This window comes from Somniosus microcephalus, chromosome 3 (genome assembly GCF_052327205.1).
Source record: "Somniosus microcephalus isolate GS21.2 chromosome 3, FLI_Smic_1.0, whole genome shotgun sequence".
Taxonomy (NCBI): domain Eukaryota; kingdom Metazoa; phylum Chordata; class Chondrichthyes; order Squaliformes; family Somniosidae; genus Somniosus; species Somniosus microcephalus.
Window position 1 is genome coordinate 159,533,160 of NC_140989.1, and position 144,179 is coordinate 159,677,338.

Below are 144,179 nucleotides of genomic sequence, written 5' to 3' on the forward strand. Positions count from 1 at the left end.
CCTGCAGGAGAGCCAGGGGGAAGTGTTGCAGGGGAGGGCAGATCCTGGGCCCAGTGGGCTCGAGGCACGCGGGAAGGGTCCGGCAGCACGCCGGCCTTCTCCCCAGAGGGGGGAGGTGTTGCAGGGGAGGGCAGATCCTGGGTCCAGTGGGCTCGAGGCACGCGGGAAGGGTCGGCCAGCTCGGCAGCCTTCTCCCCAGAGGGAGAGTCCGCCCTCCAGTCCGGAGACGGTCCTCGCCCAGGAGGTGCGCCTCCTCGATGAGATGTCGGCGGCGTCTGTGCGGTGCCACCAGGAGTTCATGGGGGTTGTGCAACAGATGCCTCAGGCCATTGAGTCCCTGGCTCATAGTGTGGTCGCTTTCGGGGAATCACAGGCCAGGGGGGTCGAACAACTCGCGGCAGCGCACGACAGGGGTGTCCAGCAACTCGCGGCAGCCCAGGACGCGACTCGCGAGATGAGTGGTGCCGTCCAGACACTGGCAGAGCTGATGCGGGCACATACCAGGGCAGTTCGGGCACTCACTTCTGCCACACTCGCTGTGGCGCGGAAGCATCGCCAGGGCACCCGCCGCCCTGCTGCAGCACAGCGGTCTGGCCTCCACCAGATTGCTGCGCTTGCTGCACTGCCAGCCCGGCCGAGTGCCAGTGTCTCTGGCGAGCAGCGCGCGCCTGCCATCAGCCAGCTTGCCCCCATTGGTGCAGCCGACACTGCCACTCCCCCAGCCAAGGTGCGATGAGCTGCTGCTGAGACTGATGCTGGCCAGCCACAGCTGCAGCAGTCAGCAGCCGGCCCCTCCCGGGCCGGGCCTCATCTAGGCCGACCCCCAAGGGCATCTGCCGACATGCATTGTGGCCCTCATGAGCCTTCCCCCAGCCTTGCCACACGCGCAGGGCCCAGGTTGAGGTGGAGCAGCAGGTCGGGCAGGGGCCAGAGAAGCCTGTCTAAGGACTCGTCCTCTCGGCACACCCATTAGAGTGTGGTGATAGCGGTTTTTTTTATATTGGGGGGCTTGTGTTCTGGGGGGGCATTATTTTGGTAAGGCCGAGGATCAAGGCATTTTTTGTTTTTAGGGGGGTGTTTGTGTTGTGGAGGGGGGGGCTTATTTTTGTAAGGCCGATGATGAAGGCCATTTGGATGGGCAAGTTTTGTTAGTCCTCCCCAGGTTTTGGGAGTGACAGATGTTTTTGACTGTTTTTTGGGGGTCTTGTCTGTTTCATGTGGGAAGGGCCCTGAGTTTGTGAAATAAAGCTTTTTATTTATTCAGCATGTCCACGTCTCAGGTTTCAAGTGGTTGTTGCGTTAACCGGCTGAGGGCTTGCGGTGCGGCTGCCTTCAGGTGCGTTCATTGCCACAGCCCATTCCCTGACAGGGGGCCTAGAAGTGTCGATCAATAAGCCCCCAGCGGACGGCCCTTGGACCTTGTGGCTCCCTCCTGGGCTGGTACTCCTCCTCCTCCTCCTCCTCCTCATGGCCCTCCTGCTCGTCCTCCTGAGGTGGTGGTGCAATGTCAGGTGGCAGTGCCTGAGTCCTGCGGATAGCCAGGTTGTGCAGCATGGAGCACACGACGACGAACTGGGAGACTCTATCCGGCGAATATTGTAGAGATCCGCCGGAACGATCCAGGCAGCGGAACCATTGCTTGAGGACGCCTATCGTTTGCTCTATGATGTTCCTTGTGGCTTGATGGCTTTCGTTGTATGCCTCCTCTGCTGGGGTCCTGGGCGCGCGGAGCGGGGCCATGAGCCATGTACACAAAGGGTAGCCCTTGTCCCCGATAAGCCATCCCCTTGGTGGAGGCTGTGCCTCGAACATGTCAGCCACAGTAGTCTGGCGCAGGATAAATGCATCGTGGCTGCTTCCTGGGAAGCGGGCATTGACAGCTAGGATGCGCTGCCTGTGGTCACACACCAGCTGTACATTTAGGGAATGGTAGCCCTTCCGGTTGCGGTAATCCTCGGCATTGTGGATAGGTGCCCGCATAGCCACATGCGTGCAGTCAATGGCGCCCTGCACCATGGGGAAGTGCGCGATCCTGGCAAATCCGACTGCACGCTGCTCCTGCCTCTGTCGGGTCATGGGGAAGGAGATGAATTGGTGTCTCCTCGTGAAAAGTGCATCGGTGACCTGCCGGATGCAGCGATGCACGGCGAACTGGGAGATGTTCGCTATGTCCCCAGCAGCGGCTTGGAAGGAGCCGCTTGCATAAAAGTTCAGAGCCACCGTGACCTTCACTTCCACCGAGAGAGACGTCCTGCACATCAGCTGTGGACGCAGATCTCTGTGAAGCAGCTGGCAGATCTCTGCAACCACCTCCCTTCTGAAGCGCAGCCTCTTAACACAATGCGCCGCAGTCATGGTGAGATAGGACACCTGCTGCCGGTATTCCCTGAGTGGGTAAGGCCTACGTTGCCGACGCCTGATGGCCCCTCTGCATCTAGGCATGGCTGGCCCTCTCTCACAGCGTCTGCGAGCCCTTCGCACATAATGCTGCAACTGAGGGTTGGACCCCCATACAGCCCCCATAATAAAGTTGAAAACAGTGAAATCAAATGAATCAAATGTCAAAGCACTGGCCAGAAGCCAAAAATACCTCTCCTATGTTGTCCCAAACCAGTAAGCTCTGTCCCTTGGTCTCTGTCCAGAAATCCAAAGCAGTAAAGTCATTGCAGCAAAATGGCTGGGCTTTATAGGTCAGTGTAAGTGCCCTTTAATTAGCGCTCCCCGAGGCCCGCAGGGCCTCTGTTGCGTTCCACTTCACAGTTCTTAGCAGCGCCACGCCCACATTGGGCGGGCGCCACTGAATTTCCGGTTTGGGGCGCACAAACAGCGTTGCACGACAAAATGACGTCATAAGCTGCGCACGCAGCTGAGCGGGCGCAAACACTTTGCGCCGGCGCTAAATGTCAACTGAATTTGGGCGTTGGCGCAGATTGGTCTGCGCCCGGGCGCTAAGTGCCTAGCACTGGAAATATACCCCTCTTATGGCGTTACCGGCTGGCGCAACCAACTGAATTTCTAGGCCTGTGTCTCTGAGGCTTTAGATTTTTAAACCCAGTATGTCATGTATTAATAAATATCAGAATTCTGTCCATATTATGGCGTATCTTTCTGAAACATGGCTTATTCCCTCACAGTGTTTGGTGGTGGGATCACGCTGGAGGTGGCAGAAATGGCGGAGGATGATCCATTGAATGTGAAGGCTGGAGAGGTGGAAGGTGAGGACAAGGGGAACCCTATCGTGGTTCTGGGAGGGAGGGGAAGGGTGAGAGCAGAAGTGCAGGAAATAGAACAGACATTTGAGGGCCCTGTTGGAGGGGAATCCTTAGTTGAGGAAAAAGGAAGACTGGTATTGAAGTTGGTATCGTCAGAACAGATCTGACAGAGACGGAGAAACTGGGAGAATGGAATAGAGTCCTTACAGGAAGTGGGGTCGGGGGAAGTGTAGTCCAGGTAGCTGTGGGGGTCAATGGGCTCATAGTGCATATTGGTCAATAGCGTATACCCAGAAATGTAGACAGAAGTCGAGGAAGTGAAGGAAACATTCAGAGATGGACCATTTGAAGGTGAGGGAAGGGTGGAAATTGGAAGCAAAGATGATGACATTTTCCAGTTCAGGACAAGAGCAGGAAACGGCACTGATACAGTCATCAATGTAGCGGAAAAAGAGGTGCGGGACGGGACCTGATTAGGACTGGAACAAAGAATGTTCCATGAAAAGGCAGGCATAGCTGGTACCCATATGGATTCCCATAGCAACACCTTTAATTTGGAGGAAGTGAGTGGAGTCAAAGGAGAATTTGTTCAATGTGAGAACAAGTTCAGCCAGGCGGAGGAGGGTGGTGGTGGAGGGGGACTGGTTGGGCCTCTGTTCAAGGAAGAAGCAGAGCTCCCTCAGGCTGTCCTGGTGGGGGATGGAGGTGTAGAGGGATTGGACGTCCATCGTGAAAAGGAGGCGGTTAGGGTCAGGAAACTGGAAACTGTTAAAATGGTGGAGAGTGTCGGAAGCATTACAGATGAGTTTGAAATGATGGGTCTACCAGTCCTGTTTGTGGATCTTGGGAAGAAGGTAGAAGTGGGCTGTGCGGGGTTGGGGAACTATGAGGTTGGAGGCTGTGGAGGGAAGATCTCCAGAGGAGATGAGGTCAGTGACAGTCTTGGAAATGATAGCTTGATGTTCGATAGTGGGGTCATGGTCCAGGCGGAGGTAGGAGGAGGTGTCGGAGAGTTGACGTTCAGCTTCCTCTAGGTAGAGGTTGGTTCACCAAACAACCACGGCACCACCCTTGTCAGCAGGTTTAATGACAATGTTAGGGTTGGGTCTGAGAAAACAGAGTGCTGCAAGTTCAGAGAGAGGTAGGTTAGAGTGAGTAAGGGGAGCAGAGAAATGGAGACGGCCGATATCACGCTGGTATTTCGCAATAAAAAGATCCAGAGAGTGTAAGACGCTGGAGGGAGGGGTCCAGGTGGAATGAGAATTCTGAAAACGGGAGAAAGGGTCCGCTGTGCGGGGGGGGGGGGCGGGGAAGACTCCTGGCTAAGAAGTGGGCATGGAGGTGTCAGAAGAAGAGCTCCGCGTCGTGCCGAGCTCGAAATTCATTGAAGTGGGGGCGTAAGGGGATGAAGCTGAGGCCTTTGCTGAGGACTGATTGTTCGGGGTCAGAGAGGGGAAAGTCGGAGGGTAGAAATGATGACGTGTATTCAGTATGCTCTTCTAAAGGGCTTCATAATTATTCTTCTACCAAAAACAAAGCAAAAACGCAAATTAATATGCAGTTTGGACAACCATTACTGCTGCAGTTTAGTCTGTGATTTCTGCTGCTTGGGGTAAATCAGCGCTATTTCCTACCTAACAGCAACAGTAAAGGATTAAAGCACATTTAGTGTAGGCCTTTGAGCCCTGGAGACCCAGAAATCAATGGGCATTAGGCAATATTGTTCATGACTGGAGGTCATCATACTGTGGTACAACGCAACAGTATACACACATGGGGAGCGATTTTAACTCCCTCCACCGGCTGGGAATGGTGCGGACAGGGGGAACGGGGGGTTAGTAAAGGCTTAGTGAAGGCCTCCTCATGCTCCATTTTGGCCCCCACTAACTTACTTGTGTAGGCCTTGGTCTTTTCATCCCTGCTGCAGCACCATTGGGAATTTCCTCTGTAACACTGGCGGCCTTACTTGGTAGCAGAAATCACACCGGGAACCCACCATGCATGGGCAATGAACCAGCTTGTGCAGTGAATGCTGATTCACTCTATTCCTTTAAGAGGGAGCAGGACTTGTTTCTGGCTGGGGCAGAGCTCACCTCATACAAGGCGTAGGTATCCTATAATATTAATTCAGATCTATGTGACCGAAAGGGGTTAACTTTGGGCGATCAAAACTAGTCCAGGAGATCACATTAATTAATATCACAGGATACATATATCCTGGAAGAATTTTCCAAATTTTTACCTAATTGCCACCTTGGAGATCATTGGGAAGAGGGGATAAAGAGAATGGAAATGGGTGAAGTTGGAGACCTCTCTCAGCTCACAATATCATCCTTTTCATATTCTTTCTTCTCACCTACTCATGCACTCAATGCCCAATGCCATGTGACGTAGTCTATTCTCATGTAATGAATTATCTAAAAGGGGTATCATGCAGTCAATATTGTAACATATGCTCTTCTTCACTTTCTATACATGCGATAAAGGAAGCTACACAAGGAGAGCAGTTCCCAACACTCTACATCACTTACTCCTTCTGCTCCAAACACCAACACAGGCACATCCACCGCAGAGGACATGGCTACTGGAGGGTGCAGCAGGCCGTAAACAGAGAATGGGTGAGGTGATGGCAGTACAGGAACAGCAAATGGTAGGATGTGAACTCACGCATTATTAATCCAGGCATCAGGATTACTGGTTCAGTAACATAACCACTACACTACCGTAACGTGAAGTATTGTAGTGTGTTTTTCTGCCCTTTGAAGCGAGTTAAAACGTTAGCTTTATCACCACTCTGGATCAGCATTTCTATTTTCACGAGAGAGGCTTGCTTTGATCACTGATCAGGAACCATAAAGCAGAGACAGATTGCCTGGACGTACTCTACGGAAACTTGCAATTCCTGGGATTGCTGATTTGTTAACGGTAATGAAAATATATGAAGCAGTAATGGCAGTCCTGCAGTAATAAACCTTTAACACTTCTCAACCAGGTTCACCAATATCAATCTCCAAAGCGTTCTAAATGCAGCTGTGGGATGTGTAACTGTGATAGAGATTGGCACAAAACCAACAAAGAAAATATTTTCTCAGTGACTTTGATGAGTGCAATAATGGACACCGTGCGTCTTTTAGTGGGCCTTACCTTGGTCCCTTCCTTCTTAGTTAGGTCACATTTTTCCTTACTTCCTTGCAGATGTGTTTAGTCCTGAGACAGTGTTTGCGATCAGGGTGATGCACTCCTACACACGCCTCCTTCTCTACATCTTTGGGGCCTTCCTCACCCACCACAAATACTGCCCCTAAGCTCCATGACAACTGTCCACATAGAGGGCAGTTAAGAGTCAACCACATTGCTGTGGGTCTGGAGTCACATATCAGCCAGACCGGGTAAGGATGGCAGATTTCCTTCCCTAAAGGTCATTAGTGAACCAGATGGGTTTTTACAACAATCTGGTTGTTTCATGATCACCATTACTGATTTATTTAATTGACTGAATTTAAATTCCCCAACTGCTGTGGTGGGATTATGAATTTATGTCTCCAGATCTTTAGTGCAGGGCTCTGGATTACTAGCCCAGTAACATAACCACTATGCTACCATACCCAGTAGTTTGCAGAAATTTGCTGTGCATAAATTGGCTGCTGTGCTTCCCTAAGTTATAACAGTGGCTACACGTCAAAAGAGTTGATTGGCTGTGAGCACTTTGGGATGGCCTAAGGCCCATTCAAGTCTCTAGAGTGGGGGTTGAACACATGACCTTCCAACTCAGAGGCAGGATTGCTATCGCGGAGCACTCTAGGATATTGAGTGTACTACAGAAATTAGTAAATTAGAATGACCTACAGCGAATACTTCTGGAAAACATTCATTTACTATTTCAACTATTCCGTCTTATTTTGTTTGATGGCATATTAAACTTAACATGAGAGTCAAGGGGTTATTTTACAAAGCTTTGCTCCCAACCAAGAGCCTTGCTAGATGGGAGCATAGTTTGCAGAAATGGCCCTATTGCCTTATGTTTTATCTTTGAGTTTTAATCTTCTTTCTAACTGTTCCTTTATTTAGCTACACTGATCTCTAACATGATGTTTGCCTGTAACATCACTTAAAGAAAGAACTTGCATTTCTATAGCACCTTTCATGACCTCAGGATGTCCCAAAGCGCTTCACAGCCAATGAAGTGCTTTTGAAGTGTGATCACTGTTGCAACGTAGGAAATGTGGCAGCCAATTTACACACAGCAAGCTCCCACAAACAGTAATGTGATAATGACCAGATAATCTGTTTTAGTGATGTTGGTTGAGGGATAAATATTGGGCAGGACGTGTAGGGCGTGCAGAATTACCCCTCACCCCGTCTAACAGGTTATAGAGTTTGGACTTGAGACTTATGAGAAATGACACCAGACTCACCGGTTCTGGCTTTAACCTTTTATTGTTCCTAAGACAGATTCAAAACCCCAACCACTCGAGCAGTCCACCAATAATATTACAGGAAATCATACATACAACCACCCGCCGATGATCAGTCCAGCATTGATTGTAGACCACTTGCTTTCAACTGCAGCTCTTCGAATTGAGACGATCAGCCAGGCCCCTCCTTCCGACTGCAGCCTGACCCCCGTAGGCGAGATGACTGGCCAAACCACCTTCTTCCGACTGCAGTGCCGATATTTTTCGTCACTGGTTTTTATACATTTTTCCTTGCCTTTTGCAGTAAATCAATCATTCAGAGACAGTGAAATGTTCCTTTAATGTTCGACCTGAGCTGTTTGAGCAGTCAAATGTTCACACTCACACATCCTGTGTCGCTATCCATTAGTTGCCTTTATCAAAGCCCAAAATTGTTCATCCAATCATAAAGTTTACAAAAGTGGCAGAAAACCACTTGGTTACAATTCATGGGTTACATCATATTCTGCATTTCAAAACTTCAAAACCTTGACTCCTCCCCTTTAGCCATCAAAAATCATTCTACAATCTCGTTAGCCCATTTTGTTGTAGACATGATGGGCAGGATTTTCATTGGGCCGTGGAGGTGGGATTGGAGGCATGTGGGGGGTTAAAATCTCAAAATCGGGGGGCACGAACCCATTCCGCCCCCAACCCACCTCCATGCCAGTTTCAAAGGAGGCAGATACCCGACCTGTGCTGGGAAGGGAATTAGTGCCAATTAACTGCCTGTTAACAGGTAGTTAACAGGCAGTTTTAAGCCTAATCCCTATTTTTATCCCTGAAGTGTGGGATTCCCGACGGCTCCAAATCACACCAAGATAGCGAGGCGGACCGTCGGGCTGAAGAGCTTGGAGGGTTCGAGATGTCCGGTGTTCAGGTGAGTGATGGGTGCATGAGTTCAGAGGTAAGTGTGTTTGGTGTGTGTAAAGTGTTTAAAGAAGTTTTACTTACATTTACTTACCTTTACAGCCTTCCTTCCTTCAGGCCTCGGGAGTCCCTCATCTCACCGGCACAGAAAGCAGAATGGCCACGAGCTGTCAAAAGTTGCAGCATTCAGCTTTCTGTTCTGGAGAGATCTCTAAATCAGCCTGAGAGGAAGGAATTAACTTGGAGTACAGATTGTCAGTGTTTGACTGCTTCAAACAGCTGTCAAACGCTGATATTTCATCTGTCAAAAGCTTGATTGGCCTGCTGAGCCCGTTGGGCGGGCTCAACAAGGTCAATCAAGTGAAAATCGCGTGGGTTGGCCACAACTCGATGGAGGTGGGACTGTAACCCCGAAAGTTGTAGACCTGCCTCCTACATGTCTCCTCAATCAAAATCCGGCCCCTAGTCTGCAAATCTAAGGGGGTTTGTTTATCTTTGTTGTCTATGACTACCCCCTGCAGTCACAACCATGTTTGCTGCCTTTTAGTAAAGCACATCAAAGCACATTCCATGTCCACTTATCAGGAAAAGACCATCTGTTACAACTTTATTTCACTTAAAAAAAAACCTTTTGGCCTAGCAAAGCATTTCAATATATATTCTTCAAAATAGTGCCTTGGGATCTTTTACGTCCACCTGAGAGAGCAGACGGGGCCTCGATTTAACATCTCATCCGAAAGACGCCACCTCCGACAGTGCAGCACACCCTCAGTACTGCGCTCAAGTCCCTGGCGTGGGGCTTGAACCCACAATCCGGCTAGCTGCCAGCTGGGAAACGGAGGAAAACATTTCAAATGAGGTCCTGCTGTTAAACCTGACAGGAACTCCACATTACCCGTATTTTCCACATCGTTTTTTATTAAATGCTTGATTTAGATTTCTCATAAACTCTAGTAAACCAGGAAACTCACACAATCCAGTAAAATAAGAGGCCTTGAACCGAACACACACTGCTGAGGCCTTGTACCGAACACACACTGCTGAGGCCTTGTACTGAACACACACTGCCAAGGCCTTGTACTGAACACACACTGCCGAGGCCTTGTACTGAACACACACTGCCGAGGCCTTGAACCAAACACACACTGCTGAGGCCTTGTACTGAACACACACTGCCGAGGCCTTGAACCAAACACACACTGCCGAGGCCTTGAACCAAACACACGCTGCCGAGGCCTTGTACTGAACACATGCTGCCGAGGCCTTGTACTGAACACACATTGCCAAGGCCTTGTACTGAACACATGCTGCCGAGGCCTTGTACTGAACACATGCTGCCGAGACCTTGTACTGAACACACGCTGCCGAGGCCTTGTACTGAACACACACTGCCGAGGCCTTGTACTGAACACACACTGCCGAGGCCTTGTACTGAACACACACTGCCGAGGCCTTGTACTGAACACACGCTGCCGAGGCCTTGTACTGAACACACGCTGCCGAGGCCTTGAATCAAACACACACTGCCGAGGCCTTGTACTGAACATACACTGCCGAGGCCTTGTACTGAACACACGCTGCCGAGGCCTTGAACCAAACACACACTGCCGAGGCCTTGAACCAACCACACACTGCCGAGGCCTTGTACTGAACACACACTGCCGAGACCTTGTACTGAACACACACTGCCGAGGCCTTGTACTGAACACACACTGTCGAGGCCTTGAACCATACACACGCTGCCCAGGCCTTGTACTGAACACATGCTGCCGAAACCTTGTACTAAACACACGCTGCCGAGACCTTGTACTGAACACACACTGCCGAGACCTTGTACTGAACACACACAGCCGAGGCCTTGAACCATACACACGCTGCCCAGGCCTTGAACCGAATACACACTGCCGAGGCCTTGAACCAAACACACACTGCCGAGGCCTTGTACTGAACACACACTGCCGAGGCCTTGAACCGAACACACACTGCCGAGGCCTTGAACCATACATACACTGCCGAGGCCTTGAACCATACACACACTGCCGAGACCTTGAACCGAACATAAACTGCCGAGGTCTTGTACTAAACACACACTGCCGAGGCCTTGAACCGAACACACGCTGCTGAGGCCTTGAACCAAACACACACTGCCGAGGCCTTGTACTGAACACACATTGCCGAGGCCTTGTACTGAACACATGCTGCCGAGGCCTTGAACCAAACACACACTGCCGAGGCCTTGTACTGAACACACATTGCCGAGGCCTTGTACTGAACACACGCTGCCGAGGCCTTCAACCAAACACACACTGCCCAGGCCTTGAACCGAACACACACTGCCAAGGCCTTGAACCATGCACACACTGCCGAGGCCTTGAACTAAACACACACTGCCGAGGCCTTGAACCAAACATACACTGCCGAGGCCTTGAACCAAACACACACTGCCGAGGCCTTGTACTGAACACACACTGCCGAGGCCTTGAACCGAACACACACTACCCAGGCCTTGAACCAAACATAAACTGCCCAGGCCTTGAACCGAACACACACTGCCCAGGCCTTGAACCAAACACACACTGCCGAGGCCTTGTACTGAACACACACTGCCGAGGCCTTGTACTGACCACACACTGCCGAGGCCTTGAACCGAACACACACTGCCCAGGCCTTGAACCAAACATACACTGCTGAGGCCTTGAACCAAACCGCCCCCCCTCCACCTTCCATCACAGCTCCTAAACATACGGTATGCTTGAGGCCTCTGTGACCAGTGGCACCACAGGTTATGGGGTATCTTATAGACACTGATAACAACATTCTGATTTAGTTGGGAAGGTTCCCTTTGCTTTTGTTGGGACTTTTTTTTGCCTATTTTGAGTTTCTTTTAGTTTGATTGGACCGTATGTTTCTCTTCTATATTAGTGGTGCCCTAAAAGGGGCACTTGCGCTGATTCTTATTTGGTGGCCCTGGGGTAAACCAATGTCACCTTTAATGGTCCATCAAAATAGGCCTAAACTGTACAACTCATCAAGCAGTCTCAATCCGTCCCCCTCCCACTCCCCCAATGCCACCAACCAACTGCAAGTACAAGAATTATTACATTTTCAGCACGTTTCTAACAATGATGCCAAGTGTTAGCCATGGCTCAGTGGCAGCACTCTTGCCTCTGAATCAGAAGGTTGTGTGTTCAAGCCCCACTCCAGAGATATAAGCACAAAATCTAGGCTGCAGGGGGTGGTGTGTGTGTAGTCAGCTTTGCCCCTGACTGGTTTGAGCGGTTTGAATCGCTCCCACACCCCTGTGGTTCTAGACACCAGACTTAGGTACAGGCTGCAATACAAAATTGGAGTAGACAACTGGTTTGGTGCAAGAAAACTGTGTTTATTAGAGTCACAATAAAATTACACACTTAGATTACTGGAATAGTTACAGACATTCAAGAGTACACTTAATTAAGAATGGGGAACACACGGCACAATGAGGGAAAATCACATTAATAATCCCCCTACCCTTGTCCCACCCCCAATATCTAACTAAATTGTGCTAAAAGTGGCCAGGGATTATGCTCACCAATAGGGGTTTCTTGACAATTCGAATCCTGTCAGTTAAGCCGGTTGCGGTTTTGGGGTTTGCTCTTTGTGTCCTTTGGGGCCTGCCATCGCCACGCGGTTCCAGTCTTAGGATCTGCGAAGATTCTTCAGCTGGGTGGAGTCCGCAGATGCGGTAAGGGCGCGGTTGTGGATTTGTCTGGGTAAGTACCTTCTTTCCTTCGTTAGCAATAGGGAATCTAGGCCTAGAAATTCAGCTGTTTGCGCCAGACGTTAGCGCCAGATTTCCGGCGCTATCCACTTAGCGCCCGGGCACCACCGGATCTGCGCCTACGCCGAAATTCAGCTGGGCTTTAGCGCCGGCGCAAAGTGTTAGCGCCCGGTCAGCTGCGCGCGCATCTTATGACGTCATTCCGTCGTGCAACGCCGTTTGTGCGCCCCAAACCGGAAATTCAGTGGCGCCCGGCCGATGTTGGCGTGGCGCTACTAAGAACTGTGAAATGGAACTCAACAGAGGCCCTGTGGGATTCGGGGAGCGCTAATTAAAGGGCACATCCACTCACCCATAAAAGCTAGCCATTTCGCTGCAATGACTTGACTGGTTTGGATTTCTGCACAGAGAGCAAGGCACAGAGATTACTGATTTCGGACACCATAGGAGAGGTCTTTTTGGCTTCTAGCCAGTGCTTTGACATTTGCATCCTTGTGATTTTGCTGGTTGGAACTTTGTAATGGGGGCTGCATGGGGGGCCAACCCTCAGTTGCGACATTTTGTGCGAAGGGCTGGCATACGCTTTGAGACAGGCCCAGGCATGGCTAGACGCAGAGGGGCCATTAGGCGTCGCCAACGTAGGCCTTACCCAGTCAGGCAATACCGGGAGCAGGTCTCATATCTCACCATGACTGCGGCGCATTGTTTTAAGAGGCTGCGCTTCAGAAGGGAGGTGGTTGAAGAGATCTGCCAGCGGCTTCATGCAGATTTGCAGCCACAGCTCATGTCCAGGGCGTCTCTCTCGGTGGAAGTGAAGGTCACGGTGGCTCTCAGCTTTTATGCAAGCGGCTCCTTCCAAGCCGCTGCTGGGGACATCGCGACCATCTCCCAGTTCGCCGCGCATCGCTGCATCCGACAGGTCACCGAAGCACTTTTCGCGAGGAGCCACCAATTCATCTCCTTCCCCATGACCCAACACAAGCAGGAGCAGCGTGCATTCAGATTTGCCAGGATCGCGGCCTTCCCCATGGTGCAGGGCGCCATTGACTGCACGCATGTGGCTATGCGGCCACCTATCCGCAATGCCGAGCAAGACCGCAACCGGAAGGGCTACCATTCCCTAAATGTGCAGCTGGTGTGTGACCACAGGCAGCGCATCCTAGCTGTCAATGCCCGCTTCCCAGGAAGCATCCACGATGCCTTTATCCTGCGACAGACTACTGTGGCTGACATGTTCCAGGCACAGCCTCAACCAAGGGGATGTCTTCTCGGGGACAAGGGCACCCTTTGTGCACATGGCTCATGACCCCGCTCCGCGCGCCCAGGACCCCAGCGGAGCTGGCATACAACGAAAGCCATCAAGCCGCAAGGAACCTAATAGAGCAAACGATAGGCGTCCTCAAGCAACGGTTCCGTTGCCTGGATCGTTCGGGCGGGTCTCTTCAGTATTCGCCGGATAGAGTCTCCCAGTTCGTCGTGGTCTGCTGCATGCTCCACAACCTGGCTATCCGCAGGACTCAGGCACTGCCACCTGACATTGGGCCACCACCTCAGGAGGACGAGCAGGAGGACCCTGAGGAGGAGCAGCACCAGGCCAGGAGGCAGCGACAAGGTCCAAGGGCCGTCCGCCGGGGGCTTATTGCTCGACACTTCTAGGCCCCCTGTCAGGGAATGGCCTGGCCCACTGAACGCAGCCGCTTCGCAAGCCCTCAGCCGGTTAACCCAACAACCACTTGAAACATGACACCTGCACATGGTGAATAAATAAACATCTTTATTTGAAAACCTCAGGGCCCTTCCCACATGGAAGAGCAAAACAGAGAAGACCCCCAAAAAACAGTAACAAACTTCTGTCACTCCCAAAACCTGGGGAGGACTAACATAACATCAGCATCCAAATGGCCTCGTCACTGGCCTAACAAAAACAAGCCCCCCCAACAACACAAAGACCCCCATAAAACAAAAACACATAATGCCCCCCAGAACAGAAGCCCCCGCATCACCCAAACCCTCGGTGAACACACTCTATTGGGTGTGGCGAGAGGGCGACTGTGTGGACAGGCGTCTTTTGCCCCGGCCCGTCCTGCTGCTGCGCCTCAAGCTGGGCCGTGAGGCTGTGCCGAGGCTGGGGGAAGGATCCTCAGGGCGACAAGGCGTCTCGCCAGATGCCCTTGGGGGTCGGCCTACACGAGGGCGGGCCCGGGAGGGGCCGGCTGGTGGCTGCTGCAGCTGTGGGTGGCCCTCTTCAGTGGCTGCAGGAGCTCCTTGCACCGTGGCTGGGGGAGTGGCAGGCTCGCCTGCACCAATGGGGACAAGGTGGGTGATGCCAGGCGCGCGCTGGTCGCCAGACACACGTGCACTCGGGCGACCTGGCCGGGGAGCAAGCGCGCCAAACTGTGGGTGGCCAGACCGGTGTGCGGCAGCAGGGCGGCGCCTGGCCTGGCGACGCCTCCCCGCCAGTGCGAGGGTCGCAGAAGTCAGTGCCCCAACTGCGCCGGCATGTCCCCGCATCTGCAGTCCCATTGTCTGGACAGCACCTCTCAGCTGGCGACTGGCGTGCTGCGCTGCCTCGAGTTGCTCGACCCCCCTCTCATGCGCTGCCACAAGGAGCTCCACCCCCCTGGCGTGCGCTGCAGCGAAAACCTCGAGGCCCCTGGCCTGGGCTTGGCCGAAAGCCACCACACTTTGAGAGAGGCTTTCGATGGCCTGAGGCATCTGTGCCAGCACCTCCATGATTTCCACGTGGCGGCGCTCCGACGCCGCCGACATCTCGTCCAGGAGGCGCACCTCCTGGGCGACGTCCGAGTCCGGACTGGAGGGCGCCTCCACCCTCTGGCCAGAAGGCTGGCGTGCCGCCGGAGCGCTGCCGCGTGCGGCCACGCCACTGACACCAGGTTCTGCCCTCCCCTCCACCGCCTCCCCCCTCTGGGCAGAAGGGTCGCGTGCCGCCGGAGCCTTGCCGCGGGCGTCCATGCCACTGGGACCAGGTTCGGGGCTCCCCTCCCCCGCCTCCCCCTGGCTCTCCGGCACGCCAGACGTATCCCCTTCATTGGCATGTCCTGGAGCGGAGGAGGGTTCCCCCGAGGTGGCGCCTTCCTGCTGCTCCTCCACGTCCTCCTCCTCCGAGGGCCTGGCTGTGTGGGCTTCAGGGAGCACCTCCTCCTCACCAGCTGAAAGCAGGAAGGCACAAGTGTAGCTTTAGAGTGAGGACAGGCCGACAGCGAGGGAGGCCGCACTGGTGCATTATGTGCATTTATCGGCCACTGGGGAAGGATGTAGATCTGATGCGCGAGGGCAAGGATAGAGGTGCAGCCGGTCCTGTCCTTACCAGTGGGCTCCAGTATAGGGTCGGCGTCGCCGATCGCCACAGGCCCAATCACCGGGTGCCGCAGCAGTCGGGCCACCCTCTCTTCCAGAGGCGTCAGCTCCTGGAACTCGCGAGGGCCTCCACCAGTGACACGGAGGCTCCTGGCGTTCCTCGCCAGCTTGGCCTGCAAGAGAAAGGAGGGCGTCTAAGTACAGTGTGGTGCCCTGTAGCTGTGTGTGAGGCCTGCCATGGTGGAATAGCTTGCACAGTGTGGTGCCCTGTAGCTGTGTGTGAGGCCTCCCATGGTGGAATAGCTTGCACAGTGTGGTGCCCTGTAGCTCTGTGTGAGGCCTCCCATGGTGGAATAGCTTGCACAGTGTGGTGCCCTGTAGCTGTGTGTGAGGCCTCCCATGGTGGAATAGCTTGCACAGTGTGGTGCCCTGTAGCTGTGTGTGAGGCCTCCCATGGTGGAATAGCTTGCACAGTGTGGTGCCCTGTAGCTGTGTGTGAGGCCTCCCATGGTGGAATAGCTTGCACAGTGTGGTGCCCTGTAGCTCTGTGTGAGGCCTCCCATGGTGGAATAGCTTGCACAGTGTGGTGCCCTGTAGCTCTGTGTGAGGCCTCCCATGGTGGAATAGCTTGCACAGTGTGGTGCCCTGTAGCTCTGTGTGAGGCCTCCCATGGTGGAATAGCTTGCACAGTGTGGTAAGTGCAGAAAGAGCTCTTGATTAACATGCAAGTGCCATTGCAGCGGCAGCAGGGCTGGCCATTAGACCTTGGATGTCCCTTTGGCCCTAATGGGAGGTGCACATGCAAGGATGAGGGGGACATTGGAAAGGGTACTCACCTTGACCAGCCGACATAGGTCGTTGTATTTCTTGCGGCACTGGTCCGCACTCCTGGGAACATCTGAGCTGGAGGAGACCCTCCGGGCAATTTTGGTCCAGGCCTCCCTGAACTGGCTCCTGGGAGCCTTCCTGCCACTAGCCGGGCAAACGACCCGCCTTCTTTTGCGCACCCCATGAAGGAGCACACCCAGCGCATGCTCAGAGAAGCGTTCGGCTCTTTCACGGGCCCTCTCCATGTCCTCCAGGCGTTGATATGCCACACAACCACTCCTGAGGCCTAGTTGCAGGGCTACAGCATGCAGGGCGTGGCTGCAGTCAAAGTTGACCCTTCCCCCTTTAAGAGCTGGCCGGCGTCAGGGTGTCTGCTGACACTCACCACATGATCGCACCTGCGCTGCGCCCGGAATCGGCGTTATTAGGCTGCATCGCCGGATTAGCGCCCGAACACAGGGTTCCAACACCTTGTGCAGCGCTCGGCCAAAAAGTTGGCCAAATCTACTGAATTTCGGCGAGCTCGCCTGCACTTTCCGGTGGGCGCTAAATTTGACGAGCGCCCGACTTTAGCGCCGCAATAGCGTCAGAACTGAATTTCTAGGCCAAAGTCTTTGTTGGGTACTTTGGCCTAGAAATTCACTAGCCTTAGCGCCGCTTTTGAGGCGCTAGAGGGATTAGCGCCAGAGTTATGGCCAGTTTAAAAATTCCCTGGGGCCCTAAATCGGCGTTGCACCGGTAGCGCTGCGCCGGCACCGATGACGTCATCGGTGTGCGCAGCGTCCCGGTTGCCGTGGTAACCCGCCCGAACTCCGAAATTGAGTTGCGGCCGCCTCGCCCGTGGCAGCCGCAAGCAACGTTCTGGCAGAGGTGCCTTACTCCAGTTTGCGCCGGCGCATTAAAGGCCCCGCGGCGGCCGGCCACTTTCCCGCCGGCCGCCTGCCCGCAGCTCCCTCCCCGGACTTCTCCCCCCCCCCCCGGAACAGATGCAAGCCCGGCACTTGTCCGAGGTGCCGGGCTCATTTTTAAGCTGATTTGTGCGGGCCGCGGCCGGGTGCAGGCAGCTCCTCCTTAACGGGAGGAGGAGGCCTGCACGTCCCCAGCCTGCCGCACTGCATCGGGTGCCGCAGCGCCGGAATTGCGGCGCGAAACGGCAGTTAGCGCCGATGTACCGCCGCAAAGACCCTTCAGTAGCGCCGGCAGCCGTTTGGGCGCGGCGCCACTGAATTTTTGGCGCGCGCAGGGGACTTAGCGCCGGCACTAACTTCCGGCGCTAAAGCCCTGGCTAAGCCAAAACCCAATTTCTAGGCCTTTATCTTGTAGAGTGGAAAACTTCGGGTTTTGTTCTTCCGGTGGTGGTCTGGTTGTCGAGTTTTGTTGCGGCTGGGGTTCGGTTGGCGGTCTTCGGTGTCGGCTCGGTCGCGGTGGCCTAGATCATTACCTGTGCAATGGTAATGATCTGAAGGTATGGTTTACCCGGCCCTTTATTACCATGGTGCTCGTGGTCGGTAAGGCTGCGGTTGCAGCCTAGTCATCTTTGGTCTGCCCCACCGTGCCCTCTCGCTGTGATGTTGCGTGATCCTTCCTGTTGGCTTCACTTGGCCCCTTCTGGTGTCGTGTTGATCCCAAATGCCACACACATTTTGGTTACTGGTGGGCCTATAATTATACTCTTTCTGAGTTTGTTATCTGCGTGCCAAATCAGGGTTATTTCTTTGTCTGATTTTGGCGGGCTCGTTAAGGTGATTATAGTCATTCACCTTAACTGGTTTTTGGGTGGTTGTCCCATTGCTAAATGGTTTTTAATGTCTCGGTGTTTGTTATGCATAATGTAAATCGGTATCTTCCTGGCTTGGTAGCCAGTTCAAACTCTAAGCGATTATATATGCATAGTCTTGATGGCTTTAAGTTTGTGCAAGATTAAGTCGTTTCCTGAGTTGATTTGTTTTTAAAGGGAAGAATGCGTGTTCTGTCTCCTTTAGCTGTCTGGTTTGAAATCACAAATCAAGCTGTCTCCCACAGGCCTGAGCATGTCAAGTTTTGAGTTTTGAACTTGACATGCTGTTTGCAGGGTCCTGCTTTAACCTTGCAGGTTTTTCCATGAAGTCCAAAAACCATTCCCTTTTAGGGTACCCTTGTTAATAACTTGTCCTTCAGGGTCCCTTACTAATAACTGGGGAGATGTGGGAATTTTGAGAATCCTATGCACCCCCCTGTGATACTGAAACTCACTTCAAGTAGCATACTTACAAGATGAGCAAACTTCCCGACCCTCCATAGACAACCTTCCCTGTAATTACCTATCTAAAATCCCATGACACACACATTTCCCATTCTTTAAAAATGTAGTGTACATAAGTATACATAGGCAAAAATACAATTATTTACACACATCCAAGCATGGAGGGGGTCCAACACCCCTACACCACTTGGTACACGTACATCCTTATTAAAAATAACACATCAAAGTCTTTATTAAAAATAACAAAACACAAAAAAACCCAACAATCTTTATTCAGAAATACAAAATAAAAAGATTCAAACAGGTGTATCTCCCTCCACCTTAACATAATGCTCCTTCCAAGTCCTTTGGTTTTGGAATTCTAGTATTTTGCCTTTTCCCTTACACTGAGTGCACAACAGATACAATACTATACCCAGCTGGCAAACCACGAAGATGTGGGAAGCCATTCTAATCCATGAAGGGACCTCTATGTTTTCAAAAATGTCCCACCAGGGTGGAACTACAATACCCAAAATCTTGGCCCCTATCTCTACTGTCTTCTGCTCCAACGTGTAGAAATGTTTTTGTGAGATGACTACTACTTTTAGTAACTTGGTAAGATGTTCTGGTAGAGGGGGGATTTCTTAGCCGAAATGTGCTACATATTTTTGCAGGTTGGTAAAATTTTCTGTTACAGTGAGGTGAACAGTGGAGGGTTCAGGAATGAGGACAATCCGTTCCTGGGCCACTTGAACTTCTGCCTTGGGTTTAAAGCAGAAACTGCTGTCACTTACCGGACACCAGCTGTGCTGTCCAAGCTGGTAGTGGGGTGCACTTTTGGTGACACAATATGTCCCACCTCCTATATATGCTACCTGTGGGGGAACATGGCCTTGTACCATTACCTCCATGGTACAGTTTATAGGTCTTGCACCAGCAACTTTAAACCCACACTGTGGCTTAGAATAGGCATTCAAGTGCTGGAGACACAGTATTATGTGTGCTCCCCGGCTCCGGCACCCCAAGAGGTCTGTACCTGTCATAGCGTGCTCCCATTTTATGACATAAGGTGGGACCACTGTGAAATGGATGTGTGCACCCCCTTGAATGACTCCAATGTTCTCCACCCTGTATACTGGTGCAGGTCAGGCTGTCCCACCCATGACTGGCATCCTCACTACTATCCCCATGATAGTGTGATTGGAACGTCCACAATCTACTGGGACAGGGTAGGCCTCAGAAGCTAGCCGGAGTTGACACGGGCTTAATGCATTCTCAAACGGGTGGAGGGCTGCAAGGTGTGTGTTGCTGATCCAGGAGGGGACTAAACCCTGTTTTAAATCCTCCAGGTTGCGGCCCTCGCCCAGCAACCATGCCCCATACAGTACGCACACCTCATTCTGTGCAGCCTGATCTGAAGCATTCCTGTCCTCTCTTATGAGGGCATTTACAGTTTTTGCATGCTTCTCCAGCTCAGCAATGATCTCTTTTAAATGAACCATCATAGCCTGGTCCTCGTGTAACTCTGAGCCTACTACTGTATTTTCATCTATTAAGATTTTTCGTAATTGTGTTTTTAAACCGTTTATCTGTGTCTGCAATTCTATGTCATCCGGACGGTTTATAACACAGGATCCTGTGTTATATGCAGTAAAAACATCATTCCAGGTTTCCCTTCTTTGTCTCCCCGCATTGCTAAAGTACTCAGTGTGTATAGTGTACAGTTCGGTTTTGTCTACTTTGGCAAAATCAAACTCGTAGAATTTCCTAAACATTTCTCTTAACAGGGCCTGGTATAGCTGTTCTGTCTCTGTGGGGCACCACTCAGGTAAGTGTACCTCGGTAAGGTTTAAAGTCACGGAAGCTACCGCGTAGTGTACCCTCTGGTATAGCACCTTTTCGGTCGGCACTAGTACCAGCCCATTCCCTGGTCCCTTGGTGGTGGCAGGGCACCCCTCTACATGTGTCCTTGCTGTCTGGGTCGTGGACAGGGGCTTTCAGGCACGTGCCACGGGTTCAGTGGCTTTGACTGGGGCTGGGGAGCATGGGACTATGCAAATGTGTAGCTGGGAATCCCATTCCAACCCCCTCCCCTTATCCTGCTGTAGGGGGGGCTTCTTTTAACTGGTTTAAGGTAATTTACCTGGTCTTGCAGCCTTTGCCTGCACTCTGACCAATTCCAATCTTTTACCTGGTTTACGGTAATTCACCTGGTCAGGCAACCTGCTGCTACACTGTAAACCAATTTCCAATAAACCAATTTTCAAACAGCAGTTTCGAATCGCTACCCCACCTTCCAGTTCTGACTGAAGGACTTATAATTAATGATATTGAAACGGACACGTGGTTTGGATGAGAGAAAAAAATCAAGCTTTATTAACTAAAAGAAACTATAATCAAATATCAAACTATACCACACGAACACAGTAATTACAGTAAAATTGCTTAAATGGGGGAATGCAGACGGTAAAAACGAGGGATTAGATGGCTACAATGTTAATTAAACAATCTTAGCAATATCCCCTTAATTACCATCCCCCAACTCCTTACTAGGTTGCTTTGCTGAGGAGTCAGAAACTCTGCTCACCTGTGGCCCAGCGAAGTGAGAGAGAGAGAGAGAGAGAGAAGCTCACCTGTGGTCCAGCGAAGTGAGAGAGAGAGAGAGAGAGAGGCTCACCTGTGGCCCAGCGAAGTGAGAGAGAAGCTCACCTGTGGTCCAGCGAAGTGAGAGAGAGAGAGAGAGAGAGAGAGAGAAGCTCACCTGTGGTCCAGCAAAGTGAGAGAGAGAGAGAGAGAGAGGCTCACCTGTGGTCCAGCGAAGTGAGAGAGAGAGAGAGAGAAGCTCACCTGTGGTCCAGCGAAGTGAGAGAGAGAGAGAGAGAGAGAGAGAGAGAGGCTCACCTGTGGTCCAGCGAAGTGAGAGAGAGAGAGAGAGAGAGGCTCACCTGTGGTCCAGCGAAGTGAGAGAGAGAGAGAGAGAGAGAGAGAGAGAGGCTCACCTGTGGTCCAGCGAAGTGAGAGAGAGAGAGAGAGAAGCTCACCTGTGGTCCAGCGAAGTGAGAGAGAGAGAGAGAGAGAGAGAGAGAGAAGCTCACCTGTGGTCCAGCGAAGTGAGAGAGAGAGAGAGAGAGAGAGAGAAGCTCACCTGTGGTCCAGCGAAGTGAGAGAGAGAGAGAGAGAGAGAGAGAGGCTCACCTGTGTTCCAGCGAAGTGAGAGAGAGCGAGAGAGAGAGAGAGAAGCTCACCTGTGGTCCAGCGAAGTGAGAGAGAGAGAGAGAGAGAGAGAGAGAGGCTCACCTGTGGTCCAGCGAAGTGAGAGAGAGAGAGAGAGAGAGAGAGAGAGGCTCACCTGTGGTCCAGCGAAGTGAGAGAGAGAGAGAGAGAGAGAGGCTCACCTGTGGTCCAGCGAAGTGAGAGAGAGAGAGAGAGAGAGGCTCACCTGTGGTCCAGCGAAGTGAGAGAGAGAGAGAGAGAGAGGCTCACCTGTGGTCCCAGGAGGTAAAGAGAGCGATAGCTTCTCAGGAGCTATCATATATACTTGGTGAGCCCCCCCGCCCCTGCTGTTTGTCTGTCTGGAAAATTCGCGCCCAAAAAGTTCCAATTCACAAGAGAAAAGCTGTGATTGGCTAACTCAAAGTGGTTGGACTGGGTTAGTGTGTCTGCACTGTGGGGCCGAAATGTTCCCGCCCACATCTGGAGCTCACCTGGGCTAAAACAAAAGGGAATGCAAGGCCCTATTGTCCAAAACGCTGGGTGATTTAAACCCATTCAGTTCTTAAACTGTTGCAGATCAAAATCCATTCCAGGGTTTCAATCTATCATTGTCTGTGAATGCGTTGAATGGCTGTGTAAACAGAAGCAGTTTCAAATCGATTGTCCTGCGGTTTTCTCAAATCTCTTAAGTAAATAAGCAACTTCAAGTGCTTCGAAGGAAACCTCCCTTTGATTGGCAGGTCTGACTCACAGCCCCGTATCCTCCCACTTTTTCACACAGACAACTCGCTGTCAGCTGTTTTGCTGCTTTGTCCTTTTGGCCAAGCTTTCTCTGGCCATTTTAAAACCTTTTATGATTGCCCAAACTCCAGGGAATGATTTTATTAAGATATGTTGTCTCAATGTGTGTGAACACCTCCACAAACCTCCTCGATTCCGTGTTGTAGTCCATGCGTAGCCCAGCTCAGAGCAGTCCTTCGCGGTTCTAGGCACATTTTAAAACACTGTAGACAAGTCACATCACCCAATTCTTCGTCCACGATGTGGACCAATATTTTCAATCTTCAGAGAAAAATAGGGGAATTTTGTGAAACCCCTACACTGCCATGATGCAGAGAAGATGATGGATATGCCCATGGGGCAGGCCCTTTGCGAACCCTACATGCAGACATAAATTCCCTGTTCCGACTCCCACCACTTATCCCAGCACACACTAGTTCCCCCTTGGGTCCCTGTGACCGTCCGGTAGGTGTCGTTCCCTAGCTGTTCCCAATCAGCTGTACGGTCCCCCATGTCTGTGCTCAGCTTCCTGAGCCACCACCACCTTCCCAGGGGAATCTGTCCTCTGCAGGTCAGGCACACGCGTTTCTCTTCAGCGCGGTGGCATAGTGGTTAGCACTGTTGCCTCACAGCGCCAGAGACCCGGGTTCGAATCCGGCCTCGGGCGACTGTCTGTGTGGAGTTTGCACATTCTCCCCGTGTTTGCGTGGGTTTTCTCCGGGTGCTCCGGTTTCCTCCCACAGTCCAAAGATGTGTGGGTTAGGTTGATTGGCTATGATAAATTGACCCTTAGTGTTAGGGGGCTTAAATACGTGGGGTTATAGGGATAGGGTGGGATATGTGTTGGTGTAGGCGTTACGGGGATCGGGTGGGATATGTGTCAGTGCAGGCTCGATGGGCTGAAATGGCCTCTATCTGCACTGTGGGGTTTCTGTGATTCTGTGATTCTGTGTGACCCCGACCCATGTAGCCACAACCTGTATGCTGGGGCAGAGGAGGGAGGCCTCCCCATAGGTGAACCCATTCTGGCTGGAGTACCGGGTGGAGTTAGATCCCAGCCACCCTGGCCATCTTCCCTCATGGGAATAGATGGCGAGCTCCTCCACGCCTCATTCATCGCCCCCAGCAGTCACAACCGGTGCTCTCTCTCCTGAGCACCCATAGATGTGGGAGTCCTCCACGTCACCTCGCTTCCCAGTGCTCATTCCTATCAGGGCGAGTAGGAGTATGCCCCCCTTCATTTCGAAATCCCTTCTGTAAAGAGACACAAGAGCATGTAGCCAGGTCCCGAGAAGATTCTCTGGCTTGGGTAAAGCATAGTCGTGTCTTGTGACCTCGACCCAATACAAACACTCTTAAAACAATAATATTTAAACTACCAATCACCTTATTTAAATTAAACTAAAACACCCAAACTTAACTTAAACTAAAACATCCAAACTTAAATAACAGAAGCTATGTACATCCGCCGCCTGTCTCCAGGTGACCAGGCTAATCCCTGTTCGGGCTGCAGCACACTACTCCCTTCGGTGTGGCTGCCCTGTCCTGTACCTTTGGTCCCTCGCAGCCTGTGGCTGCTGGTTGGGGACCTCTGCCCTCAGATTGATCCCTGACTCGAGAGGCTGCCCTTTTAAACTGGGGAACCGGTGACCACGGTTTCTTTGGCCGTGGCGTACGTGGGGGCCTTCTAGGGACTTTGGCTGGTGGGGGTTTTCTGGCTGGTGGGTCTTTAACACGAACCACTGCCCCCTCCTGTGCGGTCTGTGAACTTTCCTCTACCGCTGGCTGGGGATTTGTATCCTCAGGCTTTGCCTCTCCTGAACCTGTGCTGGGGCAGGCAACTCTACGCAGCCTGGTGCTGCAGGCTGAGGGTCCTCGCCCTCACATTCCACCTCTCCTAAACCTGGGTTAGGGGCAGGGTCCTCGCCCCCAGGTCCCACTTCGTCTAAGTCCCAGATGAGTGGGGGAGGGTCCCAAACATTGGGTGGGATGGCCCCTCCCTTAAAACAAGCCACTGCACCTGCCTGTGCAGTCTGTGAGTTTGCTCCCGCTGCAGGCTGAGGATTTCTATCCTCAGACCTTGCCCTAACTGGCTGTTCCCTTCTCTCAGGCTTAAACAATTTGCATTGTGTTGTGTCGGTACCTTTCTACCTAGACACAATTTAGGACTCAGAACTCAGAGATTCAAACATGAAGTGCTTTATTGGAAGGAAAGGAAGTTCTGGCAAGTTCCGAACAAAGAGAGCTAAACTTAACCGAGAGAATACCCAACCATTTATCTCCTGTAACAGCGCCATCACAGGTGGGAGGAGAACACACAATACATAACATTTCCTCCCCTCTTAAATGGAAGGTCCACATTATTCCTCAATAAGTAAGTTACTTTCAATACACTCAACTAACCAAGGGTAGAGGTAGACTGCCTCAAACCCTGACTTTACCCTGGGGTTTATTCTGCCCCAGTCTTGTGGGTAAGCCACTAAGCCTACAGATCCAAGCGTCTCGGAGGCCGCCGCTCTCTGACAGGATACCGGCGGTCATTGCTGGCTTCCACAGCAGTAGGCATTGACACAGGCCTGGATGGAGAAGGTGCCTGTGTCAGTTGAAAGTCAGGAGTTTGCACAGGTGGAACAGTCTCTTTGACTTCCTGTGTTGGAGAAGAGCACTGTGGCAAAGGATGCTGGTTTGCGGTATCATTCGGAAACAGTTCAGGCCAACCAGCCGTTGGAGCCTCTGTGGCTGTCTCTGCTCCTAGCAACAGTTGATCTGTGTGTCTTCTCCAGGCGACGTCCTCAGCAGTCTCAACCGTGTAAGACACAGGGCCCCGTCTGCGTGATCACCGTAGCAGGAATCCATTTCGGTCCAGTGTTGTAGTTTCGAGCTAGGGCGTGCTCTCCCGGATGAAACCGTCTCTCCTTGGCTCTTTTCTCTCTCTTTTCAACTTGAGCTTGTTGTTGACGATGGACAACCTGCTCTGCCCTTGGAGGTTTGAGTAAGTCAAAACTTGTCCGCAACTGCCTCTTCATCATGAGCGAAGCGGGGGAAGTTTTGGTTGTGGCATGCGGCTCGTTCCTGTAGGACAACAGGAAGCTGTTCAGACGTTGGTGGATTGAGCCCTGACCTTGCGATGCCTTCAAGGCGTGCTTCAAAGTTTGCACAAACCTTTCTGCCTGGCCGTTAGTAGAGGGATGATAGGGCGCAGACCTGATGTGTTGGACACCATTCACATGCAGGAAGGTTGCAAACTCCTGTGATACAAATTGTGGACCGTTGTCACTTACGAGTTGTTCCGGTGAGCCATAACGGCTGAACATCTCACCAAGTTTCTCAATTGTTTTCTCTGCCGTGGTAGACCTCATCACAGCGACCTCCGGCCACTTGCTACGAGCGTCCACAACCACCATAAACATCTTCCCTTCAAAAGGACCGGCGAAGTCCACATGTACTCGCTGCCACACTTCTGCAGGCCAATCCCAGGGGTGTAGGGTTGCCAGCTGTGGAACATTCCGGACCCTTTGACATGGGGAACATGTTTTGGCTTTCTCCTCAATATTCCCATCGAGACCTGGCCACCAGAAGTAGCTTCTTGCCATTTCCTTCATCCGAACCATCCCACTGTGCCCTGTATGAAGTTGTTGCAGTATAGGTTCCCTCAGAGGTGGCGGAATGATGACACGGCGTCCCCAAAGAAGACAACCTGCCTGGACGGAGAACTCATTTCTTTTTGAAACGTAAGGTTTCAAACTAGGAGAATCTCCTATCGCTCTCCCTCGAATGACATCGTCCATTACCTCAGACAGGACTGGATCGTTGCGGGTGTACCTTCGCACCTGAACTGCCGTGACAGGTGCTCCCTCCACTTGTCTAAAGTAGAAGATGTCTATCTGACGAGGCTCTGGGGGAGTAACAGGCAAGGGTAGCCTCGAGAGACCGTCTGCGTTGCCGTGCAAGTCTGATTTGCGATATTTGATGTCGTATGTGTGTCCTGACAACAGTAAAGCCCACCTTTGCATCCTGCTTGCAGCGAGAGACGGAATTCCGGTGTGGGGCCCGAAGATTGAAGTCAATGGACGGTGGTCTGTCAGGAGTGTGAACCTTCTCCCAAACAGGTACTGATGAAATTTTCGAATTCCAAAAACGATTCCCAAGGCCTCGCGCTCGATCTGCGCATAGTTACTCTCGGCCTTGTTCAAGGTGCGTGATGCGAAGGCGATAGGTTTCTCTTCACCCGAAGGCATGATGTGGGATATGACTGCTCCCACACCATATGGTGATGCATCACATGCTAGCTGCACGGGTAGCTTTGGGTCGAAGTGTGTCAGGACCTCCGAATTCAGCAATGCTTTCTTTGCTTGGACGAAAGCTTCGTTGCACAGTTCAGTCCATTTCCATGTTTTGCCTTGACATAGCAACTGATGTAACGGCTTCAGCAATGTTGCTAAGTCTGGAATAAACTTCCCATAGTAGTTAAGTAGCCCCAGAAATGAATGTAACTGGCTCACATTCTGGGGTGCTGGGGCCTCCACGATCGCCTTGACCTTTGGCGGCGCCTTATGCAGGCCAGTAGCGTCAATCACATGCCCCAGGTACTCAACTGAAGACTGAAAGAATTCACATTTGTCTTTACGAACTCTGAGTCCGTACTCTTTCAGTCGTTGTAGTGTCGCATCCAAGTTCAGAAGATGGTCCTCCTCATTTGTCCCAGTGACAAGGATGTCGTCCAGGTAGCACTGGACTCCTGGCAGTCCACTCAAAATCTGATCCATTGCCCTTTGGAATAGAGCAGGGGCCGACGTAATTCCAAACGGAAGGCGGCAGTACCTGTATAGCCCCTTGTGTGTCACAATTGTCAGCAGCTCCTTTGATTTGTCATCAACATGCATTTGTAGATAAGCCTGGCATAAGTCTATTTTGCTGAACTTTTGCCCTCCAGCCAGGCCTGTAAAAAGATCATCAATGAGGGGAAGAGGGTACTGTTCCACAGACAGCACCGGGTTAATAGTCACTTTAAAATCCTCACAGATTCGAACAGATCCATCCTTTTTCAGGACAGGAACAATGGGTGTGGCCCATTTGCTCACGCTCACAGGCTCCAGGACTCCATTCTCGACTAAGGCCTCCAAGTTAGCCTCAACTTTTGGCCTAATTGCATAGGGTACAGTTCCGGCTTTGTGAAACTTCGGCTTGCTGTCAGGTTTAATGTTTAATGTCCAGTCTCACGCTGATCTTTTTCATGCTCCCAAGTTCCCCATTGAAGAGTTCTGCATGTTTGTTTAACACTGCAGTCAGACCTGACTCCCCTTTTGACATCATGCGGACTGCAGGCCAGTCCAGCGTGATTTTCTCTAGCCACGCACGTCCCAGTAGCGATGGGTAATTTCCCTTAACCACATATAGTGGCAGTTTTGCAGTCTGTCCGTTTAATTTAACTGTCACCTCAATGACGCCTCTCATGGCCACAGGTTCGCCGGTATACGTCTTTAGCACAATGTTTGTTGGCTGAAGGGTAAGATGCAGACAGTGTCTGAAACAAGGGACACAGCCGCGCCTGTGTCCACCTCCATCCGCACTGATTGTCCCTCCACCAGTGGTGACACCCAGTAGCCATTTGAACCACCTGCAACTCCTCAGAGGTGTCGCTCCCCTCTGTTTTGCTTGTTCCATCATACTGCACTGAATGAACACTCGTTTTCCTCTCTTGTCCAAATACAGACATTTTGCTTCCATGCTTCCCAGCTCTGTCTGTTCTTTTTTTACCTCTACAGGCGCGTTCAATGTGACCCTTTCTGCCACAATTTCGGCATTCCAGCTCCGTACACCAGCAGTCATTAGCGTGATGGCCCATTTTCCCACAACGGTAACATGTGCTGTTCCGCGCACCTTTAGGCTCAGACGACACCTTGTGAACTTTCCCTGTTGAACTCAACTGGTGAGCCTCCTTTTCCGCCATCTCCATGGAGACACTGGCCTAGAAATTGAGTTCTGGCGCAGCCAGGGCTTTAGCGCCGGAAGTTAGTGCCGGAGCTAAGTCGCGCTGGTCGGGCCCAAAATTCAATAGTTCTGCGCCCAAACGGCTGCCGGCGCTGCTGAGAGCTGTTTGCGCCTGAAAACTGGTGCAACGCGCTGAATTTCGGCGCTATTCCGGCGCTGCGGCGCCCGCTGCGGTGCGGCAGGTTCGGGAAGTGCAGGCCTCCTCCTTCCCTTAAGGAGGAGCTGCCTGCACCCGGCCGCAGCCCGCGAAAATCTTTTTAAAAATGAGCCCGGCACCTCGGACAAGTGCCGGGCTTGCTTCTGTTCCGGGGGGGGGGGGGAAGTCCGGGGAGGGAGCTGCGGCCAGGCGGCCGGCGGGAAAGCGGCCGGCCGCCGCGGGGCCTTTAATGCGCCGGCGCAAAAACATGTTGGACTCTGTTGCCAGAGTCTTAGTTGCGGCTGCCACGGGCGAGGCGGCCGCAACTGAATTTCGGCGCTGGGGCCCGTCAGCATGGCAACCGGGACGCTGCACACACCGATGACGTCATCGGTGCCGGCGCAGCGCTACCGGTCTACCGCGGCGGAAGGGCCCCAGGCAATTTAGGCGCCAGCGCCAATTGCAGCGCTAGGCCCTCTAGCGCCGCAAAATCGGCGCTAAGGGCACTGAATTTCTAGGCCACTAACTTCAATGGCCTTTTCAAGAGTAAGGTTGTCCTCAGTAAGAAGGCGCTTCAGTGTGGCTGCATTTTGCAGACCACACACAAGTCTGTCTCTAATGGTGTCATTCAGCACCTCCTTGAACTGGCAGTGTTCCGACAACCTTTTTAAAGCAGCAATAAACATCGTCACTGATTCCCCCTCCTCTTGATTCTGTTTGTGAAATCTAAATCTCTCAGCAATAACCAGAGGTTTTGGTGAAAAATGTGCTCCAAGAATTTCCACTTGTTGCTTATATGTTTTAGTTCCTGGCTTATCTGGCTGCACGAGGCTGCGAAGTAAATTGAAAGTCTTCGGCCCGATTACACTCAAAAAGGTAGGCATGACCTTTTCATTTGCCACCGCATTCGCCAATACAAAATAGTCAAAACGTTCCGTATATGCGATCCATTGCTCCACATTTTCATCAAAATCACCGATGTTTCCTAATATAGTAGCCAGCTCACGTTTCAAATTAAATTTTCTGTTTATTCACTGCACCCGTAACGTACGCAGATTCATCCGCTCCTCGTTGCCACTTGTTGTGTCGGTACCTTTCTACCTAGAGCTATCATATATACTTGGTGAGCCCCCCCGCCCCTGCTGTTTGTCTGTCTGGAAAATTCGCGCCCAAAAAGTTCCAATTCACAAGAGAAAAGCTGTGATTGGCTAACTCAAAGTGGTTGGACTGGGTTAGTGTGTCTGCACTGTGGGGCCGAAATGTTCCCGCCCACATCTGGAGCTCACCTGGGCTAAAACAAAAGGGAATGCAAGGCCCTATTGTCCAAAACGCTGGGTGATTTAAACCCATTCAGTTCTTAAACTGTTGCAGATCAAAATCCGTTCCAGGGTTTCAATCTATCATTGTCTGTGAATGCGTTGAATGGCTGTGTAAACAGAAGCAGTTTCAAATCGATTGTCCTGCGGTTTTCTCAAATCTCTTAAGTAAATAAGCAACTTCAAGTGCTTCGAAGGAAACCTCCCTTTGATTGGCAGGTCTGACTCACAGCCCCGTATCCTCCCACTTTTTCACACAGACAACTCGCTGTCAGCTGTTTTGCTGCTTTGTCCTTTTGGCCAAGCTTTCTCTGGCCATTTTAAAACATACATAGATACATAGAGATAGGAACAGGAGTAGGCCATTCGGCCCTTCGAGCCTGCTCCGCCATTCAATGAGATCATGGCTGATCTTCGTCTGAGATCATAGCTGATCTTACCAGTTCAGTACCCCGTCCCCGCCTTTTCTCCGTAACCCTTAATCCCCTTAGCCTTCAGAAATATATCCAATTCTCTCTTGAAAATATTTATTGAATTAGCCTTCACAGCCCTCTGTGGCAGGGAATTCCACAGGCTCACCACTCTTTGAGTGAAGAAATTCTTCCTCATCTCTGTTTTAAATGATTTGCCCGCTATTTTTAGACTGTGGCCCCTGGTTCTGTGCTCCCCGGCCATTGGAAACATTCTCTCTGAATTCAGCCTGTCCAGGCCTGCCATAATTTTATATGTTTCGATGAGATCCCCTCTCAATCTTCTAAACTCCAGTGAGTACAAGCCCAAACTATTTAATCTCTCTTCGTAGGTCATTCCCGCCATTCTAGGTATCAGCCTGGTGAATCGCCGTTGCACTCTTTCCATGGCAAGAACATCCTTCCGCAGATGGGGCGACCAAAACTGTACACAATACTCCAGATGCGGTCTCACCAGCACCTTGTACAGCTGTAGTAAGGTATCCCTATTCCTATACTCGAACCCCCTTGATATGAAGGCCAACATACCATTTGCCTTCTTAATCGCCTGTTGCACCTGCATGCTCTCCTTCAGTGACTGGTGCACAAGAACACCCAGGTCCCTCTGCACTTCCCCATCTCCCAATCTATTGCCATTTAGATAATAATCTACCCTCCTGTTTTTACCCCCAAAGTGGATAACCTCGCATTTATCCACATTATAGTGCATCTGCCACGTATCCGCCCATTCCCCCAACCTGTCCAAATCGCACTGTAGCCTCCTGACATCCTCATCAGAGCCCACCCCTCCTCCTAGTTTAGTGTCGTCAGCGAATTTGGAAATATTGCATCCAATTCCCTGATCCAGATCATTTATATATATTGTGAACAGCTGGGGTCCCAGGACAGATCCTTGCGGCACCCCGCTGGTCACTGCCTGCCACTCCGAAAACGAGCCGTTTATTCCAACTCTCTGTTTTCTATCTGCCAGCCAGTTCTCTATCCACGTTAATACTTTGCCCCCAATCCCATGAGCCTTAATTTTGCATGATAATCTTTTGTGTGGAACCTTATCGAAGGCTTTCTGGAAGTCAAGGTACACCACATCCACTGGCTCTCCCCCATCTATTCTACCAGTTACCTCCTCAAAAAATTCCAGCAGATTAGTCAAACACGATTTACCCTTTGTAAATCCATGTTGACTCTGTCCGATCCTTTCCCCATTTGTCAAGTGCTCCGCTATTTTATCCTTAATAATGGACTCTAGCATTTTGCCCACAACCGATGTAAGGCTTACTGGTCTATAATTCCCTGCTTTCTCTCTACCCCCCTTTTTAAATATTGGGGTAACATTAGCTACCCTCCAATCCACGGGTACTGTTCCCGAGTCAATGGAGTTCCGGAAGATGATCCTTAGAGCATCTGCTATCTCCAGGGCCACCTCCTTAAGTACCCTAGGATGTAGTTTATCAGGCCCCGGGGATTTGTCGGCCTTCAGTCCCCTCAACTTACCCAACACCATATCCCTAGAGATACTAATTTCTGTCAGCTCCTCCCTCTCATTAGTCCCTATGTTTGCCGATATTCCTGGGAGGTTATTTGTGTCCTCCTTTGTGAATACAGAACCAAAGTATGAGTTTAATTGGTCTGCCATTTCCTTATTCTCCATTATATATTCTCCCGAATCGGACTGCAAGGGACCGACTTGGGATTTTACCAGTCTTTTCCTCCTGATATACCGATAAAAGCTTTTGCAGTCTGTCTTTATGTTTGCTGCAAGTTTACTTTCGTATTCTATTTTCCCCTTCCTGATTAATCCCTTTGTCCTCTTTTGCTGTATCCTGTACTGCCCCCAATCTTCCGGTCTGGTGCTTTTTTTTGCCAGTTGATATGCCCTTTTTTTGATTTTATGCTGTCCCTAATTTCCCTCGTTATCCACGGTTGAGTCACCTTTTTAGGTTTATTTTTATGCCAAACCGGTATAAACATGTTCTGGAATTCTTCCATTCTATCTTTGAATGCTTGCCATTGTCTATCCACTGTCAATCCCCCCAGAAACACCACCCAATCAATCTTACCCAATTCCCGTCTCATACCCTCGTAATTCCCTTTATTTAAGTTCTGGACCTTAGTCTCTGATTCAATTTCCTCACTCTCCATCTCGACTGAGAGCTCGATCATATTATGATCGCTCTGACCCAAGGGGCCTCGTACAAGAAGATTGCTGATAAGTCCCTTCTCATTGCACAATACCCAGTCTAAAATGGCCTGATCTCGAGTCGGCTCCTCGACATATTGGTCCAGATAACCGTCCCGAAAACATTCCAGGAATTCCTCCTCCTCAGAATTTTTACTAATTTGGGTAGTCCAATCAATATGTAAATTAAAGTCACCCATGATGACAGCTGTGCTCTTATCGCACGCTTCTCTAATTTCCCTTTTTATGCCTTCCCTCACCTCCATATTACTATTTGGAGGCCTATATATCACACCCACTAACGTTTTCCTCCCCTTGCTATTTCTCATTTCTACCCATACAGATTCCGTTTCATCCGAGTTAATATCCTTCCTTTCCATTGCATTAATCCCCTCCTTTACCAGCAATGCTACCCCACCTCCCCTACCTTTTTGCCGATCCTTCCTAAATATTGTATATCCCTGGATGTTAAGTTCCCAGCCTTGCCCACCCTGCAGCCACGTTTCTGTAATCCCAATCAAATCATACTTGTTTACCTCTATTTCCACAACTAATTCATCCACCTTGTTCCTAATGCTTCTAGCATTAAGATACAAAGCCTTCAGGCTTGCTTTTTTCACACTCTCATTATGAATTAGTTTGGCCCTTTGTGTTTCTCTCCTTTGCTTATTGCTTCTCACCTTTCTACCATCTATTTCTGACTTCATATGACTTCCCTCTTTTCCACTACCTAGGTTCCCATCCCCCTGCCAAATTAGTTTAAATCCTCCCGAACCGCCCTAGAAAATATTACCCCGAGGACATCGGCTCCCTCACAGTTCAGGTGTAGACCGTCCCCTTGGTACAGGTCACTCCTCCCCAAGAACTGGTTCCAATGCCTCAGGAATTTAAATCCCTCTCCCTTGCACCACTGCTCAAGCCACGTATTTAGCTTATCTATCTTACTCTCTCTAAACTTATTAGCTCGTGGCACTGGTAGCAATCCAGAGATTACTACCTTTGAGGTCCTACTTTTCAATTTAGCACCTAACTCCCTAAATTCAGCTTGTAGGACCTCCTCCCTCTTTTTACCTACAACCTTTTATGATTGCCCAAACTCCAGGGAATGATTTTATTAAGATATGTTGTCTCAATGTGTGTGAACACCTCCACAAACCTCCTCGATTCCGTGTTGTAGTCCATGCGTAGCCCAGCTCAGAGCAGTCCTTCGCGGTTCTAGGCACATTTTAAAACACTGTAGACAAGTCACATCACCCAATTCTTCGTCCACGATGTGGACCAATATTTTCAATCTTCAGAGAAAAATAGGGGAATTTTGTGAAACCCCTACACTGCCATGATGCAGAGAAGATGATGGATATGCCCATGGGGCAGGCCCTTTGCGAACCCTACATGCAGACATAAATTCCCTGTTCCGACTCCCACCACTTATCCCAGCACACACTAGTTCCCCCTTGGGTCCCTGTGACCGTCCGGTAGGTGTCGTTCCCTAGCTGTTCCCAATCAGCTGTACGGTCCCCCATGTCTGTGCTCAGCTTCCTGAGCCACCACCACCTTCCCAGGGGAATCTGTCCTCTGCAGGTCAGGCACACGCGTTTCTCTTCAGCGCGGTGGCATAGTGGTTAGCACTGTTGCCTCACAGCGCCAGAGACCCGGGTTCGAATCCGGCCTCGGGCGACTGTCTGTGTGGAGTTTGCACATTCTCCCCGTGTTTGCGTGGGTTTTCTCCGGGTGCTCCGGTTTCCTCCCACAGTCCAAAGATGTGTGGGTTAGGTTGATTGGCTATGATAAATTGACCCTTAGTGTTAGGGGGCTTAAATACGTGGGGTTATAGGGATAGGGTGGGATATGTGTTGGTGTAGGCGTTACGGGGATCGGGTGGGATATGTGTCAGTGCAGGCTCGATGGGCTGAAATGGCCTCTATCTGCACTGTGGGGTTTCTGTGATTCTGTGATTCTGTGTGACCCCGACCCATGTAGCCACAACCTGTATGCTGGGGCAGAGGAGGGAGGCCTCCCCATAGGTGAACCCATTCTGGCTGGAGTACCGGGTGGAGTTAGATCCCAGCCACCCTGGCCATCTTCCCTCATGGGAATAGATGGCGAGCTCCTCCACGCCTCATTCATCGCCCCCAGCAGTCACAACCGGTGCTCTCTCTCCTGAGCACCCATAGATGTGGGAGTCCTCCACGTCACCTCGCTTCCCAGTGCTCATTCCTATCAGGGCGAGTAGGAGTATGCCCCCCTTCATTTCGAAATCCCTTCTGTAAAGAGACACAAGAGCATGTAGCCAGGTCCCGAGAAGATTCTCTGGCTTGGGTAAAGCATAGTCGTGTCTTGTGACCTCGACCCAATACAAACACTCTTAAAACAATAATATTTAAACTACCAATCACCTTATTTAAATTAAACTAAAACACCCAAACTTAACTTAAACTAAAACATCCAAACTTAAATAACAGAAGCTATGTACATCCGCCGCCTGTCTCCAGGTGACCAGGCTAATCCCTGTTCGGGCTGCAGCACACTACTCCCTTCGGTGTGGCTGCCCTGTCCTGTACCTTTGGTCCCTCGCAGCCTGTGGCTGCTGGTTGGGGACCTCTGCCCTCAGATTGATCCCTGACTCGAGAGGCTGCCCTTTTAAACTGGGGAACCGGTGACCACGGTTTCTTTGGCCGTGGCGTACGTGGGGGCCTTCTAGGGACTTTGGCTGGTGGGGGTTTTCTGGCTGGTGGGTCTTTAACACGAACCACTGCCCCCTCCTGTGCGGTCTGTGAACTTTCCTCTACCGCTGGCTGGGGATTTGTATCCTCAGGCTTTGCCTCTCCTGAACCTGTGCTGGGGCAGGCAACTCTACGCAGCCTGGTGCTGCAGGCTGAGGGTCCTCGCCCTCACATTCCACCTCTCCTAAACCTGGGTTAGGGGCAGGGTCCTCGCCCCCAGGTCCCACTTCGTCTAAGTCCCAGATGAGTGGGGGAGGGTCCCAAACATTGGGTGGGATGGCCCCTCCCTTAAAACAAGCCACTGCACCTGCCTGTGCAGTCTGTGAGTTTGCTCCCGCTGCAGGCTGAGGATTTCTATCCTCAGACCTTGCCCTAACTGGCTGTTCCCTTCTCTCAGGCTTAAACAATTTGCATTGTGTTGTGTCGGTACCTTTCTACCTAGACACAATTTAGGACTCAGAACTCAGAGATTCAAACATGAAGTGCTTTATTGGAAGGAAAGGAAGTTCTGGCAAGTTCCGAACAAAGAGAGCTAAACTTAACCGAGAGAATACCCAACCATTTATCTCCTGTAACAGCGCCACCACAGGTGGGAGGAGAACACGCAATACATAACACATTGGTTAATATGGAACCATTTGATGCGCCGAGGCATCTTTATGGCGTATACCATGGGGCTTGCCTTGTCTACAATGCTGTAGGGCCCCATGTATAACGGTTCTAGACTTCCTACCCGAGCAAAATTTCGAACCATAACCTGATCCCTTATCTCCCACTCGTGGTGTGTTCGGGGTTCTAACAGCAATCGGTTACTCCGATGCTGCTTTCCCATGTTCCCAGCCGCCTGCCCGTGGACCTGTTTAAGGTGCTCAAATAGGTTCCTGGCGAAACGGTCCCGGTTCACCTCCCTGAGCTGACCTTCTGTGAGCACCGGGGCTAGTACATGGGTGGGGGTCCGCATAACTCTGCCAGTCATCAGCTCGTGTGGGGAATACCCCGTGCTTTTTGACAGGCTGGCTCGGATCCCCATCAGGACCAACGGTAGGACCTCTGCCCATTTTCTAGGTGAGTCCACCGTCTCTTTCCTCAGCCTTTCTTTCAAGGTCCTGTTCATCCTCTCCACAATCCCTGAGGACTGTGGGTTGTGTGCAATGTGCCATTTCCCCTCAATGCCGAGCAGCATAAGGGTATTCTGCATGACCTGCCCGGTAAAGTGACTCCCTTGGTCGGACACCACATACTGTGGTAGCCCCCATCGCGAGAACACCTCCCTGACCAGGATCCTGGCTGTACCCAGAGCTATGGCTGTTCGGCAGGGGAAGGCTTCTACCCACTTTGTGAACATGTCCACCAGGACTAGGCAGTACTCATAGCCTCCCTGGGCGGTGGGTAGGGGCCCGATGTAGTCGACCTGGATCAACTGCCATGGTCCCTCTACCCTCCTGATGTGTCCCATAGGTACCTTCCTTTTGTGGGAGTCAGGGTTGTTAGCAGCACACACCAGACAGCTGGCGCAGAACTTGCGGACATCTTCCCTGAGTCCTGGCCACCATCCGCCTGTTCCACCCGCTGCCAGGTGGTCTCAGGCCCGGGAGGCCCCGCTCCTGGACCCTCATGGGCCAGTTGAAGGAATTCCCTCTTGTGCTGCTGTGGTACTACCCATTGTTCTCCCCTAAACAGCATGCCTTCCTTCACAGAGAGGGCTGCTGTGCCATAAGGGCCCTCTACCCTTTTCCCCTCAGCCACTGCACTGAGGACTGCCTTGAGGACGGGGTCTTGGGTTTGGACCGTCTTAAGGTCCGGGGTTAAAGCTATCCCTGCAATCCCTTGTGTCCCATCCCTACCCCGGACTGCTGCTATAGGACTGGACCCATATGGGTCCCAGAAAGTGCCGGTGCGGGCACCCTCCTTAGCTAGCACGTCGGCCTGCTGGTTATCCTTACTTCGGGGTTCTGTGGAGGAATGGGCTTTCACCTTATGGATGAAAACTTCCCCTTCTTCCCCCACTGCTGCTAAGATTTTTTCCAGCAGGGGTTTCACTGTGAGGGGTCTCCCGTCAGCGGAGGTGTATCCGCAGGACCAGATGGCCAGGTACTCCGTACACGAATTGTATGTGAACATGCTGTCCGAGCAAATCGTGTATGGGGTGGGGAAGATTTCGGGGTGTGTAACAACGTACACTACCGCGGACAGTTCAGCCTGCTGGGCGCTCATGGTGCTGGGGAGCTTAATTGCCAGGGCAACATTTGCCGCTGGGTCATAAACTCCACACCCTGTGAGTCGCTCACCAGCAGATACTGTACTGGAGCCATCCACATAGATTTCGCGGCCTGTGGGGTGTATTCCGGCCCGCAAACCTATGTCTACTTCCCAAACCCCTTCTATGGAACACCGGTGGGCTGTTCCAGGATATACCAAGTTAGCTGCGAGCTTGGGCTCGCAGAGCCCTTTTACTTTCAGGTCCATCTGTGAGAGAAGCAGGGTCCAGCGAGCAATGCGGGCACTGCTCACTGTCCCATCCTTGATTCTCCCGTCCAGGAGCATTTGGGTGGGCGTGTGATGGGTGAGGAGGGTGATGGGAGAGGGGCCTGTGAAGATCAGCGATCTTTTCACAGCCCAATGTGTGGCCAAAAGGTGCCTCTCACAATTGGAGTAGCTCTTCTCCACATCCGTAAGTATCCTGGAGGAGTAGACCACCGGCCTCAGCCTGCCATGCCGCTCTTGGAGCAGCACAGCACTCAGGCTGTCCCCGCTGGCTGCTACCTCCAGAAAGAACTCTTCCCCCCCATCTATGGCCCCTAGAGCTGGTGCGGTCTGCAGATCCCTTTTGAGCCTGACAAATGCTGCCTGGCAACCCCCATCCCAAACCCACTCCACTCCCTTATGTAGGAGTCGGAGCAGAGGGGCTGCTGTGGCTGCATAGTCCTCAATAAAGTTTCTGCAGTACCCGGTTGGCCCTAGAAAAGATCTCACTCCTGTGACTGTGTTGGGGACTGGTAACTCCTGTACCGCTTCCCTTCTAGCTTTATCTATGGCCCTTTCCCCAGCGCGTACGGTCAGGCCCAGGAATTTCACCTCCTGCTGGCCGATCTGCGCTTTCTTTGGGTTCACTTTAAAACCCTCCTGCCTGAGCAGTTCCAGCAGTTCAGCTAGTAGTGGGCCATGCTCCTCTCTCGAATCCGTGAATAGGAGCAGGTCATCCACATACTGTACTAACTGCCTGGGCTGGCTGAAGCCCTTTAGACTGTTTGCCATGCATTGGTGGAAAATGCTGGGGCTATTGTGGAAACCCTGAGGCAAACAGTTCCAAGTGTACTGTTGCCCTTTAAAAGTAAAGGCAAACTTGTACTGATCCTCTCTCCTTAAAGGGATGGACCAAAAACCGTTGGAAATATCCAGCACCGTGAAAGTGGTCGCGGATGCTGGGAGACTTCCTATCAGGTCGGCAACTGCTGCTACCGTGGGTGCACAGGCTGGGATGTTACTGTTGAGCACCCGATAGTCCATTGTGGCCCTCCAGGAGTTGTCCGGTTTTCTAACCGGCCACAGTAGAGAGTTCACGTGGGTGGCTATCGGTCTCAGGACCCCCTGTTGCACTAAGGAGGACATGGCTGCTTCCATGTCTGGCTCCACTTCCCTGGGGAAGTTGTACTGCTTTTGTGGTCGGGCTGTAGGGTCCCCATCTACACTGACCTCGAACCCGTTGACCCTCCCACAGTCGTGCTTGTGTGTGGCAAATGTGACTAGGTGGGCTCGCACAAATGCCTGGAACTACTTTGGGGTATTATTGACCATGAGCTCGAGGTTATAACCCTCTTTAGGCTTCATGGTGCACAGGGTCCCCTTCCCCTGTTTCCCTGGGATGACTACTACTCCGCCTTCCTTTCCTGTGTTTGCCCCCCATAGGCAATGATTCCTTAAATCCACTAGGATCCCGTGGCCCACAATAAAGTCGGCTCCCAGGATCCCTTTTCCACCCTCCACTTCCCACTTCATTAGGATACAGGTCCACTTAGAGCGGAGTGTTCCTAAGCGAATGGACAGCGGGATGGAAAATGAGCCTGCCTGTTCTTTACCTGTGAATCCCGACAGACTGTATGGGATCCCATTAAATAGAGGTGAGGTGGTGGGGTTAGCTTAATGGGATCACGGTGCATGATGCCCCCGTGTCCAACAGATAGGTCCCTTTCACCTCTTCTACCTCCATCTCAACGAGGGGCCTCTTCCATAAGTCGTACTTCAGGGAATACAGGTGAACAGGCTGCGCTGGCTCTAGTCAGGGCTGTGGGTTGGATGGGGCGGATGGGGTCAGAGCACCAGCGGTGGCTGCTACCTTCCCTGGGCCAGTCAATAGGGACCTCATTGCGTCCAAAAAGGACTCGACTGTGGCGGGAGGGATTTCTATCTCTGCCTTTTGGGCTGGGGCTGAGGAATTCTTTCCCTTTTTATCCTTCCAGGGATTTCTACACTCCTTCCTCCAGTGTCCATCCTTCCCACACCCATAACAGTTAAACTTTGTGTTGGAGGGGTTATTCCCCTCCTGATGCCACTCCTTCCTACCCTGTCCGGGTTTTACTTCATGCACCTTCCCTTTAGGTGGGTGTGCATCGGTTCCCCTACCATTCCGGTAAGCTAGGGTCAATTGTCTGATCACCATCAGTTTGGTAGTCAGGGGATTCTTTGGGTCAAACCACATTCCTGCCTTGGCCCTGACCTGTGGCAAGCTGTTTGCCACAAGGCAACGGAGTCAGTGGACCAGCTGATCCTGGTCCAGGTTAGCCCGGTCAGGTGCCCCAGTACAGGCACTCCTGTACACCGGCCACAACCTGTCCGCGAAAGCCTGCAGGGTTTCCCCTGCGAGCTGCACTGTCTTCTCCACTCGGGAGAAAGGACTTCCCTCATTCATCCCCATGGCCTCAAGAACTTCCTCCCTGAGCACCCCATACTCGCACTGTCCCCTCTTACACTGGTCAGAGAGGGACTGTAGGAGCTTACTCTCCAGGGAGAATAGCAACATTTTGGCCTGCTCAGCATCGTTGATGCTGGCTGCCTGTTCCACTTCCCTGAAGTGGACCGAGGGGTCCCCATTCTCTGCAAGTTTTGGTATATGGCTCACCATGGCCCTAAGCTGTTGGGTGCCGTAGGGAACTACGAACTGGTTTTGGAGGGGTCCCTCTTCCCCTTCCTCAGCGGGTGGGCCAAACCTTCGCTGCTGGGCCGGGCACATCGGCCCCGGTCCCAGCTTCGCTGGCGGGGGTTTTTCCACCTCAGCTTCTACCCCTAACTCCACACCCCCTTGCTGTCAGACCTCGCTGAAACCTGGCGCTATGGGTGGTGGTCGTGGGTCCTCCTGCTCCTCCACCGGGTTGTCCCTTGGCACTACCCGTGAGGTCTGAATTGTTCTCCCCTCGTTCCCTGTAAAGTCAACCTGGGCTGCCTTCGGGCTTATGAGGCACACCATGCCCTTTGCCTTCCTTAGCGCAAGGCTCAGATTCTCTATCTGTTCCTGGCAGGGACCATGATCTGCATCCTCAAACCCCTGTGCGCTCGCTATCTTATAGGCTGCCTTTATGTCTTTTACTTTCTCCTCCTGCTCTCTTACTTGTCTTGCTAGGCAGGCATTCTTTTCCCACAACTTCAGCTCATTGTTCTTGGCCTCGGTGACCTGGCACTGTAAATATTCCTGCCTGGCCTTATGCTCCCCCATTAACTGCACCATTTCCTGGTTCAGGGCCTGCAATGCTACCAGTAACTTCTCCCCTGCTAGAGTCCTTGTTTGGACTTCCAGGGCTGACTCCCGTATCTCGGCTGCCTGTGCTTCAACAAGCCTGTCCAAAAGCTGGATCTGTTTCTTGAAGCACATCAGCCAGACTGCCTTTTCTATGGATTTCTTATGATCCTTCCATTCTGTCCATTTAGCTGCGGCATCTACCGGACGCCCAGCCTTTAACAGATTAGTGATCCACTTCTTAGTGATATTCACCTTACTGAAGACATAATTAGAAATCCTCTCTTCCATTACAGTTTGCTCTTCCGAATCAGTGTCTACTGTATCGCACCCCTGTTGGCAGAGTCCTGCCGTGGTCGCCATTTCTCTAGGGGGTGGTGTGGGTATAGTCAGCTTTGCCCCTGACTGGTTTTGAGTGGTTCGAATCGCTCCCACACCCCTGTGGTTCTAGACTCCGGACTTAGTTACAGGTTGCAATACAAAATTGGAATAGACAACTGGTTTGGTACAAGAAAACTGTGTTTAATAGAGTCACAATAAAATTACACACTTAGATTACTGGAATAATTACAGATTACTGGAATAATTACAGACATTTAAGAGTACACTTAATTAAGAATGGGGAACACACAGCACAATGAGGGAAAATCACATTAATAATCCCCCTACCCTTGTCCCACCCCCAATATCTAACTAAATTGTGCTAAATGTGGCCAGGGATTATGCTCACCAATAGGGGTTTCTTGACAGTTCGAATCCTGTCAGTTAAGCCGGTTGCGGTTTTGGGGTTCGCTCCTAGTGTCCTTTGAGGCCTGCTGTCACCACGTGGTCCCAGTCTTAGAATCTGTGAAGATTCTTCAGTTGGGTGGAGTCCGCAGATGCGGTAAGGGCGCGGTTGTGGATTTGTCTGGGTAAGTACCTTCTTTCCTTCGTTAGCAACAGGGAATAAAGTCTTTGTTGGGTACTTTATCTTGTAGAGTGGAAAACTTTGGGTTTTGTTCTTCCGGTGGTGGTCTGGTCGTTGAGTTTTGTTGCGGCTGGGGTTTGGTTGGCGGTCTTCGTTGTCGGCTCGGTCGCTGTGGCCTAGATCATTACCTGTGCAGTGATAATAATCTGAAGGTATGGTTTACCCGGCCCTTTATTACCATGGTGCTCGTGGTCGGTAAGGCTGCGGTTGCGGCCTAGTCGTCTTTGGTCGAGTCTGCCCCACCGTGCCCTCTCACCGTGATGTTGCATGAGCCTTCCTGTTGGCTTCACTTGGCCCCCTCTGGTGTTGTGTCGATCCCGAATGCCACACACATTTTGGTTACCGGTAGGCCTACAATTATACTCTTTCTGAGTTTGTTATCTGCGCGCCAAATCAGGGTTATTTCTTTGTCTGATTTTGGCGGGCTCGTTAAGGTGATTGTAGTCATTCACCTTAACTGGTTTTTGGGTGGTTGTCCCGTTGCTAAATGGTTTTTAATGTCTCGGTGTTTGTTATGCATAATGTAAATCGGTATCTTCCTGGCTTGGTAGCCAGTTCAAACTCTAAGCGATTATATATTCATAGTCTTGATGGCTTTAAGTTTGTGCAAGATTAAGTCATTTCCTGAGTTGATTTGTTTTTAAAGGGAAGAATGCGTGTTCTGTCTCCTTTAGCTGTCTGGTTTGAAATCACAAATCAAGCTGTCTCCCACAGGCCCGAGCATGTCAAGTTTTGAGTTTTGAACTTGACATGCTGTTTGCAGGGTCCTGCTTTAACCTTGCAGGTTTTTCCATGAAGTCCAAAAACCATTCCCTTTTAGGGTACCCTTGTTAATAACTTGTCCTTCAGGGTCCCTTACTAATAACTGGGGAGATGTGGGAATTTTGAGAATCCTACAAGGCTGATAGACTAGTGCCAGTACTGAGGGAGCACTGCACTGTCGGAGGAGCTGTAAGGTTCACAAAATTCTACAGATTCCCCAAACCAAGAAGAGAAGAGATTTTTGTGGTGTATGTGCCTTTAAGAGCAATTGTGGTGTATGTGCCTTTAAGAGCCCCAGGTGTGCGTAATGCCGGTAATTGCCACTTGGGCTATATAAGCCTGTGTATTGTGTATATCCTTTAGAAATCCCCCCCAGACTTGCTTAGTAAATACCTATGAACCAACTCCTGTCTTCAGTGTCTTTATCTACACACGGACACTACAGTGGCGACAAAGTGGAAACGGACTTACCTGCAATTCGGCAGCACCTCAAGGACATCGATTCCTCCAGCGCCCAGAAGACTCAAGGAAGTAAGAGAAACTGTGGTTTCACCAGCTGGCCAAGCTGGTGACAGGTACTGCGCTAATCCTTCCTGGGCGTCAGGCTGGAGCTCCAGCGGCGGGCTCTACAGCTGAGACAGGCAGCGAAATCGGAGGCAAGCAATAACGGACTGGGAGGGTGCACTCGAGAGACGGCCGGCGTGGCAAGCAGGTCAGCGTTTAGACCTCCGTCGGGAACGAGTCTCCAACAGTGAATAAACAGCGTTGTTATCAGTAGCAGCGGCGGGAAAGCGCAGGAAGCGCCATATCGTTGCTGCAGAGAGAAAAAAAAAAGCGCGGGAAGCGCCATATCTTTTCTGAAATGCCTAAATCTGGTAATATTGAGGCTTTTGATGGCGAAATAGAAGATTGGACCACATACGTGGAAAGAGTAGAGGTTTATTGCACTGCAAATGGAATAACAGATGAAAAAAAAGCTTCAGTACTTCTGAACTTAATGGGCGCGAAGACATACGGGCTGTTACGAAATTTAATCATTCCAGCCAAACCAAAGGACAAAACTTTTAAAGAAATTGTTGATACCCTGCAGGAGCATTTAAACCCAACACCGCTGCTGATAGCGGAACGATTCAAGTTCTTCAAGAGAAATCAACACAAGAATGAAAGTAACGCTGATTACCTAACCGAATTAAGAAAGCTATCAAAGTACTGCCAATTCGGAGCAGGAGTATCGGATTATCTTCGAGACAAATTTGTTTGCGGTCTCTTAAGTGAAGGAACACAAAAAAGACTGCTTTCTGAAAAAGATGTAACATTGGACAAAGCTTTCAGTATGGCTGTATCATACGAAGCAGCAGCAAAAGGAGCTGCAGAGATACAACAAGAGACACAGGACTTCGGCACCCATAAAATGACACAGGAGTTCGGAAGATGTTATCGCTGCGGCAGATCCACCCATAACCAGAGGGACTGCTGGTTCAAGGGCAAAGCATGCAGGCAATGTGGTAAGATTGGACACATTGCACGGGTATGCCAATCTGGACAAGATAAATCCACTGACAGAAAACAAAGAATCAATAAAGAAAAGTACAGGAAGGTACAAATGATGGCGGACAGTAGCTCCGAAGACCAGAATAGCGATAGCGACTCCGGAAACAAGAGACTAAGCTGTCTCAAATTACATAATGTACTTGCCAAAGAGGATTACCAAACCATTTGGATTACCCTCACAATAGCAGGGTCCCCAGTTAAAATGGAGCTAGATACAGGATCAGCTCTAACCGTAATAAATCGACGAGATTACGAGAGACTATTTTGGCATATACATCTAAAAGACACATCCATTATCTTAAAAACATATACGGGGCAGAAAGTCTACCCCAAAGGAAAAATAAGGGTGCCTGTGGTATACAACGGCAAAGAAATACAAAAGTTGTATTTATACATTCTACAAGATGGTGGTCCACCGTTGTTGGGACGTGAATGGATAAGGAAGATACGTTTAGACTGGCACTCCATTCAGGCACTGACGGTGACCAGTAAGGAAAAAAACAATGATGACATCATACCTGAACGATTAAAAGACATCTTGGCCAACGCCAAAGAAGTGTTTCAAGAGAAACTAGGAACCTTGAAAGGCATCACCGCCTCAATAAAAGTGGAAGATACAGCAATTCCAAAAAATTTTAAGGCAAGACCGGTGCCATACGCAATACGTCCGGCAGTCGAGGCAGAGCTGAAGAATTTGGAAAAGGCAGGCGTATTATCCAAAATAGATTGGAGCGAATGGGCAACACCCATCGTTCCAGTCATGAAAAAAACATTGAAAAATAACTCTGAGGAACAGAAAAAAATTCGCATCTGTGGGGACTTTAAGGTGACTGTAAACCCGGTCCTTCACACGGTACAGTATCCTCTTCCGAGGATAGAAGATATTTTCGCCTCACTATCCGGAGGGAAGCGTTTCACAAAAATTGACTTGGCACAGGCATATCTACAGATGGAGGTTGAGGAGACCTCTAAAAAGTATCTCACAATAAACACACACAAAGGCCTGTACCAGTACAATTGACTGGTTTTTGGAATAGCATCAGCTCCAGCTATCTGGCAAAGAGCTATGGAGCAAGTCCTGCAAGGGATTCCGGGGGACTCAATGCTACCTAGACGACATCCTTATAACAGGAGAAAACGACAACGAGCACCTTGCCAATTTGGAGCAGGTGCTCACTAGGCTGAAAGAATGGGGCTACGAGCAAATCGCCCCAAGTGCGAATTTTTCCAAAATCAGATATCATATTGTGGCCACATAATTAATAAGGAAGGGTTGCATAAGTCACCTGAAAAAATTGAAACAGTTATAAAAGCCCCAGGACCTGAAAATGTTTCACAATTAAGGTCATTCCTGGGATTAATAAATTACTATCATAAATTTTTACCAAATTATCAACTATTCTACACCCTCTTAATGATCTTCTACAGACAGGAGTGATTTGGAAATGGAACGAAGACTGTAAACGTGCCTTCCATAAATGTAAAGACTTAATCACATCCGAGAAAATTTTGGCTCATTACAACCCATCACTACCAATCAGACTGGCGTGCGATGCATCCCCTTACAGCATAGGAGCGGTATTGTCCCATAGATTCCCTGATGGCTCGGAACGGCCGATAGCTTTTGCGTCACGCTCATTGAACTCAGCTGAGCATAACTATGCCCAGATAGACAGGGAAGCACTCAGCCTGGTATGGGGAGTGAAGAAATTCAACCATTACCTACACGGACAAAAATTTACCTTGCTGACTGACCATCAACCCCTCATCTCCATATTCAACCCTAAAAAAAGGTGTCCCCATTATGACGGCACAAAGACTACAGAGGTGGTCCCTTTTTCTAGGGGCACACCAATACAACATTGAATACAAAGGGTCAAAACAGCATGGGAATGCTGACGGGTTATCACGCCTACCGTTGCCAACGATAGAAGAGGCACCTACAGTAGACCCAGTAGAGATATTCCACTCTACCATAGTGGAATGTCTACTGGTGACAAATTCTGTCATTGAAAGGGAGACAAGAAATGACCCTACTCTCTCACGGGTCTACGATTTAACAGTGAAGGGATGGCCAGCACATGGCGAACCACTGTTGCCAGCATTCTCGCAAAGAAGAGAACAGCTGTCAGTGTGCCGAGGAACCTTGATGTGTGGATCCAGAGTGGTGATTCCACCCAAACTCCAGGATAAAGTGCTAAAGGAGCTTCACGAGGGGCATCTGGGTGGAGTGAAAATGAAGAACCTAGCCAGGGCGTTTGTATGGTGGCCAGGTATCGATGGAGACATCGAAGACATGACCAAGAGCTGCCTAGGATGCCAGAAGGTCCAAAATGCTCCGCCACAGGCCCCTCTACATCCATGGGAGTGGCCCTCATCTCCCTGGCAAAGGGTGCACATCGACTTTGCTGGTCCATTTATGGACTCAATGTTCTTAATCGCAGTTGATGCACACTCCAAGTGGCCGGAGGTAGTAAAGATGTCCTCCACCACCACGGAAAAAACCATCACAGTATTAAGGACCATATTTGCCAGGTATGTTCTGATAATGGACCGCAATTTATGTCCGAAGAATTCAGGAAGTTCTTAAAGAACAATGGGGTAAAACACTACACGTCCGCCCCATACCATCCCGCCACCAATGGATTGGCTGAAAGGTTTGTCCAGACCTTCAAGAAGGCCATCAAGGCCATGGGTAATGAAGACATAAAACTTCAGCACAAGGTGGATAACTTCTTATTTGCATATAGGAATGCAACGCATATGGTTACTAACCAAACTCCTGCCATGATGTTCTACAATAGAAACCTAAGATGCCGGCTGGATTTGGTCAAGCCCAACATCCGAAGGGACGTGGAGAACCGGCAGTTTCAGGGTGATATACCTATCAATTCGTCCAATGAAAAGCGACGAGTTAAGAAAGTAACTATAGGTTTTTATTGACTAAATAACAGAGCCCACCCTCGTGGGTGATCGGATCCAAGAAGGAGGAATACCAGCCAGTCGACCACCTTTATACCCGGGCAGGTAGGTGGAGCCATGGGCGGAGTCGGCAGTGGTCAGCCCAGGTATAGCAGCGTGACAAGAGGCGACCTCGTACAGTGATACAACAATGTGAACAGTGATAACTATAGGGAAACGATCTAACAGTGATAAATATAGTGTAACGATAGTAAACGGTAAAAGTGGTTTACCACATTCACCCCTTGTTTAGATTTGAGTCCGGCGGGGTGAAGTGTACTACCAGTTCTGGTATGTCAGTCTGTCCGGAGGCCTCGTAAGCCTGTCTGATCGTCGCAGCGGCGGTGTTGCGTTCTCCGGTGTTAATGCTGGTGTCTGCGAGGTAGGCGAAGGCTCTTGGGGTTCCGGCGTACCGTCTACCTGGGCTGGAATTGGGGGGGTGGTGGGGGGGGGGGTAGCGGTGGTGTCTCCGGAGTGCCCGAGGGTGCGAGGTCTCGTAAGGAGACTGTGTCCTCCCGCCCGTCTGGGTATGCCACGTAGGCGTACTGGGGGTTGGCGTGCAGGAGGTTCACCCTCTCGACCAGGGGGTCCGTTTTATGGGCCCTCACGTGCTTTCGCAGCAAGACAGGCCCCGGAGAGGTCAGCCAGGTTGGTAGCGTGGTTCCCGTAGTCGACTTCCTGGGGAAAACAAACATTCGTTCATGGGGGGTGGCGTTAATGGCAGTGCAAAGTAGTGACCGGGTGGAATGCAGCGCCGCCGGGAGGACCTCCTGCCAGCGAGAGGTTGGGAGGCCCTTAGACTTTAAGGCTAAGAGGACGGCCTTCCATACCGTCGCGTTCTCTCTTTCCGCCTGGCCGTTCCCTCGGGGGTTGTAGCTGGTGGTCCTGCTAGTGGCGATGCCTCTCGCTAGTAGGAACTGACGGAGTTCCTCGCTCATGAAGGAGGCGCCCCGGTCACTATGTATATAGTTTGGGAACCCGAACAAGGCAAAGAGGTCGTTCAGGCATTTAACGACCGTGGTGCTGGTCATGTCTGGGCAGGGGAAGGCAAAGGGGAAACGGGAGTACTCATCAACAATGTTGAGGAAGTACACATTACGGTCAGAGGACGGGAGGGGCCCCTTAAAATCGATGCTCAAGCGCTCGAAGGGGCGGGTGGCCTTGATCAGGCTTGCTCTGTCCGGCCTAAAGAAGTGCGGTTTGCACTCGGCACAGGTCTGGCAGTTCCTGGTCATGGTCCTGACCTCCTCGATGGAGTAGGTCAGGTTGCGGGCCTTAATGAAGTGGTAAAGCCTGGTGACCCCGGGGTGGCAGAGGTCGTTGTGGAGGGTCTGAAGTCTATCAATTTGCGCGTTGGCGCATGTAATTCGCGATAGAGCGTCAGGGGGTTCGTTCAGCTTACCAGGCCGGTACAAGATATCATAATCGTAGGTGGATAGCTCGATTCTCCACCTCAAGATCTTGTCGTTCTTGATTTTACCCCTCAGCTTGTTATTAAACATAAAAGCGACCGAACGCTGGTCGGTGAGGAGGGTAAATCGCTTGCCTGCGAGGTAATGCCTCCAGCGGCGTACCGCCTCCACAATCGCCTGGGCCTCCTTCTCGACCGAAGAGTGTCGGATCTCAGGGCCCTGTAGGGTCCTTGAGAAGAAGGCCACCGGTCTCCCCTCCTGGTTGAGGGTAGCGGCTAGGGCGAAGTCGGATGCATCGCTCTCCACTTGGAAGGGGATGGACTCATCCACTGCGTGCATAGTGGCCTTAGCAATGTCTCCCCTGATGAGGGAGAAGGCCGCGCGCACTTCTTCCGTAAGGGGGAAGGAGGTGGACTTCATGAGGGGTCTGGCTTTGTCCGCATAATTCGGCACCCATTGGGCATAGTAGGCGAAGAGCCCCAGGGTTCTCTTCAGCGCCTTTGGACAGTGGGGAAGGGGTAGCTCCATGAGGGGACGCATTCTTTCAGGATCGGGGCCGATGATTCCGTTCTCTACTACGCAGCCGAGGATGGCAAGGCGCGAGGTGTTAAACACACATTTCTCCTTATTGTAGGTGAGGTTCAGCCATTGGGCCGTACGGAGGAATCTTTCCAGATTAGCGTCATGGTCTTGCCGGTCGCGGCCGCAGATGGTGACGTTATCTAGATAGGGGAACGTGGCTTGCAGCCCGTTCTGGTCAACCATCCGGTCCATCTCCCTTTGGAAGACCGAAACCCCGTTGGTGACGCCGAAGGGGACCCTAAGGAAGTGGTAGAGGCGGCCATTCGCCTCGAAGGCGGTATACTGGCGGTCCTCGGGGTGGATAGGGAGTTGGTGGTAGGCCAACTTAAGGTCGATGGTAGAGAATACCCGGTATTGAGCAATCTGATTGACCATATCAGATATGCGGGGAAGGGGGTATGCGTCCAGCTGGGTGTACCGGTTTATGGTTTGGCTGTAGTCGATGACCAGGCGGTTTTTATTGCCGGTCTTAACGACTACAACCTGGGCACGCCAGGGGCTGCTGCTCCCCTCGATGATGCCCTCCTTCAGGAGACGCTGCACCTCAGAGCTAATGAAAGCTCTGTCCCCGGCGCTGTACCGCCTGCTCTTGGTAGCGACGGGTTTGCAGTCGGGGGTGAGGTTAGCGAACAGGGAAGGTGGCGGGACCTTGAGGGTGGATAGGCCACAGGTGTTACGCGGTGGGCGATTTAAAGGCTGCTGGTTGTCGACTGTGAGCGGGGGGAGGGGTCCACCGTATGCTAGAGTGACGCTTTGGAGGTGGGATTGAAAATCCAGCCCTAGTAGGATGGCAGCGCATAGCTGGGGCAGGACGAGGAGTTTAAAGTTTTTATACTCCGCGCCCTTAACCGACAGGGTCACAACACAGTAGCCGCTGATGTCTGTGGCGTGGGACCTCGATGCCATCGAGATCTGGTTGCGCGTTGGCTGGACAGTGAGGGAGTAGTGGCTCACCGTGTCTGGATGTATGAAGCTCTCCGTGCTTCCGCTGTCGAACAGGCAGGTCGTGGCGTGGCCGTCTACTTTGATGTCCATCATTGACTTGGACAGCTGATGCGGGCGAGCTTGGTCCAGTGTGACGGAGGCTAGTGTGTGGCTGAGCGGGTCGCTGTAGTCTGTAGGTGAAGCGGTCGTCAGGTCTGGAGGTAAGGTGGCGGTCGAGCGTGGTGGGTAAAATGGAGGCGCCCACGAGGTGGGGCAAAATGGCGGAGAAGATGGCTGCCCCCACAACCCACATGAGGCACTGCTGGCGTCGGTTGCCTGGATCAAAGATGGCCGCCCCCACAGTTCGCATGAGGCACTGCTGGCCTCTGCTGCTCTCCCTCTGCAGGCCTTCGCGAAGTGGCCTTTCTTCAGGCAGCTGGAGCACGTCGCGTTTTTGGCTGGGCAGCGCGACCTCGGGTGTTTCGCCTGCCCACAGAAGAAGCAGCCGGCGGCCCGGTCGTGGGGGTCCGAAGTTGCAGCCGGTACCGGGGGTGGCGGTCCCGATCGGGTCCGGGACGCCGACGCTGAGGTAGGTCCCGGGGGCGGCGCTACGAGGGGTATTGCGGTTGGGGTCGGGCCCGAGTCCCAGAGTCGCGAACTGTACCTGGAATACACCTCGAGGTCCCGCTGGGTCACTTCTAGGGAGTAGGCCAAGGCTGCAGCTGTGTTCAGGTCGAGGTCCTTTGATTCCAGCAGTCTCTGCCGTGAGTAGTCGGACCGAAGGCCTTTCACGAAGGCATCGCGGATGTTATCTTCAGTGTTTTCTGCAGCCGATACTGCTTTAAAGTCACAGTCCCTGCCGAGTGTTCGTAGCGCCCGTAAAAATTCAGCTACAGACTCTCCTGGCTGTTGCGGGCGGGATCTTAGGAGGTGTCTGGCATACATGGAATTTACCGGGCTCCGGTACTGCTGTTTCAGTAGGTTGATAGCGGCCTCGTAAGTAGTAATGTCCTGGATGAGTGCGTATACTTTAGGGCTCGCTTGGGCGGTCAGAACTCTTAGTTTGGATCTCTGAGGGACGCCGGATTCTTCCAGGTAGGATTCGAAGCAGCACAGCCAGTGTTTGAAGTCGAGGGCTGCGTTTGTTGCTTGTGGGTTTAGATCCAGGTACGGTGGTTTGAGGGCTCGCAGCCAAGCCGGCTGCTGTGGCTGTTGTAGCTGGGCGTCTGGCTGGTCGTTTGGCTGCTCCGTTGACTGGTTGTTTGGCTGCTCAAGTGACGACATTTTAAAATTTAGTCAATAAAATTGATATACCTATCAATTCGTCCAATGAAAAGCGACGAGTTAAGAAAGTAACTATAGGTTTTTATTGACTAAATAACAGAGCCCACCCTCGTGGGTGATCGGATCCAAGAAGGAGGAATACCAGCCAGTCGACCACCTTTATACCCGGGCAGGCAGGTGGAGCCATGGGCGGAGTCGGCAGTGGTCAGCCCAGGTATAGCAGCGTGACAAGAGGCGACCTCGTACAGTGATACAACAATGTGAACAGTGATAACTATAGGGAAACGATCTAACAGTGATAACTATAGTGTAACGATAGTAAACGGTAAAAGTGGTTTACCACACAGGGCATGAATGAAAGGCCAACAAGGGCCTTCCAGATAGGCCAACCGGTTTTGGCCCGGGACTACCGTACCGAGAAATGGCAGCCTGGAACTATCTGCACACGATTAGGACCACTGATGTATACCGTGGACATCGGAGACAGCATAATAAGGCGCCATGCTGACCAAATCATCAAGTCATCCGAAAAGGGACAACCTACACCACCACTCTATACATCTAACGATGAAGTAGAGATACCCATATCTACCTCCGATCCGGTGATACTGGAGCCCGATGAACCCGACACTGGCCTTCAAGCCGAATCAGCCTTGCCAGAAGAACCTACTACACCACCAGAAACTACTACGCCCCCGAGGCGTTATCCGGACCGAGTCAGGAAGCCTCCTGAGAGACTAACTTATAATTAATTAATACAGCAATGTATATTATTTTGCATATAACATGTAATTAATAATTACTTAAAATATGATGTACTAGTTAGCTAGAAGGGGAGGAATTGTGGTGTATGTGCCTTTAAGAGCAATTATGGTGTATGTGCCTTTAAGAGCCCCAGGTGTGCGTAATGCCGGTAATTGCCACTTGGGCTATATAAGCCTGTGTATTGTGTATATCCTTTAGAAACCCCCCCCAGACTTGCTTAGTAAATACCTATGAACCAACTCCTGTCTTCAGTGTCTTTATCTACACACGGACACTACAATTTTTGGACTGTTTAAAAGAATATTGGGCCAAAAGGGGCTTAAAGTCAAAACCCCAGGATGTTGGCTATTTTAAAAGGCATGTCCAGGCCTGTAGAAGGCTGCTACAAAGGAGTTGGGATGGGGCTCTGTAAAACAAACAGTTTGAGTATTTGGCATAGGCCAGATTGTCTGGGAATGTTCTGGCCATCTCAGTCATTCCACATAAAGACAATAGGCCTATGGAAGGACAGTCCCCGCCAAAATTACAGAGCCATCAAGAGTATGAATAATACAGTACATGCCACTGATCAACAAAAGGGACCCTGACCCCAGCAGGAGAAGACAATCGAACAACAGTTTAACCACTCAGAGAGACATCCAAAATCACTTCACACACTTAAACCGATTTCGAAGCAATCCCGAAACTAGTTTAAAATCAATTAAAAATAGATGGGCCCAAGTCGAAACTCGATAAGGATTTTATAACTATTAAAGTTAAGGGAGCCCGCCAAAATTAACAATGGGCCAGAGGAAATTTGGCGGACAGATAAGCAAAGCCTCAAACGGTATAATTGAGGCCTGCTTTTACACAGAAAACAGTTCATCCAGCATCTTCGAACATTCATCCTCATCATCACAGCAGTCGGAGAATCGGAGACTTGAGGAAAGGAGAACGGAATGGAAGAAGAAAGAAACCGTGGCAACTAAGGGCTCCAAGAAACCAACAACTAACAATATTACCAACAACTAGGTAATATTGGGACACCGCAACCAACAAGGAACCAACCTGGAAGAAACCGAAGATCCACAAGTTTGTTTCCACTCTACAAGCTATCCTGACTTACCCCTGGGTAAGATTTGATGAAAGAGACTCTAAACCCTATACCTAACCAAAGGAAATTGGGTACTTACTCGATAGATCCAAATACGCACCCAACCGCATCAGCAGACACGCGAAGACTGAAAATCCAACGCAGGTGAAGTCTTCCACCACGTCCGGGGTACGGCAGGCCCCAACCGCCACACCTAAAGAGAACCCCGAAATCGCGAACCTCTACAACTGTCAAGAAAGTAATTTCCCTGGTCCTCTGGAATCCAACCTAGTTAGTGTAGTGGGATTGGGAGGGGTGAAGTATTTTGTCTATTGTCATTTTCCCTTGTATATTCTGAAGTGTTCCCCCTTTTAGAGTGATAAGATTATTGTGTTGTGCATATTTTCCTGTCTCAAATAAAAATCCAAGTTTTTTTCACCAACTCAGTCGTCTGTTGCAATTTCATTACAACCCCCAAATAAGTCCAAAGTCTAGAACCAAGGGAGTGGGAGCAATTCGAACCACTCAGGGAGTCAGAGGCAAAGATGACCACACACACCACCCCTTACAGAGCTGTCTTTCGGAATTAAACCGAGGCCCCGTCTGCACTCTCAGGTGGGTGTAAAAGGTCCCATGTAAGAGTTCTCCCTGGTGTCCTGGCCAATATTTATCCCTCAATCAACATCACTAAAACAGATTATCTGGTCATTATCGCATTGCTGTGTGTGGGAGCTTGCTGTGCATAAATAGGCTGCCATGTTTCTTACATTACAACAGTGACTACACTTCAAAAGTACTTCATTGGCCATAAAGCGCTTTGGGACGTCCTGAGGCCGTGAAAGGCATGATAGAAACGCAAGTTCTTTCTTTCTTATTAACCATGTAATGTAGACTCAAAGGTTGCAGCCACTGCTATGAATCAAAATTACAGACGGCAGGGCCACACTTGATCTGGGTGGCAGGTTATTGAGGCCGGCAACGTTGATCTGGGAGCAGCTTTTGAATGAAATGTTTGGCTTCGAATTCCCTTGGATCAGATCAAGCCTTCAGCACCGTTGCTTTTCCAACAACTTGTGTCGATCAGCTTTACTGATCAAATCGGTACCTTTGAAAGCATGGTGTGATTGAGGCACCTCAGCCACAGGCATCAGCAATGCAATAAAGCTCAACTCACTTTGAAAGCAGAGACAATCAGGACGGCCCAATTTCAGCAGGTCAGTAAGTGGACAATGTATTTGTTTTAAGGATTTCAATGCGCTCTGCATCTAGGAAATGTCAAGGGGTAAGGAAATTTAAAAGTGGCAGTTAATCCCTCTGGTCTGTTTTGTCCTGTATAAATATTGAATTTATTTTTATAACCACATTGTTTGAAAAGAGGAAGAATATTGTAATTATATCTATTGCAAGCAAAAACATTCATTAAGCATTAATTAATAACAGTCCACTGAGTGTAATCAAATTCACTGAGTCATTGCCACCCAGCCTAATAAAAGGAAGACATATGGTGAAAGTAGTGACGCTAAGTAAAATGTGCACCTTCTCCTTATGCTCTTTCATCTCGATGCTGTTAAGTCCGTGAATGATTGAGACACGGACCAGCAGGAGTGAAAACAAACAAGTCTTTACTGGTGGAAGTCAGTAGTGAAACTAAACAACAGAGGCTCTCTAGCGCCTTTTATACAGGGGTGGTCACTGCCGGTACTGCAGTCTGAGACCAGTTATTCTCTTAAAGGTACATACACAACAGATGCCTTATTAAGCATTCTGAAATTAACTACCCACACCATTTGGGGATCTTATTGAAACATATAAGATTCTGAGGGGGCTTGACAGGGTAGATGCAGAGAGGATGTTTCCCCTCGTGGGGGAATCTAGAACTAGGGGGCATAATTTCAAAATAAGGGGAAATCCTTTTAAATCGGAAATGAGGAGGAATTTCTTCTCTCAGAGGGTCGTGAATCTTTGGAATTCTCTACCCCAGAGAGCTGTGGAGGCTGGGTCATTGAATATATTTAAGGTGGAGATAGACAGATTTTTGAACGATAGGGAGTCAAGGGTTATGGGGAGCGGGCAGGGAAGTGGAGTTGAGGCCAAGATCAGATCAGCCATGACCTTATTGAATGGCGGAGCAGGCTCGAGGGGCCAAATGACCTACTCCTGCTCCTACGTCTTATGTTCTTATGTTAAGTATGAGGTTTTGCATAGCTCCCAGTATTATAAAAGATTCCCGGTTTGTGTTAAGGGAGCTATGTCATGGGGGTGCTTCTGACTTTGTGCGATAGTGTAAAACAGGTGATAGCGAATCGGCGGCCTGTTTTACCTCTCCCCCATTGACGTCAATAAAAATTGGGAGAGGTGTAACCCAGGCTGCAGGTTCACCATCACCTGCTTAACACAATCGCACAAAGTCAAAATCATCCCCTTTCCGTGCTAGTTACAGGTACCTGACTGGCTAATTGAGGTGCATCCAAACACTGCTGTCTGACTCACACTAAGAAAGAAAGAAAGACTTGCATTTCTATAGCGCCTTTCACGACCACCGGACGTCTCAAAGCGCTTTACAGCCAATGAAGTACATTTTTTGAAGTGTAGTCACTACTGTAATGTGGGAAACGCGGCAGCCAATTGCACACAGAAAGCTCCCACAAACAGCAATGTGATAATGACCAGATAATCTGTTTATTAGTGATGTTGATTGAGGGATAAATATTGGCCAGAACAACAGGAATAACTCCCCTGCTCTTCTGCGAATAGTGCCATGGGATCTTTTACATCCACCTGAGAGAGGAGACAGGGCCTGTTTAACGTCTCATCCGAAAGATGCCACCTCTGACAGTGCAGTGCTCCCGTGCCAGTGTCAGCTGAGATTTTGTGCTCAAGTCTCTGGAGTGGGAATTAAACCCACAAACCTTCGTTAACTCAGAGGCAAGTAGTGCTACCAACTGAGCCACAACTGACACTATGGGACCACCGTACAATCACTGCTGTGATGCTAGTTTAAGAAGCCATCGACGAGCCGAGAGTGGTCTCTTACCCGGCCAACTGTACATTTTAATTGACTTGCTGGTGACAAATCGACTGAGCCAAGAGGGTGGCACCAGCCATTTCAGGAGGTGCTGTGAAAGGCTTCAAAATCTGGGGCCCAGTGAGAGCTCCGAGCTGTGACACTGGAGCCAGCTCAGCATCGCCTGACCAGTTATTGTGTGGGTCGTGGGTAAGGTGGTCACACGGGATCGTAGATAACGCATTGCAGCTGCTCGGCACGATGATTTTCGCGTTGAATTTGTACCATTACTGAAGCAAGCGCCGCATTAAGATTGGCGCATGAGACGAATGTTGTAAACTGACCACCTGTTCCATAAAGATTGCCAAAAAAAACCTGCAAATTTGAAACGAAGACAGCTAACGCTGGAAGCACACCACAGCGCAGTCAGCATTTGTGGAAAGAAAAGGCAGGTTAATGTTTTGGGGTCTAACGCTTTTTTGTTTTTTCTCTATACAGATGTTGACAGGACTGCTGCATATTTCCAGTATTTCCTGTCTTTTTGTTGCCCAAAGATGTTGAAAGTGATTTTCATCTTCAGATGTAAAGCCGTTCTTTTCGAGCTTGTAAAGCTTTAAGCCCTGCCGCAATCCGGTCCTGCTCACATGTAATTTTTATGTGTCCAACCTCATTTGCATAATGGTTCACAAATCCAGGTGCAGACTCTGCTGGGTCTACACAGGTAGGAGAACAAAATTGCGTGCAAGGGATAGGGGTAGTTAAAGGGCAGTTTCACAAGGAGGGCAACAATGATTTTGAAGGCCACTGGAGAGCAGTAAAATGCACCTCAAGCCATCAGTAACCTTTGCCGAGGTGGAGCAGAGACGGGATTAAGAAGTGGCAGGCCAGGGTGGAGGGAAAGCGACCTGTGGGTGCAACATGCGTTTGCAGGCAGTCCAGCATTTGGTCTCCTCTTTGAGGGCTGCTGAAGCCGCGTTTGTTCTGTGTCAGGTACTTGGGAGGAGAGTTTTCCCCTGTGCTGTTCTACAACACCAAACCGCAGGTCAACCTTCTTCTTCTTCTTAGGCAGTCCCTCGGAACCGAGGATGACTTGCTTCCACATTAAAAATGAGTTCTCAGGTGACTGATGAGTCCAATGCGGGACCTACAGTCTCTGTCACAGGTGGGGCAGACGGTGGTTGAAGAGGCGGGTGGGTGGGGTGCTTGGGTTGACGTGCGCTCCTTGCGCTGCTTGCGCTTGGCCACCAAGGCCGTCCCATCCTCTGTCGTCGAATTACAGTATACAGATGATGCTTGCGTCTGCGCTCACTTGGAGGTCGAACTCCAAACCATCGTCAGCACCTTCACTGAAGCGTACGAGAGCATGGGCCTTACACTAAGCACTAAGACAAAGGTCCTCTACCAACCTGCCCCCGCCACACAGTACTGCTCCCCAATTATCAAAATCCATGACAAGGCCTTGGACAACGTGGACCACTTTCCATACCTCGGGAGCCTACTGTCAACAAGGGCAGACGTCGATGACGAAGTCCAACACCGCAGGTCAGCACTGCATTATGGGCCGGCCAGAAGGTGCAGCCATGTTTCGGGCCACAGATGTCCCCGCACATGTGGAACATCTGTGCTGCATGGTGAGCACTTGGACAATAATCCCCACGGAGAAACCTTTCAAGAAATAGCAGAGATATAAGGAGCGTCACCACTAATAGCAGCAGCTGCACAACTGGAAGCCAAAGTGGGAAGAACAAGAGCGGGCAACAACATCTGTAGGATTGACTGTCAAAGAACACGTTACCAGCTGTCTCGGAAATGCAGCACCTGAGAAGATTTAGGCTCCTCATATGTGTAAGTACTGTCAGAAATTGTTCAGTCTGTCAAAAGTTGCCAAGTTAATTAGGATATTTAATCTGTACTCATTGCCACTTTATTGGTGGTTAAGATGGTGTGGTAGTGTAGTGGTTATGTTACTCAACTATTAATCCAGAGAACATGAGCTCAAATCCCACCCTGGCAGTTTGACTTGGTTTAAAATATCTGGAAATTAAAACCTAATATTGGTAAACGTGGCCATGAGGCTGGTGGAATGTCATAAAAACCCAACCACTTCACTGATGACCTTTAGGGAAGGAAACCTGCCGTCCTTACCCGGTCAGACCTATATGTGACTCCAGTTACACGCCAATGTAGTTAACTCTTAACTGGCCTCCAAGTGGCCTAGCCAGTCACCAGGGATGGGCAATAAATGCCAGCCTTACCAGTGACGCCCACATCCGAAGACTGAATCTTTTAAAAATTGACAGCTGTTCCAATTAACTTCTCTGCAATCAACCTCCTTTTAGTACATCGAGCAGCCATATTAAATCCTGTCCCATAGAAACCAGAGGGCTTGCTCAAGAGGACTGCTAAAATAAAATGACAGTAACTTGAACCAACATTTGATGCCATTGCTGGCTTACCAAGGATACTGGATGCCACTGATTGCACACAAACTGAGGCAGCTACCCAGAGTGCCCTAGCATACATAACAAACCAATGATTGTTGCCTGGTTCCATTCCTATCTATCCAGTCATAGCCAGAGAATCACCTGCTCTTCCCGCTCCGGCACCATTACCTCTGGAGTCCCCCAAGGATCTCTCCTTGGCCCACTCCTACTTCTCAGCTCCTCGGCGACATCATCTGAAAACACAGTGTCGGGTTCCACATGCACGCTGACAACACCCAGCTCTACCTCAGCACCACCTCTCTCGACCCCCTCCCCCGCCTCCACTGTCTCCGATTTGTCACGCTGCTTATCCGACATCCAGTATTGAATGAGCAGAAATTTCCTCCAACTAAATATTGTCATGACCGAAGCCATTGTCTTCAGTCCCGCCACAAACTCTGTTCCCTCGCCACCGACTCCATCCCTCTCCATGGCCACTGTCTGAAGCTGAACCAAACCATTCGCAACCGTGGCGTTCAATTTGACCCTGAGCTGAGCTTCCAACACCATATCCTCTCCAGCAACAAGACCGCCTATTTCCACCTCCGTAACATTGCCCGACTCTGCCCCTACCTCAGCTCATCTGCTGCTGAAACCCTCATCTAGGCCTTTGTTATCTCTAGACTCGACTATTCCACTGCTCTCCTGGTCAGCCTCCAACCTTCTCTCCAGCTCCCCAGCCATTGTCTCAGGCTGAATCAGGCTGTTCACAATCTTGGCATTCTATTCCTATGAACTGAGCTTCAAACCCCACATCCTCTCCATCACAACAACTTCATACTTCCAACTCTGTAATATCTCCCACCTCCGAACCTGCCCATTAGCACCTAAGGCACTGAAACTCTCATCTATGCCTTTGTCAACTCCAGACTTGACTATTCCAATGTTCCCCTGGCCAGTCTCCCATTCTCCATCCTCCATAAACTTCAGCTTATCCAAAGCTCTGCTGCCTGTATCCCGCACCAGGTCCCGCTCACCCTATTGCGTTTGCAAAGATAATCCAGAGACCGTCGGTGAGTTCAGTTCATGCTGCTTTTAATATGGCTGCTACCCACACACACTTCCAGGCACAAGCAATCAAATACCGATACACAATACAATGATCACAGCACTATCAAACTGCATGTGCTCAGGCCAAGGCAATCGAGTACCTATCACCAATGTCAGGCATAACATTTCCTCCCCCCTCACAGAATTTCAAACATGAAATGTAGTGACAAAGTCCTGTAGGTGGACAGGGCGAGAACGTGTACGAACAGGCCGAGGCGCGGACTGGTGAAGAGCAGGCCGAAGTGGGGACTGGTGAGGAGCAGGCTGAGGCACAATATCTGCTTGAGGGTTGGCTGGCTGAGCCACATGTGCATCCCGCCACTCTGGGGGTAAGGCTTGGGGGTTAGGTCCGTATAATCCCGCATCGGGGGTGCTGGCACCTTCCGAAGGCGGCTGGCATGCCACCGAGAGCCGTCAGTGAGGCAGAAAGTGGCTGGTCCAAGTTGGCGGCTGATTTGGAGAGGGGAGGACCAGAATGACACCATCTTATTATTGCGGTGAGGCCTGCGGACTCTGACCCAATCGGAGACTGAGATGTTGGGTGCCTTGGCCCTCTTCGACTGGTCGAAGCGGAGTTTCATCTTCTCCTGCTGTCTAGCGACTGTGGCTTGAGCCGGTGGAGCAGGGCTCTGAGCTAGCGAGGGGCAGAGCCTGCCAAGGGGCAGCATGAGCTCACGGCCTAGCATGAGGGATGCGGGTGAGACCCCTGTAGTGGAATGCTGGGAGGCTCTGTAGTGCAGCAGTGTGTGGAGGAGGGCCTTGTCAAATGCACACCCCTGGGATAGGTGTGCTTTGAGGCCATTTTTCAGAGTCTGGTTAAAACACTCCACCCCCCCCCATTTGACTCGGGGTGGTAGTACGCTGTGCGAATGTGACGGATGCCCTTGCTCTCAAGATAAGAGGGCACTTGGGACCACAGTGCAGAGCCCACGTGCCACACAGGAGTCATTCCAGCAGGAGAGCTCCTCTTTAACTCTGGAGTAGGCAGACAGTTCCTCAGGCACCTTGCGAGGCCAGCCATCTCTGATGAAGGTGCACAGCTGGGAGAGGGCCGGATCCTGTTCAGAGGCCTCTTTGAGCTCCTGGAGAGAGACTGTGGTTTGGAGAGGCGTGTGCAGCATCTGGACGATATCCTGTTCCAGTTGTTCAGACCCGACGAGTGGGGCTGGGGTAGAGACAGTGCAGGAGAGCAGATCTGCAACAACATTGTCACGTCCTGGTGTGAACTGGAGACTGAAATTGTATTGGCGGAGGCGGTCAGACCAGCGGTGTAGACGCAGTGGTCTGTGGCCCGTGCCGGATGTCGACAGCAGGGCAGTGAGAGCCTGGTAATCGGTTCGCAGGGTGAAGGCACGGCCATACGTGTACAGGTGCCACCGCTCACATGCCCAGACGCACGCCAGCGCCTCACGCTCGCCTACTGAGTACTTCTGTTCGGTGGGGCTAAGGGCTCGGGAGGCAAAGGCGATTGGTTTCTCCACTCCATTCTGTATCTGCGATAACACCGCCCCCACAGCTGCAGCGGACGCGTCGCAGGTGACAAGGGTGGGGCTGGCGATGTCAAAGTGAGCCAACACTGGAGGCGACGTGAGCTGCGATTTGAGGAGGCGAACAGCTTCCGTACAGGCTTGTGACCACACCCAGAGCTCATCCTTTCGCAGGAGCTGGCGCAGTGGGGCTGTGGTGGCTGAGTACTGGGGCAAAAACTTCAGGTAGTACCCAGTCATGCCAAGGAAGGAGGCAAACTGTGCTGCAGAACTGGGTTCTGGGATGCTGTGAATGGCATCCACGTTTGACTGGAGTGGGGATATACCATCAGCTGACAACCGAAACCCCACAAATTCGATCTCTGAAACAGCAAAGACACACTTTTCGCCATTCAGTGTGAGCTTGTGTTTTGCTAGAGCTGTGAAAACTCTGTGAAGGCGTTCGTCGTGAGTGGAGGTCGAGGGCCCATGCACGACGATGTCATCCAGGTAGATGGCCACCCCAGGAATGCCCGCGAGCACAGAGGCCATCACCTTTTGGAAGCAGCTGGGTGCAGAGCTAAGTCCAAATGGCATCCTGGTGTACCGAAAGACACCAGCATGTGTCACAAAAGCAGTGAGGTCCCTGCTGCTGGGGTGGAGGGGAACCTGTAGATAGCCCTGTCGAAGGTCCAGTTTCGAGAACAGGATGGAACCATAGAACTGCGCTGTGAGTTCCTCTGACATGGGCAGTGGATACTTGTCAGGGATTACAGCCTTATTCACTGCTCGAAGATCGACACAGACACGTAGACCACCTGACTTTTTCATTGCGACCACCAGGTTGGAGACCCATGGGGAGGCATCAACTGGTTCGATGATGCCGGCTTCCAGTAGCTGCTTTAGTTCAGCTGTGACCCCGTCACGGAGAGCAAGCGGGATGCGGCGCAGTGGCTGAATGACAGGGGTAACGGTGGAGTCAACCATGGGTTGGTGGGTGAAGGCAGTCAGGCAGCCCAGACCCTCGAAGAGTGCTGGCCATGTTTGGTGCCACGATGAGGCGACGTGCAGAATCGCAGACCCGCCGGTGTCCAAGAGAGAAAAACCCAGGTCAGTGAAAAGATCCAGTCCCATCAGGTTAGCTCCTTGGCGTGCCACATGAAAACAAAAATCTGGCAAAACTTTTGTTCCATAGCGTACTGTGAGGTTGACTGAGCCCACTAGTCCAATTTTCGAATTACCATACCCGCAAAGGGTAGTGGAGGGCGCAGAGAGTGGCAGGGAGCTGAAAAAGTGTTTGAATGTGTCCACATTCAGCAGTGAGACGCTGGCACCGGTATCCAACAACAGCGGGATGCACACATCATTCAGGTTAATTGTGCATGATTTGAAAGCCACTACTGGCCCAGAGCTCACGTTGTGGATTATAGTGCTTGACGACTGAGAGTGTTCATTTGTAGCAACCGGGGCAGAGCGGCAGACATTGGCAAAGTGATTTTGTTTTCCACAATTTCGACAGGCTTGGCCGCGCGCGGGGCAATTCTGTGCTCTGGTAGCATGTGAATGAGATCTACAGTTTCCACACTGTTGCCGCGGTAGCGCGCACTGCTGCTGTCGTGCGAGCATTACCGTGTCAGAGCCGTCGGGGCCGAGGGCGCTGTCACTGGGTGTGTATGCTAGTTTCGCTGCACATTCGGCTGCAGACTCCACTTGAAAGGCAATGTTGACTGCCTGTGACAACGACAGATCGTCGGACTCGAGTAACAGTCTTTCACGCACTCTCACGTTGTTTGTGTGCTCTATTAGTTGATCACACACCATCTCATCTTGTAATGCACTGAACTTGCACGAGCTAGCTAACCCCTTCAAATTAGCCACGTATTGATGCACTGACTCGCCGAGGAGCTGGTGACGCTGTCTAAAAATGAATCGCCGCAGGAGGGCACTTTGTGGGGCAGAGAAGAGTGTGCTTAACAGAGCCACAGCCTCATCATATGTTTGGATTGAGTCTGCTGTGCATAATGTCCCAAGAACACGCTGGCCCTCCGCTCCCAAGCAATGGGATAACAGTGCCTTTTTCCGAGCCGTACTCACAGTTTCTAGTCCAAGAGCAATGAGATAGGTTTCAAAGGACTGTAACCAGCGAACCCATGGGATCAGGGGCTCACCGGGTAGTGCAAGGAAGGGAGGAGGTGGTGGAAGAGAGATTTCAGCCATCCTTGTCGCCAAATATTGCATTTGCAAAGATAATCCAGAGACCGTCAGTGAGTTCAGTTCATGCTGCTTTTAATATGGCTGCTCCACACACACACTCCCAGGCACAAGCAATCAAATACCGATACACAATACAATGATCACAGCACTATCAAACTGCATGTGCTCAGGCCAAGGCAATTGAGTACCTATCACCAAATGTCAGACATAACACACCCATCACTCCTGTCCTTGTATACGTTGGCTCCCAGTCCCCCAGCAACTCAAATTTTAAATTCTCATCCTCGTATTTCAACCCTCTGAGAACTCTGCGTTCCTCTGACTGGGGCATCGTCCAGCACAATGCATCACCCCCCACCCCCCCACCCCCACCGCCTTCACCCCACCACTGGCGGCCGTGCCTTCAGCCACCTAGGCCCCATGCTCTGGAATTCCCTCGCTAAACCTCTCTGCCTCTCCAAGACCCTCTCCTCCTTTAAGGCCTTGTTTAAAACCCACCTCTTTGTCCACGCTTTTAGTCACCCTTTTCTAATATCTCTTTCGTTGCCTCAGTATCCATTTTTGTCTGATTACACCTCTGTGAAGCGCCTTGGGACTTTAGTCTGGTTAAAGGCGCAGTATAAATGCAAGTTGCTGTTCTATTGAACCATACAGATCCGAAAAGTACAAGGTTGAGTGTCTGGTCTCTATTAAGTTAACCAATCTACAATTCATCTCAGTGCCTCCAGACCGGAGAGGGAAAAATCAGCCAGGGTTTAAACTGCTGCTCACTTCCAGCAGAAATGTACATGTATTCGCATGTCTGTACGTGTCTGTGTCTGTGCACACGCGTGTGTGTGTGTGTGTGTGCAGAGACAGCATGTGACAACTGGATCAAGCTAAATTGTTATGCCCTCCATGGTTATGTTGCTTGCCAACACTGATTGTGCAAGGTCACAAACTGGTGGCCAGTTTGGTGAATTAGCAGAAGTTTCCCTGCAGCTGTGGAAAACACCCTGGAACAAATCAGCACCTCCAAAAAGGAGGCTGAAGAAAAGCTGAGAAAATTGTTAAAAAGGAACTGAAGTCCCAGGGTCACCAGGGAGTGGAGAACAGAAGACTGCAAGAGGAACAGTCCAGGAAGGCAGCATCATCGATTCTCATAAGACACCCCTGAACATCCACAGTCCCCAAATCACCACCGGGAGTACCAACGTGTTAGCCACAAAACCTCTAAAACCCCTTGATGTAATAAAACTCACTACGCACTTGGTTTGAGCATAAAGCAAGGCTTTAATCAACTTGTTTCAGAACATGGAGATCTAGTTGTACTTCACTAGTTCCTTGTCTTACAAAATGTCCCTGGCAAGCTGGGGCCTACGCCTGAGTATTTATACTCCTTGGACAGCACCACCAGCTGGCCGTCCAGCATTATTTCACGAGTAATTTCTTGATGAATGATGAGATTTATAACATTCTTCCTGCCTAAAAGATTTGGATGTCCGACGACTTCCTCTTAGCGGATCAGGTGGACCACGAATAGCCGCAGTCTTTTAGATTTTTGTTTATGGCTAGAAGGCAAGTCTCCCCGGATCGTGTCTTGGTCCCTGGGCCGCTTGATCCGTACTGGTGGATCGACAGGGCCCGTGTTGCTCTGATCGACCCGAGGGAGGCTGGGGAGATTGTGACTCCGGGTGCGGGTCCCCACAGGTGCAGAACTGGCTTCATCCTGTTGGATAGCTGGGGATTGACCAGTGTCCTGGCCTTGGCTGGCCATCCCACAGGGAGCGTTTGGCTCCCCGAGTGGATCCGGTGGGGCAGCTGGCATATCTCTCGATGCCCCAGCTAGGGCATCATCTTCGGGGGAGCGCAGAGTGCCGGCATCATCCCCATGGGTCCCTCTATTGGTTGGGTCCGTGGAACTGGCCGGACAAGAAGCCAGGTCCCGAAGTGAAACGGTGGACTCCCGGCCATCAGGGTACCATACGTGCGCGTACGTGGGGTTGATGTCCGTGAGTTCTACCTTGTCGCTGAGAGGATCAGTTTTAGATGATCGGACGAATCTTCGGAGCAGCATGGGGCCGGGAGCTGCCAACCATGACGGTAGAGACGTCCCATGGATGGAGCGATGCTGGAAGCTGAAGAATCGCTCGTGAGGTGTGACATTGGTAGATGTAGAAAGGAGAGACCTGATGGAATGCAACACGTCAGGGAGCATAGTTTCCCACTGCTGGTCTGGTAGGTTGCGTGACCTCAGCGCAAGACGAACAACGTTCCAAATGATATCGTTGTATCTCTCAACCTGTCCGTTACCGATGGGATGGTATGGTGTCATTTTACTTGTGGCGATTCCCCATTGGGAGAGATAACTTTTGAGTTTGCTTGACATGAAGAAGGGACCCCGATCAGAGTGGATGAAATTGGCCGTACTGCAAAGGGAAAAGACTTGATCAAGGCATTTGATCACTGTGGAAGTCAGCATATTGGGACAGGGGAAAGCAAAGGGAAAGCATGAATATTCGTCCACCATAGTCAGTAAGTAGGTGTTTCGCGTTGAGGAAGGCAATGGCCCTTTAAAGTCAATGCTGAGTCGCTGCATAGGCTGCATAGCGTGTATGAGCGAGCCATCCGATGGGCGGAAGAACTGCAGTTTTAATTCCGCACAAATTCTACAGGAGGAGCACATTCTTTTCACATCTTCCGTAGAAAATGGGAGATTTTTAGATTGCACAAAGTGCAACATACGGGTAACGCCAGGATGGCATAAGTCAGCATGAAGATCCGCCAGAGTCGAAGTTGACATAGAAGAGCAGAATGCCCGCATGAGGGTATCCGGGGCCACATTCTCTTTGCCGGGTCGATAATGTATGGTGTATCCAAAGGCGGCCAATTCCATCCACCAGAGTTGTATTTTGTTATCCTTGATCTTAGTTCGTTTCCAGTTATCCAGCATAAACGCCACGGAGCCCTGATCAGTTATAAGTGTGAAATGGCGATGAGCGAGAAAATTACTCCATTTACGTACCGCTTCGATGATGGCCGTAGCCTCCTTTTCGACAAAGTTCTGGACAGAAATGCAACGGGTCGACCACCTTGATTCAAGGTAGCAGAGATCGCCACATCCGATGCATCGCACTTGACCACGAAAGGAAGATTTTCATCAATGGAATGAAGCGTGGCTTTTTCCAGTTGTCGCTTGAGGAGGTTGAAAGCTGAAATAGCCGTTGCCTCCAATGGAAATGACTTTGCGTGAAGCAGGGGCTGGATCTTGTTGGAGAAGTAGGCTATCCATTTCGCATAATAGGCAAACATGCCGAGTGCCCGACGAAGAGAGCCGAGATTTGTAGGGGGAGGGAGCTCCTGAAGCGGACGAAGTCGCTCCGGATCCGGTTTGTTGACACCGTTGCCCACCCAGTAGCCAAGGATGTTGATTGATGGTACTGATTTCACAGATTTGGACTCATTTAAGGTTAAGTTGCGACGACAGAGAATGTCAACAAATTTCTGGAGGTTGGCATCATGCTCCTTCTGGTCATGACCAGCAATGGAGATATTATCCAGATATGGAAAAGTGTCCGTTAAGTTTTCCTGTTTGACTAGGCTATCCATTGCCCGTTGAAAGACGGCCACCCCATTGGTGACCCCAAATGGAAGGCGACAAAACTGGTAAAGCCGACCATTGGCCTCAAAGGCCGTATAGTTCTTGTCAGAGTCCTTTAACGGCACTTGATGATATGCGCTCTTTAAATCATCGGGGGGAAAGATTGACAAACAAGGAGGGCTCGTTGAGCGAAGCCGCCGAAAGCGCACAAAACGGTACTTTGGAAATAGTAAGCTCTGGCTTTGACCCTCCAAACTCGAAAGTGAGACTTTTGTGTTGTTTCTGGAAATCCTGTCCCAGGAGCACATCACTGCATAGGTTCTTGAGCACCCCAAGCCGGGTGGAGAAATAAGTGCGGCCATTGAGAATAAGGTCGACAAGACAAAAGCCGGAAGAATTGGTGGTCAGTGTCGTCAGAGCCAATGCAATTTCCCTGTCTGAGGGGTAAATATGCAGTTTTAACTTACTGACAGCCCGCTCACTAATGAAGCTGTCAGAGCTGCATGAGTCGATTAGTGCACTCAAAATGTGTCCATTTACCGAAACCTTCGTGGCTGCATGGGACAGACTTTGGGGAAAAACAGCTATGATAGGAGGAGGGGCAGTTTTACCCTTGACAGCTGTAACCTTAGTAGTGGTTCTTGGGGGAGAAGCAGTTTTATAGATTGCAGCTGTAACCTTAGTAGTGGCTCTTGGGGGAGGAGCAGTTTTATAGATAGTAGCTGCAAAACTAACAGGAGCTCTCGACCAGTATACCTTAGAAAAGTGGCCTTTCTTACTAACAGCGGCTCTTGACTGGCATACCTTAGAAAAGTGACCTTTCTTGCTGCAATGATTGCAGGACAAAATTTCCTATTATGGAACGCATGTCCACAGAAGAAACACTTCCTTCCAGATTGCCAAGATGCCGCTAGGGCGGGGTCGTCATCAGTGTAGGTTTCTAAGGTAGGTTTGTCATCAGCCGGGTTGGAGTCGTCATCTGTGAGGGCTTCCACCCGAGGCCTATCGAAAGAGTCACTAAAAGTGATAGCAGCAGCCTGTGCACGTGGTGAAAGATAGGTGTCTGCATTCCTCTTTGCTAAGTCCAGAGAACATGCCTGGTCATAGGCAGCCTGTAACTTGAGGGTTTTATTCTCCAACAGACGAAGGGAGACGCAATCCCATTAATAAAGGAATCACAAATTAACTCCTCCTGGTACTGCTCAGCTGTAACAGCTTTAAGATTACAATCCTTGCTGAGCCTGCGAAGTTTCTGAAGGAATTCATCAAGTGATTCCTCGGGTTGTTGTCGAGTTGTGGCCAATAGATACTGAGCAAAAATTTCATTTGGGGACTTAACATATAGCTGCTGTAGTATTTGGATAGCGGCATCATAGTCTACACAGCCTTCGATATAATGAAACACATGAGGGGATACATAATTAGCAAGCATTCATAACTTGTTAGGAACATTCTCACCACACTCCTCAAGGAAGTGGCTAAAGGTACGATACCAGTGTTTCCATACCTTAGCGGCTGTAAGTGAATTCGGGTCCAGGTCGAGACGGGCGGGTCTGAGTAGTTTCTCCATGATGGATCGATTACTTGTCTGAGTTCCCTTTTACGGTCTGAGTCACAGCTGGCTGTTCCTGAATCATCCAAAGCATGGAGTCGATATCAACTTGATTAAATTGACGTAATAAAACTCACTACGCACTTGGTTTGAGCATAAAGCACGGCTTTAATCAACTTGTTTCAGAACATGGAGGTCTAGTTGTACTTCACTAGTTCCTTGTCTTACAAAATGTCCCTGGAAAGCTGGGGCCGACGCCCGAGTATTTATACTCCTTGGACGGCACCACCAGCTGGCCATCCAGCATTATTTCACAAGTAGTTTCTTCGTGAATGATGAGATTTATTACACCCCTCACAACCATCTGCGCAATCTCGCCCTCAACATCGCCACAATTCAGCAGCATCAACACCACTGCCCACCACAACCAACCCCCATCCTCAAAACCATACCCTCAACACCTGATAAACACCACCTCCTCAACCCAACACCTCCAGCAGTAACACCCCAAACCCTAATATTAGACCTTCAATCATCGATCACAAGAGTCTCAAAACATTACCGCACCACCATCACCTGAATCACACTGACTCCAATACAACACTAACAACTTGCATTTATATAGCGCCCTTAACATAGTAAAACATCCTAAGGCGATTCGCAGGCTGTTATCAGACAAATAGTGACATCGAGCCACATAGGGAAATATTAGGACCGGTGAAGAGGTAGATTTTAAGGAGCATCTTTAAGGAAGAGAGAGAGGTGGAGTGGTTTAGGGAGGGAATTCCAAAGCTTAGGGCTTAGATGCCTGAAGATACTACCCTGCATACCTGATGCAAAGGCTAGTCATTTGTGTGCTGTGTGTATTAAAATCATTAACCCATTTGTAAAGAACACATTTAAGATTCTGCTAGACATAGCACACAGAGAAAATCATCTCCTTCCATATTTGGAATGGCTGTCACTCGTGCCCGCCATCATCTTGCACACCAAGGCTGCTATACAAAGCAGTCAATCTTCCACCATTATTCTATTGGTGCTGTAGTACGATTCTCTCCTTTGCTTTATCTTTGTGCAGAACCTCTGCCATAGTTCTCGATGAGTTAATGCTGATTAACAGAACATTCCTGAGGCACCTCATGACCAAAGGGATATTATGTACCAGAGTGCCAATTGTAACACAAGCCTTTAATTTTTCAGAATACTGCACAACAAGTGCAATATTAGCAAATAAGAATTACCGATGCAGCTTGAAATTTATAATGATTACTGTACAGGAGATTAAAGAAGGCACAGCCTCGATTAGCATTTATTTAAAATAAACTGAGGAGTGATTTCCTGGCTAATGACTAGGAACAGTAGCACTCCCAGTATGAGGCTGTCAGAAGAGAAATAAGTAACATAAATTGTACCCAGTAATTTAGTTCCATTGATCCAATCTATAAATTAGACAAACTTGAGGTAATTGTGGGACAGAGGTTAAGAACCTTGCTCTAGAAATTGGGCTGCATAGAGCTTGTTTTTCAGGTGCTACAAAACGCCAAAATGGCGAGCAGGAAGTGCACGTACAATTTCGACCAGAAGTGCGCTGCCCGCCATATTGTGTAAGGATGCAAGGACAAACAAGAGGCGTCCTTTACCCATGCCTGAAGCATATGGAAATAAGGGGCCTGACGCCTACTCGAGGTCCCCAACTAACATTAGTTTGCCCTGAGACAGCCAGAGCTGCCTCCCGATCGCCGCTGCTCCCGTCCACGCACCGACCCCCCACCCCGGCCCCACGCCGCTGACACCGGATCTCCTACAATTCCCCACCACACACCCCCCGGCCCCCGTGACTCCCGATCTGCCTCCCCCGCAACTCCAGGTCGCCCCAACCTGCTCCCAACCCCCGGCCCAACCCCTGGTCCAACCTGTGACCCCGCATTATATCACCTCCACATCCCCAACTGGACCCCTGGACCCTCTTACCTGAGGGCCCCGCAGCCCCCTGATCACCCAAAAATGGGCACTCCTAGAACACACTTGGAGCTGAAGGTACAGAGAGGGTGATCTTGACTTTGTGCATAGTGTAAAACCGGAGAGCGAATCGGAAGCCCGTTTTACATAGATACATAGATACATAGAAGATAGGAGCAGGAGTAGGCCATTCAGCCCTTCGTGCCTGCTCCGCCATTTAATGAGATCATGGCTGATCCTTTAATTCAGTATCCCGTCCCCGCCTTCTCTCCGTAACCCTTAACCCCTTTTGCCCGTAGAAATATATCTAATTCCCTCTTAAATATATTTAATGAGCTGGCATACACTGCCCTCTGTGGCAATGAGTTCCACAGGTTCACCACTCTCTGAGTGAAGAAATTCCCCCTCATCTCTGTCCTAAATGGTTTAGCCCTTATCCTTAAATTATGTCCTCTAGTTCTGTTCTCACCCGCCAAGGGAAACATTCCTTCTGCATCCAGTCTGTCTAGACCTGTCAGAATTTTATACACTTCTATGAGGTCCCCTCTCAATCTTCTAAACTCCAGTGTGTACATCCCTAAACTACATAGTCTCTCCTCATAGGTCATTCCCGCCATTCCTGGTATCAGCCTGGTGAATCGCCGCTGCACCCCCTCCATGGCAAGAACATCCTTCCTCAGATGAGGCGACCAAAACTGTACACAGTACTCGAGGTGTGGTCTCACCAGTGCCCTGTACAGCTGCAGCAAGGTATCCCTGTTCCTGTATTCTAACCCTTTTGCTATGAAGGCCAGCATACCGTTTGCCTTCTTGACCGCCTGTTGCACCTGCATGCTCGCCTTCAGTGACTGGTGTACAAGAACACCCAGGTCTCTCTGTACTTCCCCCTCTCCCAATCTATTGCCATTTAAATAATAATTTGCCCTCCCGTTCCTGCACCCAAGGTGGATAACTTCGCACTTGTCCACATTATAGTGCATCTGCCATTTATCCGCCCAATCGCCCAGTCTGTCCAAATCGCTCTGGAGCTTCCTGGTCTCTTCCTCTGAGCCCACCCCCCCTCCTAGTTTAGTGTCGTCTGCAAATTTGGAAATGCTGCATCCGACTCCCTGATCCAGGTCATTAATGTAAATTGTGAACAGCTGGGGGCCCAGGACAGATCCCTGTGGTACCCCACTTGTTACTGCCTGCCATTCAGAAAATGAGCCGTTTATTCCAACTCTCTGTTTTCTATCTGACAGCCAGTTCCCTATCCACGCCAAAACTTTCCCCTTTATCCCATGAGCCTCAATTTTCCATGCTAATCTTTTATGTGGGACCTTATCGAAGGCCTTTTGGAAGTCCAGGTACACCACATCTACTGGCTCTCCCCCATCTATTCTACCAGTTACTCCCTCAAAAAATTCCAATAGATTAGTCAAGCACGATTTACCCTTTGTAAATCCATGTTGACTCTGTCCTATCCTGTCCCCATTTGCTAAGTGCTCCGCTATTTCATCCTTAATGATGGACTCCAGCATTTTGCCCACAACTGATGTAAGGCTTACAGGTCTGTAATTACCTGCTTTTTCCCTACCCCCCTTTTTGAATAGTGGGGTAACGTTAGCTACCCTCCAATCCATCGGCACTGTTCCCGAGTCTAATGAATTCTGAAAAATCATCCTTAGTGCATCCGCTATCTCTAGGGCCACCTCCTTCAGTACCCTAGGATGCATGTTATCAGGCCCTGGGGATTTGTCCACCTTCAATCCCTTTAGCTTCCTTAACACCATATCCTTAGAGATATTGATTTGCGTCAGTTCCTCCTTTGCCAATGTCCCTATTTTTCCCGATATCCCAGGGAGGTTTTTTGTGTCTTCCTTCGTAAAGACTGACCCAAAGTATGCATTTAGTTGATCTGCCATTTCCTTATTTCCCATTATATATTCCCCCGTATCTGACTGCAATGGACCAACTTTGGTTTTCACCAGTCTTTTCCTTTTGATATACTTATAAAAGCTTTTGGAGTTAGTTTTTATATTTTCCGCCAGCTTGTTTTCGTAAGCTATTTTGCCCCTCTTGATTATGCCCTTTGCCCTCCTTTGCTCTATCTTAAACTGTTCCCAATCTTCCGCTCTGGCGCTTTTTTTGGCTATTTTATACGCCCTATCTTTGGATTTTATGCTGTCTCTAATTTCCCCTGTTATCCACGGTTGAGTCACCTTTTTAGATTTCCTTTTATGCCAGATTGGTATAAACAATTTTTGCAATTTTGTCATTCTATCTTTAAATGTTTGCCATTGTTTATCTACCTCCAGTCCTCCCAGGAACGTTGTCCAATCAGACCTACTCAGTTCCCGTCTCATGGCATCATAATTCCCCTTGTTTAAATTCACCTCTCCCCATTTTTATTTCTATTGATGTCACCCATTTTACACTATCGCACAAAGGCAAAACCTATCCCAGAGTGTGCGATTCCACCATTTTCCCACCAATTGTCTGTTTTTACTAAATATTATTCTGTTCACCAACAGGGAATATTGTGGGTTTTGTTTATAAATGGCTACATTTTTTGAAGTATCACCATAAGCAAACAGGATGAAAAAATTACAGTTGCCATTCCTTGAAGGTAAAGGGGATTCCTGCTCCTTCTCCCTTTCCATTTCTGTTGGAAGTCTTGGCTTCAGTGCTGTCCTCTAGGGCGTCAGAATGTTTAGATCGGAGAGGAAAATTCTCTCAGTAAATGAATTGGGCTGAATTTTCTCAATAGAGACGAGTTGGAGGCGGGACTGCTGCTTGTCGGGTCAATGTCCCGCCTCCATCATCTGGCCAACCAGAGGGATTTTCCCCTGATTGACCTTGTTAAGCCTGCCCTGCAGGCTCAGCAAGCCAATTAGGGGAAGTCACTGACAGAGCACATCAACGTTTGACGTGCTATCTGTCAAGACTTCTTAAAAGAAGAAATGTCAGCATTTGACAGCTCTGTGAAGCTGTCAAACACTGACATTCTCTGTAGTTTGATGAGTCCTTGTGTTCAGGACTCATCAAACCTTTCAAATTTGTAGATTTCAGATGGCTGTTGGGTCGCCTCCTCGGGGCTTGGAAAATCCAGCCCAAACTGCTTCACAGAAGCTTATCTCATCTGAGCCTAATTGAGTGGCCAACACTTCAGATACGTTACCTCATCCTGTGGTTGCATGAATTTCACATCAAAGATTGAGCTGACATATTTATGACAAGTCTGTATCAATGTTCAAAGTTCTCAACCTTGATTAACGCAATTGCAGGGCTATGGGGAAAGAGCAGGGGAGTGGAACTAATTGGATGGCTCCTTCTGTACTGAAAGATTCTATGATTAACTAAAGAAATTAGTCTTTGGAGCTGGCTTAGACTAATCAAACCTTTTTAATATTGTTCCCACCTCCAACATGGATGGTGGAGCACAGGAACACTCAGTATAATGTTAATTGAAAAAAAATTGCAGTATAAGTAGGTCAGTTTATATTAGACATAAATAAAAGTAAAAATAAAATAAGAAAAACAGTAAATAGTAAAACTGTATCTTAAGTGATGAGATTGAGGCCGTAGTAATGAAACTACAGGCATTTGAATCATATGGTCATTGATTATAGAGTTATACAGCACGGATAGAGGCCCTTCGGCCCATCGTGCCCGCCCCGGCCATCAAGCCCTGTCTAATCTAATCCCATATTCCAGCATTTGGTCCGTAGCCTTGTATGCTATGGCATTTCAAGTGCTCATCCAAATGCTTCTTGAATGTTGTGAGGGTTCCAGCCTCCACAACCCTTTCAGGCAGTGAGTTCCAGACTCCAACCACCCTCTGGGTGAAAAAGTTCTTTCTCAAATACCCTCTAAACCTCCCGCCCTTTACCTTGAATCTATGCCCCCTAGTTATTGACCCTTCTACTAAGGGAAAAAGTTCCTTAGTATCCATCCTATCTATGCCCCTCATAATTTTGTACACCTCAATCATGTCCCCCCTCAGCCTCCTCTGCTCCAAGGAAAACGAACCCAATCTGCCCAGTCTCTCTTCATAGCTGAAGCGCTCCAGCCCTGGTAACATCCTGGTGAATCTCCTCTGCACCCTCTCCAAAGCTATCACATCCTTCCTGTAGTGTGGCGACCAGAACTGCACACAGTATTCCAGCTGTGGCCTAACCAGTGTTTTATACAGCTCCATCATAACGTCCTTGCTCTTATATTCTATGCCTCGGCTAATGAAGGCAAGTATCCCATATGCCTTTTTTACCACCTTATCCACCTGTTCCGCCGCCTTCAGGGATCTGTGTACTTGCACACCCAGATCCCTCTGACCCTCCGTCTTGCCTAGGGTCTTACCATTCATTGTGTATTCCCTTGCCTTGTTAGTCCCCCCAAAGTGCATCACCTCGCACTTTTCCGGGTTAAATTCCATTTGCCACTGTTCCGCCCATCTGACCAACCCATCTATATCGTCCTGCAGACTGAGACTACCCTCCTCGCTATTTACCACCCTACCAATTTTTGTATCATCCGCGAACTTACTGATCATACCTTTTACATTCATATCCAAGTCATTAATGTCGACCACAAACAGCAAGGGACCCAGCACCGATCCCTGTGGTACCCCACTGGCCACAGGCTTCCAGTCACAAAAACAACCTTCGACCATCACCCTCTGCCTTCTGCCACTAAGCCAGTTTTGTATCCAATGTGCCAAGGCACCCTGGATTCCATGGGCTCTTACCTTCTTGACCAGTCTCCTGTGCAGGACTTTATTGAAGGCCTTACTGAAATCCATGTATACCACATCCACTGCGTTACCCTCATCCACACACCTAGTCACCCCCTCAAAAAATTCAATCAAATTAGTCAGACATGATCTTCCCTTGACAAAGCCATGTTGACTATCCCTGATTAATCCTTGCCTCTCCAAGTGGAGACTAATTTTGTCCCTCAGAATTTTTTCCAATAATTTTCCTACCACTGATGTTAGGCTCACGGGCCTGTAGTTCCCCGGTTTTTCCCTACTCCCCTTCTTGAATAATGGTACGACATTAGCGGTTCTCCAGTCCTCTGGCACATCCCCTGTGGCCAGAGAGGTTCTGAATATATGTGTTAGAGCCCCCGCAATCTCTTCCTTTGCCTCACACAGCAGCCTGGGATACATTTCGTCCGGGCCTGGGGATTTATCCATTTTTAGGCCTGCTAAAACCGCCAATACCTCCTCCCTCTCGATGTTAATATGTTCGAGCATATCACAGTCCCCCTGCCCTATTTCTATGTCTACATCGTCCTTCTCCATAGTGAAAACAGATGCAAAAAATTCATTTAGAACCCCTCCTACATCTTCCGGCTCCACACACAGATTGCCACTTTTGTCCCTAATGGGCCCTATTTTTTCCCTGGTTATCCTCTTACCCTTAATATACTTATAAAACATCTTAGGATTTTCCTTTATTTTGCTCGCCAGTGTTATTTCATGGCCCCTCCTTGATCTCCTAATTTCTTTTTTAAGTATCCCCCTGCACTTTTTGTACTCCTCTAGGGCTTCCTCCATCTTTAGCCTTTTGTATCTGCCAAAAGCCCTCCTTTTTTTTCTAATCCATTCTCGTATATCCCCTGACATCCAAGGTTCCCTGTGGTTTTTGGAACCACCCTTGACCTTTACGGGAACATGTTGCCATTGTATGATCTCAATCTCCCTTCTGAAAGCCTCCCATTGCTCCGATGCGGATTTTCCTACAAGTAGCTGATCCCAGTCCATTTTGGCCAGATCCTGCCTTATCCTATTAAAATCGTCCTTCCCCCAATTTAGAACCTTTATTTCCGGCCCATCCCTGTCCTTTTCCATGACCACCTTAAATCTCACCATATTATGGTCACTGTCACCAAAGTGCTCACCTACTAGCACTTCTTCCACTTGGCCGGCCACATTCCCTAGAATTAGGTCCAGTACCGCCCCCTCTCTTGTAGGACCTTCTACATGCTGGCTCAAAAAGCTCTCCTGGATGCACTTTAAGAATTCTACACCCTCTGTGCCTTTCACACTCTGACTATCCCAGTTAATATTGGGGAAGTTGAAATCCCCCATTATTATTACCCTATTATTTGCACATTTCTCTGAGATTTGCCTACATATCTGTTCCTCTATCTCCCCCTGACTGTTTGGAGGCCTATAGTACACTCCCAGCAAAGTGCTTGCCCCCTTTTTGTTTTTAAGCTCCACCCATATGGCCTCATTAGAGGAACCTGCTAATATGTCATCCCTCCTTACTGCAGTAATTGACTCCTTAATTAATATTGCGACACCCCCTCCTCTTATACCTCCCCCTCTGTCTCGCCTGAAGATTCTGTACCCCGGAATATTGAGCTGCCAGTCTTGCCCCTCCCTCAACCATGTCTCCGTGATAGCAACAATATCATACTCCCATGTGTTTATCAACGCCTTCAGTTCATCCACCTTATTTGTAAGACTCCTTGCATTAAAATAGATGCCATCCAGCCTTGCCCTTGTATATTTGCCCTGTCTACCAAGCTGACTTGTTTTTTTCTCTATAATTGGCAGCACATCACCCCCTATTTCAGCTCCCCTCTGTATCCCATCCCCCTGCCAAGTTAGTTTAAACCCCCCCCCAACAGTGCTAGCAAACCTCCCCGCAAGGATATTTGTCCCGCTCTGGTTCTGGTGCAACCTGTCTGACTTGTACAAGTCCCACCTTTCCCAGAAGCAGGCCCAGTGATCCAGGAAACTAAAACCCTCCCTCCTGCACCAACTCTTTAGCCACACATTCATCTGTTCTATCCTCCTATTCCTATACTCACTAGCACGTGGCACTGGGAGTAATCCAGAGATTACAACCTTTGAGGTCCTGTTTTTTAATCTGCTACCTAGCTCCCTAAATTCTTGATGCAGGACCTCATCCCCCTTCCTACCTATGTCGTTGGTCCCAATGTGGACCATGACCTCTGCCTGCTCCCCCTCCCCCTTAAGACTGCCCTGTAGCCGCTCAGTGACACCCATGACCTTGGCCCCAGGGAGGCAACAAATCATCCTGGATTCACGTTTGCGGCCACAGAAACGCCTATCTGTTCCCCTTACGATAGAATCCCCTACCACTATTGCTCTCCCACTCTTTTTCCTCCCTTTCTGAGCAGCAGAAGCGCCCCTGGTGCCAGGAAGCTGGCTGCTGCTGCCTTCCCCTGGTGAGTCATCCCCCTCAACAGTATCCAACTTGGTATACCTGTTTAAAAGGGGGATGTCCGCAGGGGGCCCCTGCACTTCCTGCCTGCCCCTGTTGCTCCGCCTGATGGTCACCCAAGTTCCTTCTGCCTGTGCAGCCCTACCCTGCGGCATGAACAACTCGCTAAACGTGCTATCCACGACCCTCTCAGCATCGCGCATGCTCCAAAACTCATCCACCCGCAGCTCGAGCGCAGCAATACGGTCTACAAGTAGCTGCAGCTGGATGCATTTCCCGCACACATGGTCACCAGGGACACTGGCAGCGTCCCTGATTTCCCACATGGAGCAAGAGAAGCAGAACACGGGGCTGAGCTCTCCTGCCATGACTTACTCCCTTAATTAATAAAAAAATGTATTCAATACAGTTACAGGTATACTCTAGGGCGCTTTATTTACCAACTGTCCCCACTACAACACAGAGACCCTAGAAATTTAACACCACAGAATTCAAGCTTGTATTGAAAAGAGAGAAATACTCACCAACCAATCACTTACCTGCTCCCTGGTGACGTCACACCCCGAATACTTTTTACCTCTCTGCTACCCTCTGAGCTCGCAGACTGGAGTTTGGTATGCCTCTCCTGGCCCCGCTGCCGCTTTTTTTACCTCGCCGCCGCCGAGTCTCCCACAGGTCCGCCGCTCTCGCTACCTGCCGCCGCTGCTCTGAGGCCTCTCCTGGCCCCGCTGCTGCTTTTTTTACCTCGCCGCCGCCGAGTCTCCCACAGGTCCGCCGCTCTTGCTACCTGCCGCCGCTGCTCTGAGGCCTCTCCTGGCCCCGCTGCCGCTTTTATTACCTCGCCGCCGCCGCCGAGTCTCCCACAGGTCCGCCGCTCTCGCTACCTGCCGCCGCTGCTCTGAGGCCTCTCCTGGCCCCGCTGCCGCTTTTATTACCTCGCCGCCGCCGAGTCTCTCACAGGTCCGCCGCTCTCGCTACCTGCCGCCGCTGCTGTAATGGCCTAGAAATTGGATTGCGCCCAACTTGGTGCCGCAAGGCTCCGCTCCCCCACCCATGATGAATTTGGGGCGGGGTCCTAAAACAGGCGTTAGGACCCCAATTTGCATATTAAAGGAACCTACTGCCTGTTTAAGGTGGACGCCCTGGCTACGTGGGAGTTGCCAGCTTCCACTTTAATACCTGGTGCACCTCTGCAGGAAATCAGCCGTCTTGGCCCTAAACTCTGGAATTCCCTCCCTAAACCTCTCTGTCTCTGTCCACCTCCCTCTACTCCTCTCTCTTTCACCAAGCTTTTGGGCGCATGTCCTAATATCTCCTTCTTTGGCTCGGTATCAATTTTTGTCTGATAACGTACCTATAAAGTGCTTGGGACGTTTTCCAAAGTAAAGACGCTATATAAATGCAAGTTGTTGTTGTTGTTGTTGAATGAGATCTAAGATGGTCGCCCAGCACCAGTGCGCCTGGCTTCCAGAAGACGGACTTTGTCCTCAGGTTCCAAACTGTACTAATTCAGGCAGGAAGATTTAATGGAAGAGGTGCAACCAAAACCCATCTGTGGATCATTCAGATTGGAAAAGAAATGACCAGAGGATCTATTTTGTGACCAAGTCTGTAACAGCAATATACAATTATCTTCTGCCAATCAGGACTGCACCAGGCATTCCAAAGACTTCAAAGGGAAAAGGGACACTCACGTCTGTGGCATATGTGTATGAGAAAGAGAGAATTAATCACATAAGCATGGGAATCAGGGTGGTCCTGGGTGAAATAGGATTGGAAGCGATGCTGGTGAACGATGACTGCATTCACTGCTGTCAGGAGAAGGGTGTAACCTCAAATGATCACAGGCCTTTTGCTACTGACATATGCTTGTGCTGTTCTGTGTGTCCTCCAGATTTAATTTCAGTAAATGAATCTAGTTAGGTCATTCTTAATCTGAGCACAGCTCGAGTGTGGTGTGACATTACCGCCTTCTGGAGTGGCTGGGGAGAGAAGCAAAGTGCCGAGTGAACTGGCGAAGGTGGATTGTTTGAGCCCGAAAGTGTACAAGGTCTCCTCAAGGCCAGGAAACTGTAAGGCTGCAGCTCTTGGTTCACAGGAGACATGAGTCCTGCTTACGAGGAGTACAAGAGAGAACAGCTCGATAAAACACCTAAAAATTACATCGCGCTGGAGCCGACGAGTCAAGGAAGATACCAGCCTCATCACAGCATCTTTTCTCCAATATTACATTCTACATTCAAATGAAAGGATGGCAGCCAAATCCCTCAGAGATGAAAGCAATCTCACATAAAGTGATGTGGAGTATTAAAATGCCTACCCTGCTTATAACAGTCCCATACAATTAAAAACCTTACATTTATTCATAAAATGTATTTTGTTCCAGTGATACACACTCCCGATTCCAGATTTAACCTACTGCTCATGCTAAGCTCCCACCCCAGCCTTGGTGCTGTGGAGAAACAGCATCATGGGACGGGTAAGCCTGGCCAATTTTAATGGCCAAGCCTCATTTTCATCTTACCTCTAGGTTTCGCGGCTCCGCTGCGCGTGAGCGGGTGTGACATGAGCCCACTGACGCGATTTCCCGTTGACTACTTAAAGGCCCAGTTCAGAGATGAAATGAAGGTGAAGTTTCTGCAATGGAAAGAGAAGATATGGATGGCTGCAAGGAGAGGGAAGGCTGCCCCCCAGGTTCATAGGCAACATAGAAACATAGAAGATAGGAGCAGGAGTAGGCCATTCGGCCCCTCGAGCCTGCTCCGCCATTCAATGAGATCATGGCTGATCGTCCAAATTCAGTACTCTGTTCCTGCCTTCGCTTCATATCCCTTGATCCCTTTAGCCTTAAGAAATATATCCAACTCCTTCTTGAATATATTTAATGAATTGGCCTCTATTGCCATCTTTGGTAGAGAATTCCACAGGTTCACCACTCTCTGGGTGAAGAAATTCCTCCTCACCTCTGTCCTAAATGGCTTACCCCTTATCCTTAGATTGTGACCCCTGGTTCTGGACTCCCCGACTATCGGGAACATCCTTCCAGCATCTAGTCTGTCTAGTCCTGTTAGAATTTTATAAGTTTCGATGAGATCCCCTCTCATTCTTCTAAACTCCAGCGAGTATAAGCCCAATCGACTCAATCTCTCCTCATACGTCATTCCCACCATCCCAGGTGTCAGTCTGGTGAATCTTCGCTGCACTCCCTCCATGGCAAGAACACCCTTCCTCAGATAAGGCGACCAAAACTGCACACAATACTCCAGATGTGGTCTCACCAAGGCCCTGTACAACTGCAGCAAGACATCCTTATTCCTGTACTGAAACCCGCTTGCTACGAAGGGCAACATACCATTTGCCTTCTTAACCGCCTGCTGCACCTGCATGCTTACTTTCAGTGACTGGTGCACAAGGACGCCCAGGTCTCATTGCACTTCCCCTTTTCCCAATCTATTGCCATTCAGATAATAATCTGCCTTCCTGTTTTTGACACCAAAGTGGATAACCTCGCATTTATCCACGTTATATTGCATCTGCCATGCTTCTGCCCAATCACCCAACCTGTCCAAATCATACTGGAGTTTCTCGGCATCCTCCTCACAGCACACACGCCCACCCAGCTTTGTGTCATCTGCAAACTTGGAGATATTACATCTAGTTCCCTCGTCCAGATCATTAATATATATTGTGAATAGCTGGGTTCCAAGGACCGATCGCTGCGGTACCCCACTAGTCACTGCCTGCCACTCGGAAAAAGAGCCGTTTATTCCAACTCTTTGCTTTCTGTCTGGCAACCAGTTCTCTATCCAAGTCAATACCTTGCCCCAATCCCATGTGCTTTAATTTTACACGCTAATCTCTTATGCGGGACCTTATCGAAAGCCTTTTGAAAATCCAAATACACCACATCCACTGGTTCTCCCTCAGCTATTTTACCAGTTACATCCTCAAAAAATTCCAGTAGATTAGTCAAGCACGATTTACCTTTTGTAAATCCATGTTGACTTTGTCCGATCCGGTCACTTTTTTCCAAGTGCTCTGCTATTACATCCTTTATAATGGACTCTAGAATTTTCCCCACTACCGATGTCTGTAATTCCCCGTTTTCTCTCTACCACCCTTTTTGAACAGTGGGGTAACATTAGCTACCCGCCAATCCATGGGTACTGTTCCAGAGTCTATCGAATTTTGGAAGATGACCAGCAATGCATCTACTATTTCTAGGGCCACTTCCTTAAGTACCCTAGGATGTAGATTATCAGGCCCTGGGGATTTATCGGCCCTCAATCCCATCAATTTCCCTAACACCATTTCCCTACAAATACTGATTTCTATCAGTTCCTCCCTCTCATTAGACGCTATGTTCCCCGACATCTTTGGGAGGTTATTTGTGTCCTCCTTTGTGAAGACTGAACCAAAGTATGTATTTAATTGGTCTGCCAATTCTTTGTTCCCCTTTATAAATTCCCCTGATTCTGACTGCAAGGGACCTACGCTTGACTTCACCAATCGTTTTCTCTTCACATATCTATAAAAGCTTTTACAGTTAGTTTTTATGTTCCCTGAAAACTTACTCTCATACTCTATTTTCCCCCTCTTAATTAATCCCTTTGTCCTCCTTTGTTGAATTCTAAACTGCTCCCAATCCTCAGGTTTACTGCTTTTCTGGCCAATTTATATGTCCTCTCCTTGGATCTTATGCTATCCCTAATTTCCCTTGTTAGCCACGGTTGAGTCACCTTTTTTGTTTTATTTTTATGACAAATTGGGATGAACAAATTCTGTAGTTCATCCATGTGATCTTTGAATGTTTGCCATTGCCCATCCACTGTCAACCCTTTGAGTGTCATTCCCCAATCAATCCTACCCAACTCACACCTCATACCATCGTAGTCCCCTTTATTTAAATTCAGGACCCTAGTCTCTGAGTCAACTATTTCACTCTCCATCTTAATGAAGAATTCTATCATATATTGGCCCAGAAATTAGGTTTGGGGGCTTGCCGCGCGTGCAAGCCCCCGATGTGCACTTACCCGGCGCGCCGACAGCTGAAGCCTGGGCCTGCTTGGAATTCCTGTCACTGGCCCGGTTCAGCTGTCGGCGCGCTGTGCTTGCCTGATCCAGTGGCGTAGTTAGTTCGATGTGCCGGCTGGGATCAGGTGAGCACTGGGCAGCCAATCAGGGGAGGGAAAACTTCATTCATGAGTTTGATAGTAAGAACTGTCAAACTCATGAAAACTACGGGCGCCCAAAACACTACTTAAACTTTAAATAAAATTTTTAAAAACATCCCACTAATTAAATGAACTATAAATAACTTTAAAAAACTATTTTAAACAATTAACCAAATTTTTGAAAAAAATAATTTTTTAAGAAATTGGGTCTAAAAATACTGTAAAGTCCTTAAAAACAATAAAGCTGTGGAAAAAATGTTCTAATTTTAAATAATAGACCACTTACCTTAAAGAATCAAGTCCTTACGTCTCCTTTTTTCATTTCTAAAAAGTTGAGGCCCTTACACACGGGCAAACCTGTCAAAAAGAAGGAAGTTCAACGCGTGCGCGCAGAGTCCTGCGCGCACGCGTTGGACCTCTGAACCCCTTGGAGGAAATGCCAGTTTCCCGCGCATGCGCTGTGCATGCTGAAATCCGGCACATCCAACGGGCCCACGCATGAGTACCCCGTCCGTACTCACGCGTTGGGATCGGAATCACTGGGCCATTATGATCGCTCTGACCCAAGGGGCCTCGCACAACAAGATTGCTAATTAATCCTTTCTCATTACATAATACCCAGTCTAAGATGGCCTGATCTCCAGTTGGTTCCTCGACATATTGGTCCAGGAAACCATCCTGTATACACTCCAGGAATTCCTCCTCCACAGTATTGTTACTAATTTGGTTAGCCTAATCTATATGTAGATTAAAGTCACCCATGATAACTGCTGTGCCCTTATTGCACGCTTCTCTAATTTCCCTTTTAATACCATCCCCAAACTCTGCATTATTGTTTGGAGGTCTATATACCACTCCCACTAACGTTTTCTGCCCCTTGGTATTTCTCAGTTCTACCCATACAGATTCCACATCATCAGAGCTAATATCCTTCCTTACAATTGTGTTAATCCCTTCTTTAACCAGCAATGCTACCCCAACTCCTTTTCCTTTTTGCCTATTCTTCCTGAATATTGAATACCCCTGAATATTGAGTTCCCAGCCTTGGCCACCCTGGAGCCATGTTTCCGTAATCCCAATCATATCATATTCGTTTACCTCTATTTGCGCAGCTAATTCATCCACCTTATTACGAATGCTCCTTGCATTAAGACACAAAGCCTTCAGGCTTGTTTTTTTAATGCTCTTAGATCTTTTAGAATTATTATTTACTGTGGCCATGTTTGATTTAAACCCTTGATTTCTCTGCCTGCCACTTTTGTTTTTCTCCTTCCTGTCTTTTGCTTTTATCCTTGTTTCCCTTTCCTCTGTGTCTCCGCTCAGGTTCCCAACCCCCTGCCATTTTAGTTTAAACCCTCCTCCAGAGCATTAGCAAACACTCCCCCTAGGACAATTCCCTGGATGTTCTGCAAGGGCCAGGAGGGTGGTCCTGTTTCCCAACAATGGCTAAAGCAAATCTGCTGCGACCACAAAGAAGGCTTGGCTGGAGGTGGCAGAAGCGATCAGTAGCAGAAGCATCACCATGAGGTCCTGGATTCAGTGGCGCAAATGGTTCAATGATCTGACCAGGTCAGGAAAGGTTAGCAAACATAAAGATGCACCTACATCCTGCACTGCACCCCCTCTCACTCTGTCTTGTCAAGCGTACTCTATTCAAGCACTCCTCACACCCACTTCACTTTCATCAGCACTCATCTTTCCGTTTGCATGCACGCCCTCTCATCCTCACCTATTCCTGCCTCTCTCTGCACTGCCACTCACTCTAATCCTCGTGTAATCTGATACTACCTCATTCAGCTCCCCCGATTCTCAGCACTCGTCTTGAAATGGCACTCTGAAAACGTTCCTCAAATGCATGCCAGTTCCAATGATGATGCCTCTGCCTAATTGTCACCCTCACCGTATCCATCAGATGCATAAATGCCTCAGAGCTACACATAGGTCTGTTGCGCCACCTTTGCAGGAGAAGAGAGCGCCGAATGCCAGGGAGAGGCCAAGGACCAGTGCCAGATCCCCGAGACCGTGGAGCTTTACCCGGCAGAGGAGGAGGCTCTTGAAATAGACGGCATCTCCGCCTCCCTCAGCATCGGAGAATTGGCAGTCCATGGAGTAGCATTAATCTCTCAGACATAGCCATCTTCAGTTGATTTCAGCATATTATCAAATATAATCACTTTAATGATATGCATTTCAACTTTTGTAAAGTTCCATTATTAAATCTTATCCTTGCCTTATCTCCTCCAGGGCCATCATGCAAAGAACACAAGCCCTTGCCCGGAGAGGACGAAGACTCCACAGAGGAGCTCATTCCTGCTGAGGGTCCACTGGCACAGGAGACATGCATTGCAGGCACCAGCTGGATGCAAACACATCGGTTGGGTCCAGTAGACAGTTACATGGGATGTCACTTGGTGATTGGTAAGGCACAAGTGAGCAGGAGAAGAGAGTGGGAGTAGGCTCAGCTGTGGCGAGTCCGTGTCAGAGGGTGTCGTCCTCGCCAAGCTTTGCTCAGCTGGACAGAGATGCTGACTCGGAAAGGGTGGTGGCGGGGAGGGGGGTGGTGGAATCAATGAAAAGGAGAATGTTGGAGGCACAGCAGCAACTGTGCGAGGTACTGGCAGCCCTGCCAAGCACACTCGCCACAATGGCACCGAGGATGGAGGAGTCCAGCTCGACCATTTGTGGAGTGATGTCGTCGGGCTTCTCGACCATTGAGCATTTGGCCACCTCTTTGGAAGTTGTATCAGGGTGCACAAATGGGTTCCAGCAGGCCTTCAAGGTTCCAGCGGGCCGATTCCTGGCAGGAGTGCTCTCAGGCCCACAAGGAAACCTTGGGCCTCCCCTGCCCCGAGCTTCCTCTCCCCTCCCAGATCGCAAAGCCCTCCCAACATCCCCCCCAACCTAATCACTTACACGATTGCCAGGGACCGTTCCTTCTGATCGCCAGCGGCAGCAGGAGGCTGCCCGAAATCCCACTCCTGCCCAACAGCCAGCTACCGCTTCTCACCGGTTTCAGGCGGGAGACTGGTGCAGATCAGGCCCGAGAGTTAAAATCACTCAGGCCTCATGCTGAGTGAAGGAAGTATTTGAGTAATTTAATTGGTCAGTTTCCTGGTACTAGTGAATAACGAATGTTACAATAAACAATCGACCAATTTGATGGCTCAGAGTGCTCCTGATTTACTCATTGGTAGTTACTGACAGAATCAAATTGCTTTTGATTTTGTTCAGGTTTAGTTATTTGAAAATTTGATTGGTAATTTAACAGTTCAGTGATCATTTCAGCCGAACACTAATTTTTAATGGTGTGTGTGATTAAGTGCCGGTGTGACGTGCAAGAGGCAAGACTTTTCATTACATAGCTGCTTTAAAGTGTGTGCAGATCTGTAACAGTTTCACAATTCACATCACTTTGACTTTGTAATTTAGGGCGTATTTCTATGACTACTGCCAGTCTGAGACCTGCAGCTTGAAATAACTGTTTGCGTCAGGCAGGACCTTATTCATACGGCCCAGCTCTAATGGGAATGTTCCCATGCAGTGGAGAACTCGGCAGGGCACTGTTGGTGCATTTTGGTAGGAAGAATGAGGAGAGGCAATATGAACTAAATGGTACAACTAAACTTGTATTGAACCTTGGTTAGCCCACACTTGGAGTACTGTGTACAATTCTGGTCGCCATATTATATAAAGGATAAAGAGGCAGTGGAGAGGGTGCAAAAAAAATATACAACGATGATACAAGAACTGCAAAGTTATAACTATCAGGAAAGGATGAACAGGCTGGGTCTCTTTTCTCTTCAAAAGAGAAGGCTGAGGGGTGACCTAATAGAGGTCTTTAAAATTCTGAAAGGTTTTGATAGAGTGGATACAGAGAGTATGGGGTTGATTTTCAGTGTGCCGTGAGGCGGGCTTTTAGGCGTGCGGGGGGCTAAAATCCCAAATTCGGGGGTCCTGACACCATCCCGCCCAAAACCCGCCTCCATGTAAGTTTCAGAGGAGGCGGGTACCTGCCCCGCACTGGGACCCGCCGACCCGAGGCGGGAAGGGATTAGTGCCAATGAACTGCCTGTTAACAGGTAGTTATGTAGGATTCGCAAAATTGAACTTTACATTAATAAGGGTCAAATGGCAGAAGAGGCCATGATTTTAAAGACTGTTTTAGAAGAAGCCCAGAAAAAGGGGCATACAAAATGGCCGCCATACCATGTGACCGGCTTATTGGGACATTTTAAAATGGTTCCTGCGAATCCTCAGACAGCTTTGTGGATTCAACCCACAGTAAGTTCTGGAAGCCGTTTCTGAGAGAACGAAACCAGACCCACACATATACATATGGATTAGATGCAGATCCAGTCAAGATCGGCCTGGAAACAGAGGCCATCTAAATGTTGACCCAGACAAAAGGGGACAATTTCATATTCATGAGAACAGCACCAAGGACTAGATAACAAGATCAGCAGGACATTAAAAACAATGAAGGTCATTCCAGACCAGAGATGGGCCTTTACCGGCCATCTAAAACATTTTAAAATATAATAACTACCCCGCTGTGCTCCCAGCCCGCCAAAAGTTAAACAAAGACTAACCTGATTTTGGGCGGGAAGTGGAGACTCCTGAAGAAAAGGTATAATTGGAGGAGTTGGAGTTGTACAGTTACACACCGGAGTTGCAGTGGAACAAGAGTTGAACAGCTGCGGAGACAGTTGGGGACACACACTCGGAGAGAGACATGCGACCGAGTGGCAGTGGGTGAAGAGGAGTTGCTTCGGGAGAAGATCAGCAAACTCCTCTCCACCATCGGAGGAGGAAGAAGAATTAAGCCAACATCAAGAAGGCCGTTCAAAGCCGGCGTCCCGCCCTGGGAAAAACATCGGGAGATCATCGACCATCCCCGGGCCGTTGCCGAAACGAGAGGCCATCGAGCCAACTTGGGAGAAGAGACAAAAAAATAAAACCCCGAGAGAAGAAACCTTCCAGCCACTCCGGCTCGGGAAGAGACGAAAATTAAACTGAAGGAACCTATATGAAGACCAGCCCAAGGCTCCTCTGACCAGGGTCGAGCCGACGATCCTCGACCCCGCCGACATCCAGGCCCACCGGTGTCCAACCGCCCCCGACCCCCACCTCAGGAGAGAGGTCTGGCGTAGCTCACAGGGGTTCCACGATCCACGTGGAGACGGAACGCCTGAAAGGATCAAACGCAGACTGGTTCAAAACCTGGTACTTCCTAGTTGGATTGGTGAGCATGTTTCTGGCCCTTCACAATCAGGTCTAGATAGGTTTAAGGGGGTGGACTTAAGGGTACAATTAACATGAGTTGTTGTCCCTCGATGTTCCGTGTGTTTCCTTATTTCATGATGATCTTTGTAGATGCCTGTATTTGCCTTAGTTAGTATTGTGTCATTATGATTTGTTTGTGTTTTTCCCTCCCATGTACTCTCTTATCTGCTTGCATTTGATTTATTTTTCCTTATGCAATAAAATTTCATTTTGTTTCATCAAACTTGGTCTACAAGAGTTTTCTCTACATTGCAGTTCCTGCTCCAAAGTCCAGAGTATAGAATCTAAGGGGCGAGTGGGTTGAACCACTCAAGGTTTTACTGTGCAAGAGAGAGAGGCCTCTAGAGAGAGAAACCTCTGCGATCTAAAACCCCTCACAATTAACAGGCAGGTTTTAGCCTAATCCCTATTTTGAAGGTTGTCGTGTGGGATTCCCGATGGCTCCAAACCACGCCAAGTTAGAGTGGTCGGGCTGTTGGGTTGAAGGACTTGGAGGGGTCGAGATGTCGGTGTTCAGGTGAGTGATGGGTGCATGAGTGCAAAGGTAAGTGTGTTTGGTGTGTCTAAAGTGTGTAAAGAAGTTTAAATTACCTGTACTTACCTTTACAGCATTTCCTCCTCTAGGTTTCAGGAGTCCATCATTCAGCCGGCACAGAAAGCAGGATGGCTGCGATCTGTCAAAAGTGACAGCCTGCAGCTTTCAGTGCTGGCGAGATTTCTAACTGAGTCTGCGTAGAAGGACTCAGGTTAGAAGTAAGACTGTCAGTGTTTGACAGCCGGGTGGCCCTTAATTGGCCTGCTGAGCCCGCTGGGCGGGCTCAAAAAGGTCAATCAAGTAAAAATCGCGTGGATTGGCCGCATCTCGATGGAGGCGGGACTACAACCCGGAAGTTGTAGTCTCGCCTCCTTCCCGACTTCTGAATGAAAATCCAGCCCAATGTTTCCGCTTGTGGGGAAGAGCATAACTAGAGGCCATCAATATAAGATAGTCACCAAGAAATCCAATAGGGAATTCAGAAGAAACTTCTTTACCCAGAGAGTGGTGAGAATGTGGAACTCGCTGCCACAGGAAGTGGTTGAAGCAAAAAGTATAGATGCATTTAAGGGGAGGCTAGACAAGCATATGAGGGAAAAGGGAATAGAGGGTTACGCTGATAGGGTTAGATGAGGAAAGACAGGAGGAGGCTCGAGTGGAGCATAAACGGTGGCTGGTTGGGCCAAATGGCCTGTTTCTGTGCTGTATATATGTATGTACGTATGTGTGTGCAATTTTGAAAAGGGTGAGGAACAGAGAGACCTGGCGGTGTCTGTGCACAAATGTTTGAAGGTGGCAGGACAAGTTGAGAAGGCTGTTAAAAAAAGCATATGGGATCCTTGGCTTTATTAATAGAGGCATAGGGCTGGATTTTGTCAATGGGGACTTGATGGAGGTGGGACTCCCACTTTTTGGGTTGTAGTCCCGCCTCCATCGATTTGTGGCCAACCCATGCGATTTTCCCTTGATTGACCTTGTTGAGCCCGCCCAGCGGGCTCAGCAGGCCAATTAAGGGACATCCAGTTACAGGTGACGTCAGGGATTGACATTTCATCTGTCAAGAGCTTTTGACAGATGAAATATCAGCGTTTGACAACTCTGTTTTTAACTCAGGTGCGGGATGGTGTCGTGTTATCCGCATTTTGTGTTATCCACACGAATCTAAATGGATGTGGGAGAGTGATGCAATTTTAACTTAATTGTCCAATTGATTTCCAACGTGTGGGAACCCTTGGCAAATGGGTTTTTCGTGACTGAAAGTCGCCTCCGATGACGTCATGATTGCTGCTGCATTTAAGGTCTACAGCAAGCCTTGCTTCTTCTGCAGTCTGCCAAGCTTTCTCCGTTTGGTGTGAGAGGGACCTTCAACAAGGATGACAAGCGGGAGGGCCAGATCAGCTCCTCGCTTCGACGAGGTGGCCCTGCAGACATTGGTGGATGGGGCTAGGGCCAACAGGGAGGTGCTCTTCCCTTCCTCAGGGAGGAATAGCACCTCCCAAGCAGACTAAGGCAGTGTGGGTGCAGGTGGCTGAGGAGGTCAACTCCTTGGGAGTCACACGAAGAACGTGGATTCAGTGCCGGAAAAGATTTCATGACCTTCAGCGCACTGGAAAAGTGAGTATGAATTTCCCATCACCCTCAATCTGATGCCCATTGCCTTTCCTCACCAGCACTCAGCTTTAGCAATCTCTTCCTGCACATCCCACTTGACACTGACATCCATGCACCCTTACCCATTCCCTCTCTCTCTATGGTCACATTCACATAACTATTCGACCATGCAGCCCTCACACTCCCTTTCACTGTGATGCTTTGAACACAACTGACAACACACAGGGAGGGACCTTGGTCTTGCAATCTCACTCCATCTTTGTCTCCTTCTAAGTATCTATGCAATGCACTCTCTACACTCATTCCTTCATTCTCACTTAACCTTCACTTGTCTCCCTCATTGCAGGAAAAGAGAGCTCACAACAAAAGAGAGCGAGCGAGGGCGGGAGGAGCGACAGCCTCAATAGCCCACCTGACCCCCTGGGAGGAGGCGGTACTGAAAATAATGGGAATCGAGGAGGATGCGCGCGTGGGGGACGGACAGACGGGTGCAGCACAGCAAGCTGGTTATAGAAAAGTTTCCCATCTCGCTCTTTGACATTGCATGAGTCGCTGATAATGATTGTGAAGCTCTAACAGATGGACTTATTAGCATCTGCAAAAAGCAATGCGCATGTAGCCTTGGCATCATATCTCTGACTCTTTCCTTTACTCCCCCACAGGACCATCACAAGCATCTGTCCCCACTAGCCAGGAAGAAGAGGCTGAGCAGCCAGACTCCTCAGAGGAAGCTGCAACCTCTGAGGGTGCAGCGTCACCACAATTCTGCGCACCCAGCACCCAGCGCAGACATTCACACCTCAGTGGGACCTTCGGGACATACAGTAGTGTTGTCACCTGGTGTATCACAGCTCACAAGTGAGCATCAGCAGATTGTGGAGACAGGGACAGCAGTGGACAGTGCTAGTCGGAGGGTGCAGGACTCTGCCAGCTCGGCTCAGCAGCATGTCGACCCTCTGCCTCTGGGTCCATCCATGAGATCAGCGGTGATGGAACTCCAGGCACAGATGCAGGAGTCTCTGGCAGGTTTTGTCTCTAGGGTGGAGCGAATGGAGGAGTTCATAGCGAACATGAGCATAGCCTTTGTGGAGTCATTGACGCATGAACGCATCACCACAAAAAGGATGGCTACCTCCGTGGAAAGGATGGCTACCTCCGTGGTAAGGCTGGCTACCGTAGAGGAGAGGATGGCTATGGTAGAGGAGAGGATGGCTACGGCCATGGAGAAGCTTAGTCGCCAGGGTATGGAAAACATGGTCATTGTTCAGAATAGAATGACATCTCTTGAGGAGCGATGGGCATCTATTGAAAAGAGAAACTAGACCTTCATGGAAGTCCTTCTGAGTAGGACTGCCATTGCAGATACGGGTCCCCATGGCCCCCTTGATGTGCAGCAAGGTGCTCTCCAGCCACTTGCAGGAGCTGAGGGGGACCTGACCCATGAGAGGGAGGTTGGTGGCAGACCTCAAGGAAGTGGGGGCTCCTCTCCAAGCGCTCACACTTCCATGCCACTGCAGAGCCCTCGGTCAGAGCCCCACCGGAGTCCACACCCAAGTGAGATAGGCGTCTCAACCCCTGCACAGCCGCAGGAGCAGCAGACTGTTGATGAGCCCTCACAGGCTTGCAACCACAAAGGACGCCCGCCAAAGGTGTCGAGATAGGAGCAGCAGCAAAGTGTGCAAGGGGCCTCCACATCTGCTGAAGCCGCAGGGGAGGCACCACGTAGGAGAATGCGTAAGAGGAAAATTCTGCACAAATATTCACAAGGGTAGTCACTTGGGTGCAATTTTGTGTTTACTGTAAAAATGCCATCACTTCTTTATTGTCCATAAAAATTCTGATGGCAAATGTTGGAGTTGTGGCGTCTGTCATTTCGCTATTGGGACTTCCACATTGATGGCTTAGGAATACTTGCAGCTGTCAGTATCGTGGTCAGAGTGATAGGAATCCTCTGGTTCTTGAACATTGTCAATGCTCTGGTAAGAAGCTGTGAGGCAAAAGTGTTTGATTGACTAGGCTAAGCAAATCTGGCCAGGATGAGTGCGTTCCTTGCATCCCGGGCAGCAATGTTCTCGCATAATGCTGCCCCTGGTTGATGGGCCTCTGCAGGATATTCGTTTTCGCACCCCTCCTCCTCCTCCTCATCTGAGGAGGATATGCGAGGAGCCACTTGGTCCTCAGGAATCTGCAAGCCACGACGCTGTGCCATGTTGTGAAGTGCACAGCAAACCACGACGATTCTGGAGACCCTGGCTGCTGAGTACTGCAGGGCTCCACCTGATCTATCCAGGCATCTGAAGTGCATCTTCAGCAAATCGATGGTTTGCTCGATTATGGCTCTGGTGGACATGTGGCTGGAGTTGTACCATTCCTCAGCTTCGTTGGATGGGCTCCTCAACGGCGTCATTAGCCACGTCTTCAGGGGATAGCCCTTGTCTCCAAGTAGCCATCCGTTAAGTTGGTCTGGCAGACTGAATAGCGGAGGCACACTAGACTGGCACAGTATGAAGGAGTCATGGCAACTGCCAGGGTACTTGGCACAAACATGCAAAATTTCCTTCTTGTGGTCACACACCAGCTGAACGTTAAGGGAGTGGAAGCCCTTGCGGTTGACAAAAATACCTGGATTGCAATGGGGTGCCTTAAGGGCCACATGTGTGCAGTCAACGATGCCCTGCACCCTTGGAAAGCCTGCCAGATTAGCTAATCCAACCTCTCGCGCCGTGACACCTGCTCGATCCTTGGTGAAATGGATGTGATTGTGCGCGAGGGCAAAGAGGGCATCGGTTACCTGCGTTATGCAAGTGTGTGCGGCCGCCTGGGAGATGCCGCTGATGTCTGCTGCTGATCCCTGGAATGAGCCTGAAGCAAAAAAGTTGAGTGCGGTGGTGACTTTGACAGCCACTGGTAATGCTTGTCCACCTGGTCCTCTGGGCAGCAGGTCTTGCTGTAGCATTGCGCAGATGTCACTCACTACCTCTCGCGAAAGTCGGAGCCGTCTTTGGCACTGCTGCTCAGACATGTTGAATTAACTGACCCTGTGTCTGTAGACCCTGTTTGGGGGGTATCTCCTGCGCCAACGGGCTTCCAGGCGCTGGCCCCTTCTGGCCTGTGCAGCTTCAGGTGGGTGAGCAGTAGCCTGGCGCTCCTGCTGTTGCTGGTGCTGCTGTTGTTCTTGGTTCTGCTGGTGCCATGGCTGGTGCTCGAGCTCTTCTAATGCCCAGATGGGAAGGAAATAAATGGCTCCCATGCTTCTGGTATATGCCTCAGTTGAGGAAGCGCTGAGTGAAGGTGGCGAGAGGGGTTTCCCAGGAGGTCACACTGGAGATGGGTGTCAGGCTCCAACCTTCCATAGGTGTGGTTAAGCCCTCTAAAAGTTGCCCCAGACCTGAGACCACTAAGTCCTGCCACCTGCAAATCATGGCTGATCAAATCTCTTTAATAGATGACCTGCAGTTGATAGTCAGCAATCCAATCGTGCTCCCGCCAGGTTTCACAATCGTGTTTCCCACCAGGCGTGTTTCACGTGGGAAAAGGGTTAAATTTGCAAGGGCCTTTCAAAATAGGATTATAGAGGCCATTTAGTGCTTGTTAAGGGCCTTAACGACCAGTCCCGCCTGTTGGATGTGGGACGGAGTCGGGACCATCAGACACGATTGAGTTAAAATTGCTCGGAGTCAGGAACCAGGCGGGCGGGGGGGTCCCGCACACCAGTTTTTGCAATTTTAACCCCCCACACGCTTCCAATCCCGCCTCCACGGCTCAATGAATATCCTGCCCTGACAATCTGACTTCTAACTTGAGTCCTTCTCCACAGACTCAGTTGGAAATCTCTCCAGAACAGAAAGCAGAATGCTGCAACTTTTGACAGCTCGCGGCCATTCTGCTTTCTGTGCCGGTGAGATGAGCGACTCCCGAGAACTGAAGGAAGGAAGCCTGCATAGTAAGTAAAGGTAAGTAAACCTTATTTAAACACTTTACCCACACCAAACACACTTACCTCTGCACTCATACACCCATCACTCACCTGAACACCGGACACCTCGAACCCTCCAAGCCCTTCAGCCCGACGGTCCACCTCGCTAACTTGGCGTGGTTTGGAGCCATCGGGCAGCCATCACTTCAGGGCTAAAAATAGGGATTAGGCCAAAAACTGCCTGTTAACTACCTGTTAACAGGCAGTTAATTGGCACTAATCCCCTTCCCGCCTCGGGGAGGCGGCTCCCAGCACAGGTCGGGTACCCGCCTCCTGGGAAACGGGCATGGAGGCAGGTTGGGGGCGGGAAGGGTTCGTGCCCCCCGATTCTGCAATTTTCCCCCCACTCCCGCCTCCAAATCCACCTCCACGGGGCTTGGAAATTCGAGCCCATAGAGTACAAAATCAAGGCCGTTATGCTAAAACTTTATAAAACACAGGTTTGTCCTTAGCTGGAATATTATGGTCAATTCTGGGCACCACACTTTAGGAAGGATGTCAAGGCTTTAGAGAGGGTGCAGAAGAGATTTACTAGAATGGTGTCAGGGATGAGGGACTTCAGTAATGTGGAGAGACTGGAGAAGCTGGGGTTGTTCTCCTTAGAGCAGAAAAGGTTAAGAGATTTGATAGAGGCATTCAAAATCATGAATGGTTTTGATAGAGTAAATAAGCAGACGCTGTTTCCAGTGGCAGAAGGGTTGGTAACCAAAGGACACAGATTTAAGGTGATTGGCAAAAGAACCAGAGGCGACATGAGGGAACATTTTTTTTATACAGCGAGTTGTTCTGATCTTGAATGCACGGCCTGAAAGGGTGGTGGAAGCAGATTCAATAGTAACTTTCAAAAATACTCAAAGGAGGAAATTTTACAGGGCTATGGGGAAAGAGCAGGGGAGTGGGATTAATTGGATAGTTCTACCAAAGAGCAGGGACAGGCACAATGGGCTGACTGACCTCCTTCTGTGCTGTATCATTCTATGATTCTCTATGATTCTATGCTTGCTGATCAGTTTACGCTAGACCCTCTCCTAGCCAGTAAAATGCTTTGGGAGCAGATGGAGGAGATTGTAGACTCTGAAGATCAAAACGATGATTGGAATCCCTGAGGGATTTTTAACTCAGGTTTGACACCACATCAAACCCCAGCTAACTCCTCCAAGGCGAGACCGGAGTTACACGATAATTTTAGTGTCTCTGTGATGCAGGAATCATTTTGCACTGATGCTAAAGTCACAATATAAATGCACCTTTATAGTGTCAACCAAATATCTCGAATCTGTCACAGCCTTGGTGTATCTTTCCCATCGTGATTTATTACAGCAATGTTTCAAAATAAAATCACTGCAAATTCTCTTTAGACATCTTGTTGATTTACTTTCCTCTTGTTTCCCTAGGATTACAACGTTAGTATTGCCTTCAGTATATTGCTATGTGCTGTACCCTTCTTTGTAGAAAAAAACAGTAGCTACACTGCTAACTCTTGTTAAGTTAATCGACCATTGTCTATCTGCCCTGATATTTATATTGCCACCATTCAGGTTAAAGAAAATAAATTACACAGGAAAAATAGAATTATTGCAGAGGAAGTGTCAGAAGTCTTGTCAAATTACATCATTTAGAAGCTTTGAAAGGTTGAAAAGTTATGCAGTCAAAAAATGAAAAACGATTAATTTGTAGTAAATGCCATCAGTATTTGATTCAAGTTGAAGATTATTAATTCATCCAAAGCTATATTCCTTTAGTCTCTACTAAGTAGTTTCAAAAGCTTCTCTGTGCATTCTGCGTGAATCAAACAAAAATGGTTTCCAATTCGAAAGGAATTTTTTTGCTTGTTCACACTTTAATCTGGCAAAGCAGGCGGATTATAGGATTATGGAAACTGTTACATAGTTATGTTGGGACTACATTGTACAAGTGTACTAACACTCAAATCAAGTGTAGCAGCACTACGATGCTGGGAAAGTAGTGCGCAGGCGCTGCACAGGACACTTGGAAATACCACCCCGCACCATGCGGCAGGCAGCCATTACAACTCAAATAAAACAGTAGTTTATAATTACAAACTGCCGAGTCCAGAGGCGTCTTTACAAAGCACTACGAGCGCTAGAAGGCATAACAGAAACATTGGGGGATTTTGATTGGCAGCGGATTTCGGATGGGGAGTGGTAGTGGAGTGTGCGTCAAACCTGCCCAACGTCATCAATTTGAGGCCTGTGCTATTTTAACTCGCAGCCGTCATTTACATCCAGCCAGACAGCTGTCTGTTTGAAACAGGCAGAAAGAGGGCAGCAGGCCAAAATCGTGGGGCCTGGAGGCCGCCCACTTGCAGCAAGGTAATCGCGGGGGTGGGGGTGCAGGGGTGGCGGGAATCAGGGTCATTTTGTGGGTTCAAAGGGAGTAGCTTGGGGCTGCAGAGGCCCCAGCTTTCCTAGTTAGGCCGAAAGTATTAGTCCTGCTCCTCTTAGCTCCACTAAGGAAGGTTATTGACTTACCTTAGAGGGCCTCCTCTTCCTCGTCATCAGGCTTTACTGAGAAGGATGCCCATGACAGGCCCTCACTCAGTAGGCCATTAAAATGCGATTGGGGTTGTAATGGCATCATAGCATCTTGATCTGCATGTATCAGGCAGGCCCCTCAGACGCCTAAATAAAAGGGTCCAGTTAAGGTGGCGGCGGGCAGGAATTGAGGTCGGCAAGTTTTCGGAGTCGATTTTAACTGTGCAGCCACACTGTTACCACCAGGTGGGATGAGTAAAAGTTGCCCCCCCCGCCCCCACTCCATTTTAATTGCCATCCTGCCCAGTTTCCGCCAGGCGAAGGAAGGGTTAAAATTCCCCCCAATATTGTATCTAACCATGCACCTGAGTACCAGCATCTTCACTCTCTGGCCATGTCCGCATTCTTGAAGCTGTAGATGGTGAATGATGTGTGCCATCACTGTAGCTATTTACTGTCGTGTATGTAAATATAAGTTAATGGGGTCAGGGGTTAATAGAGGGGGTTAAGGATACTGACCCCATTTTGAGGCTGTTTCCACCCTGTTAATGCCAAGCAAAGCAAATGAAAATCAACCCCAATTGTTACAACAGAATGGTAGAAGTTTTACCCTTCACCGGCCCCCATGATACCCAACCTGGAAGCGCTTAATGCTGGCAGTGGGTGCCCCAAATGGGGATAGTGTTTCATTTTGCAGAACCTCACTTCAATGACCATAACTTCTAATCTCTCCATCCCCAAAAAAACAGGAAATAAATATAGGAATAAAAAAAACACAGAGGAGAAAGGAAAGAAAAAACAGGCCTATCTAGTGGATATTCATTTTCTAAAATAATATACAATTGCATGTTGCTGGATATTGCCAAATATGGTGAAATAGAAAGAGAGCACCTCATTTGTCTTTACTGACACTGTGATCTTTTGGAAATGATAAGGTCTTTTCATAAGGTCTTGATTCATCATTGGCTGTTTTGTAGAAAAATGACACCAATCCTAAAATGGCCGAAATACTACCACACTCAAAATTACAGCACTTGGAAATTTAGTTCTGCAAAAGATAAAACATTGCACATTGGGTGAACAAAATACATGAACTAGGTATGCAATGAATGTAATAGAATGAAGCACAAGGAGAATTAGAAACGGAAACAACAGTTGCAGTGGACTCATCACTGTCAATGTCTTGACATTGTGGCAAAGCAATTTAAAAACCAATACAATGCTGGGATATAGAGCCAGAACAGTAGAAAATAAGAACTCTATGATTTAGCGCTCTTGGTACAGATATTCATTTTAGTGGACTGGGAGTTGTGCAGGCCACAAATCGAGCGCACTGACCTCGACATCCAAATTTCCAATGTGTGCTAATGCCACCCAAAGCTCTGCATTGGGGGCGCTAAATTATATTACCGACTCCTATAAGTCTACAGAGGTTATGGCAAGGCACTGGTCAGACCACACGCTACTGGCCTGAAAAACCTGCATTAGAGAGGGTGCAGAGAAGAACAAGAAGAAAGATGTCAAATGTAATGGGGATGAGCAAAGGTGAGTGAAATTTAAGGTCTAGAGTCTAGAGAGAGAAGGTGAGGATCTCCTCACGGTATATCAAGTATCAATAAGATTAACTCAGCATATTACTTAAAGTAAGTCAGGCTATATGGGCCAGATGATATAAATTTAAATGAGCAAAAGGTACATTGTAGGAAGAATTTCTTTACTCAAAGAGTGATAAAGGTTTGGACTAACCTTCCAGGAAAGGTAGCAGAAACATTCGAAGGTAGTAGAAAGTCCATTCAAAATACAGTTGGATACTAGGCTGGGATAGTTGGGACACAAGAGGGATGAGGTGCCACAGGCTAAATAGTCTACTTGTGTCCTTAACTGATCTTAGGTTAATGGATTGGATTGATGCCATGCCAGAGCTGACAATGATATGTCATAAATGCTGTTCCCTGCCAGTGGATACTATCATGAAGGCCCTTAGCTACACTTAATGGTAAATGGGCAAAATGCCATCGTCAGTAAATAATTACTGCACTATAATGGATTGAGCTACTGCTACAGCAGAGTAAATTTATCCGCTTTGATAGATTTCACCTAAATTGAATAGTTCTTAGTTTTCCACCAATTTTTTCCCCAAATGCTCTGAATAGGAAGGAATTACCTTACTGACACTGTAAAGGAATGGAAGTTTTATTGCATTCATTCAGATACGAGTGTTTTATGTGGAATGCACCACCCACTTTTCCACAGCAACTTAAAGATCTGGGCCTAGAAATTCAGTATAGCCACTTTTGGGGCGGTAAAGTCGGGCGGCCGCTAAAGTTTGCGCCCGGCGCAAAGTCGAGCCCCCTTCGCCGATATTCAGTTGCATCGCCCTAAGAGGTTGCTGCTGCGCTAAAACAGGCGATGCACGACTATCATTAGGCGCTAAGCCGGCAGCCCGGGGCGCTAACACCGGAAGTTGGGCGCAGGGCAGGTGCGGCGAGCTGCTGATTGCCGGCAGACACTCTGGCTCCGGTGAGCTCTTAAAGGGGGAGGGTGGATTTGTTTTTTTGAACGGCCGAGACTAGTGTATTTTTGTTATGTGGTCTCCTCCTCCTCCTCCTCCTCCTCCTCCTCCTCCTGAAGGAGTGTTGCAAAACGGCTGCCTTTTCTACTGCAGGAGTGCCCTTTAATTTGCGCTCCCCGCGGCCCGCATCGGCTGAGCACCGTTCGACTCAACAGTCGCTAGGGCCGCCAGGCGCACAATGGGGCGGCGCGAGTGAAGTTCCGGTTTCGGGCGCACAAAGGGCGTTGCACGACGAAATGACGTCATGATCTGTGCGCGCAGATGAGCGCGCGCAATGACTTTGCGCCGGCGCTAAATGTCTACTGAAGTTGGGGCGAGGCGCAGATCGCGCTGCGCCCGGGCGCTAAGCGCCTAGCGCTCGAGATCTACTCCTCCTAAGGCGCTAACGGCTGGCGCAGCCAACTGAATTTCTAGGCCCTGGCTTCTTGCCATTATGATCACAAGGGGAGAGTAGGAGCCTCATGCTGGAGAATAGTATCTGATGTTAGAGAGTAAATAGAAGTTACAAGTTGTTTTGATTTCTTTTTGGGTTCAATAAAGACTCATTTCTGAAAGAGAATGTTGTTTAATCTAAAGTCTTGTTCAAGACTTTCTACAGCTTTTTACAGAACACACTATGCTGTGATGCATCTAGACTCAAAGTGAAAGTAAAACTCTCTGCCTTGCTTCTCTCGGTCACATGACCTCTGCTGGTCAGGCATAAGTAATCAATACCTGCAATCATGCTATTAAGACATCATAATCGAACAGGCAAATAACATCACTATTTGCTGATATCATTACATCTCCCTTTCTTAAAACAAAAGTATTTTACTTTTAACTAACAACATGCTTTCTTTGTATTAATCTGCATTTTAACTGTAACACTTAATGAACTTACATTATCATTATCATGATCAAGGTTTTTTAACCTTGCTTTGTGTGTTCACATGAAATACGTCAATACACTAGAACTTGAAGAAAGAATAAGATAACATTACTTCCTTCTATAACAATAGTCCTTAAATTTGCTCAATGAGTCTCTCAGGAGGCTTCACGTGTCTTGAGGATTTTCTGATTGATTGTCCTTGAATCTGAGTTGTTGCCTCAGATGATTGGTTCTCAGCTGTGTGATCAGGTTGTTCACCAGTATCAGTCTCTTGACCTGCTGTGGCTGGTCCCATGAGAAGATCTCGACGATTTCTTCTCAGAACAGCACCCTCATCTGTCTGAATGGTGTATGATCTTGGTTGAACTTCACTCAGGACAGTTCCCTTCTGAGTCCATGTGTTTGTTTTGTCTTTGAACCTTACTTGGTCACCAGTGTGGAGTTCAGGTAGGTTTTGTGTTCCTCTGTCATAGTAATGCTTTTGCTTTTCTTTCTGTTGTTCTTTGAACTTCCTCACTTTCTCCCCCTCTTTTGTTTTCAGGAGGTTCTCCGGGATGGGTAGGTTTGACCTTAGCCGACGTCCCATCAGGAGTTGGGCTGGTGACATACCACACTCGAGCGGCGTTGTGCGGTATACAAGCATGCTTTGGTAGATGTCAGTTCCACTGTCTTTTGCCTTGTACATCAGTCTTTTCACTGTCTGGACCGATTTTTCCACTAGACCATTGGACTGTGGATAGTGAGGACTTGACGTTGTGTGGACAAAGTCCCACTCTTTGGCAAAGTGTCGGAAATTTGCATTGTTAAACTGGGGTCCATTGTCTGTGAAGACCTCGCTTGCCACGCCATGTCTGGAGAATATGGCTTTCATACTTCTTATCACAGCTTCTGCAGTGGTGGTGTACAGTCTACAAACCTCTGGATACAGGGAGTAATAGTCTGTGACGACAAGATAGTCCTTCCCTTGACATACGAATAGGTCAGCGCCTACCTTCTGGTAAGGTCTGTCTGGTGCTGGGTGTGGCTTTAGTGGTTCTACTGGATTGCTTGCTCAATATTTCAGGCATATTGTGCAGTTTGACACCTCATTTGTCACATCTTGGTTCATTCGTGGCCAGTACATCACCTCTCGTGCTCTTGTCTTACACTTTTCGATTCCCAGATGTCCTCCATGGATCTTTTTTAGCATCTCTTTTCTCAGACTCTTTGGGATAACTATTTTACTTCCTTTGTAGATGATGTCTTCGACCACTGATAGTTCCGCCCTGCAGTTCCAGTACTCTGCCATGTCAGGTGAGCAGTCTTGCTTCATGTTGGGCCATCCATCCAAGATGCTTTTTCTCAGTCGTCTCATTGTTTCATCTTTGTCTGTTTCAGTCTTTATGAGCTCCATTTTTGCATCTGCTATGGGCAGTGCACTTGTGATCATGTCCACGTAGGCGTTCACTTTTTCATCCATTGTGGTGTTTGCGGGCTCACTTGGATCAACAGCTCTGGACAACGTGTCTGCTGTATACATCAGCTTACCCGGTGTGTACGCAACTTTCAGTGTATAGCGTTGTAGCCTGATCATCATTCTTTGTATTCTAAGCGGACAGCTATACAGTGGCTTTTGGAACAATGCAATCAAGGGCTTATGGTCAGTCTCTACACTGATTGCTTGTCCTGCCACAAACTGGTGAAATCTTTCACAGGCGTATGTGATGCTGAGCAGCTCCTTTTCTATTTGAGCATATCGCGTCTCCGCATCTGTCATTGAGCGCGATGCATATGCAATAGGTTGCCAGTAGTCATATTGTTGCAGAAGAACGGCACCGAGCCCACTCTGTGATGCATCTGATGATATCTTGATGGGTCTCGCTGGGTCATAAAACCTCAGAACAGGTTCCTCTGTGAGCAGTTTCTTTAGATCGCTCCATGACTTCTCATGCTCATGATTCCATTCCCATTCTATGTTCTTTTCAGTTAGTCTTCTCAGTGGCGCTATTTTTTCTGAGAGGTTGGATATGAATTTACCCATGTAGTTGATCATTCCATTAAACCTCTGCACGTCCTTTTTGCATTGTGGCCTTGGCATATTCTCAATGGCGGACACCTTTCTGGGATCTGGTCTGATGCCCTCACTGCTAAGGATATCTCCCACGAATGTCAGTTCTGTCACCCCGAGCTGGCATTTCTCTCTATTCAGCTTCAGGTTTGTTTTCCTTGTTGCTTCCAGCACTTTTTTCAGTCTCTCGTCATGCTCAGTTCTCGTGGTTCCCCATACTATGATGTCATCCATTGATGTATCAACTCCCTCCAGGTGCTCATAGATCATATGGATAGTCTTGTGATACACTTCAGGAGCTGAGGCAATGCCAAATGGTAACCTTAGGAATCTGTATCTGCCAAATGGAGTGTTGAACGTGCACAGTCTTGAACTTGCTTCGTCCAGCTTCATCTGCCAAAATCCGGAGGATGCATCTAACTTGCTGAAATATTTTGCATTTGCAAACTGTGCCATGATTTCCTCACGTGTAGGAAGCTTGAAGTGCTCTCTCTTTATTGCTCTGTTTAGATCTCTTGGATCCAGGCAAATTCTGAGCTTTCCATTCTTTTTGTCCACTACGACGAGGGAACTCACCCACTCAGTTGGCTCATCTATCTTCTGAATCACGTTCACGCTTTCCATCCTGTCCAACTCTGCCTTCAGTTGCTTTTGAAGAGCAAACGGAACTTTTCTACATGGATGTATGACCGGTGTCATACTTTTATCTACTCTGATCGTGTGTTCTCCTGGAATGCAGCCTAGACCCTTAAATAGGTCTTTGTACTCTTTCATGAGTTCATCATAGACTGTCTCTCCTTCGCTTTCCACAACGAGGACTCTCTTTACCAGGTTCAGTCTCTCACAGGCTTTTAAACCTAGTATGGCTTGCACATCCTTTGGCACCACGATTAATGCTAGCGTGTGCTCTCTGTCCTTGTGTGTTACTTTGACAATGCATTTTCCTTTCACTGGTATATCAGTACCTGAGTATCCGGTCACTTTCACTTGTATTCTATGTAACTTTGGTCTGGGTCTAATTCTCTTAAAATCGGTCTCTGATATCACATTAACTTGTGCTCCAGTATCCAATTTAAATGGAATGTGTATGTCGTTCACTTTTAGTGTCAACATCCAGTGTCTTTCTTCTTTTTTGTTTTCAGACACCACATCTACATAGAATTCCTCTATCTCGCTTTCATCTACTGTATGGACCTTGCTTTGTTGCGCTTGGTTCTTACAGCAACGGGCATAATGTTTGTTTTTGTTGCATCTATTGCATGTTTTACCATATGCTGGACACTTTTTTGGTGGATGCTGTGTACCGCATCGAGTACATGACTTCCGATTGTCTCTTTCATTTTCGTTTGCTGGCCACGTCTCTTTTTTCACATTGGCGCTCTCTTTGTTAAACGGTTTGTATCCGTTCTTTCTCACTGCATCCACGTTGCAGCTACTGTCACTGAACAGCTCCTTTGCCTGCACCTTCACAGTCTCTGTAACCCTACACAGTGCTATGGCTTTTCCCAGGTCTAGATCTTGCTCTCTTAGCAGTCTTTCCCTTAGACCATTATCTCGAATACCACACACCAGTCTGTCTTTTATCAGCGAGTCTGAGTCCCCCAAATTCACACGATTTGCTCCGGTTTCTCAGTTCAGTCACATACTGATCAATAGTCTCACCGATTTTCTGTACACATGTGAAAAATTTGTGCCTCTCAAAGGTCACGTTGCGTTTAGGTATGCAGTAGGCCTCAAACTGTTCCATTATTTTATCTAGCTTCATTTTGTCTCCATCAACAGCAAATATGAAATTATTATATACCTCCAGCGTTGCATCACCCACGACATGTAAGAACAGTGACGATTTCTGTTTATTACTTTTCTCGTCAGCTCCGATTGCTGATAAATACAACCCTACACGTTGTTTGAATCTCCTCCAATTTTCAGCCACATTACCTGTTAATTGAAGCGTCGCCGGTGGGTGTAAACCTTCCATTTTTCACTTCATTAGCTATTCTCTAATGGTAAGCAACGATGTTCTCTTCTGGCTTGCTAATATGTGGAGAGCTGATTTCGCTTACTTGCCACAACTGCTTTCACTGTCCCATCAAGTTGCTAACTTCAGATTTTTTCTCTTTTAGCCACTTCTGACATCATGTTTTGATTTCTTTTTGGGTTCAATAAAGACTCATTTCTGAAAGAGAATGTTGTTTAATCTAAAGTCTTGTTCAAGACTTTCTACAGCTTTTTACAGAACACACTATGCTGTGATGCATCTAGAATCAAAGTGAAAGTAAAACTCTCTGCCTTGCTTCTCTCGGTCACATGACCTCTGCTGGTCAGGCATAAGTAATCAATACCTGCAATCATGCTATTAAGACATCATAATCGAGCAGGCAAATAACATCACTATTTGCTGATATCATTACACAAGTCTCTGTACATTAGTGCTGGAGGAGTTAGGTTTCATAGAATCATAGAATCATAGAAAGTTACAGCACGGAAGGAGGCCATTTCGGCCCATTGTGTCCGCACCGGCCAACAAAGAGCTATCCAGCCTAATCCCACTTCCCAGCTCTTGGTCCGTAGCCCTGCAGGTTAGAGCATCCCAAGTGCACATCCAAGTACTTTTTAAATGTGGTTAGGAGTCCTGCCTCTACCACCCTTTCAGGCAGTGAGTTCCAGACCCCCACAAGCCTCTGGGTGAAGAAATTTCCCATCAAATCCTCTCTAAACCTTCCACCAACTTTAAACCTGTGCCCCCTGGTTTTTGACCCCTCTGCTAAGGGAAATAGGTCCTTTCTATCCACTTTATCTAGACCCCTCATAATTTTATACACCTCAATAAAGTCTCCCCTCATCCTCCTCTGTCTCATAGCTAAGATTCTCCACTCCCAGCAATAACCTTGTAAATCTCCTCTGTACCCTCTCTCGTGCAATCACATCTTTCCTGTAATGTGGTGACCAGAACTGCACGCAGTACTCTAGCTGAGGCCTAACTAGGGAGGGAGGGAGGGGGCAATGGCTAGAGGGAGTGCATTTGCTCCAGAATGTCTACAGACTAAAGTACTGGTCCAATCAGAAAGTTTGTCACCAAATGACTAACCCAATTCTAAAAGCCACCAAAGTTTTGTCTCCTTTGAGCTAGTGGAGATATTCAAAAATCTAACCAGCAGGGTAAGGATTCTTTGAGCAAGAAATGGTGTGGACACCATGCTGAAAGGTCATATTTTAAGTTGCAAGCTAGAAAAATCTGCGGGAGTTAGAGCAATACTCGAGTCTTTCCCGCTAAGTCTTGCCTTGTTGCGTTTCCTAATAATGTATTGTCTGAGAATGTGTATTTTATACTCGACACATTACATTCTGAATGATGCTATATTTATTCTATGTTTGAGTAAAATTTCATGCTATGTATTTTCTATAATTTTGCATTGTATAGTCAGGTGAATTCTACAGTTGGGATCAGCTGCTGAAATTAAGATGGTCTATTGTACAAGTCACTGTCAGATTAGATGCATGTTGCATCTGGTGGCAGTAATAGATAGACTCACATGATGACGCACATAACTGTTATATATCCAATCACGTAACAGAGGGATCAATTTATAGTTAATGGCATCAGTGAGAAAGAGTCATTGAAGGTGAAATCCTGCTGGCACAAACTGTACACATGGAATGATTCCTGCACCAGAACAGATAGACTGAGGCCCACTTGATTGATATTGGGCCTCGGGCCTCATTTATATTAGACCGGCGAGTAGCGAGCATCTGCTGCGCGTCCCCAGGCTGCTCGCCGGCGAAGCAGATCTAAATTTTGGGCCACTGCGTCACCGGCAGTTAGGTCCTGGGAGCGTGGGGAAGGTGATCAGGAGAGGAGACGATCAGGAGAAGGTTGGAAGCGATTGGGAGGGAGGGGCAGAAGCAATCGGTGGCCGGCACCAATCATCAGGCCTGCTGTGGAGCCAGGAGGAGCACTCCTGCTCCTCCTTGCTCCACATTCAGGTAAGTACTTTAAAAAAAAATTTACCTTTTTGGTGGCGTCCTCCAGCAGTTCCTTCAAGGACTGCCGGTTAGTCTGAATGTAGACTTGGTTATCCAGAATGCAGTTGGTCCAGTGCCAGCTATGTTCAGGACAACCCAATTTCAAGAAGGGGTTCTGAAACAGGTGTTAAGCCCCCTATTTGCATATGCTAAGGGCCTAACGCCTGTTCCGACATGGGACCTGGACACCTATACTTATACCTTTACAAATATGGCAGGTGGCGCACTTCCGGTGCGGAGTGTGCACCCGCCATATTGGACACTTAGGCGCCCGCCTGTAAAATGGGCGTGGCATCCACAAATTTCTAGCCCATTGATTATCACTTGTCAAAAACAAAATACTACGGATGTTGGAAATCTGAAATAAAAACAGAAAAGGCTGGAAATACTCAGCAGGTCAGGTAGCACCTGTGGAGAGAGAAACAAAGTTAACGGGGGAATTTTGCCAGCCCTGAGGGGGCGGGTTTGGAGGCGGGACTGCTGGGAAAATGGCAGAAACTGAGAGCGGGTACCGAACTCGCTCCCAACCTGCCTCCATGCCATCTTCCCGGGAGGCGGGTCCCCAATTCATGCAGGCACCCGTCTCCTCGAGGCAGGAAGGGGATTACAGCCACTTAACTGCCTGTTAACAACTCAATGCTGTAGAACACTGACAGCACAACTGTCAAAATCAATTTGGGCATAGCCCCTTTAAGGAAACCGGCTGATGGCACATCATCAAATGATGTCATCAGATCCGCTTCCTATTAATTGGCCGGGAACCTGGCAGGGTGGGCTTAACAAGCCCTATTAATGAAAAATCGCTTGGAGAGTGCGGGCTGCAGGAGGCAGCGCGCTGGGACCGCGACACCGACCCTAGCCATCCCGGACCCGCCTCGGCTGGTGAAATCGCGGCCCTGGTCTTGCTACAATTGTGCAGGGCTTTGGTGAGACCACGCCTGGAGTACTGTGTACAGTTTTGGTCTCCTTATTGAAGGAAGGATATACTTGCCTTAGAGGCGGTTCAACGAAGGTTCACTAGATTGATTCCTGGGATGAGAGGGCTGTCCTATGAGGAGAGATTGAGTACATTGGGCCTATAGTCTCTGGAGTTTAGAAGAATGAGAGGTGATCTCATTGAAACATACAAGATTCTGAGGGGGATTGACAGGGTAGATGCTGTGAGGTTGTTTCCCCTGGCTGGAGTGTCTAGAACTAGGGGGGCATAGTCTCAGGATAAGGGGCTGGCTTTTTAAGACTGAGATGAGGAGAAACTTCTTCATTCAGAGAGTTGCGAATCTTTGGAATTCTCTGCCACAGAGGGCTGTGGATGCTGAGTCTTTGAGTATATTCAAGGCTGAGATAGATAGATTTTTGGACTCTAAGAGAATCAAGGGATATGGAGATCAGGCGGGAAAGTGGAGTTGAGGTCGAAGATCAACCATGATCTTATTGAATGGCAGAGCAGGCTCAAGGGGCTGAATGGCCTACTCCTGCTGCTATTCTTATGTTCTTAAAAGTATACATGCAGATACAGGTCAGAACAGATGTGGCGAACTGTATATCACTTACAAGAGTCCTAGTGCACAGGTACAAATGTCACCAAAAATGTTAATGTAATGTTGGCCTTTATCTCAAAATGCTGGAATACAAAGAGGGGGAAGTTATGCTTCAGTTGTACACTGTCTTGGTCAGACCCCATCTGCGGTATTCTGTTCAGCTCTGGGCACCACACGGCAGGAAGGATGTATTGGCCTTGGAGAGGCTACAGCGCAGATTTAACAAAATAATACCGGGGTTTAAAGGATTAAATTATGAGGACTGGTTGAATAAACTTGGCCTGAGTTTAGAAGGTTCAGGGGTGATCTAATTGAGGTGCTTAAAATGAAAAAGGATTCGATAGTGTAGATACAGAAAAGCTTTTTCCTTTGGTGGGGGATTCCAGAACAAGGGGGTACAACCTTAAGATTAGAGCCAGGCCATTCAGGAGTGAAATCAGGAAGCACTTTATCACACAAAGAGTATGGAAATGTGACATTTTCTCCCCCCAAAAGGCTGTGGATGTTGGGGTTCAATTGAAATTTTCAAGACTGAGACTGACAGATTTTTATTAGGCAAGGGTATCAAGGGATATGAATCAAAGGCGGATAAATGGAGTTGAGGTACAGATCAGCCACGATCTGATTAAAATGCGGAACAGGCTTGAGGGGCTAAATATCCTAGTACTCTTCCTATGTCCTGATTTTGAACATTTGAAATATCTATTTCAGCTCCCTCTACAATTAAGACCTTCCAAGACCCCCAAGGAAAAGTTCCCTATCTTCTGTTTTCAGCCAATGACTTTCAACTAGCTTTTGTTCTGCCAGACCTTTTTACATTATTGAAATGCTTTCTATATCCTTCCAGATCTATTTCTCTCTATGGACTGCATTGATTCTGGAATCAATATGAGACCAGGCCTCAAGCCAGCTGTTCCTCACTGGAGGTGGGGAGGAAGCCTTGTTGTTCTCTTTCCCCCTACTCTTCAGCCTTCAGTGCAACATTTGAGTCAGCGAGGCACACGTTAAGGAGTCTTACCACTTTTCAACAATATTTGCATGCTGCTGGGTAGATTTTGCCCATTTAAAAAGGGCCCCGTGCTTCATATCTATGAATTATGCATGCATAACTCAGATTGCAAAGACTTGCTTGTTACTTCTGGCTACAATCTATGGAGCAGCAAGAAATATCACATCTTAATTAATTTTTAATTATGCTCGGTGGTAATTAAACTGAAGAGCTGTTTCCTGTATAATACTCTGCTCTACTTAGGGAAAATATGAACGTACGACATGGAGCATGCTTAGATGTGCTTGCGTTTTATCCAGTAGCAAACTGTGGAAATAAAAGATGCCAATGTTCTCTCCAAAGCTGATAATGACTGGTGCATTCACTTTGAAAGTCATTTTCACCGTGGAGATCAAATAATTATAAAAAAGAATTCTAGGAGCTAGCTATTCAAGGGGAGTTGACTAAGTATTACAACTAATACTTTTGTCTTCACTCATGATAGTTTCCAATACTTGGTATCATTTAATGATCTAGAAATTCGATCGTGCAGTGCAAAATGGACACCTAAGGGCCCAATGTGGCGTGCAGCGTGCCGCGCTCATTCCATGCTGTAAGTGTGGCACCCACCATATTGGGTCAGGCTGCTCACTAGACATCCACGGTGTACAGTGAAAGCATTTAAAAGCCTCATTATAATATTTAAATAAGGGTTGTGTGCTTGTTGTTAGGACCCTTTTGTGACATTGGTCTGCCCCAGCTCATGACTTGCCACCTGATAAACTCACCCAGCCACTCATGGCCCTAACAGGCAGCAAGGACCCTGTCGGAGAGCTATTTAAAGGGCTCATCCACTCATACAGGTTAGTTGCTGCTTTGTCCACTTAGGCTATTTTCTGCGTTATACAAGTCTGGGATCAATGTTGTGCTGGTGCTAGACGTTTGAATGCAGTCGCGGGTGGTCTGGTACGTCTGCCTTTGGGGCTGGAGGATGAGGGAGAGCAGCAAAGAAGACAGGAGAGAGAGCTGGCAGAAGAGGTCATTCCTGGCAGTTGACATGGCGGTCACGTGGTTGATATGGAAGAGTCTGTAGCCTGGACCATTTCATCCTCAGTCATGAGCTGTACTGTGGTTAGAGAAAAAGGGCTAGGCCTGAAAATGTAAACCTCCATGGAACTGAAATTCTGTTTTCACTTGGTTACAGTTATGATTCTTGTCACCTTTGAACCAAACCGATGAATATAACAGTCAGTTCAATTGGGAATGCTACAGCATGGAACGCCCCGGAGGAGGCCTCAGCTGCAGGAGCAGGGAAGCAAACTGTTACTGCGTTAGTGGGAGCATGGTGGGGGGGGCTGGATCTTGGGGGGGTCTGATCTCCGATCCCAGCTGGGGGGGGGGGGGTGGCGGGACGGGTCCAATCCCCGACCGAGCCCAGGGTGGGTCTGATCCCCGATCCCAGTGGGGGAGTGGGGTCTGATACCTGATCCCGGCAGGGGTCTGATCCCCGATCCCAGGGGGGTCTGATCCCCGATCCCGGTGAGGGGAGGGGGGTCTGATACCTGATCCCGGCAGGGGTCTGATCCCCGATCCCAGTGGGGGAGTGGGGTCTGACCCCTGATCCCGGCAGGGGTCTGATCCCCGATCCCAGTGGGGGAGTGGGGTCTGATCCCTGATCCCGGCAGGGGTCTGATCCCCGATCCCAGTGGGGGAGTGGGGTCTGATCCCTGATCCCGGCAGGGGTCTGATCCCCGATCCCGATGGGGGAGGGGGGTCTGATCCCTGATCCCGGCAGGGGTCTGATCCCCGATCCCGGTGAGGGGAGGGGGGTCTGATACCTGATCCCGGCAGGGGTCTGATCTCCAATCCCGGTGGGGGAGGGGGGTCTGATCCCTGATCTCAGGGGGGCCTGATCCCTGATCCCAGGGGTGGAGTGGGGGGGTGTCTGATGGTAGGGAAGAAGGTAGCTTGGCGGGCTGGGAGGAAGCAATCCTGCTTACCTTTTCCCTGAGCTTTCCTCACCTTCCTTGTGCTTCCGGGTTTCCCTGAGGCCTGGTAAACCCGGCCGGCCAGGGGTAAACCTGTAAGACAGTTAAATGTTCAGCTCCCACCCTCATTATAATATTTAAATGGCCAACCCGCCTCCTGGGAGCAGGTTGGCTGCCCACCCCGTCCCGCCTCCGATAAACCCGCAGGTTTGAGATTTTTAAAATTTTACACCTCACGTGATCCCAATCCAGCCAGTTTTAGGGGTTAAAATTACCCCCCGATCATAGAATGATACAGCACAGAAAGAGGCCATTCGGCCCATTGTGCCTGTCCCAATTAGTCCCAGTCCCCTGCTCTTTCCCCATAGCCCAGCAATTTTTTTCTTTTTTCAAGTAATTATCCAATTCCCTTTTGCAAGTTCTGATTGAATCTGTTTCCACCACCCCTTCAGGCAGTGCATTCCAGATCACAGCAACTTGCTGTGTAAAACATTTTCCTCATGTCGCCTCTAGTTCTCAATCACATGCCTGAAGACTCTCCAAAACCAAGCTGTAACTGATATATTTATCTCTCATTCTCTTTAACTGACCAGCTGTGTGCTTCCATCATGTTTTTAGTTTTATTTTGGCCACTATGATGTACACTGTACTGGAGGCACTCTTAACCTAACTCGTGGGTGGGAAAATTACTGGATCGAGTGGAACTCTGGCTTTCAACCCTCGCACAATATCACCCTTCACAGACTTTACTGGAGAAAAAAAATCAGGCGGGTTGTAAAAGTAGCGTTACACCCCATCCCGTCAGTTTTATGATGAGCGGATTAAGTTAAAATTGCCCCGTGTGTTGAACATCACACCTAAATGGATGACATTCGAGGAACTGAGTTGAGAAATAAAAATTAGCAATTTGAAAAGAAAGAAAGCAAAATATGTTTGGAGTAAAATTTGCTCCCCTGTTAGCCAATGATTGGGGAAGTGCTGTGAAACATCCCACTACTGCCACTAAAAGAGTGACTGAGCGACCAGGAGGGTTCTTCCCTGCCATAGTAATTGGTCTGACCCTAGTTATCTGATAAATGAGTGAAAGGTTCTGTTAAAGGGTCATCGAACTGAAACGTTGGGCTGGATTTTATTAATGGGGACGCGTTGGGGGCAGGACTGCTGGTTGCCGGGTTTCAGTCCCGCCCCCAACGATGCCAGCCAACCTCCGAACCAACAGCCATGTGAAATTTACAACGTTGAAAGGTTTGATGAGTCCTAAGCACAAGGACTCATCAAACTACGGAGAATTTCAGTGTTTGACAGCTTCACAGAGCTGTCAAATGCTGACATTTCTTCTTTCAAGGAGTCTTGACAGATAGCACATCTGACGTTGACGTGCTCTGTCAGTGACTTCCTCCCTAATTGGCCTGCTGAGCCCGCAGGGTGGGCTTAACAAGGTCAATCAGGGGAAAATCCTACTGGTTGGTCAGGCGAGGATGGAGGTGGGGCATTGACATGACAAGCAATAGTCCCGCCTCCAACTTGTCTCCATTCACAAAATCCAGCCCCTTGTGTTCAGGACACATCAAACCTTTCAACTTTGTAAATTTCACATGGCTGTTGGTTCGGAGGTTTCAACAGCCAGTCTGTGAAATCGACAAGGAGGATGTCGGCTCTCCCGATCCAGCGCGGCTGAAGGCTGTAGGAAGAAAACAAGGTAAGTGAACATTTTTTAAAACTGATCACTCACCTTGCATACTTACCACTCCACACTTGCACCCATCACTCACCTCTACACCATACTTCCAGGTGCCTCCGACCACCGCAGACTTCCTTCACGTCTCCTCCAACCCAGCGGGGTTCTCCGAGGTCGGGAAGCCTTCACCTGTGAAGGTAAAATGGCACTAATCCTTTTTTCTGCCTGTTAACAGGCAGTTAAAAGAATTAAATGCCTTTCCCGCCTCCAAGAGGCGGGACCCGAAGCTGCACATTTTCCCGCCTCCTGGCAAAAGGGCACGGAGGCGGGATGGGGGCGGGTTTGCCATCCACCCCACTTTCTCTGAATTTATCGGCTGTCCCGCCTCCATGCCCGCCTCCTCGGGGTTTGGAACATCCAGCCCTTTGTGTCTTCTGCTGTGAAAACAGATACAAATTATTTATTTAAGGTCACTGCCATTTCCTTGTTCCCCAATATAAGTTCTCCTGTCTCAGCCTCTAAGGGACCAATGCTTGCTTTTGTTACTCTCTTCCTTTTACATACTTGTAGAAGCTCTTACAATCTGTTCTTATATTTCTTGCTCATTTACTCTCATATTCCATTTTCTCCCTTTTTATCAATTTTTTGGTCATCCTTTGCTGGTTTCTAAAGCTCTCCCAATCATCAGGCTTACTACTATTCTTTGCAACATTATAAGCCTCTTCTTTTAAACTAATACTATCCTTAACTTCTTTAGTTAACCACGGTTGTGTGGCGGAGCCATAAAAGGACTCAAAGCGGCTGTACATAATTCCTTTAACAGCAATGTAGTTACAGCCTGTGTCTGTACCTTTAATTACACTGTTTAACTGTACTATGTCTAGTTACCTTTACAGCGCGGTTTCAACGTGATGACGTCATGCCGTTCGTCCCGTGATCCCCAATGGCGGGAAGAACGTGCTGACGTCATGACGTCAGCTTTCGGACCAGAGGGGCAGTCCTCGTGGAGCCTTCAAAGAGAGCAGACCTGTATTCGATGTATTCCAGCAGTTTCCAGTTAAAACCTGTTATGTTCCATGAAAGTTCGTTATTTTGATTGCCTGAGTCGAACTCAGTCTTTTCATTAGGAACCTCCGTTCCTACATTGATGACCCCGACTTTCGTGAACAGTTTTCACGGAAGATCTTCAGCATGCACACGAATGCCATGACTCTGAAACTGCCACAGTTCTGGGAGCAGCAACCAGACGCCTGGTTTATCCAGGCTGAAGCCCAGTTTGCCATCAGGAACATCGTCGTGGATCAGACCCGTTATTACTACGTGGTCTCCGCCCTCGACAGCGCAACTGCCTCACGGATCGTCACCCTCCTCGGTAGTCCTCCTACTGACAGCAAGTATGATACGATAAAGGCGCGGTTGCTACAGGTTTTCGGGCTCTCGAAGTCAGAGCGCACTTGCTGGCTCATCACGATGCCTGGCCTCGGGGACTCCAAACCGTCCGAGCTCATGAGGCAAATGCTCACGCTCTTGGGTGCCGAACCGGAATGCTTCCTCTTCCAGGAGCTTTTCCTCTACCAAATGCCATAGCAGATACAGGCTGCCCTAGCCAGAGCCGACATTACAGACTGCGCCGAGCTTGCTGCCGAAGCCGATAAGATTTTCACTGTAACCCAGCAGTGCTGCGCGGCCACGAGGCGCCCATCACCCACAGATGCGGTTCCAGCCCCTCCTGCAGCGGGCTGGTGCTCCTACCACGCCCGTTTTGGTGCGGAAGCACGATGCTGCCACTCCCCCTGCAGTTTTTCACCCAAACAAAAAACAAAGCTCCTGCAGCATTCCTGGCGAAGGAGGATCGGGTCTAACGGGCGCTCCACGGTTGCGATGGCCATTGGATCTACGGGGAAACTTCTTTATATCACCGAATCCCTATCGGGTCGATGTTGTAATGTATGTACCTTTAAGGGGGAACTACTTTCTGCAGCTCATGTATACTGTAGTACCGGCAGTGACCACACCTGTATATAACGCTGAGTAGTAATCTGTTGTTTCAGTTGCAGTTTGAACCACGTTGAGTAAACACCTGTTGTACCATTCTCCACAGTCCGTTTCTTATTATACACGGACGTAACATTGGCGACGAGGCAGGTTCAAACCTACCTGCAACTCTGCATCACCTCCCGGGGATTCGTTCCTGGAGATCAGTGGATTGGAGGTCAAGGCCAGAGACTCGGGCGTCGACCACGGGCAACCGCCCAGTCATCCAGCAGAGACTCGGGAATTGCGGGGGAGGCTGTCGAGAGCCAGGCTTGGCTTTCCAGTCGAGGTGGTCCAGTGAAACGGGCTGGCAACAGGTAGTGCGCAGGCCCTTCCCGGACGGCGGCGGGCTAGAGCCCGACCGAGCGGCACAGCAAAGGGCTGAGCAGCGTCGACGGGGAGAGAGAGAGAGGGCAGAGCGCACAGGGCGCAGCCGGTGTTCAGGGGCAGAGCAGCGTTGGAGAGAGGGAGAAAGAGAAGCGCGCAAAACCTAAAGGGTGCCGCCATTGCCACGAGAACCACCGGGAGCGGCGTCGGCAGCAGCGGGGGAGGAAGGAAAGTGCGGGAGACGCCATTTTAAGCCATTGGGAGACGCCATTTTAAACCACATCCAAAACGCCGAAGAGTGGCAGTATCACCGCATTTGACAATGAAGTCGAAGATTGGACTACATATGTCGAACGAATAGAGATGTACTGCAAGGCAAATGAGGTGTTAGATGACAAGAAAGCGTCGGTATTGTTAAATTTAATGGGTGCAAAGACGTATGGTTTATTACGAAATCTAGTAATCCCAACAAAGCCAATGGAAAAGAGTTTTGAAGACATACTAACGATACCAAAGGAACATTTAAACCCCACACCGCTGCTGATAGCAGAAAGATTCAAGTTTCACAAACGGAACCAGCATAAGGATGAAAGCAATGCTGATTATTTAACAGAACTGCGCAAACTATCGAAACACTGCCAGTTTGGAGCGGGACTGGCAGATACCTTAAGGGACAAGTTTGTGTGTGGGCTTCAAAGTGAAGGAACCCAGAAATGGCTTTTATCTGAAAAGGACCTTACGCTGGAAAAGGCATTCAGCATTGCGGTATCATATGAAGCAGCAGCACGGGGCGCTGCAGAGATACAACAGAGACCGCAAGAATATGGCACAAACGAAATGTCATATGAAACAGAGAAGTGCTATCACTGCGGCAGAACAACACATGACCAGAATGATTGCTGGTTCAAAGACAAAGTGTGCAGACAGTGTGGAAAAGTAGGACACATAGCACGAGTCTGCAGGTCGGGAAAGAAAACCAGCAATAAGAAACCAACCAAAGGGAAGTACAAGAAGGTACATAAGATAACGGAGAATAGTTCAGACGAACAAAAGAGTGATAACGCCTCCGAAAGCAGGGAACTGAGTTGTCTGAAACTACATAATGTGATCACAACGGAGGATCACCGAACCATTTGGGTCACTCTCAAGACAGCAGGAGTCCAGGTAAAGATGGAATTGGACACAGGATCAGCTCTAACAGTCATAAACCAACGGGACTACGAGCGGCTATTCTCACACATACACTTGAGAGACACAAAATTTATTTTGAAGACGTACACGGGGCAAAAAGTCTACCCCAAAGGAAAAATAAGGGTGACCGTTAAATATAACGGTAAGGAAACACCAAAACTAGACCTGTATGTATTGCAAGATGGAGGATCACCATTACTGGGATGTGAATGGATCCGGAAAATACAACTGGATTGGCATTCCATACAGGCTCTGACTGTGGCTGACAAAAAGGATGACGACGTCACACCTGGGCGACTGTCAAAGATCCTAACTGACGCGAAAGAAGTGTTCCAGCAAGGACTCGGAACACTAAAAGGCATGACAGCGATGATTAAAATTGAAGAAAACGCAAGCCCAAAATTTTTTAGGGACAGATCGGTACCTTATGCGATCCGCCCAGCCGTCGAAGCAGAGCTGGAGAGTCTGGAACGTTCAGGTGTACTGTCCAAGGTAGACTGGAGCGAGTGGGCTACACCCATCGTCCCTGTGATGAAAAAGTCGTTGAGCAGCATGCCTGGGGAACCAAGGAAGGTTCGCATCTGTGGGAACTTTAAGGTAACAGTGAACCCGGTCCTTCACACCGTACAACATCCACTTCCGCGGATTGAAGATATTTTCACCTCGCTATCTGGAGGGAAACGCTTCACTAAGATTGATCTGGCCCAGGCGTATCTGCAAATGGAGGTAGAAGAAGCATCAAAAAAATACCTCACAATCAACACCCATAAAGGTCTCTACCAATACAACCGGCTGGTATTCGGGGTAGCATCAGCTCCGGCTATTTGGCAGAGGGCAATGGAACAAGTCCTGCAAGGGATCCCAGGGACCCAGTGTTATTTGGACGACATCCTGGTCACGGGCGAAAATGACAGTGATCACCTTGCCAACCTGGAGCAGGTGCTCACTAGATTGCAGGAATATGGACTCCGAGCTAACCGCCCCAAATGCGAGTTTTTTAGGAAACAGATCTCGTATTGTGGCCACGTTATCGATAAAGAGGGGTTACATAAGTCCCCAGAGAAGATTGAGGCAGTAGTCAAGGCTCCAGCACCGGAAAATGTGTCACAACTGAGATCGTTCCTCGGGCTGGTAAACTACTACCATAAGTTCTTGCCAAATTTGTCTACAATACTACACCCACTGAACACCATACTGCAAACTGGGGTGCCATGGAAGTGGAATGACGAATGTAGACGAGCTTTCCAGAAGAGCAAAACACTAATCACATCGAAAGAGATATTGGCCCATTACAACCCAGCATTACCAATTCGGTTGGCATGTGATGCGTCACCCTACGGCATTGGAGCGGTGCTGTCGCACAAATTCTCGGACGGCTCAGAGAGGCCAATAGCCTTTGCGTCACGATCACTAACCTCAGCCGAGCGTAACTACGCCCAGATTGACAGGGAGGCACTCAGCCTAGTGTGGGGAGTGAAAAAGTTCAATCACTATCTGCACGGGCAGAAATTCACCTTGCTGACGGATCACCAGCCTCTTGTCTCCATTTTTAATCTGAAGAAGGGCGTTCCGGTGATGACTGCGCAACGACTACAAAGGTGGTCACTTTTTCTAGGGGTGCACCACTATGAGATTGAATATAAGGGCACGAAACTGCATGGAAATGCTGATGGGCTATCACGCCTGCCACTGCCTACTGCGGAGGAAGCACCAGCAGTGGATCCTGTCGAAATATTCCATTCGACTATAGTTGAATACCTACCGGTAACTAACGCTTGTATCGAAAAGGAAACCCGAAATGACCCGACACTGTCTCGGGTATATGATTTGACGGTGAAGGGATGGCCAGCACATGGCGACTCACTGTTGCCAGCATTCTCAACAAGGAGAGAACAGCTGTCAGTGTGCCGGGGGACCTTGATGTGTGGATCCCGAGTGGTAATTCCACCCAAGTTAAGGGATAGAGTGCTCAATGAGCTTCATGAGGGTCATCTGGGAGGGGTAAAAATGAAAAGCCTAGCCAGGGCTTATGTGTGGTGGCCGGGAATCGATAAACAAATCGAGGACCTGACCAAGAGCTGCTCAGGATGCCAGAAAGTCCAAAATGCTCCACCACAGGCCCCTCTACACCCATGGGAGTGGCCCTCATCTCCATGGCAATGGGTGCATATTGATTTTGCTGGTCCATTCATGGACTCAATGTTTTTAATAGCCGTGGATGCATACTCGAAATGGCCTGAGGTCATCAAAATGTCCTGCACCACCACGGAGAAAACTATTGCAGTCCTACGGACCATTTTTGCCATGAATGGCTTGCCAGAACAGATTTGCTCCGACAACAGACCACAGTTTGTGTCCGAAGAGTTCCGGAGGTCCTTGAAAAAGAATGGGGTAAGGCATTACACATCCGCCCCGTATCATCCAGCCACAAATGGATTGGCTGAGAGGTTCGTACAAACCTTTAAGAAGGCAATAAAGGCTATGGACAATGACAACATTCCGCTGCAGCACAAGGTGGACAATTTCCTGTTCGCCTACCGGAATGCGACACATGCAGTCACCAACCAGGCCCCAGCCATGATGTTCTTTAACCGAAGGTTAAGATCTCGCCTGGATTTGCTCAGACCAAATGTACGAAGAGATGTTGAGAGTAAGCAATTCCAGCACATCCATGAGAAGCCAACAAGGAGCTTCAATGTAGGGTAACCAGTCTTGGCCCATGACTACCGAACAGAAAAATGGCAGCCAGGAACGATATGCACACGGCAGGGCCCACGAATGTACACAGTGGACGTTGGGGAGAGCATCATGAGACGCCATGCTGACCAGATCCTAGAGTCACAGGAACAAGTCAACCCCATGCCTCGCCCATACGTACCTGGTGATGAACCCGACGTACAGGTAGCATCTACCCCAGAAACAGTAGCATCGGAAGCTGATGAACCAACCGACAACAGGGGGCCAGAATCGCCTCCGCACCAAGAGCAAAACGCTCGGGAAAGGCGCTATCCAGAAAGGATCAGGAGGCCTCCCCAAAGACTGAATTTATAAATAGACTATTTTCAGCTAATGTTGCATGTTAAAAGTGTTAATTGTAATTAGTTTGATATTTAATTTTTAAATGAGTGTTATGGTACTGTTACAGGTTGACTACCTTTTATCCGAACTTCCGAAAACCGAAACTCTCTAAAAACCAAAGGTTTTTTTGTTCAGCGTAAGTCGTGCGCACGACATGACCAGAGTGGCGCACGACTTACGCTGAGCAGAGGGTCAGCATAAGTCGTGCGCACGACCCCCCGCAGACCCCCCCGCAGACCCCCACCGACCCCCCCGCCGACCCCGACCCCCGCCGACCCCCCCGCGGACCCCCGCCGACCCCCGTCGACCCCGACCCCCGCCGACTTACGCTGAGCAGAGGGTCAGCGTAAGTCGTGCGCACGACCCCCCGCCGACCCCCCCGCGGAACCACCTGACTCTCTTCCAAAGGCTCGAAAGCAACGAGAGCTCTGAGCCCGCGGCGGTGCCGGCCCCTGTTCCGACCGAGCACGACGACCTGTTGGTGGAAATGCGGAACTTCATTGCATTCCAGGCTAGCAGCGACGGACAAGCCACGACTGCGGACCCCCCCGCGGACCCCCGCCGGCCCCGACCCCCGCCGACCCCCCCGCGGACTCCCGCCGACCCCGACCCCCACCGACCCCCCCGCGGACCACCCTGCGGACCCCCGCCGACGCCGACCCCCCCGCGGACCCCCGCCGACCCCGACCCCCCCGTGGACCCCCGCCGACCCCGACCCCCGCCGACCCCCCCGCGGACCCCCGCCGACACCCCCGCGGACCCCCACCGACCCACCTTCCGAAATCCGAAATTTTCCGAAAACCGAAACACGGCTGGTCCCGAGGTTTTCGGATAAAGGATAGTCTACCTGTAATCTAAAAGGGGAGGAATTGTAATGTATGTACCTTTAAGGGGGGAACTACTTTCTACAGCTCATGTATACTGTAGTACCGGCAGTGACCACACCTGTATATAACGCTGATTAGCAATCTGTTGTTTCAGTTGCAGTTTGAACCACATTGAGTAAACACCTGTTGTACCGTTCTCCGCAGTCCGTTTCTTATTGTACACGGACGTAACAGATGTTTCCTTTGTGACACCGGGGCGCAGTGTAGCATTCTACCTGCGTCGAATCTCAATATGCAAGCTGGGAACCACGGTTTTTCCCTCGTGGCGGCTAATTGCGCAGCAATTCGAACTTTCCGAAAGTGGCGGGTCCAAGTCTGTTTCGGCGGTCAGCGCTTCTGTTGGGAATTCGTCACGGCCACAGTCTCACAGGCCATCCTAGGGGCAGATTTTCTGTGTGCCAATGGCCTCCTTGTCGATGTCCAGCACCGCCGGTTGATCAACGCGGCCACCTTCCACTTGATTCCGTGCTATCACGGTACCACCGTGGCGCGCTCTATTGCCTGCGTTTTCCCTCCTCCGGATGACTTCACTCGTCTCCTCGGAGAGTTTCCGGAGCCGACAAGGCCCACTTTCTCCTCCTCGGCCACAAAGCATGGTGTTGAACATCATATCACCACTACTGGCTCCCCGGTTTATGCACGGGCTAGAAGGCTCGAACCCGGCAAGCTCGCGGCTGCGAAAGCGGAGTTTGACACGATGGAGCGGTTCGGGATCATTCGCCGATCCAATAGTCCCTGGTCTTCGCCTCTCCACATTGTTCCGAAACCGGGCGGCGGCTGTCGGCCATGCAGTGACTACTGACGCCTGAACGATGCCACCACTCCTGATCAGTACCCGATTCCGCATATTCAGGATTTCTCGGTCCATTTGGCGGGAAATTCTATCTTTTCTAAAGTCGACCTCGTCCGGGGGTATTACCATGTCCCGAAAACCGCAGTCATCACCCCTTTCGGCCTCTTTGAGTTCCTGCAGATGCCGTTTGGCTTGAAGAACGCAGCACAGGCTTTCCAGCGCTTAATGGGCTCCGTGCTCTGAGACCTAAGCTTCATCTTCGTCTACCTTGACGACATTCTCATCGCCAGTGCTAGCAAGGAAGAGCACATCTCCCATTTGTGTACCCTCTTTATGCGCCTCAGCCAGCACGGTTTAATCATCAACCTGGCCAAGTGCCAGTTCGGCCTGCAGCAGATTGATTTCTTGGGACACCGCATAACATCGGACGGCGCTGTCCCCTTAATGACGAAGGTGGAAGCGGTTACCTCTTTCCAGCACCTGCCAACCATCAAGGCCCTGCAAGAGTTCCTGGGGATGGTCAACTTCTATCACCGATTCGTCCCTAAGGCGGCTCAGCTTATGCAACCCTTGTACGGGGCCCTCAAGGGCAAGTCCGGTAAGGATCCAATCAGCTGGGCAGCTGAGATGGACCAGGCGTTCGTCAACACCAAGAGCGCCTTGGCCAACGCAACCATGCTGGCGCACCCACTTCCAGGTGCCACCATCGCCCTTACCATGGACGCGTCAGACTACGCCATTGGCGCAGTGCAAGAGCAGTGGGTCAATGGCACGTGGCAACCGCTGGCGTTTTTCAGCCGTCAAACTAAGGAAAAATGAAAAAAAATACAGCACCTTCGATCAGGAGTTACTGGCCCTTTTCCTAGCCATTCGCCATTTCCGGTTCTTATTGGAAGGACGTCCCTTCACAGCTTTTGTCGACCACAAGCCTCTAACGTTCACCATGGCCAAGACCGCCGAACCGTGGTCCGCTCGTCAACAACGTCACCTGACGTTTATTTCCGAATTTACCACGGACATTCAACATGTGTCTGGTGGTGGATTGCCTCTCCCGTGCGACGGTCCACATGGTTCACCTGGGGATCGACTATGCCCTCATGGCTGCAGATCAGGCCTCGGACTCCGAGGTCCAATCATACAGAACCATCCCTTCTAGTTTCCAAGCGACCGACGTCACTTTCCAGGCCGCAGGCGCCACGCTCCTTTGCGACGTCTCCATGGGCGTTCCCCGACCTATCGTGCTGGTCGCATGGCGCCGGAAGGTGTTTGATGCCATACACGGGTTGTTGCACCCTGGGATGAAGGCTTCACAACGACTTATGTCGGCGAAGTTCGTCTGGAAAGATATGCACCTCGATGTCCGTGACTGGGCTAATACCTGCGTAGTCTGCCAGAAGGCCAAGGTCCAGCGTCATGTTAAAGCTCCAGTGGCTACGTTCACATGTTCCAGAGCGTCGTTTCGACCACGTGCATGTGGACCTTGTGGGGCCGCTTCCGCCTTCTCATGGTTATACACATCTCCTCACCATGGTGGACCGCAGAGGCAATTCCTTTGGTTTCCACCACTTCGGCAGATGTCGCTAGAGCTTTCATCTCCTGTTGGGTTGCCCGTTTCGGGGTACCGGCGGACATCTCTTCCGACCGTGGGCCACAATTTTCCTCGGAGCTTTGGAACGCTGTAGCTCAGGGGCTCGGCGCCAAACTTCATCACACCACCGCCTATCATCCACAGGCGAACGGCCTTTGCGAGCGATTCCACAGGTCGCTTAAAGCCGCCCTTCGGGCCAGTCTTCAAGGTGCAGGATGGGTGGACAGACTTCCATGGGTCCTTTTGGGTCTTCGTACGGCACCCAAAGAAGACCTGCAATCGTCTTCAGCCGAACTCGTCTACGGCCAGCCTCTCCAAGTACCAGGGGATTTCCTCCCTTCTCCCACAGAGCCATGGTCCACCTCCCAGCAACTCGTTAGCCACCAGGAAGCGGCCAGATGCTTCGCTCCGGTGCCTACATCAAATCACAGCTTACAGAACTCCCACGTGCCAGCGGAACTGAAGAATGCTGAGTATGTATTCATCCACCACAACGCTCACTGGGATACGCTCAAGCCCCCTTACACTGGTCCTTTCCGTATCATCGAACCAGGAGACAAATCCTTTTCGGTCGACATCGGAGGAAAGCCGGATCACATTTCGGTGGACCAATTGAAGCCGGCTCACCTGGACCTGGACCGCCCAGTCGTCGTCGCTCAACCGCCAAAACATGGCCGACCGCCCGCAGCCGCCGTGCCAGATCAACCAAATCCACCCGCCAACTCAACCACGCTTGCCGCGCCTGCTCAACCACAATCGCCTGCCAGCTCGACCATCGGTCATCAACTTCCTCTGCCAGGTTATCGAAGTCGATCAGACAGACTTGTCAGACCTCCTCCTCTTCTCACTTTTTCTGTTAAAGACAATTCTGGGGGGGCGCATGTGGCGGAGCCACCAAAGGACTCAGAGCGATTGTACATAATTCCTTTAACAGCAATGTAGTTACAGCCTGTGTCTGTACCTTTAATTACACTGTTTAACTGTACTATGTCTAGTTACCTTTACAGCGCGGTTTCAACGTGATGACATCATGCCGTTCATCACATGATCCCCCAATGGCGGGAAGAACGTGATGACATCATGACGTCAGCTTTCGGACCAGAGAAGCAGTCCTCGTGGAGCCTTCAAAGAGAGCAGACCTGTATTCGATGTATTCCAGCAGTTTCCAGTTAACGCCTGTTTTGTTCCATTGAAGTTCGTTATTTTGATTGCCTGAGTTGAACTCAGTCTTTTCGTTAGGAACCTCCGTTCCTCCAGTTGGTCATTTTTCCTGTGGAGTTTTTATTTCTCAATGGAATGTATATTCGTTGAAAATTTTGGAATATTTCTTTAAATGCTTTCCACTGTTTACCTACTGTCATACCTTTTAATCTAGTTTCTCAATCTACCTTAGCCAACTCACCCCTCATACCTACATAATTGGCTTTATTTAAGTTTAAGACTCTAGTTTTGGACTTAAGAATGTAACTCTCAAAATTAACGTGAAATTCTATCATATTATGATCACTCTTCCCTGGAGGATCTTTTACAATGAGATTACTAATTAACGCTGTCTCATTACACAAAACTAGATCTAAAATAGCCTGTTCCCTGGTTGGTTATATGATATATTGTTCTAGGAAGCTGTGTCGAATGCGTTCTATGAACTCGTCCTCCAGACTACCCTTGCCAATTTGATTTGCCCAATCTATATGAAGGTTAAATTCCCCCATGATTATTGCATTACCTTTGTTACAAGCTCCTATTATTTCTCGATTAATACTCTGTCCTACGGTATAGCTACTGTTAGGGGGCCTATAAACTACTCCCTCCATTGTTTTTTGCCCCTTGTTATTTCTTATTTCCACCCATACTGATTCTACTTCCTGATCTTCAGAGCCAAGATCCTTTCTCACTGCTGTCCTTAAGTCATCCTTAATTATCAGGGCTACTCCACCTCCTGTTCTAGCCTGCCTGTCTTTTTGCTAATTTACTCAAGTACCCTGGAATATTTAATTGCCAACCTTGGCCACCTTGCAACCATGTCTCTATAATGGCTATTATAGCAAAGCCATTTATCTCTATTTGTGCCACTAATTTATCTATCTTGTTATGGATGCTTCCAGCATTCAGATAAAGGGCCTTTAATTTTAACTTTTTACCAGTATTCCCTGCTTTGACCATTTCCACTGATGTACTATTACCTTTAAATTCTCTGTCCCTTCCTGACACACTCTGCTTATTTTTACCCAATTCACTACACTGCTCTATTTCCTTGTCTTTTCTCTTTAGATTACTAAATTTCCCCTCACCTGCTCCCTCCTCCCACCTTTTTAGTTTGAAGCCCTGTCTACAGCCCTAGTTATTCAATTCGCCAGGACACTGGCCCCAGCCCAGTGGAGCCCGTCCCAACGGAACAGCTCCCTCTTTCCCCAGTACTGGTGTCAGTGCCCCATGAACTGAACCCCCTGCATCCCACACCACTCTTTGAAAACATTTAAACCTCTAATCTGTCTGTCCCTATGCCAATTTGCACGTGGCTCTGATAATCAGAGATTATTACCTTTGAGGTTCTGCTTATTAATTTAGACCCTAGCTCCTCAAACTCCCTCAGCAGAACTTCATTCTTAGTTCTACCTATGTCGTTGGTTCCTACGTGGGTCACAACAACTGGATCCTCCCCCTCCCACTTAAGTTCTTCTCCAGCCGGGAGGAGATATCCTTAGACACAGAAGGCATCAAGGGGTATGGGGAGAGGGCGGGAATATAGTATTGAGATAGAGGATCAGCCATGATCATATTGAATGGTGGAGCAGGCTTGAAGGGCCAACTGGCCTACTCCTGCTCCTATTTTTCTATGTTTCTATGTTTAACCCTGGCACCGGGCAGGCAACACAGTCTTCGGTACTCCCTGTCATGGCTGCAGAGAACAGTATCTATCTCCCTGACTATACTGTTGCCTACCACAACCACATTTCTTTTTACTCCCCCCACTTGAATGGCCTCCACGGTGCTGTGGTCAGTTTGCTCATCCTTATTTCCATCCATATAGGCAGCAAGTACCTGGTACCTGTTTGGCAAGGTCAAGGGCTGAGACTCCTCCATCACTATATCCTGGGTCCCCATACCTTCCTGACTCACAGTCACACCCTCCTGTCCCTGACCAGTGACTAACTCTAAAGTACTGCTTAATCTAAGGGGTGTGACTGCCTCCTGGAACCAAGTGTCCGGTAGTGGGGGAAATGCTAGAGTCCATTATAAAAGATGCAATAGCAGAGCACTTGGAAAACAGTGACAGGATCGGACAAAGTCAACATGGATTTACAAAAGGTAAATCATGCTTGACTAATCTACTGGAATTTTTTGAGGATGTAACTGGTAGAATAGATAAGGGAGAACCAGTGGATGTGGTGTATTTGGACTTTCAGAAGGCTTGCGATAAGGCCCCGCATAAGAGACTAGCGTGCAAAGTTAAAGCACATGGGATTGGGGGTAAGGTACTGACTTGGATAGAAAACTGGTTGGCAGACAGGAAGCAAAGAGTTGGAATAAACGAGTCTTTTTCCGAGTGGAAGGCAGTGCCTAGTGGGGTACCACAGGGATCAGTGCTAGGACCCCAATTGTTCACAATATATATTAATGGTCTAGGCGAGGGAACAAGATGTAATATCTCCAAGTTTGCAGACAACACAAAACTGGGTGGGCGTGTGTGCTGTGAGGAGGATGCAGAGAAACTCCAGTACGATTTGGACAGGTTGGGCGATTGGGCAGATGCATGGCAGATGCAGTATAATGTGTATAAATGCAAGGTTATCCACTTTGGTGGCAAAACCAGGAAGGCTGATTATTATCTGAATGGCAATAGATTGGGAAAAGGGCAAGTGCAACGAGACCTGGGTGTCCTTGTGCACCAGTCACTGAAGGTAAGCATGCAGGTGCAGCAGGCGGTTAAGAAGGCAAATGTTATGCTGGCCTTCATAGTGAGAGGATTCGAGTACAGGAGCAAGGATGTCTTGCTGCAGTTGCACAGGGCCTTGGTGAGACCACAGCTTGAGTACTGTGTGCAGTTTTGGTCACCTTATCTGAGGAAGGATGTTCTTGCCATGGAGGGAGTGCAGCGAAGATTCACCAGACTGATACCTGGGATGGCAGGAATGACGTATGAAGAGAGATTGGGTCTATTAGGCTTATATTTGCTAGAGTTTAGAGGAATGAGAGGGGATCTCATTGAAACTTATAAAATTCTAACAGGACTAGACAGACTAGATGCAGGAAGGATGTTCCCGATGGCGAGGGAGTCCAGAACCAGGGGTCACAGTCTAACGATAAGGGGTAAACCATTTAGGACTGAGATGAGGAGGAATTTCTTCACCCAGAGAGTGGTGAACCTGTGGAATTCTCTACCACAGAAAATAGTTGAGGCCAATTCATTAAATATATTCAAGAAGGAGTTAGATATATTTCTTAAGGCTAAGGGGATCAAGGGATATCGGGGGAAAGCAGGGACAGGGTACAGAATTTGGATGATCAGCCATGATCGCATTGAATGGCGGAGCAGGCTCGAGGGGCCGAATGGCCTACTCCTGCTCCTATCTTCTATGTTTCTATGTAACTCTCCGCCTCCCTGATGCATCGCAATGTCTGCAGCTCAGACTCCAGCTCAACAACTCTGAACTGAAGTTCCTCGAGCTGCAGGCTCTTACTGCAGATGTGGTCGCTCGGGAGCTCGTTGCTTTCCACCTACTCCCACATGCTGCAGTTACGACACACCACCTGCCCTGCCATCTCTACCTAACCGTATTTTATTGATATAATTAGTTACAGTTTTTATTCAAATGATTATTTTTAGTTTTAATTAGTTAATTTAGTTTAAGTTATTAATTCAATAAAGTTATAGTAGTTAATACTCTCCCAGTTCTGAATTTAATCCACTTGCCTAACCGAGAGAGCAAAAGAGCTGTAATACTCACCAACCAATCACCTACCTGCTGTCCTGTGATGTCACTCCCTTTTTTACTGTTTTGAAATCGCCGCTCAGCTCCCTTTAAGCCACTACCTCCGCTCAGGTCCCAGGTTCAGCTATACATAGTATTAGTCCTGAATCGATAAATGCTCTTTCAAAACAACAATCCCAGAGGATAAGGTCTTATGGTCTAAATATAAAACGTTAATAGTTGCAAAAGGCAAATACGCTGTTAAATCTACAGATTGAGAGCAAAACACACTATGATCTTGTTCTATTAATATCTTGTAGGTCCTGCAAGCACATGAAAGAAAAGCAGCCATAATTAATGATATCATAGGGCAGGAAATGCCCTTCCTGTATATTGACTTTAATGAGTTGTAACAAAATCTCGCTAACATTCCTCATTCAATTAAAAAAGGTCCCAAATACTCAGTGCCTGCTTTGCATGCTGTTTTTGATCTCTAAGAAAACCCACGGCTGGGTTAGCTTTGTCTCCATTTCCCTGTAAAAATAGTGGAAAGATTTCCTATGTTGGAATTTGTTAGATCCATGTATCTTAATGTTGTGTCCTTCAATAATCAGACAACAGACTGCAGGGAATGATTCAACAGGTGTTTACTGAATGAGGGTTACTCTAGAACTAACTGTACAGATCACTATTCAGGGTTTATATACAGGTGTGGTCACTGCCGGTACTACAGTATACAGGAGCTGTAAAAAGTAGTTCTCTTCCTTAAAGGTACATACATTACAATTCCTCCCCTTTTAGATTAACAGTACCATAACACTCATTTAACAATTAAATATCAAACTAATTACAATTAACACTTTTAACATGCAACATTAGCTGAAAATAGTCTATTTATAAATTCAGTCTTTGGGGAGGCTTCCTGATCCTTTCTGGATAGCGCCTTTCCCGAGTGTCTTGCTCTTGGTGCGGAGGCGATTCTGGCCCCCTGTCGTCGGTTGGTTCATCAGCTTCCGATGCTACTGTTTCTGGGGTAGATGCGACCTGTACGTCGGGTTCATCACCAAGCACGTATGGGCGAGGCATGGGGTTGACTTGTTCCTGTGACTCTAGGATCTGGTCAGCATGGCGTCTCACGATGCTCCTCCAACATCCACTGTGTACATTAGTGGGCCCTGCCGTGTGCATATCGTTCCTGGCTGCCATTTTTCTGTTCGGTAGTCGCGGGCCAAGACTGGTTGCCCTACATTGAAGCTCCTTGTTGGCTTCTCATGGATGTGCTGGAATTGCTTACTCTCAACATCTCTTCGTACATTTGGTCTGAGCAAATCCAGGCGAGATCTTAACCTTCGGTTAAAGAACATCATGGCTGGGGCCTGGTTGGTGACTGCATGTGTCGCATTCCGGTAGGCGAAAAGGAAATTGTCCACCTTGTGCTGCAGCGGAATGTTGTCATTGTACATGGCCTTTATTGCCTTCTTAAAGGTTTGTATGAACCTCTCAGCCAATCCATTTGTGACTGGATGATACGGGGCGGATGTGTAATGCCTTACGCCATTCTTTTTCAAGAACCTCCAGAACTCTTCGGACACAAACTGTGGTCCGTTGTCGGAGCAAATCTGTTCTGGCAAGCCATTCCTGGCAAAAATGGTCCGTAGGACTGCAGTAGTTTTCTCCGTGGCGGTGGAGGACATTTTGATGACCTCAGGCCATTTCGAGTGCGCATCCACGGCTATTAAAAACATTGAGTCCTTGAATGGACCAGCAAAATCAATATGCACCCGTTGCCATGGAGATGAGGGCCACTCCCATGGGTGTAGAGGGGCATGTGGTGCTGCATTTTGGACCTTCTGGCATCCTGAGCAGCTCTTTGTCAGGTCCCCGATTTGCTGATCGATCCCCGGCCACCACACATAAGCCTTAGCAAGGCTTTTCATTTTCACCCCTCCCAGATGACCTTCATGAAGCTCATTGAGCACTCTCTCCCTTAACTTGGGTGGAATTACCACTCGGGATCCACACATCAAGGTCCCCTGACATAGTAACAGCTGTTCTTTTCTGGATGAGAATGCTGGCAACAGTGAGTCGCCATGTGCTGGCCATCCCTTCACCGTCAAATCATATACCCGAGAGAGTGTCGGGTCATTTCTGGTCTCCTTCCCTATACCAGCGTTAGTTACTGGCAAGCATTCAATTATAGTCGAATGGAATATTTCGACAGGATCCACTGCTGGTGCTTCCTCCGCAGTAGGCAGTGGCAGGCGTGATAGCCCATCAGCGTTTCCATGCTGTTTCGTGCCCTTATACTCGATTTCATATTGGTGCGCCCCTAGAAAAAGGGACCATTTTTGTAGCCGTTGCACAGTCATCACTGGAACACCCTTCTTTGGATTAAAAATGGAGACAAGTGGTTGGTGGTCAGTCAGCAAGGTGAACTTCTGCCCATGCAGATAGTAATTGAACTTTTTCACTCCCCACACTAGGCTGAGGGCCTCCCTGTCAATCTGGGCGTAGTTACGCTCGGCTGAGGTTAGTGATCGTGACGCAAAAGCTATTGGCCTCTCTGCGCCGTCCGAGAATTTGTGCGACAGCACCGCTCCAATGCCGTAGGGTGACGCATCACATGCCAACCGAATTGGTAATGCCGGGTTGTAATGGGCCAATACCTCTTTCGATGTGATTAGTGTTTTGCTCTTCTGGAAAGCTCGTCTACATTCGTCACTCCACTTCCATGGCACCCCAGTTTGCAGTAGGGTGTTCAGTGGGTGTAGTATTGTAGACAAATTTGGCAGGAACTTATGGTAGTGGTTTACCAGCCCGAGGAACGACCTCAGTTGTGACACATTTTCCGGTGCTGGAGCCTTGACTACTGCCTCAATCTTCTCTGGGGACTTATGTAACCCCTCTTTATCGGTAACGTGGCCACAATACGAGATCTGTTTTCTAAAAAACTCGCATTTGGGGCGGTTAGCTCGGAGCCCATATTCCTGCAATCTAGTGAGCACCTGCTCCAGGTTGGCAAGGTGATCACTGTCATTTTCGCCCGTGACCAGGATGTCCAAATAACACTGGGTCCCTGGGATCCCTTGCAGGACTTGTTCCATTGCCCTCTGCCAAATAGCCGGAGCTGATGCTACCCCGAATACCAGCCGGTTGTATTGGTAGAGACCTTTATGGGTGTTGATTGTGAGGTATTTTTTTGATGCTTCTTCTACCTCCATTTGCAGATATGCCTGGGCCAGATCAATCTTCGTGAAGCGTTTCCCTCCAGATAGCGAGGCGAAAATATCTTCAATCCGCAGAAGTGGATATTGTACGGCGTGAAGTATTGGGTTCACTGTTACCTTAAAGTCCCCACAGATGCGAACCTTCCTTGGTTCCCCAGGCGTGCTGCTCAACGACTTTTTCATCACAGGGACGATGGGTGTAGCCCACTCGCTCCAGTCTACCTTGGACAGTACACCTGAACATTCCAGACTCTCCAGCTCTACTTCGACGGCTGGGCGGATCGCATAAGGTACCGGTCTGGCCTTGAAAAATTTTGGGCTTGCGTTTTCTTCAATTCTAATCATCGCTGTCATGCCTTTTAGTGTTCCGAGTCCTTGCTGGAACACTTCTTTCGCGTCAGTTAGGATCTTTGACAGTCGCCCAGGTGTGACATCGTCATCCTTTTTGTCAGCCACAGTCAGTGCCTGTATGGAATGCCAATCTAGCTGTACTTCCGGGTCCATTCACGTCCTAGTAGTGGTGGTCCTCCATCTGGCAATACATATAGGTCCATTTTTGGTGTTTCCTTGCCGTCATATATAACGGTCACCCTTATTTTTCCTTTGGGGTAGACTTTTTGCCCCGTGTACGTCTTCAAGGCAATCTTTGTATCTCTCAAGGGTATATGTGAGAATAGCCGCGTGTAGTCCCTTCGGTTTATGACTGTTAGGGCTGATCCTGTGTCCAATTCCATTTTCACTTGGACTCCTGCTATCTTAAGCGTGACCCAGATAGTTTGGATGATACGGGGTGGATGTGTAATGCCTTATCCCATCCTCGTTGCCAATGTTAGATCCGTGTATCTTAATGTTGTGTCCTTCAATAATCAGACAACAGACTGCAGGGAACGATTCAACAGCTGTTTACTGAATGAGGGTTACTCTAGAACTAACTGTACAGATCACTACTCAGGGTTTATATACAGTTGTGGTCACTGCCGGTACTACAGTATACAGGAGCTGTAAAAAGTAGTTCTCTCCCTTAAAGGTACATACATTACAGAATTGTAAGCCCATTCCAAAAGAATCTGTTTATTATTTCACTTGTTATAGTAATCAGAGGAATTCATCCATCTATGCTTATGAAGTAATTGCTAGCTAGAGGAAACCTTCCCCAGTGTGACAAGGAACACAAAAGGTGATTTAACCCCCTCAGCGGCTGGATCAATATTCCATACAAGAGAATTTGAACTATTCATTACGAAAAGCATTGCTTGCATTGTTATTTTGAGTAATGGTGTTACTGAAATAAATCAAAATGACAGTTTATTTTACGTGAAAGATATGTTGAAGGAAAGGGGAACAAGTGCGTTCCATAATGGGACTGCAATCCTGCAGATGCTGATTTGTATATGGTACATGCTTAAGAGCGATGTGGATATTGGCACTCCAGACTGATACCACTAGCTTTGCATTGCTCTCTGGTCAAGCTGGCAAGGCCCTCTGTAAATATGTACTTACATGCTCCAAAACACCACTCGACAGCACCAAACAGTGGTTACATTTTTAAAGCTAGTGAAGAGCTGACAGTCAGCTCTTTGCTGACAGTGAAAATTTAAGCATGAAGCTTAAAATGTTTGCTTTATAATGTGCTGTTGTACTGCAGCCAGCGTGAAGTCAAAGTGCGGGAATTTCACTGACTCAAAAACTGCAGTACAACTAGGCAATATAGCTACAACAACAACTTGCATTTACATAGCGCATTTAATGTAGTAAAACGTCCCAAGGCGTTTTACAGGAGAGATTATCAAACAAAATTTGACACCGAGTCACATGAGGAGATATTAGGGCAAATGACCAAAAGTCTGGTCCAAGAGGCAGGCTTTAAAGAGGCTGAGAGGTTTTGGGCGGGAATTCCAGAGCTCAGGGCCAAGGCAGCTGAAGACACGGCCACCAATGGTGGAGCGACGAAGATCGGGGATGTGCAAGAGGCCAGAATTGAAGGATCGCAGAGATCTCAGAGGGTTGTAGGGCTAGAGGAAGTTACAGAGATAGGGAGGGGCGAGGCTGTGGAGGGACTTGAAAGCAAGGATGAAACTTTTTTAATTGAGTTGGACTGGAAACCAATGTAAGTCAGCGAGCACAGGGGTGACGAGCGAACAGGACTTGGTGCAAATTAGGATACGGGCAGGACATCATTGGAATAGTCGAATCTAGAGGTTCCAAAGGCATGGATGAGGGTTTCAGTACCAGATGAGCTGAGGCAGGAGTGGAGACTGGTGGTGTTATGTAAGTGGAAGTAGGTGGTCTTAGTGATGGAGAGGATATGGGGTCGGAGGCTCAGCTCGGAGTTAAATAGAATGCCAAGGTTGCTAGCAGTCTGGTTCAGCCTCAGGCAGATGCTAGGGAGAGGGATGGAATCGGTGGCTAGGGAACGGAGTTTGTGGCAGGGACCGAAGACAATGCCTTCAGTCTTTGCAATATTTAATTGGAGGAAATTTCTGCTCATCGAATGTCGGGCAAGCAGAGATACAAATCAGAGACAGTGGATGTTGTGTATTTTGAATGTTGCATTTGAATTGTCCCACATAGCTTACTGTAGTTGTGATGTGCAATGCACTATGGGAAATAGAGTGCATTGAGTTGAAGAGATTCTTCTGGAAGTAAAGATGGCTGTTAACTGAACTCTGTCTCCTGCGTACTCTTTTAATTGTTATACAAGCAAGGTTATACACTCTTGAGATTTAACAAAAGTGGCAACGAGGACGTCTGAACTTACGTGGCTCTGCTGTGCGGAAGATAGTCAGGTTTTACGTGTTTAAAACTGTTATTTTTGCCGTGGACAGGAAAAGCAGTGAGTAAATTGGGAAGGACATTTATTCAACTGTGAAACGATCTGTGAATTGAAGCACTAAATAACTGATAGTGATTTTAGTTGAGTTCAACATTGGAAGGATCCTTAGTGAATGATAATTAGGAGCCTGAGAGAAGGAAAATGGCTGGAATTATCGGTAACATTGGACCATTTGATGAGAATGTCGAACAATGGAGCTCATGCACAGAACGATTTGAATACTTCACACAAGCAAATTACATTGGAGGGAACAAAGTAGTACATACATTGTTAAGTGTGATGGGTCCAAAGACTTTCAATCTTTTGCGTAATTTAGTGCATCCAGATAAACCAGGGACTAAACAATATAGCGAAATTGTGGAGATACTAAAAGGGCATTTTTCACCCAAACCCCTAGTCATAGCTGAGAGGTTTAGGTTCCACAGGCGTAACCAGGAAGAAGGAGAAACAGTGACCATGTTTGTAGCTGCACTAAAAAGACTATCAGAGCACTGTGAGTTTAATGACGTGCTAAATGATACTATAAGAGACAGGCTAGTGTGTGGTATGAGAACTGAAGCCATACAGAAGAGACTATTAACGGAGAGTAATCTGACTCTACAAAAGGCCATTGAAATCAGTATTTCCATGGAATTGGCAGCTAAGGAAGCTCAACAGTTGGGTGCAACAGAAAAAGTGCACAAAGTAAGAACAGAGAGCCAAGGGCCATGCTTCCGTTGTGGCAAAATGGGGCATCTTGCATCTGCATGCTGGTGTGTGGACATGGACTGCCACAGCTCTGGTAAAAAGGGACATATTCAGCATGCATGCAGAAATAAAAAGGACACAGAGAAAACGTCAAAGACAGAAGGAAGAAAAAAAACATTCAGACAAAAGACAAAGCAGCATGTCCGCTCTGTAAAACAGAACAAAACAGAGGCAAGTGACACTTCAGAGGAGGAACTATCACTGAACGTGCTGACTGATGTAAGAAAAAGGAGGCTTACCATCAAGTAACTTTAAAGTAAGCTTTAAGTAACTTATAAACACACTATATACAAGAGAGGTCTTTACCATGCCTCTGGTAGAAGCCTCTTACAATACTGAACAGACCAGTATTTATACCAGTCCAACAGGAAGTGACACATGACAGGAAGTGAGGTATGTACACAGTTCATAGTTCATAGTTCACAGTTCACAGTTCACAGGAAGTGATGACATAACTTCCCGGAAGTTATTATTTTTATCACATTCTTCCCTCCTGCAGGTTTAGGAGGCTGTGGTCTACCTTTTGGTCCGCAGCCGCCGAACAAGGAAGAGTCGCACCCGTTTGGATTCCCGTCGTAGAGGGTCGCTGGTCCGCTTACATGCGGTTGGCCATTGGCCAGAGTCCGTGTGGCCTGGATTGCCCTGTGAAGGGTCGGGGAGATCATGGCTTCGAGTACGAGCCCCAATAGGTTCAAAGTCAGACTGCCTCTGTTCAGAGGGAGGTGCAGAGCTGGTCTGTGGCAGACCAGTACTTTCATGCGTGGTACTGGGAGGGTCACAACCTTGAGCACGGGGTTCTACCGGCACCAAGCTAGTTGGTGTCCGATCAGGATCCTGGAGAGGGGTACCCGATAGGTCCCAAGAGTTTCCTGGTGAAATGCCATCACCCGATGTCCCACTAGGTCCTGGTGGGCAGGGAGCCAGATCCCGTAATGATACGGTAGATTCTCGGCCGTCGGAATATCGTATGTTTGCATAGGTGGGGTTGGCATCGGTTAGTTCGACCTCGTCTACAAGAGGGTCATTTTTAGACGTCCGAACGTATCTTCGGAGTAATACAGGTCCAGGAGTAGTTAGCCATGACGGGAGTGATGTCCCATGAGATGAGCGACGCTGGAATCCAAAGAACCGCTCATGAGGTGTAGTATTTGTGGCTGTAGAAAGCAGGGACCGTATAGAGTGCAATGCATCCGGAAGCACTGTTTCCCATTGCTGGTCTGGTAGGCCCCGAGATCTTAAAGCGAGACGTACGGAATTCCAGATGATACCGTTATACCTCTCTACCTGCCCATTTCCGATGGGATGGTATGGTGTTGTTTTGCTTGTAGCAATTCCCCGTTCTGAGAGGTAGTCCTTGAGTTCCCTCGACATAAAGGATGGACCCCGATCTGAGTGAATATAAGCCGGCATGCCACAGAGAGAAAATACCTGCTCAAGGCAGCAGATTACTGTGGACGCCAGCATATTGGAGCAGGGGAAGGCAAATGGAAAACGTGAATATTCGTCGATCATGGCGAGCAAATATGTGTTCCGAGTTGAAGAGGGCACTGGGCCCTTAAAATCGATGCTAAGTCGTTGCATCGGTTGGGTTGCATGTATGAGTATACCATCTGAGGGGCGGAAGAACTGAGGTTTTAATTCCGCACAAAGCCGGCATTCTGAGCATATTTTCTTTACATCTCCAGTGGAAAAAGGGAGATTCCGTGATCGTACGAAATGTAGCATGCGCGTAACGCCAGGATGGCACAAACCATTGTGGACATCCATGAGGGTGGAGGATGACATAGTGGAGCAGAATGCCCGTGTGAGGGTGTCCGGGGCCACATTCTCCTTGCCAGGCCGATAGAAAATGGTATAACCAAAAGAGGCCAGTTCCATCCTCCAAAATTGTATTTTATTATTCTTAATTTTGGTTCGTTTTCGATTATCGAGCATGAAGGCGACTGATCGTTGGTCCGTGATCAATGTAAAGTGCTGGCGAGCTAGAAAATGGTTCCACTTCCGTACTGCCTCTATGATGGCTGTGGCTTCTTTCTCAACCGGAGGATAATGTAGCTCGGCACCTTGTAAGGTCCTGGACATAAATGCTACAGGACGACCTTCCTGATTCAGAGTAGCCGAGATCGCCACCTCCGAGGCATCACATTCAACCACGAAAGGGAGATTCTCATCAATGGAGTGAAGAGCCGCTTTCTCCAACTGTTTTTTGAGAAGGTTAAAGGCTGCAACAGCCGCTGTTCCCAGTGGAAATGATCTAGCATGCAGCAAGGGTTGGATTTTGTCCGAAAAATGAGGAATCCATTTAGCGTAGTATGCAAACAGACCGAGAGCCCGACGTAAAGAAGCCGGATTCTTAGGTGACGGGAGCTCTTGGAGCGGGCGAAGTCTTTCTGGGTCTGGCTTAATGATACCATTGCCTACGCAGTAGCCAAGGATGTTGATGGTCGGTTGCGACTCAACAGATTTGGATTCATTCAGGGTCAAATTACGGCGATGGAGGGCATCCCGAAATTTTTGGAGGTTGGAGTCGTGTTCCTGTTGATCGTGACCTGCAATGGTAATGTTATCAAGATAGGGAAAAGTGTCCCTTAGGTTTTCCTGCTTAACCAGGCCATCCATTGCCCGTTGAAAGACAGCCACTCCATTAGTAACCCCGAATGGGAGGCGACAAAATTGGTACAGCCGTCCATTAGCCTCAAAGGCTGTGTACTGCTTATCTGAGACCTTCAAGGGTAACTGATGATAGGCACTTTTTAAATCGTAAGTTGAGAACACTTTGTATTCGGCCAGTTTATTAACCATATCATCAATGCGTGGCAATGGGTAGGCGTCCAAGTCGGTATATTGATTGATGGTTTGCGAATAATCGATGCATAGTCGCTGTTTGTGAGGTTTTAGAGGGTTCTTGACAATGACGACTTGAGCCCGCCAGGGCGACGAACATGGTTCAATGATATCCTCTGCTAGAAGTCGAGAGATTTCAGCCGCAATAAAAGATTGGTCTTCCTGATTAAAGCGCCGCGATTTCGTTATTATCGGTTGGCATTGAGGCGGAATACTGGCAAATAATGAGGGTTCATCAAGTGAAGCTGCTGATAATGCACAAAATGGTAATTTAGACGGTATATTAGAAATAGTAAGTCCGGGTTTGGATCCACCAAACTCAATGGTGAGTTTCTTATGCTGTTTTTGGAAGTCCAGTCCTAAGAGGAGATCACTACATAAGTCCTTGAGCACCGAAAGTCGGGTGGAGGGATACATACGACCATGAAGTGTCATATCAACAACACAAAAGCCGGAGATTCTGGTATTAAGTGATGACTGGGCCATCGCAATTGCCTGGTCCGATGGGAAGACATGTAGTTTCAATTTCGCAACAATCTGTTCCTTAATGAAACTATCAGTACTTCCTGAGTCAATTAAGGCATCTAAGGTATGCCCTTTAATTGAAATTTTTGTGGCAGCATGAGACAGGTTCTGTGGGCAAGCAGCTGTAATTGGTGTCGTTGCACAGAGAGTGGCTAAAACTCTTGGTGTGCTTCTTCGGGAGAGAGCTCGAGAGGAAGCTTGATAGGTCCTAGCTGGAGCATCTTGATAGGCCCTAATTGGGGCAGTTCGGTAGGCCTTAGCTGGATTGGCCCTCGTAGAGGCCCTTGATAGGCAAACTTTAGCAAAGTGTCCTTTTTTCCCGCAATAACTGCAGATTGCATTGCGAGCAGGGCAGGTTTTCCTAGGGTGAAAAGCATCTCCACAAAAGAAGCATTCCTTCCTAGATTGCCAAGAGGCTGCTAAAGTGGGGTCGTCCTCCTCTTCTTCATCAGAATTATCAGAATTAGATTCCCCCATGATAGGGTTCACCTGAGACCGCTTGAATTGTCTGGTTGCAGCTACAGCAGCAGATCGAGATCTGGGCAGCTGATAGAGGTCTGCATTTCTCTTTGCCAAATCCAGTGAACAAGCTAGGTCAAAAGCTTTTTGTAGCTCAAGTGTTTTACTTTCTAGTAGACGCTGGCGTATAAATGGAGAGGCAATCCCGCAGATGAAAGCATCACGAATCATTTCTTGGCGGTACAGCTCAGCTGAGGCTGCCTGAAAGTTACAATCTACGCTGAGCCTGCGAAGTTCTTGCAGGAATTCGTCAATTGATTCCCCTGGCCCTTGTCGGGCTGTGGCCAGTAGATGTCTAGCATAGACCTCATTTGGGGTCTTGGCATACAGTTTCTTAAGTGCCCGAATCACCTCATCGTAATTATCCCATTCATCAACATATTCGAACACTTTTGGGGTCACATAATTGATAAGTATCTTCAATCTAGCAGGAGCATCCGCTTCACATTCATCCAGAAAATTCTCAAAAGTACGGTACCAATGCTTCCATACCCTGCCAGCTGCTGGTGCATTCGGGTCCAAGTCCAGACGAATAGGTCTAAGGATTTTCTCCATGATGGGTGGTTCCCTGGATCCTTAATTCCGAGTTTGTCCGAAGGTCTAGTATTCGTGAGTGTAAATACTAAGTTACTTAAATTGATGTAAGAAAAAGGAGGCTTACCATCAAGTAACTTTAAAGTAAGCTTTAAGTAACTTATAAACACACTATATACAAGAGAGGTCTTTACCATGCCTCTGGTAGAAGCCTCTTACAATACTGAACAGACCAGTATTTATACCAGTCCAACAGGAAGTGACACATGACAGGAAGTGAGGTATGTACACAGTTCATAGTTCATAGTTCACAGTTCACAGTTCACAGGAAGTGATGACATAACTTCCCGGAAGTTATTATTTTTATCACATTGACTGTAGCTGGGGATTCGCATGGCTACTGGGTCTCACCTTTGCTAGAGGGGCAGCCTGTGCGAATGCAGATCGATACCGGGGCAGCAGTATCTCTTATGTCAGAGTCAGTCTACAAAAAGACATTAAAGCACCTTCCACTTCAGCCAGCTAACCTAGCGTTAAAGACATATACCGGTGAAACAGTAACCGTGTTCTGGACCAATGAACATTTATGTGTGCAGATAGCACCCTCTGGTGGTGGTTATTGTGTTAACAGTTTGTATGCTGGAAAGGTCATCTGATCTTTCTTCCTGTGTGAGGTCAGTTGACCTTTGTTCCTTTCTTCCTGTGAGAGGTCATTTGACCTTCCTACCTTTCTTCCTGTTGACCCCAGGAAGCAGTTTTGCTAGGAAGAACCTGACTTGTGTAATGGAGAATCTGCCATGAGAGGTTCCATTTACAATCCAATGTAATCTGATTTCGTATATTAGGCCAAGCGCAATATCTGTGAGTATCTTTGTTCCTTAGCATAATAGCAACGTTGTCAGAGTAATATTTTGATAATACTATGTTTATAAAAGGTTAATATTTGATAGTTATAGAAGTTAGTCCAAATGTTAGTTAGTTATACAATTAGTCCATTCTACTGTTGTAAATATGTTTATATCTTATGTAATATCGAATGTATAGTACTCAGTTTATGTACAAAACATACTTTGTCTTTGTTTACAGTTTCACAAATTTGTTCAAGTAAAGCTTCAAAACAGCAACCGGCTTCAGAAGAATTATTTTTGAATGAGTGTTTAACTTGCTGGATAGCTAGATAGGAGCACGTCTAGCGCGGCCAGTACAGTGAAAAGATAGCAATACGGCTAGCAGTGAAAAGATATCAGTGAAAAGATAGCAATACGGCTAGCTGTGAAGAGCGGAGCAGGAGGAACCCAGAGTAAGCCTTAACCTCGTAGAGCACATCTACCTCACATCAACATGTCAGAAGATAATAACGAAAATGCTTTGCAGCAAGTAGAAGACCTTAAACAGGCAGACGAAACTGTAGAACGTGACAATCGGTCTATAAGCTCCAGTTACTACAGATCCCAAGTTGGTTCACGGTCATCGGGTGGTTCTAGAGTAAGCATAGCCATCGCCAAAGCACGGGCTAAGCTAGTAGCAGCTCAAGCCAGAGCTGCGCATACGGACAGTGAAATAGAAATAAAAGTAAGACAGGGCCGTCTCCAAGCTGAACCCCAAGCAGAACAGGCCTGGCTCCAAGCAGAACAGGCCTGACTCCAAGCTGAATTCCAAGCGGAACAGGCCCATCACCAAGTGGAACGCCAGGCTGAACAGGCCCGTCTCCAAGCCACATTAGACGCTGTGCAGCAACAAAAAGAGATAGATGCTGCATTAGCCAAGACACAAGTATTCGAGGCAATTTTGGATGGAGCTGATCCCGAGACAGCTTACAAACCTTTAATTCCCGTTCCATGGCAGAGCCCACAACAGCGCACCATAGATTACGTGAGCGACCATGCCGACATACAGTTTACAGGAGAAAGGGATGGAGGCCCGCACATCTCTACAGACGCAAACACTTTGTATAACATGCCACAAGTTGCCAACCAAGGTCAAAGCAGACGGCGTGCCTCAAGCCGCAGAGTCTCCGCCTGCAGAACGGAAGACACGGTGCAGAGGAATAGGACGCCGAATAGAGAAAGTCAGAGGCAAATCCCCTCTCGGTTCCTTGAGACCCCCAACAGAGCCCCTAGCCAAGGCAACCCTGGCACAGGTCCCAGCACCTACGACCTTGCCAAATACCTTGCACGCACCCAGCTGGTGACTTCGGGGTTAATCAAGTTTGATGACAGGCCGGAGAATTATCGGGCTTGGAAGTCCTGCTTCCACGATGCCATATCGGGCTTAGACCTGTCGGCAGGAGAAGAGCTCGGCCTCCTTATCAAATGGCTCGGCCCAGAGTCCGCCGGACAGGCCTGCAGGATAAAAGCGGCCAATGTGCGGCAGCTGCCAGAGGGGTTGAAGAAGGCTTGGGCGAGGCTGGAAGAAAGCTACGGCTCGCCCGAAGCCATTGAAAGGGCTCTCTTTGACAGGTTGGAGAACTTTCCGAGGTTGACGAGTAAGGAACCCCAGAAGCTCCACGACCTTGGAGATCTGCTGTCGGAACTCGAAGCCGCAAAGCAGGACGGCTACCTACCCGGTCTATCGTACTTAGACACTGCCAGAGGGGTAAGTCCCATCATTGAGAAGCTTCCATTTAACCTGCAGGAGAAGTGGGTAATGTTTGGATCAAAGTTCAAGCTAAAGCACAACGTGGCATTCCCACCATTCTCGGCGTTCGTTAAATTCATCCATAAAGAAGCCAAAGCCAGGAACGACCCCAGCTTCAACCTCTTCTCCTCCCACCCAGCACTTGCCAGAAGAGACAAGTTCGACAGACATGGAAAGACACCAATATCTGTCCACAGAATGCAAGTGTCCTCAACTGAGCACACAAAGATTCAGAAGAAACCTGAGGATATGAGCAAACAATGCCCTATCCACAACAAGCCCCATCCTTTAAAGAAGTGCAGAGGCTTCAGGGAGATGTCCCTGGAAGATCGGAAACAATATCTTAAAGTGAACTCTATATGTTACAGGTGCTGCTCTTCCACGAGCCATCTCGCCAAGAACTGCAAGGTAGATGCAAAATGCACTGAATGTGAAAGTGATCGGCACGTTTCAGCACTACACCCAGGCCCAGCTCCTTGGAAGTCAGAGACGCCTCCTCCCGCATCAGAGCACGGCGGGGAGAGAGAGGGAGCTGCTGGTCCAGAGATTACATCCAGGTGCACCGAGGTGTGTGGAGAAGGAGTGAGCGCAAGAGCATGCTCCAAGATATGCCTCGTTAATGTGTACCCTGCAGGATGTCGCCAAGAATCTGAGAAGAAGCCATCTCAGGTGAGCACACTCAAGACTTCCATCTTGGAGAATGGTCGTCCAAGCTACCTTACCCCATGCAGTAGACAGATCCGAATGGTGTTTGACTCCAGTGCACCATATCAGGGCATCTCTCTCAACGACGTACTCCTCACAGGGCCCGATCTTAACAACAACCTCTTGGGAGTGCTCATGAGATTCAGGAAAGAGCCCGTCGCCATCACTGCTGATATCCAGCACATGTTTCATTGCTTCGTGGTGAGAGAAGACCACAGAGACTTCCTCCGCTTCCTGTGGTATCGGGACAATGACCCTAATAGAGACATTGTGGACTACAGACTGTGTGTCCATGTCTTCGGGAATAGCCCGTCCCCTGCTGTCGCCATATACGGACTGAGGAGGGCTGCCAAGGAAGAAGACGACGACTTTGGCAGTGATGTGAGAGGGTTCATCGAACGAGAGTTCTACGTCGACGACGCACTGAAGTCATTCCCGACCGAAGCAGAGGCCATCAGTACCCTCGGACAAGCCCAGGAACTACTTGCACTATCCAACCTCAGGCTGCATAAGATAGCCTCTAACAGACCAGCAGTTGTGGAGGCATTCCCCCCTGAAGATCGTGCTAAGGACGTCAAGGACCTAGACCTCTTCACTGATGACCTCCCCCTACAGCGTAGCCTAGGGGTGTCGTGGAACATAGCAACAGACACGTTCACGTTCCAAGTCCTAGACGCCAAGAAACCCTTCACACGTAGAGGAGTGCTCTCTACAGTCAACAGCCTATACGACCCTCTCGGCTTCTTAGCCCCTGTCACCATACACGGCAGGCTGCTCCTCAGGGAACTCTCCACACGCGCTGAAGAGTGGGATTCACCTCTCCCTGAAGAGATGGAAGCAGAGTGGGGCAGATGGAGAGACTCACTCCAAGACTTACAGGAGATCCGAATACCTCGCTGCTATTCGTCTTTCTCTCCCTTAAATGCCCAATTCAAAGAGCTTTGTGTCTTTGCAGACGCATCCGCTAAGGCCATTGCAAGTGTGGCTTATCTGAAAGTCACCACTCAAGAAGGACAAAGCAAAATCGGCTTCGTCTTTGATAGAGGCAAGTTGGCGCCCCAGCCAGACCTCACCATACCCAGGTTGGAACTGTGCGTGGCAGAACACAACCTACCCCCTCACAGCAGTCTACGGAAGCTGCATCCTATCATCGACATCGACGGACCGTCTCTGAGGTGGTTCTTCTTTTGTCGCCAGAGGACTCCAGTGACAAGTAGAGTTCGGACTATGTGGAGTCGTTAACGACCCCAGATGGGGAGTGGTCTGGACCAATGAACATTTATGTGTGCAGATAGCACCCTCTGGTGGTGGTTATTGTGTTAACAGTTTGTATGCTGGAAAGGTCATCTGATCGTTCTTCCTGTGTGAGGTCATTTGACCGTTGTTCCTTTCTTCCTGTGAGAGGTCATTTGACCTTCCTACCTTTCTTCCTGTTGACCCCAGGAAGCAGTTTTGCTAGGAAGAACCTGACTTGAGTAATGGAGAATCTGCCATGAGAGGTTCCATTTACAATCCAATGTAATCTGATTTCATATGTTAGGCCAAGCGCAATATCTGTGAGTATCTTTGTTCCTTAGCATAATAGCAACGTTGTCAGAGTAATATTTTGATAATACTATGCTTATAAAAGGTTAATATTTGATAGTTATAGAAGTTAGTCCAAATGTTAGTTAGTTATACAATTAGTCCATTCTACTGTTGTAAATATGTTTATATCTTATGTAATATCGAATGTATAGTACTCAGTTTATGTACAAAACATACTTTGTCTTTGTTTACAGTTTCACAAATTTGTTCAAGTAAAGCTTCAAAACAGCAACCGGCTTCAGAAGAATTATTTTTGAATGAGTGTTTAACTTGCTGGATAGCTAGATAGGAGCACGTCTAGCGCGGCCAGTACAAACCGTGAGAGGTATCACTGAAGTCACAGTTCAGTTGAATGGGCAAACTAGGAAGTTACCACTCTACGTAGTTAAAGGAGACTACCCCTCCCTACTGGGACGTTCGTGGATGGAGGGAATAAAATTAGACTGGTCATCAGTCTACATGATGT

At 49.0% G+C, this 144,179-nt stretch overlaps 1 protein-coding gene across 1 annotated transcript; it reads right to left on the reverse strand.

The window, feature by feature from the left end:
- Positions 1-47,515: 47,515 nt before the first annotated feature.
- LOC147121498 (uncharacterized) lies at positions 47,516-109,476 on the reverse strand. Its single transcript, XM_085977836.1, has 4 exons — positions 109,360-109,476; positions 106,539-106,667; positions 50,389-50,844; positions 47,516-48,118 (listed from the first exon to the last, which is right to left on the reverse strand). The coding sequence occupies exons 1-4, from the start codon at positions 109,474-109,476 to the stop codon at positions 48,035-48,037; spliced, it is 786 nt and encodes a 261-aa protein (XP_085833962.1). The 3' UTR covers positions 47,516-48,034.
- Positions 109,477-144,179: the final 34,703 nt, after the last annotated feature.

What these genes read in the sequence shown, in the direction of transcription:
- LOC147121498 (XM_085977836.1), bottom strand. Translation starts at nt 109,476, where the DNA reads ATGACTTTCAAAGTGAATGCACCAGTCATTATCAGCTTTGGAGAGAAC. An exon ending in ATCTAAGCATGCTCCATGTC is followed by an intron (nt 106,668 to 109,359) that starts GTACGTTCATAT and finishes CACCTGTTTCAG; the next exon opens with AACCCCTTCTTGAAATTGGG. An exon ending in TGGAGGACGCCACCAAAAAG is followed by an intron (nt 50,845 to 106,538) that starts GTAAATTTTTTT and finishes TTCTGTGGGCAG; the next exon opens with GCGAAACACCCGAGGTCGCG.